Here is a 123,820-nt window from a genome sequence, read left to right on the forward strand (position 1 = left end):
TCATGAATGCTCTAAGAGAATAAGTAAAATGGAAAAATGGGAAGGGAAGAAATCTTCAATGGTGTTTGTGATTTTTTTTTTTTTTTACATAGTTAACAGGAAAGTATGAAAGATGTAATTATAAAATACTTTATATATTTTACTTTATTTCTTCGCCGCGGGTTTTGCCATCATTTTCTTGAAAAGATAATGTTAACCTATTCGCATAATCCCACATGACTTTGTTAGAATAGGCAATGTTTCAGAATTAGACTAGTAGCCTTATGCCAATCAACATCGTTCGTTCTCTTGACACGGATAAAACTTCACTCCCTTTTATATAACACTGTGACTAAGTACATAATTGATAGGAAAAAAAAGAAGAAGAGATTTTTGGCCTATACAAAAACACCTTTAAAACTTGTTGTCTTAAGCATGTTATTATGTTCTTTGGTTATATGAGAATGTCACAAAAGATAAATGAAAAGTTTAAATTTAAAAAGTTCTCATATATAAGAAGCTTTCATTGTTTTTAAATACATTTACAAATGATATATAATGGAAAGGAAAAAATAAAAAGTACTCCCTCCGGTCTAAAATAAGTGTTCACTTGGCCTTTTTTAACACCTCTTAAGAAACACTAACTCCTAGAAAGATAGGCATTTTGACTAAATTATTCTTAATTAATACTCCTGCTTATTTATTGTCTTGGGTAAATTGGAGTAAATCGGAAAGAAGAAAATTAGTTTTTTATTGATGATGTAAATGAACACTTATTTTAAAACAAAATAAAAAAGTTAAGTGGAAAGTTAGAACCGAAGCAAACGGAATATCACCATCATTAAAGAAATGAAGAAAAGGGGCAGCAAGTATGGTAACATTCAAACTGACACAAATATTTCAATTCCGCATCTATTGGTTATTGGACTGTTTCCGTTCGTAGATTTGGACGTGCATAGACTCTTCAAATTCAATAATGTGAAAATTAAATTTGTGTGAGATATGATATGAACTCAATAAATACCTAATTGAATTGTCAATGGTCTTCCAAATGGAATTGAGTTTAGTGGACAAATTTGGTCTCCAATGCGCGTAGAGACAGGGCCCTCCTTTCAGTGGCTGACCTTAACTTAACATGCAAATCCATTCGGTCATCCACAATTTGTAACCAATTATGATAATCCTTATTAATTCATCAATTAATGCAGTACTGTTTTTCTGTTTAGGATTGTAGCAAGACTCAAGTTGGAGGGACCATAGTAATTTAGGAGAACATAATATGTTTCCATAATAACATTACTTTACCTCACCATTGTTAGGGAAATTAGGCTAAAATTCACAAATAATCATTTTCAGTCTTTATAGTTAAGAAATAAGTTTAATATTTCACGGGCCTTGTGAAATGTAAAATTTTAAAATAATGACTATTTATAAATAGAGACTAAATTATGATCCGTGGGCGCTATTTTTATGGAAATTATGGAGACATAAATCACCAAAGGACACAACAAGCACGACTCAGTCACATACGATGTGGATTGTTCAAAGTAATTGTTCTGGTGTGAGATTTCAATTGTTCTGGTGTGAGATTTCAATTCTTTGTCCATACTTTTTAGTAGAAGGCACTGTTAAACTAAATTGAGGTATCACAACACGGGGCAAACAGGCCTTCGGTCTTAGTTGATTGTCAGTTTCATTGGTCCTTTTGAACAGGCAAAACTTAGGGCCGTTTGGTTTGGTCCTACTACTTTTAACTTAATGCTAATGCTATTCAATTCCGTCAATTAATTGATGCATAGATCATTTTTACTATATATAAGTGCCAATATGAGGCTTTTGTAGTCCTCACATTATTTTTTTACCAAATGAAATTGCTACACATCACAATGGGCACCATAAAAATTTCAACATTTGTGCTTACACCTGGCGCATGCTCCAATTGGCTTTTCACCTATTCTCAGTTTTATACTTTGCTCAATTTCTTCAAAGTACTAACCCTCTACTATTGAACTACCGTGTACTTATTTTAGGATATTTTCTTACCCCTTATTTGATTATATTTTATATTGTTGGTTCTTTTGTTAAAATTTAAACTTTGGAGCCAAATTATTTTCTTTTCTAGCTGAAGGGTGTGTTTGGTATGAAGAAAAATATTTTTTAATTTTCTCATGTTTTGTTGTTTTTTTTGGAAAACTTTTTCTCTTGAAAATAAGTTTCTTAAGAATAAGGAGATGACTTGCCTAATGCGAGTAGAAAAACAAGTTTTATAAGTGACATTTTAAGTTTGTTCTCTCCTTCTCACCTTCCAATGTCCCTAACCCAGCTCTCCACCCCACCCTATCTGTATAATGTTTTCCTATATTATATTTAAATATTTTTGGGAATCTTTTTGCTTACTTATCAATAATAAAATAAATAAAAAATCACTTATCTTCCACCGCTACATTGTAATTATTGTGTGTGATTGTTACTTTACATATTTTTAAAGTATTTATCTCATCCACCGTTAATTTGTTGATGCACCTTACGTCATGTTTTTCTTTAAAGAAAATCAAAATCTACTCTTTTATGGGTTTAATTAGGAAAATGATACAAAATATTTAAAATCACTTAATTAAGATATTTTTATGGATACAATTTTTCTTCAAAAGAACATTTATTTTAATTATAACTTTGGTTTAAACTTTAATTTCTTTGCATGCACAAGCCATTTTCTTATAGCTTTTTCTCTTTTCGTAGAATTTGTATTAATTTTTTTTTACGAAAGAGGTTACTGCAATGACATAGTAGATTAGTGTATAAAATATTTTTAAGAATTAATAAATTAGCATCTTTTAAGGAAAAAAAAAGGACAAGAACCTTTAATTTTCCTTTAAAGTTTGTTTTGTGCAATTACATTGGGGGATGAAGTAGACGGAATTAGGAGGAGAGGTTATACTATAAATAAATGTTGGTAATTGTATGTTTTTATGAGGTTATTTTCTGTTTTGAATCAAGTATAATCCTCGTGTAATTAGTTCTTTTTTATTTTATTTCTATGAACTGAATAGAATATTTTATGGACAATTTATCTGTTGCCTTTAAAATATTTATGGTGCATTACAAATAATATGATAGAAATTATTGAATGATGTTATATAGTGTTGAAAATAAATTTGCCATCATCAGTCAAGATCAAATTGTCCTTAGAATTTCTTGTTTGGTTCATTAAGAATTAATTTTCTTAAGAATAAAATATATATAAAGAACTAATTAAATTGATTCTTAAGGTTCGTTTCTTGAGTTTAGGATTTTTCTTGAACTTCGTTTAAAACTAAGCCATAAATCACCAAATCTAGCCTAAAACCTTGACACAATAAAATAATGGGTGAAAAATTAATAGATATCTAAAACTGACATGCTGACAAATTTATAAAAATGTTGAGTTGCAATTATCATACTTTATCGTGTTAGTTTATATAATATCGAATCACTTGTGTCTCTCTGGTATTTGTTAATTTTCCTGCTAAAATTGCTTCCTCATAAATAATTGTTTCTTTAAAACTTATCTAATTATTTGACTAAGAGACTTTCTAATTATGAAAAATTCTAAGCAAAACATGATTAATGTGCAACTACAACAAAAAGAAAAAAATATAACATATATTATACTTTTTTTATTTAATGAAAATTAGTTTTACATTTTGAGTTTGGGCGGGAAACAGCGGCTTTTGCCGCAACTAGTTTTATCATATAAGTGACCAATTAGCGAATGTATTAACGCACGATGTATTAATTATGTGATGAATGTTTTTCTTACACAACTGACTAGACGATGTATTCCCTCCGGTCCTAAATAATTGAGGATTTAACTTCTAAAAGCTGGTTCAAAATAATTGAGTTTTCTAGTCTATTAAGAAGATATTTCATTCTTTTTTTAAATTTACCCTTGATACATTCTTAATTTTAATGAACAAATTTAATGCTTGTTATAGTTTCAAAACCCCTCTTAATTAAGGATATTTTAGTCAATACACCTCTTAATTTTTAGGACTAAGTGAATTTCTTAATTCATGTGTCCAAATCTAAAACAATAATTATTTTGACAGGAAGGAGTATTATTTTATGCTAAAGTTATACACATCTACAATCAGTCAAACGTTTCTTTAATTCTACGGCCAAAAAATGATTTCTCATCCTTAATCCTATTGCTTGTAGTAAAAAAACAAAAATTACGGTGGAAGTAAGAAAAGCAATGATTCCTTTTGACTTTTCTTTTCCTTTCTCACATTTTCAGAAAGTGATGGTAACAGGTAATTTGCTTGGACCTTTTGCGTAAACTGAGGCAAACTTATCACGTCACGTGAACTGCAGATGCCAATTTCGTTGACAATCTTTTTGTATTTTGCTTTTGGCGACCGAGAGCTTTACAAAAGAAAAGGCAAAAAAAGGACAAGTCCAAAACTTCAAATTCACCTCCCAAAATAAAAATAAATCAGATTTGCAGTATAACATAGGAAAAATTCCAGTGCTATTTGAAGTATAACATAGGAAAAGGTTATAAAAGATTTGCAAGTGTAGTGGTTAAAACCAGTGATAAGCAGTTGAAAAAATTGGTTCTCTAAGTTGAAATTAAAAATAAGAAGAGCTAAGTTATTTTTTGCTATGGCAAGAATGAATTTGCTATTCCATAATTATTATCAATCCTAAAAATAAAGGTTTCTGACAAAAAAAAAGGGCAAGGGTAGTGGGCAAAACTGGTGATAAACAGTTGAAAAGCAAGGTTCTTTATTAAAATGAAACTGATTACATTAAAAAAGTACAAAGTGCTGACCAAAGAACATGGTCGCAAGTTGATGATCAAATTTAGTAGTACTACTTTTTCTGTTAATAAAATAATTTATGTAATACTAATTCCCTAAACCTCCCTTTTCATTCCAGTTTCTCAAAGCCTATTTTTTTTTTTTTTTACCCCTTAATGAATCATTTTCACTTTTAGAAATAGAAATATAGGAAAAGAGAAAGAAGAAAGCGGAAACAGCTGTACAAGAAAGAAAAACAAGTAGTCCCCTCTGACTGGCTGTAACATTAGTACAAAACAATAAATAAACACTACATACAGACACAAAGTCAATAAGGGAAGCCCAAGACCCCAAAACAAAAGCCTTCTTTCACAGCCATTTTCGCCTGCACATACACAGCGAATCCAAGTCTTCACAAACTCCACCAAAAAAATTCTTTAAACTTCTAACTTTTTTCTTTAAATCTGTGATTTGGGTTCTGTTTAATCATATATATATAATTTATGTTCAACCCCAAAAGTCAAATCTTGTTGATATACCAATCTTTTTTATTTCTGTTTGTGTCTTTGGAATTTGGAGACTGGTGGATCGGTGAGTAGATGATTTTTTGAAATACCCAAATCTTGATTTTTGAAGAATTTGGTGAATCTTGAAAAAAGATGGATTTTTTTTAAAAATATATTTGATGATCAAGATTCTGTCTTTGATGTTACAGGTGATTGTGAATTTTCAGGATTTTAGGAAGGGTTATGGTACATGTTGCATACTATAGGAGGTGGCTGAGGAGTGATTGAATTATTATATGGATAATTTATGCTGCTTCAATTCAAAGTTCTCGCAGGTGACCTTTAATTGGCAGCTAAATCTTTTGGATCCTTAGGTTTAGCTTGATGTGTATTTATTTTCCTTTATATTCTATTGTTTAGTTGTTACTTCAAGTTATGATATGCATGCTAAGCTGATGATCAAGGGTCCTTTAGCTTTTCAGATGGAAGTTGTTTTAATGATGCTTCTCATAGAAAAATTCGTTGTTATGAAATTTATCTTAGAGGTTTAGCTTAAGAGTTTAAATTCTATGCACTGGCGGTATAAAAAATATTCACTTTATCAGGTCAGTTAATAGGTAATAGCAAGTAACTCTGTTTAATAAACATTGATTGGTAACTTGAAATAAGGTAAGCAACATGCTATAATAGATTAAATTACACATGGTGTAAATGCTTATTGTAGAGTGTATATAACTTAAATCCTTAGCTAAATTATGCAGGGTCTTATTGAATTATGATCCTCTTTTGGGAGTAAATATTTTTGGGAGATATTCGTTGTGTATCCTGGGGAAGAGGGTTGGCAGGGAAGATTGAGGATTTTCTACTTTATTTTGGTATCTTTTTTTGTTCTGGATAATGTGGTGTCTGGTCCAGCTTGTGCGCACCTACTATTCCAGCGGGTATCTGCTACCTCCCACCAACACAAGTACATGGAACCCTGTATTGTTTGCTATTTGTGAAATTAAACCAGCATGTGTTATTCTAGTTTGAAATAATTTGGATTCAGGTTCTTCTCTTTCTATGTGTGGTCTCTAGCATTGGCTGCATGACAATGCCATTCTACAATCAAGGGATGTCATGACTTTCCTCTCTTGCCACTTGCGAGTTTTTATTAGCCATCTTTGAACTACCCACCTTTGGGCCCTCCTAGAACACGCGTTTACGGTTTATCTATACCCTTGGGAATCTTAAGTTGTTTATTCTCTTTTTGGTTGACCTCCTAAAGTTCTCATTTTACCCCTGTTTAGCTGTTTGTGGCACCTGCATATAATGTGCTAATAAATTTTTGCAATGAAAATGTATTTATGCAGTTCTCAAGGCGAAAAGCTTTAAAAAGCGCTCCAGGTCAGTTGGGGCTCACAGTTAAAGTGTGGGCTTTTGTAAAAAAGGCACAATGAAGAAAAAAATAAAAATATGTTTGTAGTGCTTGAAAAAGGAAAAACAGTCATTCATAATGTTTCCCTTAACAATTTACATCTCTCTGCCGGTTATATTTATTGTTTATGACTGCTCGATTCAAGTTAAAACTCACGGGCAATGAGGCACACGCGCCTTAGTGCCTTGCCTACACCGAAGTGCAACTTACGAGAAGCGGCACAGTCTCCAGCTCTTCTGTTCTTAAACACACCTTAAATGAGCCTTTGACAACTTTGATTTTATGGATTACTGTTGACATTTTCCATGATTGGTGTTCAATTGGTCTTCTATATACGAAAGCCTGCTGAATGACTTCAAGAATTCTACTTCCATAACAGATGAAGCTTTATTTTCTATAAATTTTGGGGGGTGGTATTTAATCTCAGTTTATGGGCTGTCTGCGTTGTATATTTGGCTGGGCTAATCACAAAGCTGAAGTACCATATTTCTTTTAGCTTGCAGGAGGACGGTCATCATGTAGCTCTGGCAAAGGAAGAAGCAATCAAGGGCCTGCCAAGTATGGCTTTAGCCTGGTTAAGGGGAAAGCTAGTCATCCCATGGAGGATTACCATGTTGCTAAATTTGTCCAGTTGCATGGACATGAACTAGGACTTTTTGCTATTTATGATGGGCATTTGGGAGATAGTGTGCCTGCCTATTTACAAAAGCATTTGTTTTCCAATATCTTAAACGAGGTAAATTGTGGGTTTAGTATCCTCTGCACATTAAATTTCCATGCTCCTTGAGGATTATTGTGTTTTTAGTAAGAAAATTTACTTTGGGGCATGTAATGATGGCTATGTTCCCGATCTTCATCGAAACATATTTAACACATGCTTACTCTTCCCCCTCTTTCTATATTTGTTGGTTTTGATTGGAGAATGATATAGTTTACCTTTTTTTTTTTTTTTTTTTTTTTTTTTTTTTAGACCGCAGCCGCTACCTTTTGGTTGCGAATGATATAGTTACCTTGGGCAGTTTTATTTCTTTAATGTCTGTTTATTGTTTTATACTTTGGTGTGAGGGCCGGGGTTTGCTTGGGGTTTCTCTCACCTTTACGTTATTCTTTTTTAGGAGGATTTTCGGAATGACCCTCATAGGGCAATCTTAAAAGCATATGAGAGAACAGATCAGGCTATTCTTTCACACAATCCTGATCTTGGAAGAGGTGGCTCCACTGCTGTGACTGCAATTCTTATAAATGGTCGTACGCTATGGGTAGCAAACGTTGGAGATTCTAGAGCAGTGCTTTCTAGGAGGGGTCAGGCCATCCAGCTGTCAATTGATCATGAACCAAACACCGAGCGAGGTGATATTGAGAACAGAGGTGGTTTTGTCTCAAACATGCCAGGTGCCTCTCACATGCTATCGCTTACTCCTCTGGATATGACAGTGTTGTTCTTTTCTCCTCAACACATCTACGTAATACAAATTGAAAATGGCTTATATCAATTAATTCCTTAGGTCCTAACTCGGTTCATGCATATACATAACCCTAGTCTTAGACCTGTATGGTCCATCTTCACTTATTCGTAATAGAGTGTATAGTGCCAATTCTCTGCTTAATATCAATGAGATTTAGTTTAATTTAATTTCTCCCTTCTAATTAATGTGATATTTCATTGCATGTCACCAGGGCTCAGGATTAGGAGAACGTGTCTTTTTTCGTGGTTTTATGTGATTTAATATTTTTGTCAAGTGTAGTCAAGGTTAATGTGGAAAGTTCAAAGTTCTACACTTGGTATAATAACGTGAACATAATGCAAACTGTTTGGGGGCCTATCCTGAAAATTACGGTAATAATTGTCGTTAGGATGATGTTTGAGAATTTACTTACTATTAGCTAACTACTGAACTTGAACATTGCTGAAGATAATTGACACATCATCGGTTTGTTGGATGAGGACACAATCTTTCTGAGACAAAAAGCAGAGGAAGTGGCAGCTGTGTTCATTATAAGTAACCGAGTATCAAGGGTAAAAGGGGTTATCAAAAGTATCGAGGGTAAAAAGGATAGGAGACCTGGATTCTGGATAGTAGCAAATTTGTATGCCAAAGAAACAAAAAATGCTTCATCAGTTGGACTTTGAATTGCGTGTTAACCTTCCTTTTGTTCACTGTTTCACCAAACACTGTACAAGCTAACAAAAACATAAAAGTTCTTCAGTATATCTGAAAATCCATGATTACTAAAATGACTACTATGTGTTGGTTGTGAAAGCACATTTACATTTTCTACATCCATGTGTCTAGTCCAATTTTGTTACCTGATGATAACCGAACTAATTGTAAAGATGAGCTGGGGACATAAATTTGTGTAGAAATGACCATTACGTGTATGTTTTCCCAAGTTGGTAATTGGGAAATAATTTGGATGAAGATAATTGGTGGTTTCTGTTCTTATTTTAGAGACTAATTAGTGGGGTCTTTTAGTAGGCTCTGTTGGTACTTGGTTGAATATTGTGAAGTTCATTTGCAAGCATTGTGTTTGGAAAAGAAATGGTTCCACCCATCCTTTGAGTGTTGGAGTGAGGGATAGCGGTACAGACTTAAATTAACAGAATTGGTGGTTTACCATGCATTAGTGCATGAAGACCCTGAGAATTATCTTTGAATGGATTTAGGAACAGATGGAGAATTGCTGATAACTAGAATTTTCTTTTTCCCTCTACTAACTAGAGCAGAAGCAGAAGCAGAACTATCTTTGAATGGATCCATGCATTAGTGCAACGCTTTACTAACTAGAGCAGAACAAACATATCAGGCTAATGCAATAAATATCTTCCCTGAAAGAGATATTCCATCTGCAATGCGTGAAGGAGGAGTAGGTAAAATGGAGTTACAAAATTTAATTAATTGGAATGACAAGAGAGTGTTGGCCTAGTGGAAGGGAATTTCCACCTCCATCCATGAGGTTGAGAATTCGAGTCACCATCCATGGGAGAAACTACTGCTGGCCTTGGGAAGGGGTCCGAGCGGATAAGCTTTAACAGTATAAAAGAATGATTTGCTTTATTGAAAAGCCACTGTTTTGTTTTTCTCTACAAGACATATGGCTATCGAAAAGATTCAAAAAATGTGATTAGGCATCAAGTATGTGATTTGTAAAGAAAATGGACATTGGTTTTAACTCAACCTTGCAAGCTTAGCTGATGTGGGGCTACATCCTATTTCCTCAATGGCTCAACCAATGTGGAAGCTTAACATTCCTATGCCCAAAGTTGGACATTTGAAATGTAGACAACATAACATGGAGGGTCCAACATTGGGTAACCTAAAAGTTTGAATGGATCAGAATACCATGTAAAAAAATGGAGCTTGGACCTAACTCAGCCTCAAAAGCTAGGAGGTGAGGATTCCTTAAGACTACATAAAGAGACATATGGCTCTTCCCTCAGCCAATATTAGACACTTTACAATATCAAATATGCCCTTCTCTCCCTTATAGTATAATTTAAAAAGGTGAAAAGTTGGTGATAAAAAGACCTTTCCATGAGAAGCAAAGGAGGTCCATCTCTATGTTTTAAGTCCAAAGGGAACCAGAGCTTGAATTTTACAAAAAATGGATTAGTGGAAAATTATTTTGCAATAATCCCATGAAAAAAAGTTGATAGAGTTCTCGACTGGAGCACTCTTTACCCTTGGAAAAGGATAGATATGGATATTAGTGGGCAAAAATACATTTAAATAATCCCAACATATCCTCCCCTATCAAGCATAGGTTACCGACCAGTGTAACCATTATTACCTAAGCAATTTACTCCATTCAAAGGTATATAATCAATGTGGACATCTTGGAAATGCAACTGGAACTCTTTATGAATTTATAGATCATGTGAGTTAACTCACTTCTGGATCTTGCAGTATATTTTAAGAGATGTTTATCGCTTGCTTGTACAGGAGCATGAAGCGAAAGAGTTTTTCTACCTATATGTGCTCAGTTTTACATTAAGTTTATGATCAAGCACAAACTTTTATCCTTGAATTCAAGCACTGTGGTGTAATTTTCACTCAAATTTTGGGCCAAGTTGTAGAGAATACTGTAACTAGTGAATGCGGTCTCTTGGAGCACTCTAGTAGAAAAAAGGGAAATTTGTGTTGGTTAAGAAGTGATAGTGAGTGATTGATGAGTGTAACCAGGGTGAGGTGAGGTTTTTGAGCTTGAAATTCTCCTAGGCAAGTTCTTCCCGTCATTTGAACAACCTTTATGACATCAGCTACTTGCTCTCTGCTTTATGATTCGATGTCTATGCCTTGTGGCTCATCAAAGATATTCCTTTTGATTGGTAGACTTCCCTTTCAATAGTTGCATTTGCATATAAGGTAGTCAGTGTTTATTTTGTAGTTGGTGCATAGAACTTAACCCTGGAGTCAACCTTCATTTGTTGACAATAATCTGTTTTGGTTAACTTGATAAAATATTACAACAACGACTACATCCCCAGTGTGATCCCACAAGTGGGGTCTGGGGAGAGTGAGATGTAGGCAGACCTTACCCCTACCTTTGTGGAGTAGAGAGGTTATTTCCAATAGACCCCCGGCTCAAGAAAAGCGTTTTTCAAAACAGGTTTGACAAATACAAGAGTAGAAAAAAAGCTATGATGAAAATAGCGAAGAAAGACAACTCCATCAAAAAAAAAAAAAAAAAAAAAAAAAAAAAAAGCGAAGAAAGAAAAGTATTGACAGCTAAATTTAGTAACCTGATAAAAAGTTCTGATGACCAATATATCTCGTTTAACTGTTGCTATTTCACTTGTTCTCCCTGCTGAGAGGGAGAAAAAAGAAAGAAAGAAAGATAGAAGACGTGATCTAATCTCTTTGTTTAGAAACCTAGTCTTATCTAGATATAGAATTCGCAAGAGTTCTTCAGGGTGCGTTACACCCAGACTAAACTGATTTGATCTAGACTTAAAAGGCCTCACGTATTGTTACGTTTAGAGATTGTTAATGACATGCCAATTCAAATGTACATAATCTCAGGAGATGTTGCTAGAGTGAATGGGCAACTAGCTGTGTCTCGCGCTTTTGGTGACAAGAACCTGAAATCACACTTGAGCTCTGACCCTGATGTAACAAATGCTGATGTTGATGCGGATACAGATATTCTCATACTTGCAAGTGATGGTCTATGGAAGGTGCCATTTTGCTCCAAACTCTCTCCCTTTCCATTCTTGCACTCTGAGGTGCACTTCTTCCTTTTCTTGCTTTTAATTGCGGATTTCTCCAGGTAATGTCTAATCAAGAGGCAGTTGACATCGTGAGGAAGGTGAAGGATCCACAGAAGGCAGCCAAGCAGTTAGCGGTCGAAGCATTGGTCAGAGAAAGTAAAGATGATATCTCGTGCATTGTTATCCGATTTAAGGGGTAATTTCGTTCCATGGGAATTTATCTCAGTGTGCAGTATATATATTTATTAGAGGGGTATTTGTTAGATGAGGCGCGATTTATAGACTGACAGAAGCACAAAAGTCTCAAGACAATCCTGCATAAATTATTAAAATGTTACCACGAAAGAGATTATTATATTTACAACCCCCCACCAGCCCTCTCCCCCGCTTCCCCCAACCCTCTGTAATATTCAAGTTCTTTACTTGGGCCGTGTGGTTGTTATGTGTTGATTTATTCAGCTTGTAGATTCTCAGAATCATTTTTCTGCCACTTGCATGAACAATCCAATTGTTGCGTTTGTTTGCAAACCGTACCTTCATGAAATGGTGAAGATAGTAAGCTTTTGTTGTTTTAGTTGAAAAATCTAATTTTGCAGATTGCCAAGTTTCATAATCATAGTATGCTGTTTTCAAGTTGAATATCAATCTATAAATTAAGAAGTTCTTGATCTTGGAGTGCATGCTTTTTTTTTTTTTTTTTTTTTTGGTGAGGCTATAGTCTATGATTTTTCATTAATTTTTAAGTAACTCATTGTCACCATTAGTGTAGTGATGAAGTTCTTGTCAAAACTGCAAAAAAAAAAAAAAAAAAAAAAAAAAAAAAAAAAAAAACCAAACCTTCTCAATTTCAAGATATCTGGTCAAATCATATATCTCAATTGTGGCGAGCTGCAATTTGTTCAAAATCATACGTAAAAACAAAAAGGAAAAAAAAGTGGGAAATTGCCTTAGCTTCACATTTTAGGTCACTGGTAATACCAAGAATTCCTCGTCTGTTGGCTTCGTTCCGTAAAACGGATTTGGTGATGGTATCGACGCATCGTTAAGTGATAAAAATTTCTTTCAAAAGTACAGGTAATGCATTTATTAGTTTGGTGCAAACATGGGTGTACATCAATATGTTCCTTGTTTCTGGCATTTTTTCCCCCTACAGTCTTGTTAACATTTTAAAAGAAATGACTGAGGCGCTATTTCTTCATATAGATCTCTGAATGTATATTTTCACTTTGTTTTGTTTTACGGTGCATTCCAGACGTTGGAGTTCTTGATCAAAGGGTGAGTTTTGCAATGAATTTAAACATTAGTGAGTTCTGAATTAATTGACGTTAAAACACTTTTTGTCAATCTTAAAGAAATCTATGATTGAATGCGCCACTAAATAGTGAAAAAGAGCCTCTCTTGGAGGTGTAATAACTCTGAAGTACTTTTTAAGGTATCAAAAACCATAGAAGAATTAAGTACTCATACAAATTAGAGAAACAAGTAAATTAGCAGCTCAACTTAACCTTATCAAGTATGTAACTTGTTTCGGACGTACCATAAGTGGATGTTCAATGAATCCTATTGAACAAGTCAATAATTTTAGCTGTAATGGTTTAAAACCACAAGTGGATTGTCAATGAATCCTATCGAACAAGTCAATAATCTTAGGTTTTATGTGGCTGTGTCAAAATAAGAAAACAATGTTTTTGACGTGTCAAGTAGTCATAGGCTAAAGCTCACGTAATAAATAGCTGTAATGGAAAGATATCTTCATATGGTTCTTCTGGCTGTAATCAATTTCCCACCCACCACCGCTGATATAAGTATACCAAAAAGATAGGCAACATATCATCATATTCATTTAGCATGCTTTATCCTTATTTTCTAAAAGAAAAAAGAAATATACAAAATTTAGAAAACTACATAAGATACTATAAATTACGACCTTTTAATAGTGAAAAGATTTCTCAAACATATTTAAAATCAAAGAGAAAAAAGTTTGACATTTTCAAGTTGTATTAACAGGTTGGACATCCACAAGTTTACATTCTTCTTAAACCAGCAAAACACAACATTTTTGAGCCCCAGTTATTTAATTTTGGACTCAACAAAAATGCTGCTAAGGTTTGACTTTACCTGCCATTTGCAAATGGCAATAGTTTCCAATATGTATTACACTAATTGGTGAGATTATATATGTCAGTTTAGCTGTTTTCCCTGCTGCCGATTTCAATATAATATTCCAATTTTGACCACAACTGTAGTGCTTCTGTCTGTCAAGTGGTTCAATATTTAATGTACATATCTTTAGTTATAATATTTTTACTACTTAGAAGAATATCCTTGCATGAATGTGAATCTTCCCCTGATTCTTTGACCAATAAGAGTATAAGACGAATAATCACATGTGTGCTTTTTTTTTTTTTTCCCGGTAACAACTAGCATAAATATAGAGAGTATTGATTACCAACTAGTGGTGGGGAGAGTTACTCTCATTATTCAAATCTTGACCATTAACCTAAAACCTCGTTTGCCTTAAAAATAGCAAATTGACTCTATTTATTCAATACCCCATTCAGTTTTCATTTCCTCAATTTATATAGGTATTCAGAATTACAGTATTAGCAAAGGAACATTCTTCCGGTAATTTTTCTTTTCTAACAACCTTGTTGATTTGAAAAAATATTCCAGGAAAATCAACTGACAACAACAGCAACGTAACAAAATTTGCATACGGTGTTTTTATGGTCCAAAATAAATCACCCCTGATTTGTCTTTATCACCTTGTTTCTTCCCGGGGCACCATTAAGTTGTTCAACCCGACCCGTTTGTGCAAATAATGCGTTTCCTTGGCCCTCAAATTTCTCATTATTGTCAAATTTCCAACCAACAAGCCATGACTGAAAATAGTTCTTCCTCCATAGCTCCTTTGCTTCTAAGAAACATATTAACATCAGCTTTTATATTCGCTGATAAACCTTTCATCATCTTAGCAGAAAAATACAAACTTCTTGAAAACATACGTTATTTCCTTATTTCAGCTTTTCTCTTCTTTCTTCGCCTTTTACCTTCTTTATTCCCTTCACTAAATCCTTCAAATAAAAAGGGTGAGATTACCCCCTTTTATTCTGCGGCCACCGTGAACGGCAGTGCAGAATCAGGGATATCAAGAGCCTTAACACAAGTATTATCAATTGTTAATGATATTCCTGTTAGTTCAAGAAAATATGAAGTGGTTAGGTCATTAGCCGAGAGGTTAATTAATGAGAATCTTCTAGAAGGTAACGAAGCTTTTTTTTTGATATATTTTTATTCCCCTCCCCTTTGATTCCCCTTTGTTGGAGCTATTGCTCCTTTGGTGACTCGAAATCATAACCCTGAGATCAGGTTGTCCGTGGGGTGCGGTAAAAACTTATCCGCACTAGGTGTTTACGCCAAAACAATAGATGCATGCCATGTGCATAAATATATAATAACAGATTAACAGTACTTAACCATAGTTATTACATGTATATATTTACTACAACATATTACACTAGTGGGGTGCTGACCATTTGAGCAACCTTCTTGTCAGGTAACGAAACTTTAAGGGAAGTGAATTGCGTGGCTTTGTCATCAGCTTTTACAAGGACGCTTAGCCAGCTGGAATCTGCCATGGTGGCAGAAGAAGATGGTGGGGCCCGTGATGGTGGGGATTATGTTAGTAAGTTGACACGTGGATTGAGGGCGATTAGGTATTATGGTGACGTTATGTGGCAGCGCGGTAGGGCGAGGAACCAGATGGGCCAATTTGGGTGCTCGGCTGAGAAGCTGGCGGCGGAGTTGCTATGGCTTGCTCAGAAGATGGAAGCTTGTGGTTGTGCTGATGAAGCTGTTTATATGTGGGCTTCGGCTTCACATGTGGCTTGCCTTGCTCTTTCTGCTGAACCGCGGCTTCAGGGATCTCTTGTTAAGGTTTCAGGTAATTGTCTATCCAATATTCTCTCATTGCAAGTTCTAATTTTGTTTGGAATTGAAGTGTTGTTGTTGTTGTTGTTGTTATCTGAACAGAACAAAATATGTCCAGAGAACTCATCTAGCGAATTAGTATATCTAATTGTCTATACTCGTCTAGTAGTAGCAACTTCATAAGTCTGAATGCTTTCCTGTGCATGAGATTAAGTGTCGGTTCTACCATTTAATTATCCCTTTCTGAGAAGTCTTTTATTGTGATTTTTCTAAAATTTGTGACACATAACCATTTAAGTGAAAAGCATTTGCACAACAAATGGATTAGTGCCAATTGATGGGAGGAGAATTTTAAAAAGAAATACCAGAAAATCATTGTGCATTTGTTTGAGTAGTGGGAAGATAGAAGATAGCTTTGACTGAAAACTGATGATACACTGCTACATCTGATCTTTTTGATCAGGATGATAAGTTTAACAACGGAAACAGAACCAAACAGGTGCTGAATTACATGTAAAAGGAGTCTATGAAGTCTAAGAGAGACCCATCATTGACAACTTTAATATCATTCCAAAAAGATAATGTTGCAGACATCTATACATTTTGCATTGTACAGCCTCGCATTTCCCTTCGAAACATCTTTCGTATTGCAAGAGCAGAGTCTTTCGTATTGTTTTCCTTGTCTTTCTCATCCTTTTTCTGGTAGATATTCCAGTCAATAGGAGTAGACTGCAATCAAGAAGTAGATGCTATCTAAATTGATATTTGGCATGATATAAAGTCAGGGGCGGAGCTACACTAGTGGAAGGGTGTTCAGCCGAACACCCTTCGCCGGAAAATTATGTTGTATATATAGTTAATATATTGTATATATCGGATAAATGCAAACTGTTGAACACCCTTGACAATACCAACAGTGATGGCTCAGCGGTCAAGGGTGTTCAAATTTACCCCAGGGTCGCGAGTTCGATTCCTTTCGTCTCGCCTTCGATTTTACATTTTTCCAAAACGAAGTAGTGTTCTGCTAGCTGGGCTGCTTGGGCTGCATACTAAGGCCCATCTTTGACATCAACAATTTAATTTCAAATGGAGCATCTTATTTTTATTGTTTACTAATTTTATCTTTTGAAATATTCTCTCCTCCTTTATATTTTTTATTTATTTTAACAACATGATTCTCTCGTATAATATAATTCTTGTAAGGGCTCTTTCTATTATTATTGGAAGAACACTAAAATTTTGATGAGAATAATAATTTGTTATTATTTAAAGAAGAGAATTAATTTGTTGTCTTTGCACTAAAATTGATTTATATGCATAAAAAGATTAGGTGCAAAGTAAAAACGCCCTTTTCATTGTTCGTGAATATCCTGGTGATAATAACACAGTTGCCTAGCTCTATTTTCCAATTTTTTTTTTTTGTTGGACTATATCTTTTCTAATTAAAATACCTTGTGATACAGTTTGAAATTTCAATAGGAAAATATTTTTAAATACTACAGAATTTTAGTCTTCTAAATAAAATGCACTACATGAATAATGAAGTTTTTGGGATTCTGTAGTGGCTTATATAAATAAAAGTATCTAGTATTAATTATTTACCTTCTCGAACGATTTGAATAACATATTCAAATTATACTTTCACTAAAAGAATTTCGTTTGTTGACTTTTACGTTAGTTTTGATTTGTACTATTGTTAATTTTATAACAAGTACTTTTATGAGTTGGCTTAATATTATATATAGTTTGACTTAAATTTCTCGGTGCACCCATCGGTAGATTTTTTTATATGTATATACCTCTTCGAAGTTTGAACACCCTTACCGAAAACTCTGGCTCCGCCATTGTATAAAGTTATCACCTGCTGCCTTCTTTAATTGTTTTTTGGGATAGTAAAAGCGCCATGATCTGAATTTCTCTTTATGTTTTTGTGCTCTTTCAAGCGTTCTTATTCAAACAATCCAGAGAAATAGGAAAAGACGCAGAGGATGAAGAAGAACATCTCAGGCGGACAAACATGAATATGCTGATGTCATGGCTGCCATTGCTATGTCGAGCAAGCAACGGTACAGACACTCCAGTTCTGAGTATTAGCGAAAGGGCTGAGCTTGAAAGAATATTAGAGCAGATCATAGGGACATTGGAACAAGAAGAGGAGCAAGAAAAGGTGTTGTCCCTTTGGCTCCACCATTTCACCTATTGCCCGTCTTCTGACTGGCCCAACCTCCATGATTGCTACACTCGCTGGTGCACAGCTTCTCGTAAGCTGTTGCTTCACTGAAATTTCTATGGAAAACACTTCGGGTTAGATTTGATTCTAAATACTTGGAGTCCCATCTTTCTGGCAAGGAAGGAGTCTCTAATGGGAAGTGGAGGAAAAGATTATATTGCTGTGTTAACTCCTCTATCTGGTCCATCAATTTATGTGGGTTTTGCTCCTTAGCAGGAAAATGCCTATCAAGGTCCATCCGTCCAAAGAAAGATGTGTATCAGTTAGCTATGTCTTGTAATTATTTTTCCTCTAGTTCAATTTACAAGTCGAAAGCACGCTTAAGTTGCATATGCACGTTTGATAGTGTTTATAAAGTGCTTGAATTTACAGCAAATTGAGCAGACTAGTTTTACTTAATTTTAGGCCTCAAATGTTCTTTCCTGCAGATTACATTGACTTCTCTTCTATTTTCCTAACGTATCGAAGTTTTATTATTCTGGTGCTCACTTCGTTTTGTGATATATCAATATAGAAACATCCCTTAATAACTAAGTTCTGTCGAAAATTCTTTATAGGATAACAACTAAACTATTGTATACTTGTATACCTATATAAATCAGACGACCCTGAGATCTTGTGTAAAATCTATTAACGGGTTAGTGCATATTTAATCTTTTAGAAACTAAAGACTATATGTATGATGTAGCAGGAATGTGGTGATTTCTACCCTTCATGTAAAAGTGTTCCTTTAAATTTCCAATTATCTTCCACACCCTTTTCAAAATGGCAAGCTCTGCTGCAAATTCACGACATAAAGGATGTGACATGTAGCTGTAGACAAGCTGTTGAGAGTAAATTTCCATCTGGAAGTTTGTTTAGTGTTAATATGGTAAAGTTTACATAAGGTAAAAACACGATCAAGATTCAGACCAGAACAATACTACAAGTAAATCTACACGTCATGGTAAAAAGGTGTGTTGAAATTTGTTAGTACAACGAGATTATGCTAGGGGAGTTGTACTCAGACTGGAGTTGGATACTTTAAGTTCCTAGATAGCCACCAGCTTCGAGTGAATATCAAACGGCTCAGACGAGGATAGTTGAGGCTCCTGGTCAAGACCAATAAAATGCATTAGACAAGTACGACAATGATGCAATACTGCACTGAAGTTTTTTTTGACAATCTTGTAGAAGCGCACCTGAGTTTCATTAGCACCATTAAGGCCTAGTCTTTTCTGTGCTTCATCAATCTTATTGTGCATACGCATAATTAAGCGTCCGTAACTCAATTTAGTTTCTTGCTCCAACGTTTGGATGAAACTATAAGTCAGTGCACCCATTGGAACGCCTGCGAATGCCTGCATATATCCAAGGTGCGGACATTTTGATGATTGAAGGTTTGCTAAAACTGAACAAATCAATAATCTGTCTAAATCCATGTCTCTTAGTACATAACACAACTCAACAGAAGTAAAAGAGCGATACAGGCAATACAATGATTAAGACTTAGTCGTGTTAGTATACTTACATTACTTTGGTGTTTGCCATGTGTCTTTTTTAATTTGTTTAGAGATTTTAAAGAAGTGTGTGATTTGCATTTTAAAGTACTAACCGTTGTATCTCCAGAACTTTGATGGTCGTCACAGGCACTGATAGAGATTGCTGTGCCCCCTCTGGTACCTTTGTATGAGCTGATCCGATGGTCTTCCCACTTGAAGTATCCTGCCCTGCTTGAAAACATTATGACGTAGTACTACTTTTACTATAGCTTAATGTGATGTTTCATAGCATGATCAAAAGGATTTGTTCATCACTAACCGGTTTATTCTGCAGACGAAGGGCAAATCTAGGGAAGTTCCACTAAAGCATGCATCAATTATGCCATGAAGTGTGGCTCCACGTGGTAAAGGCCTTACAATGGTACTATTGATCTCATCATCTAGTATTCTTCCTTCTGTCTCATAATCGACAGGGCACAATGATTCATCATGCCCATCAATCTCATCACCATCGCGGTCTAGTACTCGTGCCCCATGGCCAGAGTAGTGGAACACTAGTGAATCTCCTGGCCGACAACCATGAACAAGCCAACGTAAAGCTGATCTGATATTGGCCTTGGTTGGGTATTTGTATGGATCTTTCTCATCCTCTGCAAATTTTATGTATTACATGTGGTTAACTTATTACTGCTCAATTCTACCTTGACTGTCTGCATTAGTGGAATGTTAATTAAATGAGACGTTCGAAAAGATGACAATACATACCTGTAAGGGAAATTACTGATGCATTTGGGAATCCCAACTTGTTGACCAGAAAATATCTCATGGATAAGACATCATTAATGCTTCCCTTCAGACTCTTCGGATGGCCACGGTAATTAATTCCGCACAGAACTGCTCGTTTTCGTCCATGGACTGTAGGAGCTCGGATATTATTAATCTGTGGTGACATAATGTTGAATTGTTGAGGCTGGATATTGCTAGTATTTGGACTCATCCTTCTTGGCCTTGCAGGATAAGCTGGAAATCCTGGACTCATATTGTCATTGGCAATGGGGAAATTATTTCTATTACCATTTGGATTTATTCTTCCTGGCCTTGCAGGATAAGCTGGAGATCCTGGGCTCATATTGTTATCGGCAGTGGGGAAATTACTACTATTGGCATTTGGATTCATCCTTCCTGGCCTGGCAGGATAAGCTGGAAATTCTGGGTTCATATTGTTATTGGCAGTAGGGAAATTATTAGGATTTGGACTCATCCTTCCTGGCCTAGCAGGAAAAGCTGGAAATTCTGGTCTCATATTGTTATTGGGAGTGGGGAAATTAGCAAAGCTGTTGTTTCTTGGAGGTTGAAGTTGTGTAACAGATTGGCACCTTGGACAGGTAATTGTTTGTGCTCCAATGGGAGCTGCTATAATCATGCCGCACCACTTGCATATCCTCCTGTCCATTATATGAAGGGTGAAATAGCAGGCTGATCAAGAGATATCAAAGTGGAGTTCTTGTTGTGACTACTTGAGAGGATCGGTCAAGATTCATATAGGATGGAAAATGGCGATTTAATTCGATGTTATTTAAGGAGTTCGAACGCAGGTATGTGCTAAATAAACCAATGGGCAGTCTTGGTCCTACTGAAAATACCAGTAAAGATTCAAATCAAAAGGTGAAAGATATTCATAGTTGGAGGAATCAGGACAATTCTAATTGCAGTAATGTTGATCACTTATTCGGCGTGTATATATATTTTATATATATGCGCAGAGGTGGGTGCATGATTGAAACTTTATGGGTGCCAATAGAAATACTACCACAATCCATTTATTTATGAATCCAAAATCTATTACTTAATAATACTCATTTAGTGAATCTTTTAACACTTACACAATTTATGATTTTTGAGCTAAAACTAATGAGTTTGGATGAACCCTAACTGTGCCAGCAGCAACAACAGTAAGCTTTCACCTTGTTGCATGCACCAAAATCATAAAGCTGTTCGTATATCAAAAAATTAACGCAATTATGCCTTTATAATGTAGAAACCAGGAAGATATCGAGAAATTTAGGTTATTATGTTTATAGATTTACCATGTACGTATAACTACATGTCTACGTCAACAACTCACCATACATAATATTGTGATAACACTTAAAAAAGTAACTCGTTTCTGATGCAACCTAATACCCAATGTCCCTTGCCATGTGGCGAATCATCGGTTTCTTTTAGCTAGAACAGAACTTTTTTTTCCCCCTAAGTGGTGTCACATTTGATACAATAATTATTAGTCATTGAGTGACTATTTACTTGTATTTTCCCAAATTGAATTTAACATTTTTTGACTTTTTTTACAATGATATTTAGTGATGTACATAAACATCATTGAATTACTCTTTCGCTTCAAGAATTAATTTATGATTTCAGTGCACTCCCTCCGATCCAAAATAATTGATGATTTAGTCTCTAAAAGCTGGTCCAAAATAATTGAGGTTTTTAATCTATCAAGAAGATATTTCATTCTTTTTTCAAATTAACCCTTGACACATTCTTAATTCAATGAATAAATTTAATGCTTGTTATTGTTTCAGAGCCCCTCATAATTAAAAATATTTTAGTCAATACAACTCTTAATTTTTAGGAGTAAGTAAATTTTTAATCTGGGTGCCCAAGTCTAAAATCTCAATTATTTTGGACCGTAGGGAGTAATAAATTAAAAGTTAAGTGACCAAATTAATCCCATATCGATATCTCTCAAAGTGGGCAATTAAGCACTTCCAAGAAACTTAATGAACACATATATTTAGGAAAAATATTAAGTACGTATTTTGTATGTCCAATCAGCAAAAAGCTTTATTCTGTTGTAGACTGGTGATGGAGAAACAACGAATCCATCTATTTGCGCCTTTCGGCATATGATATATTCATCTTGTATTGTTAACGTATAATCTTTTTTCATGACTCGGTATTATATTCTTGAGAATTTCTTTAATTTTCCTGCGTGCTTATCCCTTTGAATGTATTGTATTGAGAATTAGTCCACATGTTCACTATACTCCTCAAATGAATCATTCGTTTTAGAATTTTGAAACGAAACGCGTGTTAGGAAAATGTTACAATATTGATACTGAATAAAAAGAAGAACAGTAACAACTTTATGGAATCAAACACAATGTCTCTGAATGAGTTAGGTTTTTGGTCAGAGTATTGCAAGGGAATGTTGTTTTAACTGTTTGAGAATATAAACGTCAACTTTCTGGTTGCATCGGATGCTAATTTTTCGTGTGAATTGGTATTTCTTTGCTATTTTAGCTAGTCAAAGAATCATATTAGTGTTTCATGAAGAATTAATATTTTTCAGAATCCGAATTTCGCTGCCTGAGGGATTGTTAAATTAAGAGAAAATAATCTTTCTTAATGATCTTGTTTCGTCTTTTGGTTGTAGAAAAGTAATATTGCCAGCCAGCCACTAAGAAAATGAATCTATGGCGGAGATCTTAGGAGCCGTTTGGACATGATATGAAATCAGTGATCTGAAATTGAAGTTTTGTTTGGACAGACAATTTGAATTTCTTTAGTTGTATTTTTTTTTTCTTGTAGAGATAAAAACCATCAAATTTTCCCAATTCTTATACAATCTTATAGAATGAGCAAATCACAGTTCATAACAAAATTAATGCGTTCTAAAGAATACAACATCAATTGATCAAACTTTAGTTTAGTAAAAAGGAAAATTAAACATGAGTTGTAGTGTAACTACTCTTTAATATAATCCTCTCATATGGTTGATAAGAGTAAATTTGTTATAAATATAGAGAAAAGACATCATTTAACCCCTGAACTTGGCATGAAAACTCAGTTTGGAAACTAAACTTAACTTCTATTTATTTACCCCCCTTAACAACTCACGATTTAATTATCTTCCCCCTCTAGTGGCCCAGACCTGGGCGCGTGTTTGACAGCGCCTCACCTGCGCGTTAATTAATTTTTGTTAACTTTTTTTTTTTTTTTAATACAAATCGACTGGGGAACGATTATAATACCGTTCCCCCTTTTAATCCCAACCCGACCCACCACCCTTTAGAACCCTAAGTTCAACTTCATCTTCATCACCTTCAATCAGCCCCATTTTTTTTTCCCCCATTCATGAAATTCCTCTTGCTCACACCATTGCTCCTTCATATATGTATTCTTCCTCCACGAAATTTCTCCTCCAAATTTCTGTCCATAATCGCTCTGTGTTTTAATTCGAAAATTTTGTGGGTTCATAAATGTCTCAAGGTAGCTATTCATCTCACGTAAAATGTAATTGTGACACCATTGCAAAACACCCCACTTCATCGACTCCTAGTAATCCCGGACGGAAATTCTACAAATGTCCGAGGCCTAAGGGCAATTCTTGTGGATTTTGGGAATGGGAAGATGAATTGTTTCCGAGATGCAGTGGAATAATGTTCAAAGTTTGACGTCGTCGTTAGATGCGGTCAAGATCGAAAGGGAAAAATTGCAAGAAGAATTAATTGCCATTGAGGCTAGACATCTAATTGAAGTTAACAAAATGAAGGACGAATTAATTGGCTTGAAGAGTAAACAGCAATTTGACTTGAAAAAAGTTCTAAACTTGAGGAGAAACTTGCAAATACAAGGATGTTGCTTTTGATTTCGTGGGGAATATTTATTGGCTTTTTGGCGGCTTCGTTAATCAACCGAATTTATGTTGTTGTATGTTGTAATCGCGTAGTAGGTAATGTAAGAACTTTATGGTCTTGTTGTAATGTAAATGTCATGGAAGAACTTTATGCTCTTGTTGAAGAATTTTGTTGTTATGGAAAATATTACCTTGAAAATGATAGCATAAGTCGAGAAATTTTATAAATTACTTTAAATAGAGAATGCGGAGACCTAATCTATCATTACTATCTCCGGATCCTCCTTTACATGAACAAAAAACAAGATGCGGTTCTCATCTAAACATGCCTTAAAACACAACACATCTCCTATCCCTAATCCGGGAAAGATCAATGAAGGCTTTCCAACCTTGAGCGAGGCGCGTGTATACGCCAACCTTGTATTTCATATTATACTCATGATCGTCGTAATGAACAACAGCGTCCTTGTCGGTGTTTGGAAGAAATTCCAGTATGTCAGTTGGAAGGATCTGTTAAAAAAAAAAAACATGTTATTACCAAAAGAGGTAAAAGAACAATTGAAAATATATAATACGACAAGACTTACGAAATCGTCTTTTCGACGTACGATTTCGTCAATTCTTTGTCAAAACATGCGGCCATTTCCATTTCATCTATCTTAGATGAAGGTCGCCTCTTTAATGTCACTATATGTGTTAAGAGTTATTTGAGTTGAGTGAAAGTGAAATGGAAAGAAAGCCTATTTATAGTTGAGTTGAGTTATAGTGTTAGTGTGATCAAGTACTTAATGATGTCTCGGATTCATTGGTTTTGACCATCACTCCCAAGTACCAACTACCATCATTTACTAACTCGGATTCAATGTGTTTGATCGCCCAAATCAGATAATGCATTTACTTGCATCCATTCAATGCGTTTTGATCGCTCAAATGTGTACACCGCTCAACGTACACTATTGAAATGTGTAAACATTGCTCAAATTACTTCGCATTTAGTGTTATACACAAAATTGCAAATGTACCGGGCGCTTCTCTATGCATTTAATGTCATGCACAACACCAGGAAACCAGAAATGCCACAAAACCAGGAAATATACAAAGAAAATTGCAATCACAAATGTCGCTTAATATTGCAAGAAACGAATGTCAATATTATGGCAAAATTCCAATACAAATGCTTAATATTCCAACAATAGAATGTCACTACGTGGCAAAATTGCGAGCCACGAAATTTCTTCAAAATTGATAAAGCCTAAGTGCATATTTGTTTGACAAATGTACATCATCTACCATAATTGTTTCACAAAAACAACATTAAAATCGTTAATACCGCCGCATAACATTCGATACCAAAGACATAAAATCTGCAGTCACAGCTTCCATTTCATTTCTGGTACCGATGAACTCGTTTGACTTAAAGAGTTCAACTCGGCAGCCTTTTGGCCCTTGTTCTCATTCTCTTTTGTCCACTCATTTGTTGAAGACCTTGTTGTGTCATAGCTGGACTATTTTCCATTTTAGTCCTCCCGGTCTTGGTTTGTGTTGTCCAAGACTACCAAAGTGACTACCGCCGAATTCATAGGCATGGTTGGAGTCCGATTTGCCATTCAGTCGCATTAACAAAATAGATATCCATTAGGCTAAATAGATCTCCATTAGGCTAGATTGTTTACGTAAATGGTTAATGAGGTTGCAAACTTACATTGACAATTTTGAAACCACTTTGGGTCTGAAGTACTCCCATTCCCACAACTCTTGGCCTCTTAAAAGGTGCCCCTCTTCCAGTAACTGATGCACTTGCATCAGAAGCCTAAGTCACATTTAAGGTGTCAAACACTTAGAATTGTAAAATTGATTAAGTGGTAATTTAACAAGCTAAGTAATACCGTGATGTAGATGATCGTCCGTACCCCTTCCGTATTGAAATCAGCAGTACCATGGCCTAATTTATATTTAAGTAGTTAGAGTCAATGTAAGACCGTAATATTTAATCAAGTAGTAAATAACAAGGAGAGTTTTTACCTCGTTTGGTAGAACCTCTGGTCTTCCCCTTCCTCTACTTGGTCGGGAATTACTTGGTACCGTAGAAGAACCAACACTTGACCTTGTTGAACTAGTACTTGTCCCTCTCCCCTTGCCTTTCCTCCGCTCTCATGCGGATTGTGGATTCATAGGACAACCCTTCTTATTGTGACCCTTTGCATGGCACAAGCCGCAGTCATCTCAACACCTCTTTTTGACATGACGCTTCCCCGTCTTGTTTTCTCGTCTCGCTCCTTTCTTCTACACTTCCTGGTCTACCTCGGCTTTTTTAATCTCGGGTGGGAGGACAGAGGATTGGTTGTCTTTGGCCACATTGCCATATTAGTAACAGTGAATGAATGAGTTGTATGTTTTGAGGTAAGTGTCCTTAGTGTACCAATGTGCAACATAGTCAATAGGTTCCAATTTTTTCGAAATGAAGTGCGCCTATGGCATGACAATAGGGAATACCTTTCAAAGATCCAAGATCTACAAGTGCAAGTATATGTGCGTTCGTATTTACTATGAATTTATTACCCCACTGTCCTTGACCTCAAAGCCATATTCACCATTCCATTCAAGAGTACACTTCATTGACTTTGATGTGTTCTCTTGCAATACCTTCAAAGCCATTTGGCCGATGTTTGTTATCCAAGTCTCGTAAAACTCTCTTAGTTGTCCTACCCTTCTCATCATTTTGACTCTAATTTCCTCAAGCATTGTGATAATGGTCTTGTGCCTTGGCCCCAAAATCCAGAATTGAAACTCTCAGCCATGTTGTTGTCAACACTGTCACAACAACTGAGGTATTTAAAGTAGACCTTGGACCACCTATCTATGTTGTAATACAACAAATCTCCATTTATTCCATCACCTAACTTCTCCATATGATCCAAATTTTTTTGCAACTCCCGCTCATATGTGGACTTAGCACATCTCCGAAAGCGCTTTCTAATCTCTATGCCTTTCCATTTTTTGGAAAAATTGGCAAGCACATGTCTTGTACACATTCTTTGTTCCGCATTTGGCAACAGATCCTTAATGGCTATATCCAGACCCTACAATAACATGTAAAAAAATATTGGTGACAAGAGAGAAAGCAAAGATAAGTTAAAGAGAATGAAAAAAATTCGTAAATCAATAACCAAGAATACATTACCTTTTGCATATCCGAAAGAGTTGTCAAATCACTTCCCATCTCCAAGCTCAAGATCATGCCTTAGAATGTTGACAAACCATCTCCAAGTAAAAGTATTCTCAACTTCAACAACTCGCCAAGCCAGCTGGTAGCATCCGGTTGTTCCCATCCTTACAAACAAACACACAAGCAATTGCCCTTTACTAACACCTTTTAAAAAACACCCATTCAACCCAATTGCTCTCCTACAACAAATTTCGAATGCCTTCTTCATGGCATCAAAACATATATAAAAGGACTAAAACCTTTTGATTCCACCTTCAAAAGTTTCTTCACTCACCTTAACCACACACGTGCTACCCGGATTAGTCCTTAAAAGCTCATCCCTATAATCCAAAATTCTTTTGAACTCGCTACATTGTCACCCATGATTTGTTGCAAAACAATGCTTCGGCTTTCCACACAATCCTACCAATATACACCTCCAATTCCTTTCTTACCAAATTTTCAAGCTCAAAAATTCTAATGCCAGGTTCAGAAATAATTCTATCCTTGTACCTTTCTGAAATATAAAAAGAATTTACCAATTTGTTCTTTGTTGTGCCATTGCACTTGTGAACAGGATTATAATTCTTCAAAACAAAATCATTTGTTCTAGAATCGTAACTGGCAAACAATAACCATGGACAAAAGAGTTAGTGCACTTTACCCTCACCCTAGTGGTTCATTGACATATTTATCCAACTCTACATGTTCTTGAACCGCATACCTAGTAAGTGCTTTCCTAAACCGCTTAGCACTTTCAAATGCAAGACCTTCCCAAACTATTTCTTTACACTCAAGATAAAAAATAACCCTATTTCTAATTCTTTTTTGGTCTCCTTGACTTTTTTGTAGGCTTTTCAACCACACCTTCGTCATCGCCTTCATCATCGCCTCTATTTCAAAGCTAACTGTGTTCATCCGAGTCATAAAATGGCTCATCCCCACCCAATTTTCCTTCAAAAGTACTCTTACTCCTAGATAAATATTCATCATGTCCCATATCTACACCCTTTGGCCCTAAATCTATCCCTTCAGATCTCTTAGCCTTATCTTTCTTCTTTTTTGATTTTAGAGCCACCCTATCTTTCCTTAGATTCCTATCCTCCTCATGAACATCACTATCAAATTCTTCTTCTTCACCTTCCTCTACCACTACATTGTCGACTCCTCGCATTCACTCTCACTTTCTAAGTCGAATCATCATCATCATCACCGGAAGTAGTAGCAAACAAGTGTGTTCTGAAGGCCCCAAGGGTTCATCAAGACCAAAGCAGCCTCTTCAAACCCTAAGCCTTCACTACCCCCAAATGTTTGACTACCCTCACCTGCCCCTACCTTTTCATTTATATCTTCACATGTGGGGTTATCAAAAGCGAGAAAGATTCCCCACCCACGGGGGTAATAGGTGGAAGAAAGTGGGGACCACAATAGGTTCCTCAACAAGATGAGTCGAAAAAATTACAACAATATCTCCGTTTTTTAATTGAGGTGCAATACCAATAATGTCCCTATCACTTTTAACTTCTACTACAAATCGACATTTAGGTGGTCTAATATATACACAACAAGATGAAACATTATAACCGATTTCTTTAACATAGTAAACAAGCTCAAAATAAGAGAATTTATCAAGATCAACATCAAAATAATCTGTCACACTACCTCCAACATACTTAATACGAGGGTTTTTTTCTAAATTACCTCCGTGGTTAAACCTCAGAGTCACAAACACATCGTCCATTTTCTTCACAAAACCTAAAATTGAAAACAAATGAAAAATTACAAGATTCAGTTATCATTTACACCAAAAAAAAAAAAAAAAAAAAAAAAAGAAAACGAAGTTAAAGATAAATTTTTTGCAAAGTAAAATCGAAATCTAGAAACCCTAACGAGAACAACAAGAATCTTGTACCTTTGTGGCTAACTAATCTTCAATATCACTCAGAAACGACAAGATTTACGTATATTTTCGGATTTTAACTTTGCAATGATCGGTTTGTGGAGGTTTGGTTGTGTAGTGGAATGGGGAAAAGTGTCGATTGGAACCGTGGTTGGGTGTTTTGTTTGGGATGGGTCGATTTAATGGGGGTGGGTCGGGTTAATTGGGGTTGGGTCGGGTTTTATGTGGGAACGGTAAAAATAAGTTGGGGAATTAATAAATGACGTGGACCAATTAGCTCGCGCGTGTCTAACACTACCTGTACCCTCAACTCGGTCCGGGGCCACTGTAGGGGAAGATAATTAAATCGTAAGTTGTTAAGGGGGGTAAATAAATAGAAGTTAAGTTTAGTTTCCAAACTGAGTTTTCATGCCAAGTTCAGGGGTTAAATGATGTCTTTTCTCATAAATATACTATCATCTTACAGATCTTTTAATATTTGATATAAATAGTTGGTAAACATGGTTGGTGAATATATCTACCAACTTATGGATATTTTTTACAAAATATAAATTTATGGGTCAAGTTTTATATTTAAAAAATTTGAAATCATGGTTTGGAATCCCAAATCATGCCTTTTTGGATGATTTGGGATTTGAAATCATATATGAAGTTGAAGTTAAAATTTTGTGCAAATTACATAAACAAACACTGATTTAAAATCATGTCCAAAAGCCTACTTAAAAATTAGGCGGGGTGGTCAGTGTTTGAGCCGGCAATCAAAGTTTAGCCACTATTTCAAATGTAATTAGAAAGTGGCCATTTTTTAATGCAAAAATAACCCCGGCAAAAACACGAAAACCCCCAGCACTGTTTCGAAACTCTGACAAATAATGCTGGAATTCGAAAAGTTCATGGAATTTGAAACTCTAGGAACGATTCCTGGGATTTGAACATATAAATGTTCAAACTGATGTCATGGCACAAACTGATGTCATGGCTTCCTTTGCTATGTCGAGCAAGCAACGGTCTCCAGTCTTGAGTATTGGCGAAAGCGCTGAGCTTGAAAGAGTACTACAGCAGATGATATAGACATTAGAACAAGAAGAGGAGCAAGAAAAGGTGTTGTCCTTTTAGCTTCACCATTTCACCTATTGCCCTTCTTCTGACTGGCCCAACCTCCACGATTGCTACACTCGCTGGTGCACAGCTTCTCGTAAGCTCTTGCTTCACTGAATTTTCTGCGAAATACCTTTGGTTAGATCGATTCTAGATACTTGGAGACCCATATTTCTGGCAAGGAATGGGTCTCTAATGGGTATGTGGAGGAAAAGATTTTATCGCTGTGTTAATTCCTCTATCTGGTCCATCGGTTTCCGGGATGTAGGAATTGCTCTTAGGAGGAAACTGTCCTTGAAGGTCCAAATGAAAATGTCTCTCAGTTAGTTATGTCTTGTAATTATTCTTCCTCTTGTACAATTTATAAGTCGAAAGCACTCTTAAGTTGCATATGCACGTTTGATAGTGTTTATAAAGTTGCATATGAACGTTTGATAGTGTTTATACTTACAGCAAATGAGCAGACTAGTTTTCTTGAACTAGTTTTGCTCTAGTCATGTCCGCTATCAGGGTAAGTGTTGGATAATTGAATAGAAATGAAGTCTCTAGTTCGGTTCATTTATCATTTATCTAAGTATGAAGTTCCCTTTCAATTTTAACTTGTTATACAGAAACGAGACATGTATCCTCATCATTTATCGCTTTTATGTACCGTTAACACCAATAAAATCAGGCATTATTTGATATCAAAAAAGAAAAGTCAGGCATTGTGTGATTTAATAGGATTAGTGCTGCAATATCTTCTATAGGAGTTATGACAGATAATATGGTTGTATAATCAATGGACAAGGAAGAAAAACATTCATTTCTGGTTTATCTATCAGTTTCAAGTGTGAAGTGCCCTGCAAATTTATCTGATTATACAGAGCAAGACATATATCTTCACCATCTATCTCTTCAAATACATCGTCAACAATAAAATAGGATTCTGTGTTCCAAAAAAAAACCACGCTGCACATCTTCTATAGGAGCTTTTGACAGAATCTTGTGATATGGTTTGCATCGATATACATGGAAGAAGATAGATTCATGACATAAAGGACATGATAACATGTAGTTGTAGACGAGCTGTTCTGAGCAAATTTCCATCTGGAAGTTTATTCACTGTTATTGATAAAGTTTACATAACTAACATACACGATCAAGATTCACACCAGAACAATACTATATGAGTGAATCTACACTTCTACATGGTAAAAGGAACTGTTGAAATCTATTACAACAAGATAAAAGTGTTGAGATTTATTAGTACAACAAGATTATGCCAGGGAAGTTGTACTCAGGCTGGAGTTGGATACTTTAAGTTCCTATATAGCCACCATCTTTGAGTGAATATCAAACTGCTCAGACGAGGATAGTTGAGGCTCCTGGGAAAGACCAATAAAGTGCATTAGACAAGAACAACGATGATGCGATTTTGCACTAATTTTTTTTGACAATCTCAAAGAAGCATACCTGAGTTTCATTTGCACCATTGAGGCCCATTCCTTTCTGTGCTTCATGAATCTTATAGTGCATACTCATGAGTAAGCGTCCATAAGTCAATTTAGGCTCTTGCTCCAAAGTTTGGATGAAACTATAAGTCAGGGCACCCGTTGCAACACCTGTGAAAGCCTGCATAAATTCAAGGTGCGACATTTTGATGATTGAAGGTGTTAAAAGTGAACATATATATAATATTTTAAAATCCACGTGGCTCAGTACATAACAGAACACAATAGAAGAACAAGACCCATACAGGCAATATGAACCAATTATGATTACAGCTTAGTCGTGTTAGTACACTTCCATCGATTTGGTGTTTGTCATGAGTCTTTTTAATTTGTTTAGAGATTTTAAAGTCAGTATAGGAATAAGCATTTACAAATACTAACTGTTGTATCTCCAGAATTTTGATGGTCGTCACAGGCACTGATAGAGATTGCTGTTCCCCCTCTTGTACCTCTGTTGTAGTTGATCCGATGGTCTTCCCACATAAAGTTTCCTGCCCTGCTTGAAAACAGTTTGCCATACCACTTTTACTATAATTTGATATGAAGTTTCATTGCTTGATCAATAACCAAAAGGATTAGTTCATCAATAACCTGTTTATTCTGCACATAAAGGGCAAATCTAGGAAAGTCCCACTGAAGCATGTATCAATTATGCCATGAAGTGTGGCTCCACGCGGTAAAGGCCTAACAATAGTACTATTGATCTCATCATCTAGTATCCTTCCTTCTGTTTCATAATCAACAGGGCATAGTGATTCGTCATGCCCATCAATCTCATCCCCATCAAAGTCCCGTATTCGTGAGCCATGGCCAGAATAGTGGAACACTAGTGAATCTCCTGGCTGACAACCATGAACAAGCCAACGTAGGGCTGATCTGATATTGGCCTTGGTTGGATACTTGTATGGATCTTTCTCATCCTCTGCAAATTTTATGTATTACATGTTAGACTAAGGCTATTAAATGGTTTTGTGTAGGGATATGCAAAATCCTTAAAATACAAGACTAGAGGAATACTAAAATTAACATTTATTTTCTAGTGCTGAATCGTAGGTGATCAATCACACATACCTGTAAGGACAATCACTGATGCATTTGGGAATCCCAACTTCTCGACCAGAAAATATCTCATGCATAAAACGTCATTAATGCTTCCCTTCAGACTCTTGGGATGCCCACGGTAATTAATTCCGCACAGAACTGCTCGTTTTCGTCCATGTACTGATGGAGGTCGCATATTATTAATCTGCGGTGACATGTTGAATTGTTGAGGCTGAGAATTATAAGCATTTGGACTCATCCTTCCTGGCCTTGTAGGAAAAGCTGGAAATCCTTGGCTCATATTGTTATTGCCAGTGGGGAAATTAGCAAAGCCATTGTTTCTTGCAGGTTGGAGTTGTGTAACAGATTGGCACCTTGGACAGCTAATTGTTTGTGCTCCAAAGGGAGCTGCCATCTTCATGCCGCACCACTGGCATTTGCATCTCCTGCTGTCCATTATCTCTAGGGTGATCAAAGTGGAGTCCCTCTTGTTTTGATTACTTGAGATGATCAATCAAGATACATATGGGAGGCATATATATATGGCACAGGTGGATGCATGATTTAAATTTCATGGGTGCAAATTCGAAATTCTACCACAACTTTTTTATTTAATTATTTAGCGAATCTTTTAACTCATATACAAATTTGCAAGATTTGAGGTAAAAATACTGGGTCCGGGTGAACCCCTACCTTGCCTGTTTTATATTAAGGGCATTAATGATTTTAGTGCAATAAACTAAAAGTTAGATGAACATGGTTAAATTAACCCCATATTAATATCTATCAAAGTGGGCAATTAAGCACTTTCAAGAGATTCAATACATGTATCTAGCTTAGTTTATCTCCTTGTGCTTTGTGTGTCAAATTAGCAAAAAGCTTTATTCTCTTTCTGTTGTGGTGATGGAGAAAAAAGAATAGATCTATTTGCGCCTTTCGGCAAGATAGATTCATCTTTGTATTTTCTAAAGGTATGATCTTTTTTCATGATTGGGTATTGTATTCTCTCAGAACCTTGAGAATTTCTTTAACTTTCCAGTGTACTTTATCCCTCTGAGTGCATTGTGTGGGGCATACTCCTCAAATGGGTTACTTATATCATTCATTGAATTTTGGAAAGAAATGAGTTGGGTTTTGATGAGAGTATCATAACGGAAAGTTGTTCAACTGTTTGAGAAGATAAATGCCAATTTTTTGTGGGAATGGGCATATTTCACTGCTAATGTAGTCAAAGAATCATATTAGTGTTTCGTGAAGAATTAATATTTTCGAGAATCCAAATTTTGCTAGACAATTTATATATAACACGTTGCCTTAGGAATTGTTAAATTAAGAAAAAATAATCTTTTTATAATTATGTTGTTTCGTCTTTGATTGTAGAAAACTAATATCAGGAGCAACTGTTAGAGTTTGCCTGAATTTCCTACTTTATTTGAATTTTACCAGAATTGTGTTTTACTTCAAAAAGATTTTCTTGATAGAAAAGGTTTTCTTTGTACAAAAGGATTCTGCCATATCTAACCTTTTCTTGTAGGAGAAGTTTTGAACTTCTATAAATAGGAGATCCTTTCTTCTCATAAACAACACAATAGCATCCACAATGTAGTCATTTAAAGAGTTTTGTTTAGGGGAGATTTTTCTCTCAAATAGTTTTTTATGCTTTTAGATTAGTTTTCAAATGTAGATCAATTGATCAAACCTTGTTAGAATATTATGCGGTTTTAGTATGTTTTTCTTTGTTATCTGATTTATCGTGGTTCAATGTTCGCAATTGATAGCTTCCGCATGACGCCCTGTTATTTTGATCCCAACAGCAACTAGGAAAATGAATATGTGATATCCATCTTATTCCATAATGCGATAAAGCGAAAATAGATCTCTTGGGCTTTTATAATTTGAATAGAAGAAAATATCTTTTTCAAAGAAGATCTCTTGTAAAGTGGTCACAAAACTAAAATGAGTTTGTAAAGGACTAAAAGTCCATTTCTCCCAAAATTGTCCTGATCTCCAAATCCAGTAAGCAGAAGTAGATCCAAGATTTAAGCGTTCAACCTTTAAAGTATTTAGTATTAAATCAGTTGTATTTTAAAGTTATATGTTCATATCTACTGTCGCACCTAAGATCCAAAGGAATCGCTTGAGAACTAACTGGATACTTGAAGTCAGTTTGTGTGCACATAGCCTTATCTTTTCTTTGCAATTTTCGTGGATGTTTACATATAAATTTATGCTCTACGTCAAAACTACAATGTTTAGATGAATCCGGAACCAGTACCCTGCATGAGTCTCCGCCTGTAATTCGATAGATCTTTTTGCCATGTTTGCTCCGGCTTCTTAATTTTGGCATTTTACGAGGGAATTAGCTTGGATCGATTAAACTTAAAACTGCACTTTATCAACTTTTGAAAGTGCCTTATTGGCCTGCATTAAGATTAATATCTATGGAATAATGAAGCAGAAGAAATTGAGGAGCTCGTAGAGGGAAGAATTAAAGAACATATTTTTGACTTCGTAGTTGCATGAGCTGGTGAATTGAGCTATTCCACATAGGTTCCTTGATTGATCAATCATGTAACTTTGAGCTTTCAGCTTAGGTTTTCGTCTTATGAATAAGTAGAATTCGAACTAGTAAATGAGAAGTTTTTAAATATTGTCTATGTGTAGTTGATCTCCTTTACATGCTGCCAAAGTTATCCCATCTATCTGATATATATATAGGTTCGTTGAAATTTGAATTGAGTCTTAAGGGACACAAATCTGCAGTTCACTTTTAATGAATCATAGTACATTTGGACATTTTTCAAATTTGAATTAAGTCTTAAGGGACACAAATCTGCAGTTCACTTTTAATGAATCATAGTACATTTGGACATTTTTCTGAGTTTAACTAGTTTTACTTGTAGGATCTTTTCTAATTCGAACAATAATAGCACCATCCAAGATCAAAAGGTTTTCAAATTGGGCGAGACTCGTCTGCAAGAGGAAAACCAATTCATAAAAGAGAAAATAGTATCCTCATTTATAAGGAGAAGACATAAAGAATAACGACGGACAGAGTGCCAGAAGGCTCTCGGGGAAGAGGCAAATATAGACAGTCTTACCTCTTTACTGGAGAAGCTGATTCAAAAATTCAAAATGAATTCTAATACCTATGGTACATAGATGCTTTTGCTTCCCTTATCATTTATCTTATAACTTATTCTCATTTATTTAAGAAATCAGCTTTCTGTTAAAAGCTTGCTTGAGATATCTCTTGAAAAGGCTACCAAATTTTGGTGTGCTTACTGCCAATTAGGAGTAACATACGAGTCATTTGCATATATGACAGTTATCATATATCTTAGTGGTACCAACTGAAATGGAAGAACTGTATTTTAACTCCTAACTAGGATGCTAGAATTTGCTTTTAATGTTCTTTTCTTTATTATTCTCCTCCAACTTTAGCTTAGATGATAGTTTCTTCCTTGACATCATACTTAATTAAGTTGCCTCAATTGAAAAATGCAGAAATAAAAAGTTCAGAAGTATTTTTCGATCATAAAAGCTCTGTTTGAATTTGAACTGCGCGTTAACTGCAGTATTACTGGAAAGATACATCAGTCCTATTTTAGAAAAAAAAAAAAAGATTTTCCATCACCAAAGATGTGGTGCAGCGGATGGGGCTGCTCCTCCCTTAACCAGAGGTCTCGGGTTCAAGACCTGGGTATGGAAAATTCTTGGTTGGGAGCGCTCCCCCCCCCCCCCCCGCCCGAATGTGGTCCTACGCAGCGCGAATCGGGATATAGTCTGGCTCCAATGCGGGTACCGGACACCGGTAGGAAACCAAAAAAAAAAAAAAAGATTTCCGTTACATATACTGACAGTCTAACAGGCATAAGCAAAGAGGAGTTCTTCTGTATGCTTATATATACAAAAAATCTTATGATAAAAATTAGTGAAGACCCTGCTATGGACTTGGAAAGGACACCATCAGAACAGAGTTCTTTATTTGAAAACTATCAATTATTAACTCAGAGACACAGATACATATTATAGAGTCAGAATCAGCACAGAAAATGCAAAAGAGAGAATTTTGATGCAAATCTTTGGATTGCCTTACCGAAAAAAGATAAAGAGTAAAAAAATGGAAGCAATATAAAAGACAAATATGAAACAAGCAGCACCCTCCTTTTATGATGGAACTGGAAACATCTAGGTTCAAATTCATCTTTCTGCTGTAGACTTAGAGCTTGAACTTTGTGTTAGTGTCAAATTTTTCAGAAGATGATAATACCGGTTCCTGCACAAGTTTAAATGTGATAATACAGTATCAGATCAGAAAAATAGATAAGCAAAATTTTCTGTAAACTTTACAAATAATTAATGCTTATTGATGAGAATTACAGTACTTTTAAATCTTTGACGCATATGCAAGTACTAAACTGCCGCTGAAAAACGTTCTGGATTAACGCTCACAGGTTATAACAAAAGTTTTTCCATTTTTTTTTTACATTTGCCTGAAATTGAAATTTATGGTTGCGTATCTTCCTAGAAAGTTCAAGTTGAGAAAAAGTGCAGAACTACTCTCTGTTTTACATACTGAAAATGTAATTGCTTTGAAGTATCAAGTCACTTAAAAGATGATAAAAGGTAACTATTCATAATAAGTGGAATTAGTAACCTGGAAAATAAGGTGACTAACCTTCTCAAGTAGGTTAAATTGCACTGATTGTGTAAAATTCATTTTAATTGTCATATAAGTTACTAGGCCCTTAGAACTATAGCATTAATTGATGCAGGATAATTTCGAGAATGAATATTTCAGGCAGGGAGATGAGTTACCTGGTCTATCTTGCGTTGGAATACCTTCAGCAGTGGACATCTAGCTTTGTCAACCTTTTCGATTTCGTTGTGCATATAATCAAGTAATTCTTGGTATGTTATATTTGCGTTTTCCTTGAGAGCTTTTATAAATGTGTAAGTCATAGCGCCCATCATCGTTTTTTCTGGAGAGAAAGCCTGCATAATATTCATATTATGGTACTTGGCGATAGGGTACGTAAATCAATCATATGAAGAACCGATCAAAGGGATAGAAACAAATATTACAGAGGTATCTGCAGCTAGTTGATTATCCCTGCAAGCACTGAAACCGATGGCCCTTCCACCACTCGTACCCTTATTAGTTCTGGATGGGGGTCTGTTATCATCCCACCTTTTCCTGTTAAAATCCAGATAACTGACATAAGCGGTGTGATCGAAAATGCTACTGATATCAGGATTCTGCTGCAATATTATTAAAGCTTGTTCCTGATGGAAAATGTTTACAGTTTCTCTCATTTGTAGGGTTAACTAGTAGAAGATTATAGTTTAAGCTCATCTGAAGAGAAAAGTAAAATGCATAACAAATCATAATAAAAAAATGAGTAAATATATGATCCTGTCATTTTTCCAGGTGATAAAACTGTCAGGATTAGATTTTTCTCAATAAATAGTTGGGACAATTAGTTCGTGTGGACATTATAACATGTTAAATAAGGAGAACTAGTTACTTCAAAAAATAAAGTAGGTAACCTGCTATAACATGTTAAATTATACCGTAGTGTCTTAACATTGTTAGTGTAAATAGGTTAAATCCTATGTATATGAAGAATCCAAGTTTGTAGAAACATATGAAACAACTTTTAGAAACTAAAAAGAACTTTGGGATGGTAAGAACATACTCTCTGTTGTATACCCAAGGTAAATCGAGAATAGTTCCACTATGACAAGAGTCGATGATAGCATGAAGTGTAACACCTGGAGTTAGTGGTTTAACAAGAATATCATTGATGGCATTATCAAGGATCATGCCTTTAGTCCTAAAGTCGAGAGGACAGATCGTTTCATCAAAACCATCTAGCTCATCTTCAATAAAATCAGGTTGTCGTAAGCCGTGTCCTGAGAAGTAGAACACCAACGAGTCACCCGATTTAAGGTCTGTCATTAGCCACTTGAAAGCCTCTAGGATGTTTCTCCTAGTTGGAGGTTTATATGCTGCTTCTTCTGCAAGTTGTTTCCATTCAAAAGTAAGGTATGAAAATATTTCTTATTAATCATCATACTGGGAGGTAGATTCAGGATTTAAATTTGATATTTTAGGTTCTTATTCCTAAACCCATTACACTTCCAGGATCTAGGATTATGGATTCAGAATTTTGTATTTGTTGAAAATTTAGTGCTTTCTACGTATATAATTTCATAAAATATTAAATACAGAACTTATAAGTTCAAGTGCAATTTGTTCAGTGTTAAGAACCTTAAAAACTGAACCACAAATAAATCATGAATCTGCTTCTGATCATACTAGCAATAGAGAAACGGGAATACCTGCTAGAATGAGAATGGATTCCTCTGAAAAGCTAAATTTTTGAACCAGCAAGTTCCTCATGCTGTTTACATCATGCAGAGTTCCTCTAAGCCTGAATTTCTCCTTCTTGTAAGACACCCCACAAAGAAGTGCACGCTTCCCACTTGGTGGTGGCTTTGTGAAAATAAGAGACAAACGTGGACTAGTACTTGGAGAACGCGATAGACTGTTCGTTCTCGAACTGTTTCTCCTAATTTTATCTCTGAATCTTCTCATTTTAGAACTGAATCTACCATGTTCTTGGACTGGCAGTGAACTGTCACTATTGCCTAGAGGAATCAGATTGCCACAATGGCAACGAAATAGTTTACTTTGTGCTGGCAGTGGCAGTTGCTGTTGACATTTTTGACATGTCATAGACATTATTTGTAAGTTATAAACTAGCTTTGCTCAGTAAGTAAAGTCAGCAGAGCATAAGTAAGCACTAGGCCAAGTCACTTCACTAGTTGCACAAGTTAGTGAAAGAATGTGGATTGATCAATGTTACTCTATTTAATTAATAAGTAAAAGCAGGAAGATATTCATAAACTTTTTATCAAAATGTGAACATGAGCTGTCCACTTCTCCAAAAGCAAGCCATTTCTAATTGTTTTTTGGTTGATTCTCAATTAAGCTTGTCCCTGCACTTCTACATCGTTGAAATTCTTGTGAACTAGAAAGAAGATGCTGCTACAGAAGCCGGGGATGGAACTGGCTTTGCCTTTCCCATCTCTTTTTGGAAAGTGTAGATTCCTATATTTAGTGTCTCAGTGGTGGAGCCAGAAATTTATATAAGAGGACTCAAAAATATAGTAGGACTTGAGATTTGAACTTGTGACCTTAAGCAACTTCTGAAGCCATGTATGCTACATTAGAATTTTTCCTTATGTCAAGGGGATTCAACAACTTATGTATATACATTAAATTTTGTTTGATCCTATTTACATTGAACCCCCTTCCCTCCACCTAATTCCGCCACTAATTCCGCCACTGAGTGGCTGAGCACAATAGCATATTCAGAACCTTGCCTTGATCACTGAACCGAAAATACAAGGTAATCTCTAGGACTTCATCTTTCGTCTAGACCGATCAATTCATTGGAACGAAGTATGAAGGAATTGATTGAAGTTTGACATGAAGTTATGCTCTAGATAGTACAACTAGTTGTCCTCAGATTGGACGTCTACCTAGCTCACATGTTCCGTACTCCGAAAAGGTCGGAATAAGTTCCGTTGTATATTTGCTCCCGATAAAAAGAAAAAAAAAAAAAAAGATACTGTACTTTATTCCATTTACATGTATAGATGAATACTCGAAGGACTATTTAGGAGTTAACGTGTAAAATGAAGGATAGAACAAATGGTCGACAAAGCGACTTTATTCTTGCTTATATCTAAAGCAAAATATAATGCATTCCCCAGAAAGTCCCTGCTCTTTACGATCATCAAGATTCTGATATGATGAGTGAGATTAATTTGTCAAATGCAAGTGTGAGGGTGAAAAAGGGATTTTATATTTGAACGACCAGCAAGTACAGTAGGCACTAATACTATTCATCAAGAACAAAACATTTAGTTTTGAAAACAATTCTTTCTGTTCTTCAAAACAACCAAGTCTAACTGTTTGTTTTAAGAAAATAAAGATAGTTATACGCTAAAATTTTGTAGTGAAGTATATCTAACACCACCCTGAAGTATACGTGGCATAAGTATTCTCACTTATCCAGAGGCGACAACATCAACAAGAATCACTATTTGTTTAGCACAACAAGGTCCAATTAACAAGAACCATATCTCTCACAGCAAATCTAAAAAGAATCTCCCTAAATTAGTTTAAAACATTCACAATTAAAAAGCAAGATGCTTTTGTTCTTCTGTCCAAAAGGAAGACGAATAGAAGTCCAGAATTAATCTCATGAGAAAAAGAAAAGGATCTTTCCGCAGCCAATTTCATATTCTAATGTTCCTTTACATTATAAATGAAGGATAATGAACAAGATGCTCATCTTCACAAGTGGACTGAAATACTCGTGTCCCTTTTACTAGTTCTGATCATCTGGAAAGACTTTCTATGGTTGACTCCACTGCGTATAACTGTTCTCAAATCTAGTCTAGTAAGAGCCTGTTTCTCAAATCAAATTGGAATTGGTGTAATTACTACCCTAGTAATTATACAGTACTGTAATTATAACTACCTGTTTGTTTATCATAATATAATTACAACAGAATTACAAGCATCGTTTGGCCGTACGTTCGTAATTACACGCTTAGTTTAATTTAAAACTAAAATTTAATTATAAAAAATTTAAAATTAATATTTAAAAAATATGTGCCTTTATAAATGATATTAAATTAGTTATTTAATAATACATTATTTTTTGAAAATATGTTAATGAATAATCATATATTTGTAACTAATATTGTAAAAAATAATTGATATATAATTTGAAATTAATAATATTTTAATTTTAATTGATTATAAAAATTAAAAGCATACTTTTTTGTGAGAACAACATGAGATTGGAGGTTTGACAAAAAAAGAATATTTATAAATGTAATGTCATAACACTATTCAAATGTTTGACAATAATTCTATCAACTGTAAGCCGAAAAATAAACAAATACGCAACGCGAAATAACAAATTAATACGTACTAAAGAAATATTTTTAAAATCGAAAATACAACCTAAATTCAAAATCCGAAAGAATATTTTTAACATACTACTCTTATGTCAAATTCTAACGTTACATAAGAGCTTTCAACGTAACATAAGTAAATACTCCTATAATTCAAAGTAAAGGGAAAATATAAGTCAATAACCTCATTCACAACGAAATTCTACTTTAATAATGTCACTTTTTATATATCAAGTTTGCTAATGACTCATTCTTTCTAATATTAAGAGATGTAGTTTCAAAAAATTAGAATATTAACACGGTTATGCTAAATGAATAAAATTAAAAATTAAAAAAAAAATACGAGCAATTACATGGAACCACAAGAAGAAAGGTTAGAATGAAGAAAGGAAATGAAATATAAATTCTATAAAAGAAAAATATATTTTAAAAAATACAAATGATTAAAAAGTAAAAATAAAAAGAAATTAAATAATAGAAATAAAAAAATAAATTAGAAAAGAAAATAAATTAAAATTAAAAAAATAAATTTAAAAAGAAAACAAATTAAAATAAAATTAAAAAGAAATCAACTAAAAAGTAACCCTGTAATTACAAAGTGTAATTGCACCCAATTCGCCCCCCCGAATTGGAGAGTGTAATTACACCCAATTCCCACCTAAACGTGTAATTACCTTGTCAAACAAATGCGCAGCCAAATCGCGTAATTACACCCAATTCCAATTACCTGGGTGGCTTTCCAAACAGGCCCTAAATGAAAAGCACAGAATTTAAGCCATCAGCCGTGGATAACACAAAATAAAAGCTACGGTACATTAAAAAAACGGCATTGACTCTCATTACTAGACTCTAGGGGTGTTCACGTTTTGGTTAAAAACTGATTTAAACCGAACCAGGTTGATTAAATAAGCCGATATTTACTTGGGTTGGGTTTAGTTTGGTTTTTAATTTTTAAAAACCCATAATATTTGGTTTGGTTTTGATTTTACTAAAAGCAAACCAAAGAAAATACCAAACTGAACCAACAAATTTTATACATAATTTTTATAATAATATATATATGATATATTAATTTTTATAAATACTTTTAAATAATTTATATACTTTTTAAGCAAAATTTTATTTATCTCTAATAGGCTAATGAACTTTATACCTTAAGCCCATTTTTAAAAAAGAACCATGAATTCAAACTCATTTATTCAAAGAAACAACGATGATATTTACCTAAATTTATTTTCTATATTTCTTATAAAATTTATTCACTTAATTAAAATCATAAACGCTAAAACATTTTCTCCATAATGCAAGTAAATTGTAGCTATCACAATAAAAGGGTAATAACGAATTATAAGTTGGAAAAAGATAGAAAATTCTCTCCTAATTGTAGGAAAAAAGCATGAAAGAGAGAAATACCCTTAGTTTTCTTAAAAAAATCGGAAAAACCAACCCAAATCGAACCAAATGTATTATATTTGGTTTGTTTTTAATAATTTTAAAAACCAACTAGATTGGTTTGGTTTTGGTTTTAGCCCAAAATCGACCCATGAACACCCCTAGTCTAGACGTGTCAAAACGTGTTTGCTCAAATTTCACCTAACCTTAAACCCTAAAGGCTAAAGAATTAAACTAGGACGGGTGGCCCTTTTTATTGAAGCGGTCTCAAAATGGCAGAAATTTCAACCAAGCTCCCCAAGGTGCTACGGACTAAGACGAGCCAGCCCTTTTTTTTTCCTTCCAAAATAGCATATTCTAAGTGATTTTTGGTATAATTTGAACATGAAACTTTTTGCAATCTGAAATAAAATCTTCTACCACCCATTCTTGCATGAACTCATATTACAGAAACACAATAAGTTCAAGAGAACAAATCTAAATTACTATTTTTGTTCACTAATTCAAGTCACGTCCAAAAGAAATTAATCATAACATAATTTCTAAGACTAAAAAGTATAACTCCAGTTTTTAAGTAGTAATAAATAAATTCATTCTTTTTTTTTTTTTCATTACTTTTTATCTTTTCATTTAATTTACATATGTTTTCTTAAATATAATTGATTTATTATTCTTTTCTGGCATTAAGGGCTGGCCTCATCCCAAGTTCCCAACCCTTGAGGTTGGGGGGCAAGAAAGGCTGGGCTATTGAGACTCACTTCTAAATGGGCCAAAAAAATCTTAGCCCAACCCTACTTAAATAAAGGGCTTGGTCGGGCTGGTTTGGTATAAATCCACAGTTCCCCTTGCATTGTTTCTCAAATGGACTCCTACATGACCATTGTAACTAGGGAAAATGACCTAATAATACCACTTAAAATATTATATTACAAAACATAAGGATACTTTTCCTTATTTATAAAATATAACAATTTAATTACAAATCCTACCAGATTTGGAAAAGTTAAAAGCCCACTCTAACCCTTCCCTTTTCCCAGCCGCCCACCCTTCCCTTTCTCTTTACCCAACCGCCCACCCTCTCTTCCCCTTCTCTCCATTTTACTCAACCTCTGCTTCAGATCTATTGTGTTTCGCGGTGGTTATGCAGATCTAAACAAACACTATTGAAAAGGCGCAGATCTAGAAAAATGCAAATTTCAAAAAAAAAAAATACCGAGAGAATGGAGCCATCAAATTTCATTCTTCAATACATATGGGTTTGCCATGGAACCAATTTCCACATGAAATTTCTCCAAACACTTCAAATCTTTGCCTGATATACCATCTAGAGGAACCCTATACTTCTGATTTGAGTTTTGACTTGGTGTTGGAATTTTTTAATCTCCTATTTTTTATCGATCTGGAAGGGAAAGGAGAGGGGTTGGAGTCTAGCAGAGAGAGAAGAAAGATAGGGTTAAATTGTTGACCATTTGCTCATTATTAGGTCATTTCCCCCATTTTGCAATCTAAGCAACATGATGCCTTTGCCCAGCCATAGCTTGGCATTCGCTACATACTTGCTACAGTTCAAATATCATCTCCTATTCTGGACATTATTTTGCCTCTTCCATCTTAACGTGAACATTGTGAAAATTGATAAAATAACAATCAATGAAAATTTATTTGCTAAATTAACTATATGAAAGTTGTATACAATGTTGTTATAGTACGCTTGTATGAAATTTTCAAAAACCTAACATGAATTTTTTATAATTTCTGTACAGTTATATGCATATTTCATAATGTTTCTATACAATCTTCAAATTTTGAAGTGAGATTCAAAATTGTATTAAAGTTGTATGATAATTGTATGTTGAGTTTATATGAAATTTGTTTCTTAAATTTTGTATGTTGTTGTAGTTGTATTAAATTTGTATGAAAGATATATATATTATTGTTTTAGTTGTACTAAATTTTCTAAAACCTAATATGAACTTTATACATCATGTATATACAATTATATACATATATCATACCAATTTTATAGAGTTTTTATACAAGACATTTTGACCGAAATTCTAAATCTTAAGCGAGATATACACATTTCATACCGATTTTATACAATTTTTCATACACGAAAAATGTGAGCGAAATTCTAAGCATGGCGTGACATACATAATTCATACAGTTTTCATACACAAACTTTTGAGCGAAATTTTTAAATAGCGAAATATACACATTTCATACAGTTTTCATACACAAATATTTGAGCGAATTTTCCAAGCCTTGAGTGAAAAAAATTTGTATATGTTTTGTAAGAAATCTATTGTTATATTTTGTAAACTGAAAAGTATCGTCATATTTTGTAAATATACCCTATTCATATGTATATATACGTCATTCTCCCTTGTAACTATGCCTTTCTTCAAAGGGAAAAGGACACACAGTGGCCATCAGAAATTTGTTTGGCTGGCGTTTGGGCTTAATACCCCGAGTTGGCCGTTCGGCCCAAAGTATCGCCAAACGCTAGCCTAGCAGCCCAAAAAAAAAAAAAAGGACTATTTATGGCGACTTTGGATCGAAAAGTCGCCACTAAAGATCGACGAAAAAAATTTCCCAAAACATATATAATATGTGTATAATTAGTAAGTATACGTTAATTGAGCCTTCAAGAAATATACAAAACACGTATAATATGTGTATAATTAGTAAGTATACATTAATTATACATTTATCAAAAAGAAATATTACACCAATAATATATTTTCTAATTATAGATTTATTATACATAAATTATACAACAATGATATTATTTCTATATATATACTTTAGGGATATATATTCTCTACGATAATGATACAATTTCTATACATATGATACATTTTTTCTGTGCATATATGGTAGTGATACATATTTTATACAATAGTGATATAATTTCTATACGTATGATACATTTTATATACATATACAGTAGTGGTACATGTACAATAATGATACAATTTATATACATATGCTAGAATCTATATTATATTAAAAGCATGAATTCCCTAACTTGAAAGTTAAATTACATAAATACCCTTCTTAAAAATATTTTTCCTATTAATTAAAAAAACCTAATTACCTTACTGACTAAAAAAAGAAAAGCCAACGCTTCCCAAACGAAAGTGCTCTTTCAGAAAAGTACTTCTTCAGAAAAGTTTTGTCATGCCGAATCCAAATTATTATATCTCCAACTATTCAATGAAAGCATCTTCATTTATATCACTTCACTTTTATGGTTCTTCAGTTACCGATTTTGGCTATTTCTTCTTGGATTATCAATTTGTGCTATTTTTTTGAGTGAGATTTTCCATATTCTCTTAGGAATTGGGGCATCCGAAGAGATGGGTCCATCCAGAGTCAATAGCGGTAGTAAAACTCAGGCACAAAATGAACACGTATGGAACAACTGTAAGCAACTTATAAAACTTTTTTATGATTTACATTAAGAATCAACTACGTTCATAATTATATGTTTTTAATTAACAATGCAGTGGCAAACGTTCTCTTCTCGGAGTCTCCAGGTGGCGTTGGAGTTTTTTACTCTTAACACATCATCTAATCATGTTATTGGTTACAGAGGTACATTTTCTTGGTTAATTGGTTGGAAAGGTTTCTAAAATATAAAAGCAGTGACTTGTACCATAGAATTTAATTCTGGACCACAACATGCTCACTTGCAATCTTTTGTTACGTTAGAGTCTCAATTTACAAAAGTATTGCGCCAACAATTGTATATCTGTATATATATTATACTTTATGGATTGAAACCATTCTAATTTCATTTGTTTCTTCTCTAACTAGATAATTCAAGAAGTCGTTGTATCAAGCAAATGTATATTTGGGCAAAATACCTAAAGATCCTCCTAAACTTCACGCCTTTATTTAGATATCTCTTAAACTATACTTGGTCCCAATGATCCCATGTACTTGTGTTAAAATATCGCACATCAGTGGTTTAACGGATGGGGTGGACTTCTATATGGACTTGGGTAATCCTCCCCTTATAAGCTAGCTTGTTGGGTTGAGTTAGACCCAAGATCCATTTCTTTACATGATATCAAAGCATGACTCATTCCAAATATTGTTTCCCGACTGTGGGCCCCATAGTATAATCGCCTACGCACCAGATGTCCAGCCCGCGTTAGGTGGGGTGTTAAAATATCCCACATCGGTGGTTTAAGGGATAGGTGGACTCCTTATATGACGACAATCCTAAAAGCATAAAGCAACTTTTGAGGTTGAGTTAGGCCTAAGATCCATTTCTATAATCGTTACCTCTCAAACAATAACTGGTTCTAATTACCCCCTATACTTGGCTTTTCTACAATGAATAGACAAGATATATGGAAGGAGATAAGGAAATAGTCGTTGAATGGCTAAATATCACTACAAGAAAAAATATATTTGGCAACAAAATTAATTTTGTTGCCATAGATTGACTATTGTTGCAAAAAGTACTTTTTGACAACAATTTTTTTTTTGTTACATAGACTTTTCCCAACGGCTGTTATTGCAACAACGTGCAACAACTTCTTTTTTTAGTTGTCAAAAATACTTTTTGCAACAATAATCAATACTATTGCAACAAAATTAAATTTTTTGGCAACAAAACAGTTCATTTGCCAACAATAAAACTAAGTTGTTGCCAAATATTAAATTTTTTGTTGCAATTTCTATACTTTTTTGTAGTGTATAGAAGGAAGTGGTATTTTAGATTTTTTACACATCAAATTAATATGATGTGGTACGTTACTTTCACTCTCACGCGCCAAACATCATCTGAAATCACTTGGATTGTTAAAAAACCAAGTACAAGAGGGTAATTAGGACCAATTATTGTTTGAGAGGGTAATGATGATAAAAAAACCAAGCACTATCCCATGTTTGATTACCATATCATAAAAATTGAATTGGATTAGTTGAGTCATTTTTCAGAAGGCTTTTGTTTGAAGGAAGATAAGATTTGTTGAAAAGAAGTTTTAGTTTTGTAAAATTGAGTTCCTTAACGTGAAGTTGAAGTAATATTTGTGCATGTTAATCATTAAAATTTGTTAGAGGTGAATGAAAGTAGCATCTTGTTTGTCATTTAACAAGAAGGTGCTCATAGATATACTGTCAATCAGATGTAATTGTAACAACTGCGCAATGTAATTTGGAGGCAAATGTAAAGATCAACTAAAGAATTTACATGTGTTCTATTATTTGTTTTCGTTTTCTAATTTCAGTTGCTTTTTTCTACTAATCAGGACGTTCGCGGCACGGCAAAAGCTCCAAAATCAGCTATAGCAAGCATCCAGAATAGTAATTGCATGTCCTCTGGTAGTTAATGTGCAAAAGGTAGCCAATTTGATTGCTCTTCTTCTGTTAATTCGATTATTGCTATGCATATCTTGATTTTTATTATAACCATTGTTTATGGTTTTTTCTTATCTTTTCAATAGTTAGATTAGAGGCAGACCATGAACGTTTTATGGTATTATGTATTAAGTTAATACTACTCTACTATTTTAATGCAGATGTATTAATTGGCATTACACATTGGATCTTGTGTTGAGTTGTAATCTTACAGATCCTACGTACTAACAAAGGATTGAAGAGGAAATTGGATGAATGCTTCAAGGATTCACAACAAGATGATGATGCTTAAAGGATTCACAACAAGATGATGATACCAAAAAAGAAAATTGGCAGGTTTTAAACCAGATGGAGAAGTTCAAGAAAGCCAAGATCACTACCCTTCTCTCCTTTTCATTGTGTTCTGTTTCATTAGAATGATTAATTTTACATTGCACTCTTAAGAGGGATATAGATGTCTACAATAACACACTTGGTTATGACATATTAACCGAACATATGAAAGGAACATATACCAGGTATATCGCCAAAAAGAAAGTATTAGCTGAGATACACTTAATTACATGTTTTTACCTCATAAAATTGAAATAAATAAGAAAGTCACATATGTCTAATTTAACTCTGATAGTACATATTCGTAGGTTCAAACGATTTCTAATCATCTTGATATTGGTGAAACAAGTTAGCATACGACAATCCACATTAATCATTCAGAAAAATGTGTACTTTATTCTTTCACGTTTAATTATTTACTCAAAATTTTATCTTAATATTATTGATATTGTTTTACAATGACATGGTATACACGTGCAACGCACGTGCCGAGAAACTAGTTAGTTGAAAAATGGCTAGAAAATGAAATTATTTTGAAAAGGCTAAAAAATGACTTTTAAGATTCTTGGACCATCGGGTGTCAATAGCTTCACCCGGATGGCCATTTGTATCCTTTTCCCTTCTTATGGCAGAACTGGCATTCATATTTTCCATCTCTAATTATGACCCCATCACCTACAGATGGCCCAACCCTGTACCTTCTAGTGGTCCGGTGGTGAAGTGAGAACAGATGCTGTAAATATGCATTCTTTTCTTCAAATGTCAAGTTGCATTTATAACATTCAAAAATGTCTTCAACTTTAAATTCAGGGAGATCATCCAAATCCATCACGCAAACTTCACTGAGAAGCAGGTCTAGAGTAGATGAACTGCGTACAACTGCATGTGCAACTATGTCATGCTTTGTTGCATCACCTTCTTGAGGAGAATGAGAGTTTTCTTGGATGTCTGTCGACAAAAGCTTATGATATAAGTTGGAAAGGGCTCCATCAGAACACGATGCCTTATTTAAAACTATCATTTATCAACTCAGAGATACAGTCACAGATAACATGGATAGAATTATTATCATAGAAAAAAGCCAAATTAAAGAGAGTGTTGATACAAATCTTTGGATTGACTTTCAGAGAAAGATAGAGAAGGGTAAAGAAAAGAAAGCAATATAAGGGACAAGTATGAAACAAGCAGCACCCTCCTTTTATCATGGAGCTGGAAACATCTAGGTCCAAATCCATCTTTCTGCCGCAGAGTTAGAGCTTGAACTTTATGTTAGTGTCGAATTTTTCAGAAGATGATAACATTGGTTCCTGCAAGGTTTAAATGTTAGTACAATATCATATCAGAAAAACAAGTACAAGCAAAGTACTATGTAAACCTTACAAACCATTCATGCTTATAGATGAGAATTATAGCACATCTAAATCTTTGAGACATGCATATACTGTGGTTCTGTACTAAACTGCTGATGAAAAACATTCTCAATATTAGCTGAAGGGATATAACACAAGTTTTTCATTTTCTGGACATTTGCTTGAAATCTTGTGGATGAATGATTGTCCATCTCTCTAGAAGAGGTAAAGTTGAGTAAAAGTGCAGAACTGTTCGAACTTTTATATACTAACAATGTATAATTTTTTATACTATCAAGTCACTTAAAAGGTCATTAAATGTAACTATCCATAATAAGTGATATTAGTAACCTGGAAAATAAGGCAAGTTCTTCTCCTTGCACTGATTGTGTAAAAATTCATTTAAATTGTCAATAGAACTTACTAAAGCCTTAGACCAATAGCATCAATTGATCCAGGATAATTTTGAAAAGGAATACTTTAGGCAGGGAGATGAGTTACCTGGTCTATCTTGCCTTGGAATGGCTTCAGCAGTGGACATCTAGCTTTGTTAACCTTTTCGAGTTCGTTGGGAATATAATCAAGTAATCCTTGGTATGTTATATTTGTGTTTTCCGAGAGAGCTTGTATAAATGTGTGTAAGTCATAGCACCCATCATAGTTTTTTCAGCAGAGAAAGCCTGCATAACATTCATATTATTATTGTACATGGGGATAGGGTATGTAGATCAATCATACAAAGAAACCAATTAAAGGATGGAAACAAATAATATTACAGAGGTTTCTGCAGCTAGTTGATTATCCCTGCAAGCACTGAAACCGATGGCCCTTCCACCGCTCGTACCCTTATTAGTTCTGGATGGGGGTCTGTTATCAGCCCAACTTCTCCTGTTAAAATCCAAATAACTGACATAAGCAGTGCGATTGAAAATGCTACTGATTATCAGGATTCTGCTGAAATATTAGTTTGCCTGAGCTTGTTATTGATGGAAATGCATACTACTAGTTGCTCTCATTTGTAGGGTTAACTAGTGGAAAAGATTATAGTTTAATCTCATCCCCGAGAAAAAAGTAAAATGCATAACAAATCATAGTAAAAAAAATAAAAATAAAAAAGAGTAAATGTATGCTTATGTGATTTTTCCAGTTGATAAAACTGTCAAGATTAGGATTTTCTCAATATACAGTTGGGACAATTAGCTTGTTTAGAGAAAAGTAGTAATTTACAAACCCAATCGCACATTAACTATCTTAGCAGATTTAAAATCGATGCATAAGGTGTCAAATATTATGGACTTGTGGACTAGAGGTCTATATATATATATATATATATATATATATATATATGATTGTTTGCATAAGGTGTCAAATATTATGGACTTCTGGACTAGAGGTCTATATATATATATATATATATATTGATAGTTTAAAATAATTTTTTATACCATCAAGTCACCAAAAGGATAACTACAGGTAAGTTCTCATATTAAGTAGAATTGGCTACTTAAAAAATAAATAGGCAACCAGCTAAATAAGCTTATAACATGTCAAATTACACTGCTATTGTAAGATTTCTCATTGTTAGTGTAAATAAGTTAAATCCTATGTATTTTTGAAGATTCCAAGTTTGAAGAAACATATGAAACAACTGTTAGAAACTAAAAAGAACTTTGGGAGGGTAAGAACATACTCTCTGTTGTATACCCAAGGTAAATCGAGAATAGTTCCACTATGACAAGAGTCGATGATAGCATGAAGTGTAACACCTGGAGTTAGTGGTTTAACAAGAATATAATAGTTGGCATTATCAGTGATCATGCCTTTAGTCCTACAGTCAAGAGGACAGATCGTTTCATCAAAACCATCTAGCTCATCATCAATAAAATCAGGTTGTTGTAAGCCGTGTCCTGAGAAGTAGAACACCAACGAGTCACCCGATTTAAGGTCGGTCATTAGCCACTTGAAAGCCTCTAGGATGTTTCTCCTAGTTGGAGGTTTATATGCTCCTTCTTCTGCAAGTTGTTTCCATTCAAAAGTAAGGTATGAAAATATTTCTTATTCATCATTATACTGGGAGGCAGATTCAGTATTTAAATTTGGTAGTTTAGGTTCTTATTCCTAAACCCGTTACACTTCCAGGAACTAGGATTATGGATTCAGAATTTTGTATTTGTTGAAAATTTAGTGCTTTCTACGTATATAATTTCATAAAATATTAAATAATGAACTTATAAGTTCAAGTGCAATTTGTTCAGTGTTAAGAACCTTAAAAATTGAACCACAAATAAATCATGAATCTGCTTCTGATCATACTAGCAATAGAGAAACGGGAATACCTGCTAGAATGAGAATGAATTCATCTGAAAAGCTAAATTTTTGAACAAGCAAGTTCCTCATGCTGTTTATATCATGCAGAGTTCCTCTAAGCCTGAATTTGTAAGTCACCCCACAAAGTTGTGCACGCTTCCCACTTGATGGTGGCTTTGTGAAAATAAGAGACAAACGTGGACTAGTACTTGGAGAACGCGATTGACTGTTCTTTCTCGAACTGTTTCTCCCAAATTTATCTCTGAATCTTGTCATTTTAGAACTGAGTCTACCATGTTCTTGAACCGCTGACCCATCACTATTGACTAGAGGAATCAAATTGCCACAATAGCAACGAAATAGTATACTTTGTGGGGGCAGTGGCAGTTGATGTCCACATTTTTGACATGCCATAGACATTACTTGTACCAGGGATAAACTAGCTTTGCTCAGTAAGTAAATTATATACTACAAACTTCTTTTTACCCTATTTATGTTGAACCACCTCCCTTCACCTAGTTCCGCCATTGAGTGGCTGAGCACAATAGCATATTCAAAACCTTGTCTTGAAGTGAAAAAAGAAAGTTAAACTTTATGACTTGATTTTCTCCTAGATTGATCGATTAATTGGATCGAAGTACGAAGGAATTGATTGAAGTTTGACATCAAGTTACACTCATCTATCTAGCTTGCCATTTTCCCCTATATCATAAAGGTCGTCAGAATAAGTTCCATTGTATATTTGCTCCTGATTAAAAAAAAAAAAAAAAAAGGTATTGTACTTTATTCCGTTACATAATACTCCTGAATATCGGAAGGAATATGTATTATTTAACGTGAAAAGTGAAGGGTAGAAAAAATGGTCAAAAAGGAGATTTTATTCTAGCTTATATCTAATGCACAAGTGTAGCATGCAGTTTATCACTTAATCGATAAGCAAAATACCATATATTTCCCAGAAAGTCCCATGATCATCTTCTGACAAGATCGGTGAAATTAATTTGTCAAACGCAAGTGTAAGAGTGAGAGTAAAAGAGGGGATATTATATTTGAATGGCCAGCAAGATCAGTGAAATTAATTTGTCAAATACTATTTGGCATCAAGAAACAAATGTTTAGCTTTAAAACAATTCGTTTTGTTATTCAAAACAAACAAGTCTTGACTGTTTTGTTTTAACCAAGAAAAGGATAATAGATAATTTTTCACCCTGAATTTTTGTCGAATTTTTAGTTACATGCTAAAGCGATTCAGTACCTAACGTACGTGTTTAAAGTGTTGTCTAACACTACCCTGAGAGTACACGTGGCATAAGTATTCTAACTTCTCCAGAGGTGTGAACATCAACAAGAATCGCTCTTACGTTAACACAAGAAGGTCCAATAAACAAGAGTCTTATCTCACACAACAAATGAAAAAAAAACTCCCTAAAGTACTAGTTTCGAACATTCGCGATGCAAAGGGAATTAGAAAGTTTTGTTCGTCTGTCCAAAAGGAAAGGATCTTTCCACAGCCAACTTCATATTTAATGTTCCTTTTGCATTATAAATGAAGGATAATGAACAAGATGCTCATCTTCACAAATGAACTGAAATACTCCACTTCATACGACTGTTATCAAGCCTAGTATAAATAGAAAGCACAACATCTAGGCCATCAGCTATTGGATAACCAAAACTAAAAGGCTACATTAAAAGGCATTGACTCGTTACCAGGGAAACTTCACGAAAAATAGTGCTTCACACATGATTGAGATGGTTGGAATCCCTCCAACCTTAATTGAAGGTCTCGGGTTCGAGCCCTAGGATTGGAGAAGAACCTTTTGATAGAGAGTGCTCTACCCCCTTAGTGGGCCGATCCGGTGTGAATGCAGACAATCAAGCCAATGGGCTTCAGATACAGATGGTTAAACCAGAAAAAGAAAATGGTAGAAAGCCAAGGACCCTCTCAAGATATAACTAGATTCTAAAGGGCCTCATAGAGCCAATCGGTGACATACGTAAACAGATATATACACATAACCAAAATATACACTGTTCAATTCATATATAGAGACACATCTGCTGTCCTCTGTAATTTAACATACCAGAATGCGGGATACTACAAACTACACTATTGCATAGATGAATCTACAGCAAGCTGCGGATTCCAGCTAAAATTCCATCTCCTAAGAAAAGAGCACATGCATGCTTTGTAACATCCATCTCTTTAGGGGGAAAATAGACCTGCATCTCCTGTAATTAGATGAAAAATGCCAAGTCAGTAAAATAAGCTTGATAAAGCATAAACTAATACGGAGTAGTAGTAGCATGAGCCTTTTTTCACAGTTGAGACATGTGAAGAAGGAAAGAAGTGGCAAAAAGATTTGTTTGTTACTGATTAAAGAAGCTACAACTTAAGCAAGTCAAGGAATTACCACATGTATAAGGACATTCATCAGCAAGCCCGACGAGATGGCCCAGTGGAAAATCAGAAACCATGAGGACTCAAGGAAAGACCACTCTCCAGATGTCCAGATATTTTAGCCTTGCAGTCTGGACACATAAATCCAATTGAATCTGAATGAGCTTCTGTATCATAAGCTTCGAGCTTGAACTCCGCTCTGCACCACACACATATTGTTGAAAGCTGATCTTCCATGTTTAAAATGATTCCTCCAGAATCAAATCCAACCGATGCAAAAGCCTCTTCCATCCTTGCATCATTACTCAACCCCATAGAAGCTACGGGTAAAGAAGGAGATTCATGACCAACATCAAAGCTGTATTCAAAGTGTTCTATCTCATCCAGCCTAAACTCCTCGAACCCTGTTCCATTATCCAGAGTCTGACCAATAGCAGAAACTTCGCCATCGTCCTACAGAGGTTTTAGAAAAAAATAGATTACTAACCCGTGAAATTAGGGAATTAGTTGAACAAGAGGTAACAGGAATTTTAGTATCTATCAACCAGAATGATCGTGAAATAAGCTAATATCCAAAGCCTTGCTGCATAACACCCAACACGACAGCGGTCTGCACTATTGGAATTGCCAATAACAGCGATAATTCTCAAAGATTTAGAGCCTTCGAACAGTTAGCATAGTGGAACTAAGATAACACAAGTTAGATTAATGTAAGCAAAGCAAGAGGATAGTAACACGTTCCCTACTTAAGTAGATGCTACAATGAGTGGGACTAAAAGTTATAACATCTTAAAGATTCCTAAGGATGATAAACTGGCGCATAAAAAGGTCTCACCCATGGTGCATCAGGTAGGTTGGGTTATCAATAAGCAGAAAAAAAAAAAAGTAGCCAACGTTGATCAGTATCAACAGAGAAATGCACGTGTTCCCTGCTTGTTACTGGACTGTAGGCATATCGAAATGCTGATCAAACAAGGGATGTATTTAGAGGCTTGGTAAACCCTGAGAGAGTGAGAGTAGAGGGGTTGTTTTAACATAAAAAACCATTTTCTGAATGCAATAGTTGTCTGCTGGCAAACACATATTTTGGACACCCTTATATCCAACCTATAGATTTTGTTTCCAGACAGATTGAAGAGTAAGCACATTATAGCTTTGGCCAAATTGACCTGAAATAGTCATCATGACCAAGTCATAGCATTCTTCATTCGCACCTATCTTGGAGATGAACAAAAGACAAAAGAGACCCTAATACATAAACTCTTAGGTAGGATAACCAATTAAGTTTTGAAAAATAAAAAATGATCAGGAATCAACGAAGTTGAGCATTTGTCAGAAACTCAGTAAAGGAGGAAAAATTGCGCGGGCGTCACTTGGTGCATTCTTTAAAGGATAAAAACAAAGAGCAAGGTCGTCCTCAGCATCTATGAGATAAATGTATGACCTCTACAGATGCAGAAAATGCATCTTTACCTCATTTGATTCTGAAAGAATGCCAGTAGAGTTGTCGAATGGTTGCACTTGCACCATATGCTCTGAAAAGCTAGCTAACTCATCTTGAGTAGCATTTTGCTGAAAAGTGAATTCTATATTCTGGGACTCCACATCATTATTTGCTTCAGTCAGGCTCTGTCCAAGACAAACTGCTAGCGGGTCATTCCCATCCTTCTTCATGTCATCACTCTCAGGATGCTCAAAAGTACTATGAGATGGTTGCACCATAGACAACAAGGAGCAGGTTAACCCATTCGGAGTAGCATTGTCCTGAAAAGTTAGTTCCATAGTTTCTGATTCAACATCATTTGCTTTAGTCAGGCTGTTCCCCTCACCCACTGCTACCTTGTCAGTTCCATCCTTCTTCACGTCACCATCCTCAGAGTGCTCAAAATCATTATACAACGACTGCACCGTAGAGACTGAAGAGCTAGTTAATGCATTCTGACTAGCAATTTCCTGAAAAGTTAGTTCCACGGTCTGTGGTTGAACATCATCATTTTCTTTTGTCTGCTCTTTTCCCAGGCCCTCCACTGCCTTGTTGCTTCCAGCCTTCTTGGCCTCATCATCCTCAGGCTGCTCAGAATCATTGGTTGAGATCATTCTCGGATTGAACTTGTTGGCCAAGATCTCACCACTCTTATTTTTATCTACTCCCATGCAGGTATTATCAAGCTGATCTCTGCCTTGTTCAAGACATGTTTCAATGTTCGACCTCGCAACTTGGTCAATGTTGGTAGCCATATTTCCATCCAAGTCCATTGAAGTACTAGATGGCATGCTGCTGCCCTTGGTCGCAGGTCTGGCACTAGAAGTTTCTACAACTGAATTTTGGGCAATTTCAATTAAAGCATCCATTTTACATGTTGAAGGCAACCCATCATGATGTGGAGATTGAACACCCTTGTCTGCTGCAACAGCAGCAGCTACATCCACAGTTCCTCTTGCATTGTTTCTCACATGGACTCCTACATGACCATTGTAACTACGCCTTTCTTCAAATACCTTATGGCAGAACTGGCATTCATATTTTCCATCTCTAATTATGACCCCATCACCAACAGATGGCCCAACCCTGTACCTTCTTGTTGTGCGCTGGTGAAATGAGAACAGATGCTGCAAATATGCATTCTTTTCTTCAAATGTCAAGTTGCATTTATAACATTCGAAAATGTCTTGAACTTTAACCTCAGGGAGATTATCCATCTCCATCAAGCAAACTTCACTGAGATGTAGGTCTAGAGTAGATGAACTGGGTACAACTGCATGTGGAACTATGTCATGCTTTGCCACATCACCTTTTTGATGAGAATGAGGATTTTCTTGGATGTTTGTTGACAACACCAAACTGGTATCACCGTGGAAGCTACTCACACTTTTAGAAACAGTGGCATCAACTTGCTGGTTTGCTTCACCAGACAAAAAGTGGGACCGCAAGTATGATGAAGCCTCTTTGCATGATATAAACTGTTGACCAGTAGGGCTAGCAGAGAAAATTGCCAAAGTAAGAAGAAAATACTGGACTTGCACTCAAAACAAGAGAGAGGCAGTAAACATCTTATAATTAGGACATAAACACTGTTTCAAATCGATCAAGCAGCATATCCAGTGAATTATCATCATAAATACAAAATCCGGTAAGTCAATTAACAAATTTATAAGTTCGAATATACAGCATATCCTACATATCCATCAACCATCTGTCACCAAATGGAACCCCATGTTATGTCCTTAATCCTTACAATATTACAATAGAAAATTTTAATGTGATCCAGATCAATAGTGTTAAAGGCTTCTTTTTTTTTTTTTTTAACAGATAGTGTAAAAGGCTTTCTGATTCAACACAGCAGTGCTTCTGGTTGTTTCCCCGAAATAGGAAAGACCAAAAGAGACAAATAACCCTCTGCCACTATGAAGAAATTAATAACTCGAGAGAAATTTTTCGGTTAAAAAAAAAAAATTAATTGACAAATGTACATTATCATGTTGCAAAAGGATGGCTCCTAAAACTAGGTTTTGATAGGAATTGTAATGGAAATCTTCATAATATGTTTTCAGCAACCAAAAGAAAGCGAACAAAGTATACCCTAGTATTTGCAAATGCGAGAAATGCATCAAGCAACAGATAGAAATAGATTTCAAGCTTTTTGATCTACAACAAATAAGATCTGTGAAACTTCACAACGGCATTGTCTTTATCAAAGGGCCATTAAAGAGAAGGCTTGACATACAACTAAAAAATTAAGTACCACCATGTGCAGCACACCTAATTATTTTAGCATCCATGAAACTATACATCTGTACTTGGATAACAAAAAGGACCTCAGACTGTTTGAGCATATTATTCCTTTCACGAACAAACGAAAGTCTGTATAGAAATTATATTAATATGTTAATGAGCTAGTAAATCTTTTCAAGACCAAAATGGTAATGTGCTCAAAAGCTTCAAGTTTTTGTCCTAAATCATCCTTAATCAAAATGAACTTCACAAGGGAAGGACTGTCTAGTGAAAAAGGAACTGACCTAAGTTGCGCGGACTCTCCGTTTTATCTCGACACTAGTCGGGAGCTGGTGCTGGAGCGGGATACGTCCGGGATACGGTCAACCAAGTTCGGACACTTTGACCGGAGTCCATCGACAAATTTGGGGGAAAATTGAGATTTTGATTTCTCAAGATTAAAGATAAAACAGATTTAAGATAAGGGAAATTACATAACTTTAATATTATAGTACTTTTGTCTCATTTTTGCTGCTTCGTGTTTTTCTCTCAACATTTATAACTCTACTTTTTTATACTTTTGAATTTTCTTAGCCGAATCCCAGCACTCGGAACTGCACCCCGAATCTTAAAATGTAAATTTTGCCGAATCCGACACTCGGATCCGAACCCGTATCATTTGAGTCAACTAGGGAGCAAAGCGGGAAAGGACCATTGCACAAACGGGCTGGTGCAGTTCTGCCAATATTTCGGTCTTCATAATTCCAGAGAAGAAATACTAGGGACAGAGGTTCATTTACTCGCACCAAGCTGTACAGGAACTTATTCAAGGTAGAATCAAGATTTTCGAGTTAAAAGTAGGTTTCCATTAATCAGCTATAATGAGTTCCCTGTGAAATTGAGCGATTATCTAAAGCTAAGTAATTATGCTAAATCTGGTAATACTTCAATCTCAGCCAACTCTTGCATCCACTAACTTGAAAATGGTGATCTTCAAGATGCAACACAATCATATTACCTATTTCACTGATCCTAGAAAATTCAACAAGTGGAATTATCCAATCATTCCTACTGTCCTGCATTTAGGCTACAATATGTTCAGGATTGAGATTCCATGAGCTATGTACCCGGTTCTTGAGGAAGAAACCTCAAGGGAGCCACCCCATCCCAAAAGCATGCACTGTATCAGTGCATATACTTCTGGTAATCAAATATAAAGTATGCACAAGCTCGTCAAAGAACTAACATTTTCACAACAAAACATGCAAATTCATGATACTTCAACAAACACGTGCAATGAAATTGCAACACATAAAATCTGCGTAAATCTAGTTAGTATTTAACAAACACGCAACAGAATAAAATCTGCGTAAATCTAGTTAGTACATACTACCTAATTTCAAAGTAAACACCAATGAACCACATAACCCTAATGCATAACCATGCTCTAAATGCCACTAAACAGTCATCGGGGTAAAAATCTACCCAACCACCGTGTTTTTTTTTTTTTTTTTGTGTGTGTGTGTGTGTGGGGGGGGGGGGGGGGGGGGATTCGCCACACACGTCACTTGTGTTGCCTCATGCGCCTAGTTCAGTTTTGTCTTATATTTTTGCACACGCACATTTTATATACACGCACGTAAATACAATCATATATCTTATATCTATACATACGTGCATGTGCGTGTGTAATATATTTGTACGTAATGAACCGCATAACCGTAACGCATAAAAGCTTATAAATGAACATGCAATTAACAAGCAAAAGTAACAAAGTCAAAAAGCTTAACAACCTCACGTATCTGCGACAATAGACCCAAACGCGACCATCTCGTCTACGTAGGGCTAACAAGAGCTTCCAACCAATAGGCAATGTATCACCAAATCCACTAGCATCAACATATTTCCTCCTCTTCCTTCTACTACACCATTGCCCTTCCAAATCCCTTACAAAACCAAGTACCTCTTCTTCAGTCTTTAACCCAACAGTCCTTTTCTCCAATTCCCCATTATACAGTTTATCCCCATTACTCTCTAAATTGTTTAAATCAACCACCTCACCATTTTTATTCACAATTACCACATCACTCCTAACCCTATTATCTTTCACCTGTTTATTATCCTTATGTTTACGTCCTCTTTTCCTTTTTTTATCACACTCATTCATCAATTTTTCTTGAATTCCCGGCTGTGTGGCAGGAAAGGTAACACTTGGCGGCGGTGGCGGCGGAGGTGGAGGCGGTGGCGGCGGCGGCGGCGGTGGAGAGTTAGAATTAGGGTTGTTTATGAAGTACTTAAGGAAATGAAGAATTGAGTGAGTTTCCGGGTCGGATGATGAACCGGGTTTGGGTTGTGACGTGGAAGGGTGATGACCTGGCACACGAGAACGGTGGTGTTGGTGACGGAGACGGGAATAAGTTTGACGGCGGCTACAGGTGGATTCATTGAATAAAGAACGATCAATTTGGGGAATAACGACGTCGTTAGCATGACGGAGATTGTAAGCTGAGTTAGAACAAAGGGAAAGGGCGTGGAGTTCAGATTGGGAAAGTTTAGTGATGTCTATGTGAGCTAGGGATTCTAAATTGGGTTGACGGGTTGGTGCAACTGTTGCCATTTTTTTATGAGAATTGAGAATTCCGACAGGGAGAATAAGGTGGTGGTGTTGGTTATGGTTATAGACTTACAGGTGGCTACGTTGTCTGAAGGACATAACTTAAAAATGAAATGAATACTGCAAGTATACTATATATACTAGTATGGTGAATAGTCAAATTCAGGTCCTCTAGTGTTTGTAACTTTGTATTATAACGGGTAGTTTAGTTATCGGATTAGGAAACTAATCTCCGTAATAAAATTGGGATCGCATTTGTCCACCAATTACTTATGTATTAGGTAATCTGATATTAAATTATAGGGATGATTTCAGAAACTTCGTTCCGGTATACCTTCATAACACTTTAGTTCACAAAGGCGTTCCCTGTTGCTCCGATCTCCCCTATGCTCAGGACGTTGTCTGGGCCAAGAGCTATAGTTAGTTGTTGTTTCTGGTTGTTTCTTCCTCGTTGTTGATACTGGCAAGACCCAGACAGATGATGTTTGTTGGTTGGCAATGAGAGGACTCTTAGTACCTACATACTCAAAAGAGGGCGTGATTTTCTTTCTTCTTCTCCCTTAGCAATGGGAGGCTCATTTATGCTAATTAAATTAGTACTCGTGTGAAAGTATTTCCCCCATCATAGAAGGTGTGAAGCAAGTGGGGTTTTTAAAGGAAAAAAGCAAAGCAAGTTCCAGGGATGCGGGCAGAGGAGGGTTTCTCGATAGTCCAAAACTAGTGATTTAGGCTTCTCTAGTCCCTAATAATTTTTTTTAGGTCAGACTCTTGGGGAACCCCTTCGTTAAGAAGAAAGTGAACAGTAGACAAAGACAAATGAAGGAGGAAATGGAGTTGAAACCTGGGAGCAGGCTTGCACGACCGTCCTTTTTTTCGATTAAAGAGTTGAGCTCTCCGGAAAAATAGCATCTCATAAGTTTCAGTTTGCGATATTACACTAACCTTTCTTATTTTAATTCTCTTGTAATCAAACTTGTTTTAAATGTTAAAAGCACTGCTCCTATATGTTGGATGAGAGATTATAATGTTAGGATTGTTGAATCAAAATTATAGGAGATAACCTTGTTTTGAGTAAAACATGATGAAAAATATTACTCAACCCGTCCCAATTTATACGAGGATTGACCTATTTAGGGAGACAAACAGCTTTTTAAATGACTTTTCTCCAACTTTTTTCATATATTGTGAATTATTAATCATGCAGACTTATAGTATTTTTTATGTAGTTTTCAAATATGTAAATTTTATGATAAAATACTCGAAGAATCTATATTTAAAATTGTACTTAAAAAAGAATTATTTGACTCCCTAAATAGGTAAACCCTCAAATAAATTGGGGCAGAGAAAGTATTTTGTCTCTAAAATTGGAATGAAGGCAGAAATGATGTTTAACGTACTCTGAATCACAACTTTTATATCTAAAATGTTTAAAGTATTGAAAAAACGTTGTCAATCGAAAGATTGTTTAACTTTTAAAATTATAACAGTATCGTATAAAATTAAGATGCATGATAGAAAAGTTAAAGTGAAAAACGTTTAAAAAAATGGTGCTGAATTCCCAGTATAATATGCATTACTATAGTATTATTCGTTGGCATTGCCTAAAGTAGGAAATCAAAGAAAAAGATTAAATATAATCAATTCTTACCTTTGTAGGTATGACAAGAACGTCTTTATTAGACGTTCTTGCTCACACATTAATTTGCTACAAAGTATAAAGTTCACAAGTTGCCATATAAATTTTCTTTCAATTTTCGAAGTGTTTGTATCACTTGAGAAATCAAAAACATATATTGGGTAATTTTTTAAGTCGTTAATTAACAAAAAAGTTAAAAAAATCAATTGAGTCCATTAGAATTCGATCACAATATCATGTAACATTGTGATTACAAGATGTTCCCTTGAAAACTTAGTAATATGTCATTTAGGCCGAACATGATTCTAATTTATCTTTACCTAATGGAGAATTTATACGTTTTAATTTAAATGATACTACAAGTTAATGCAACATTGGTTGCACCATCGCTTGCAAAAGAGTTAGGCTTGAACCAGGCAGAAGGAAAGCATATGGCCTAATAATATATTTATTGAATTAATAAGGAAGTCAAATGCAAATCTGTTGTTTGGTGCGCTATTTCACATATAATCGTCCAGACTCTAGAATTATTGTATTGATATCATTAAATTAATTTTTATGATCGGAAAATAACTGAACTTTACTTATATATTATGAAAATATATATATTAAAAAAAATCAATCTCACAAAACATATATAGACTATCACATATTCACATGTAGAAATATAAATATAACAACGTGACGGGCAAGACTCAAAATCTTGTGTTAAAGAAAGTAGAGGTTGATTTTGGGTTTAACTCAACCGCAAAAGCTAGCTTATGAGGGTAGGATTGCCCAAGTTCATATAAAGAGACCATTCATCTCATTAACCACCCATGTGACTTCAACAAAAATCACAGTACCACCACAAATTTTACCGTGCATCCGCATGCAGTACGACCCATCTATTAAATTTTTTTTAAAAAAAATTACTTGACTTTTATTTATGATGGTGGCAATCTAATATAACCCCATAAAATTAAGGAAAAAGTACACAAACTACCCATAAAATAAAATATTTACCCTAATATGCCCCCTTAAAATTTAATTACAGTAGTTACTCCTTCGGTGAATAATATTTACCCGAACTCTTGCGGCATCGATTACCTCCAAATTGCTTTTGCGGCCGCCTTGGGCCTGGTCCCAAGTCCCAACTTATTTTTCTTTTGTTTTTCCCTATTCTCCTTTCTTATATCCTTTTTGCACTTAAATTTTTTTCCATTGTTTATCTTCTTCTTTTTTTTTTGCCCCTTTTTCATTTTTCTCTTTTCTATAATTTTTTTCTTATAATAATATAAAGCATACAAAAAATAAAAATAAAAATTAATTTTTTTATTAGTAAAAATATAGAAAAATTAAACAATTAGACTATAACAAGAAATAATATAAGAAATATATTAAAGTCATTACTCATTATTAAAATTTAAATTAAAAATATATATATATAATTTTTTTCTCTTTTGCAAATGAAACAAAATTATATCTAAAACACTATTTAATTTTCTTTTACAAACGTTAACTTGCTAAAATGATATAAAAATTAGTGTATCAAAATTCAAAATTAAGCTTTAACTCTTTTTTTATATATTTTTTTTCTTTGGAAGGAATGAGCATGTTCGTTATGATACTCTATCAGTATATAATACATATTATATATTTATGATAAAAGGAGGAGTTTTTTTAAGGAATGAATTAGTTTTTTATAATACATTACCAGTATATGATATAGACCATGTGGGTATCATAGAGCACTGAGAAGTACTTTCTTATTTTCAAGGAATGAACCCGTCTCTATGATACCCCGTCGGTATATAATATATACCATGTGGGTATCATAAAGGACTGAGGATTTTTTTCTTAAAGGAATAAACCAGTCCTCTATAAACTCTGTCAATATATAGTATATGATATATACCATGTGGGTATCATAGAGGAATGGGGAGTGTTTTGAAGAAATGAACCAGCCTCCTATGATACCAGGTCAGTGTATATATGATATATATAGTCTGGGCATCATAGAGGACTGAGTGGTGTTGGAGTGAATCTGTCATCTATGTATATTATATATACCATATTGGTGTCATAGAGGTCTGAGTGTTTTCCTTGAAGGAATGAACTGCCAGTCCTCAATGATATTGTATCAGTATATGATATACTATATGGGTCAGTCACCGATGATACTCTGTCAGTATATGATATATACTAGGTTGGTATCATAGAGGACTGATTTTTTTTTTAAGGAATGAATTGTCAGTCCTCTATGATATCCTGTCAGTATATGATATACCATATGGGTATCATTAAGGACAGAGTCTTATTTTTTGAAGGGGTGAATCGATCTTCCATGATACTCTGTCAGTATATGATATACTAATTAATTATTTTAGATTAATAAAAATATAGAAAAATTAACAATTAGAATATAACAAGAAATAATATAAGAAATATATTAAAGTCATTAGCTTATTTATTAAAATTTAAAAGTAACAACAAATATATTTTTATAAACTTTTTCTCTTTTGCAAATGAAACAAAATCATATCTAAAACATTATTTAATTTACTTTTACAAACTTTAACTTGCTAAAATTGATAATAAAAATTAGTGTATCAAAATTAAGCTTTAACTTCTTTATATATATATATTTTATAATTTTTTCTTTTGAAGAAATGAACAAGTCATTTATGATACCCTGTCAGTATATAATAAGTACTATGTGAATATCATAAAAGACTAAGGAATTTTTCGAAGGAATGAATCGTCAATCGTCCCCTAATGATACCCTATCAATATATGATATATACAATGTTGGGATAATAGAGGACAGAGAGGTTTTTTTTTTTTTTTTTTTTTTTAAAAAAAAGATTTAAGAAATGAGTTATGTTTTTCTTGAAGGAATGAGTTAGTCCTTTATGATACTCTGATGATATATAATATACCATGTGAGTATCATAGAGGATAGAAGAGTGTTTTTCTTTGAAGGAATGAACAAGTCAATTATGATATCCTGTCAGTATATGATATATACCACGCGGTCATCATAGAGGACTGAGTAAAGTTTTCTTTAAGGAATGAATTTGCCGTCTATGATACCCTATCGGTATATGGTATATACCAGGTTGGTATCACAGTGGAATGTGTGTTTTTCTTGAAGGAATGAACTGTCAGTCCTCTATTATACCCTATCAATATCTCGCATATCAGGTTGTTATCATAGATGACTGAGTGTTTTTCTTGAAATAATGAACCAATCTTTGGGATACCCTGATATATACCATGTGAGTATCATGGATGATTAAGCTTTTTTTTTTTTTTTGGAAGAATGAGTCGGTCCTTTGTGATATCTTGTGAGTATATGATATATCATGTGGGTCATTCATCCATGATACCTTGTTATTATATGATATATACCATGGGGGTATCACGGAGGACTAAGGATTGTTTTCTTGGAAAAAAAATCAGTCCTCTACGATACCCTGTTAGCATACGATATACTATGTGGGTATTATAAAGGAATGAGTAGTATTATTTTGAAGGAATGAATCAATCTTCTATGATACTCTGTCAGTATATGACATATACCATGTGGGTATCACATAGGACTGAATTGTGTTTTTCTTAAAGGGATGAATCAGTCCTCTATGATACTCTATCAGTATATGATATATACCAGGTTGGTATCATAGATGACTGAGTATTTTTCTCGAAGAAATGAACCTCCAGTCGTATATGATACCCTAGTAGTATATGATATATACCATGTGAGTATCATAGTATACTGCAACAGTATACTTCAACTGCTATTGATTTGATATACTATATGCTAGAATAATTATTTTTTGAGATATAGAAAAAATACAATAAATTAAAATATAATATATCAATTATCCTTTTTATTAATATAAAAAAATGAATAAAAAGGAGCCAAAGAGGTGTGTAGAATTAGATTATGAAAAAAAAGGAAATAAAGGATTTTTTTTAAAAAAAAAATGAAATTAAAAAAGGAGAAAAAAGTAAATAAAAATCACCAGAAATTTAAAAAGCAGGATAAATCAAAATAGCAAAAAAGGTGAATGAAATTAGATTATGAAAATAAAAAAGAAAAATAAAAAGAAAAGAAATAAATGAAGTTAAAAAAGGAACGAGAAATAAAGAAATACAAAAAAAGAAAATATATAAAAAAAAAAGAAAGAAGCTAGAATTAAACATGGAATCATATTTATGGTGAAGAAGATAATAAAAAGATAGTATGATTTGGGGGAAAAATTAATTAACAAAAAAGAATAAAAAAATGAGAAATTAAAAGAAAAGGAATAGAGAAATAAAAAAGAAAACAAGAAAAAGAGACAATTCCCTATCAAAGCTACCGTGGGTAGAAATGGTAAATTGTTTTGAGGGTATGAAAATAGGGGGTATAAAAGGGTAACTATTTTATGTGCAGCGGGCATTGATATTCTCCCCCCTAAAATTAATGAATGTAAGACCAAATTGGCCCGAACACCTCACTCATTAAAAAAAAAAAAAAGAAGGTAAAATAAATATAAATATAGCAATGTTATTGATTCACCTCAAATAATATTTACTAGGTGGTAATTAAAAAAGAAGGAAAATGGGCCAGATATTTGTTGAATTAGCAAGAGCGCAGACAGGGAAGTTAAACGTGTGGCCTTGTACAGCGAACCAATATTGAGTATGTATAACAGGAGATAGCCCATTCTAGAAAGCCCTTTCTGTGTTGGGAGCCTCATCTTCCACTCAAACTCACCATTCACCTGAAACTTTCCTCAACCCTCTGTTGCACGTGGACATCACACTACTCCGGCCAATATCCGCTACAGAGTTCACTCTTTTGTAGGTTATTTAAATCCATCTGTATTGACTGGCCGACAACAATTGCTATTATTGTTTACTACCCCCCTCCGCTCTAAAAACTTCAACTTTATCATATTTGCTTACTAGATTTTGCGTTTAATTTTCTGACTCTTTTTTTTTCCCCATTTAATTATGTGTTAATAAATACCAGTTCTTTTGGGCTTCTTGTGTTTGTTGTTAATAAATATTTATCAATGTGGAAACTCGTAATGAACTTGTTGAATCTTAAATGACATCTACTTTCAATCTTCCCTCAAAGAACCAGGAGTTGGGGGAGAGTAAAGTTTACTTTTTGGGGGTGGGGGAACTCTATAGAAATATTCTTGGCTTAGGTGATTCTTATCTGTATTTACATGTAAGGAATAATGAAACTGTGTAAGTAAATTGGCTGTCCACGTGTGACTGTATGTACCTATAGCTTCTTAATCACTTTCACTTCTTGTAAATTAAGGTGCATCTTTTCCCTTTGCTCCATCTTCTTGACGATTTTGCAGACACATGTTTTGAAAATTTGTTCTTTGCCTTCTGAATGTAGTCCTTTTTATTCTACCACTACCTCTATCAGAATGTTTTAATTGTGTTCCTCAATTAAACTCATATTGATGTTATGCTTGATGTATTTGCAGTATATTAGATGGCAATCATACCTTGTGGAAGCACATGGGTTGCCCGGTGGGGAGTTCAGCCTCAGTGTATGCTAAAATCTCCTGTTACAAGTAAATTATCAGCATCTCCATTTTGGTGAGTCATGCTAGGGCATTCTTGAACATGAATCACTTATTTTGTTGTATAAGAAATATGTTTTTTTCCTCGAATTTTATGGATTTCATCTGGAAATGTTTCTGTTTTAGCTGTGACATCTGATCTTTGTTATCTTTTTGTGTATCTACCTATTAAACCCCAAATTCTTCTGCTGAACATATTATTGTCATCATTTTCAAGTTCCCATATGTTGTGAAATTCTTGCAGACTGACCTTCTATTTGTTTATGCTTTTGGTTAACCTCACAACATAACAACAACAATAACAACATACCCAGTGTAATCCCACAAGTGGGTCTGGGGAGGGTAGAGTGTACGGAGACCATACCCCTACCTTGGTAGATAGAGAGGCTGTTTCCGATAGACCCTCGGCTCAAGTAAAGCGGTTAATCTCACATCATCACCTCCAATATATTCTTCTGGATTCAAACTCTATATGTTTATAAGTCATTTGAGCAAACTTTGTATTAAAGTTCACATAATTGGTGATACATTTTAATTGTATGAGGGAGAAATTTTGTGGTCCTCTTCTGTATAGTGACGTCTTGAACTAGTACATTTTCTGATTATGCTTCAGAACTTTAGGTAGTATGTTAACAGTAAATGACTGTCAGAAGAAATTTCTTGCATTAACCATTTAGTTGCGACCCTGATAGAAAATTGCCCTACAGTCTCACCATACGAAGCAGGAACAAATGAACGTGCCATTAGTGTATACTCTGATATTGGCAGTTTCCATTGACAAATGTATTTATCCATATATGGAATTAGACTTCCACCTATATCTTTTGAATACTTCTGGCACAGTGGTGATTATGTAGTGAATAAAAGTTGGCCTTGGACGATGCATCTCAGTAGAAGTTGATGCAAAGTGTCATATGAGGTCTCTATGGAAGATAAAAGTTACATATTGTTCGGGAAAGTAGAAGGCGAGATATACACATTGACATTAAAGAGTTTGTGATCTTTCTTAAATAGAATCGACAAGTACATGTGACTGCAACTTGATGGTTTTACATCATACTCATAAATCATGTTTGTTTGTGTCAACCACAACACAATTGTAATCCCCCCTCCTATCTAATGAATTAAGCATATAAAACAAACGAGACCTTGATCCAGTCCAGCCCCATGGCTACTCCACAATGAAATGAGGAGTATGTCGTTTTTGTTTTCTCGTTTGGAGCATGCCCCTCTATAATTTAATAGGCCATGCTTGGGAGAATTTGACATATCTTTTTAACCTTAAGTATGTTCTTACTAGTTTGGCTTGCATAGATGATTGGACATTGGATTTCCTTCCTATTGTTAGGGGAAAGTTCAATTCTTCTCGCACAAGTCATTTACATTTAGCCCCAGGGCTTTGGTTTATTGGTAAGAAGGCAGTGGGTGATTTGTAAATTAGACAAATGTCACAAATTTGAAACCTGGCTCGTACTAAAACTTTGATGTATGTGGAGAAGGGTAGAGGGATGGATCCATTATTCTCCGAGGTTCAAATTGTGCACCAGCTAGCTCTCGGGGATTGTTCAGTTATCAAAAAGAAAAATCAAACCTTTTGCATCTAAGAAGTATATGATAATTGACGTGTTTTCTGCCCCAAGAGATGACTGCCATATCCACTTGCTTAACCAGCAGATGGCATCCTGTCCACGCTTATTCACCTTGTTATCGTCTATGCAGTTTCTCAAGCAAGACAAGGGCATTGGCATCCCCAAATTCAACCTTCTTTTGTCAAGAGTCCCTGCAAGCACTTTCCAGTTCAGTGTCAAACAGGAACCAATATCAACGAAGGGGAACCCGTTTAGTTGTTAGAGCTGAAAAGGTAAGATGCTGTGCAGATATCCTTTTCCTAGAATGTGATTTAGTTGTCAGGATATGAGTTACATTTATGTTTGTCTGTGAGTTTGTAAATATATAGCACAGTAGAGCTGGTTTAATGTTGTTACATCTTCACAGGATTACTATGATGTCCTTGGTGTATCTAGAAACGCTAGCAAATCAGATATCAAAAGTTGTGAGTACAATTTTCACTCTTTTCTTTTCTATTCTCTCCTTTCGAGTTCCCTCCACAAATTTCATTGTAGCTTCTAGGTGGTATTGTATAATAAACCAGGCCAAACTCTGTATTTGTTAAGAGATATGGTTGTGAATAGTGTATTGCTTTCTTAATTTGATGCTGAATATTACTAATTGTTTTTGTGCATTGATTCTTGTTTTGGTACTAGTGAGAATCAGAATATCTGGTATATAAATATGAAAAAAAGAATTATCCTTCTCGTTATAAAGTGGTTTTATCTTCTTCGAGTGCATTTTCAAACCTGGCCTCCTGAAATTTGGTCTCTCTAGAAAGTTTTGAAGTTAGAGAATATCATCGTAACCTAGTCCTTTTACATACCCTGTCTACCTAGAATTCGCTAATCATTTATGTCCTTGAATTTGACTGTAAATTAGAACACTGATAGGTTGCTCCAGAACTGTGTAGTTGAAAAAGATACATTCATTGCATTCGTGTTATGTTTCTGATCATCTGTTTTTTCTTGTTTAGCTTACCGGAAGCTTGCAAGGAGTTACCATCCTGATGTGAACAAGTGAGTATAGTCCCTAGATTTTTGAGATGTGATGCCTTTTACTGTGATCTTCTTGTTGAAAGATGATATAAAGTAGAATATATTTGGCTTTTGTGTAGCTTTAAATTTACTTTTGTATTTTGTTGAAGAGCCATGTTTACCTTCTCAAGGTCAGATGATTGAGTCCTTTCACTGATTTTGCTTATAGTTCCTGGAAATATGAGATGCGGTGCTTTCTACTATGGTGGTGTTGTTGAAAGATGATAGAGAGTAGTACATACTTAGCCTTTTCTCTAGCTTTAATTTTCTATTGCATCTTGTTGTACCTGCTGAAGAACAGATGATTGACCTCTTTACAAGTTTTTATTTTTCCTTCTTTTGTGCGGAGAATAATAGTGGAAACTAGAAAATGAAGTTCAGACTTAGCGAATAGTTATGGGAAAGATGGATGAAGAATTTTGTAGTGGACATGTGAAACTGTGAATTTACCATATAATAGCATATCTTGTCTAGAATTTTTTTAACCAGGTTATATTTTTATTTGTGAGAGGGTAAATAATTGAAATGCTGCAAGGAATTGCATGGTTTTTGTCTCATCTTTCTTTGAAAAACCACATTATTTGAGGCCTTGTACTGTCTGTTTATGTTTCTATACATGTAAATACGTTTTGTTAACATGTTTTTTTTTTTACCATAATATTTTGTAGCCTTTGTGTTGTATGTTTGAACTACATGGAAATTAATAGAACATAATCATATGATCCATCCACAAAATCTACGAGTTATTTGTTCAATTAGTAAAAAGAAAGGGGCGAATTATAACAGTGAGTATTTGGTCACTGATTACTGTAAATGACCAAAAAAATGACAAAGAACCCAACTTTTTCACACTATGGCGCCCTTTACTGGAAAGGTGACACTAGCTGATGAAAAGTAGTCTGTGAAGAAATAAACATAAGACGTTTGGGATAGCTATTAATTGTTTATTAGTTGATACAAGCTTTAGTTTCCTCATGACATACGTAAGTATATATTCATATGAAGGTGCACAGTCATTGTAGATCTATATTTTTTTTCTTGACAGTATGTAAGATCCTTATGTGCATTCATGTCTTCCATGTTGTAGAGAACCTGGAGCTGAACAGAAATTTAAGGAGATCAGCAATGCTTATGAGGTATAATTTTTTTTCTTGTAGCCTTTATTTTTGTCCTGCTAAAAGGTAACTGACAAGTGACGACTATAATGGAGGATATTGCGAGCACTTCTCATGGCATTTGATGTTTTAAAATAGGTTTTGTCCGATGATGAGAAACGTTCCATATATGACAAATATGGGGAGGCTGGCCTTAAAGGAGCTGGCATGGGCGGCATGGGGGTGAGGATTTCTTACTTTATAAGTAGATCTAGCAGTAGCAGCAGATGGTTATCTTACCTATATAATTTTTGACTTACTGTTCCTTATTTGTAGGATTTTAGCAACGCCTTTGATTTGTTTGAGTCTTTGTTCGATGGCTTCGGTGGTATGGGGGGTGGCATGGGCATGGGAGGTAGAGGTTCTCGGAGCAGGGCCACAGAAGGTGAAGACCAGGGCTATAATCTGGTTTTGAATTTCAAAGAAGCTGTATTTGGGGTTGAGAAGGAAATTGAAATTAGCAGGCTTGAAACTTGTGGCACTTGTGATGGATCAGGTGCAAAACCTGGGACTAAACCATCGACCTGTAATACTTGTGGTGGGCAAGGGCAGGTTGTGTCCTCGGCAAGGACCCCACTGGGTGTTTTCCAGCAGGTGACAACATGCTCTGCTTGTGGAGGGACTGGAGAGATTTCTACTCCTTGCAGCACCTGTAATGGTGATGGCCGAGTGAGGAAGTCAAAACGCATTAGCTTGAAAGTTCCACCTGGTGTGGATTCAGGTAGTCGTTTAAGGGTTCGTTCAGAAGGTAATGCAGGAAGGAGAGGTGGACCCCCTGGAGATCTTTTTGTCATGATTGAAGTTCTCCCAGATCCAGTATTAAAACGGGACGACACCAATATTCTCTACAATTGCAAAGTTTCTTACATTGATGCGATTTTGGGTACAACCATGAAGGTTCCTACAGTAGATGGAATGGTTGATCTAAAGATTCCATCAGGTACCCAGCCTGGAACAACATTGGTGATGGCCAAAAAAGGTGTGCCGTTCCTGAGTAAACCGAATATGAGGGGTGATCAACTAGTGAGGGTGCAAGTTGAGATTCCAAAACGGTTGAGCAGTGAAGAGAGAAAGCTCATAGAAGAGCTTGCAAATCTAAACAAGCCTAAAGCTGCCAACAGTAGGAGATAGTTTGTATCTGAAACAACCGTTGTTTTAGCTTTCTAATAGTTCCAGTGACGAATATTCTTGTGTGCTGGGTTTGAGATTTGTTCCGCTATTTACTCTACCTACTGGCACACTCATATGAATGTTTATTCCTCAAAGTCTATATATAGCATAGTTGTAGACATAGACAATTTTGAGTGTTGATTTTGTATTATGTACTATACCTACACCGAGCGAAATGCTGGTAAAAGATCAAGAGGGCTGAGCGAAGATTGTTGATGTCTCAATATTTATTATATATTATCATTTGCTTCTCCATCAAAAGTGATTTGAGGTTGATTGTAACTTGCTCCAATAACCACTTCAATATTCTTAGCTTCAAGCTGTTCCCCTACACCCTTTGTTACCGTGTCAATTTTCCTTTTCTGGTATGACGAGTACTACTAGACAACACAAAAGAACTGAATTCTTAGTCCTCGATTACTTCATTTTCTTGATATGAGAAGGAAACGAGGAGTAACCAAGTGGGCATGTTGGGCAGAGAGGAGGATAAGCTCTGGTTATGTTGACTTAAGCTTTGACCTAAAAAGTTAGTGTAGAATTGCTATAAGCTGCCTAGTTCCCCTATCCTCCCCGACGTGAAAGGATATCACACTGCTTTTTCAGTCCTTCATAGAGCACTATGGTCGTTTGGTAGGTAATTAAAATTATTTCGGGACTAATTTATCCCATCTTTTGGGATGGTATAAAATAATCTCGGGTTAAGTGGGATAAGAAGGGATATCTCGAGGGTGGGATTATACTTCATTTTGTACCGTGTTTGGTAGAGATAAATTTATACCTCCTACCAAACACGGTACAAAAAATTAGTGCTGGGATATCCCAGCCTATACCATGCACCAAACGACCCCAAGAGCAGGAACACCTTTATCTTTTCGATTTCTTTGTGGTATTTTTCATTTGTAGAAAAGTGAGACCTAAGAGCTCAAGTTACCACTTTGAGAGAGAAAATTACTGGGATACACTAATTTAGAATTAGTAAGGAGCGCCAACAATATATTACGAAGAATCCACAGATCAGCAAGAATTTATCATGAGTTTCAATATCAACTTAGGCAAAAAGTCTCGTGGTTACAAAAAAAAAAAAAAAAAAAAAAAAAAAGGATAACTATTTATCAGGAGGAAAAAAAGAAGGCATACTAGGGGAAGAAAAGGTAAAATGGGATTAAATGAAAAAGGGAATGGGGTGAGAGAGGCTCGAACTCTCGACCTCAGGATACCTCAGAAGCTATGAGACCTACGCGCTAGCCAACTGCGCCACCACCCCAGTTGTTTATCTCCACAGAACTTTACAATATAAGGCTTATTGTTTAATTTCATTCTGAACTTCCTATCATGCCATGGCCTTTTATATTGTTTTGAATTATTTGTCCTTGTGCCGAGGGTCTCCTGGAAACAGCCTCTCTACCTCCAAAGGTAGGGTATGTCTTCTTACACTTTATCCTCCCCTGACCTCACTTTGTGAGATTTCCTAGGTATTTTATTGTTGTAAAAGATTCTTGGAGACAAATAACATAGAATCTCCAAGATCTTCGATTGTTTAAATATAGTTCTGCTCTGAGTGCAAAAGACAGTAGCCAGGTCTTGAATGGATTCACTGGTTCCCCAAGAATTTAATTAATCAAATTATACAGTTGATAATTGGTCTACATTTTGGCTCTATTCGGTTTAGCATAAAGCATCTTACACAGAAGGTATCCGTTTGAAAATATTAGTAGAAAGAAAAAAAAAATCATATTTTTTGAGTCATTTTCCAGAATATTGATAGTATATGTGATAATTGCAGATGGTAGGAGCAAAATATTTCACGACAGAGACAAAAAATATTTCCTGTTGATAAGCTCAACACAAAATGGACGGATACAAAAATAATACGTAGTAATTGGATACAACTTAAACATATATTTAGTCGAGGGCGCGATTCTCTTACTTCAGCTTTTGTCTATTCTTTTGGTTTCTTTCCCTTGTTCTAATTGTTCACGACAGCCCACGTCTCTTAGTACTGCATTAATTATTTTACAGGAAAATATTTTTTAAATAACATTTATTGCGCGGATTGGCCTTCAATAATTCCATCAAATACTCCTCGATTTGCTAATGTTATTAGGAATCTTCAATATTTATTTCACTCATCATCGAAAAATATCTTTCATGAAAACAAACATTTATGAAAAATAACTTCCGTCACACCAAGCACAAACCAGTTCAAAGAGAATCACCAACCTATAAAGTTCTAGATTGTTTTTCAGCCAAGAAAAAGCCACAAACTCACCATAGAGAAAACAGAGGAAAATGGGGTCTCTTGAAGGAAAAAAATCCCAAAAACCTCATGCTGTATGCATACCATTTCCATCACAAGGCCACATAAATCCTATGCTAAAAATTTCAATACTCCTTCATTCCAAAGGCTTTCACATAACATTTGTCAACTCTGAATATAATCACAAGAGATTGCTCAAATCACGAGGCCCTTCTTTTCTTGAAAATAATTTCCAAGATTTCATTTTTGAAACTATTCCAGATGGACTTCCTCCAATTGATGCTGATACTACACAACATATTCCTTCTCTTTGTTTCTCCACAAAAGAAAATTGTTTAGCTCCATTTAGAGAGCTTTTAATCAAGATTAATAATTCATCCAATGATGATGTTCCTCCAGTGAGTTGCATAATTTTTGATGGAATTATGACATTTGCTTTGTTAGCTGCTCAAGAAATTGGTGTCCCAAGTGTTAGCTTCAGAACGACAAATGCTTGCAGTTTCATGTGCAATAAACACTTGCCTCTCCTTATTGAAAAAGGAATTCTGCCTCTCAAAGGTTAGAATTCTTGAAAATTCAATCTTATATAGTTTATTCTCACTATCTATAATCGGATCGATTCACTCATGGTTAGTCAACTTTTAAGTTTACTGCACTAAAAACATTAAAATTATTTTTTTCTATATATTAATAGAAAATGAAAAATGGTGGAAAATGCAAAATCCGATGCCGAAAGTACGAGTAAACTGTTAAATGTATATTATTGCCATGTATAAATGTATAGATATGTCAATAACTCATCTTACATCATATTTATCATGGGATACTACTTCAGAAAGAAGCACGTGTTTTTACCAAACTTAAAACCTGCCGTCTTTCACCATGTGTCATCGCAGGGGGTTATTGCCATTTTTTCAAAAGTGGGTTGGACTATGAGGTTTATTTTTTCTAAGTGAGCCAAGTAAATATTACTCCGTATATAAAGTGCTATTTGTATTTCTGGGACTCAATTTAACATTTTTTGGCTTTTTATTTTATTTTTAATATAGGTATGATTGAACTACTGTTTTGTATTATAAAAATTAGTTTACAACTTTGGGGCAATCTAAAAATTGAATGATAATTATTGAAATTAACCTATTTTGTAACCATGTTGTTCTTTTTTCTTTCTGGGTTCTTTTTCTTTACATCCCATTAAGGAAATTAGTCCAAATAAGACAATGTTTGGTGCACAAGATAACAACAGGAAAGTTTTCTTTTTGAGAAAAAAATTTGACCAAGTTGATCTTCTCCTGTAAAGTGCATATATTATTGAATTATTATTGATGCAATGTTTTATTTTCCTTATTTACTGGTATTTATGCAGATGAAAGTGATATAACAAATGGGTATTTGGACACGATTATAGATTATATACCTAGTATGAAAAATCTCTGTCTTAGGGAATTCCCCAGCCAAATTAGAACCACAAATATAAATGACAAATTGCTGAATTTCATTATGGGAGAAACTGAAGGAGCTTCAAAAGCATCAGCCATTATTTTCCACACTTTTGATTCACTCGAATTTAATGTCTTAAGAGACTTATCCTTAATTTGTCCTCCACTTTACACTATTGGACCTCTTCAATTGCTCACTGATCAACTTCCAAAAAATAGTCTAAAATTCCTTAGAGCCAATTTATGGAAAGAAGATGAGGACTGTCTCAATTGGCTAAATTCAAAAGAGGAAAAATCAGTGGTTTATGTGAATTTTGGTAGCATAACAGTATTGACAAAAACCCAACTCATGGAATTTGCATGGGGACTTGCTAATAGCAAGAAAAACTTTTTCTGGGTAATTAGGTCTGATGCAGTTGTTGGTGATGATTCTGCTATGTTACCAAATGAATTCGTCGAAGAAACTAAAGAAAGAGGCCTAATTTCAAGATGGTGTTGCCAAGAACAAGTTTTGAAACACTCATCAATCGGTGCGTTTTTGACTCACTGTGGATGGAATTCAGTAATGGAAAGTATAGGAAGTGGCGTACCTATGATTTGTTGGCCATTTTTTGCCGATCAACACATAAACTGCAGGTATATTTATCGTTTAAGTAATATAAACTGTCAGTGTAAGATTGTTTACACCATCGGGTTATTTTTATCTGGTGTAGTAGGTAACCTATCTATCACCTTATTTTCAAGATTAGAAATCTCACGGTTTAATGAAGCTTTCATGTAGACATTCTTTGGTTGACCTGATGGTACAAAAACGTAAACTCACATGTTATTCATATTATTATATTATTATATATGCATCAAATTATATATAATTTTTGTCCCTTTTTGTTAGTACATAGTAAGTACTTTATAAATAAAAAAATAAGTGGTGGAATTCAAAAATAAATAAAGTTTAATTTCGATCCCTCATTTTCATGTGCAGGTATGCATGTTATGAATGGGGTGTTGGCATGGAAATTGACAAGAATGTGAAGAGAGATGAAGTAGACAAGATTGTGAGGGAAATGATGGATGGAGATAAAGGTAAGAAAGTGAAGAAAAAGGCAAGTGAATGGAAAAAATTGGCACAAGAAGCTACTAGAGTTGAGGGTTCATCAAGCTTGAATTTAGATAAATTAGTGAAAGATGAACTTCTATTCAATTATCCAGTTTGTTAGTAGAATGCTTAAATGAGAAATGAGGAGAAGTGAATAAAATCAAATCGGGGTTGATGTGTCATCTAAGAAATTTGATTATCTCAATGTACATGTAAATCATTTTTATTCTTTCTTGCTCCTCTTTTGAAAATTAGGAGATTGTATAGCATATATCATTTCTTAATTAATTTGATCCCTTGTACCGATTGAAGAAAAATGTCTAGCTTAAAAGTATACTTGATCATAAGGATTACTTTAGGGATTCAAGAGTTTGATAGAGAAAAATAAAAAAAAATTAAAGAAACGCGCAGAACATTAAAACACACACACATATATATATGAAGATAGAATGAATTCAACAGAGTGATTCTTGAATTCAAGGACGGATCAAGAAGGTCAAGAACATATTCAATAATTTCAAGACAAGTCTATCCTACTAATTGATTCATAACAACAAGAAGGGAATTTGGCACTTATATACAACTTTAAAGAACAATTGACAGTCCTTAGATAATAACTAATATTGGCACTTGTCTTCCAAAAATATTGGCAACAAATTACTCTTACTAATTTTGCCCCTCTTTCTTCACATTTTTCCAACCCGCCTCAGATATCTTCTTTAATAACTCATCTGTTGTCGGAAAAATGGCACGTGATCGATTTTTTTTATTTTGAGCATATTTTTTTACATGTATATCACATTGTATAGTACATATATTACACACATATTTCGTGGATATGTACAAGTATATATATGATATACATGAAAAAATTGATAGTTCATGGAGAAGTTCTATTTTCGGCATATTTTTCCAAAATGTATATCATATTGTATATTGTGTATATCATTATATATCATATACAAATTTTCTTAGATATACATGAAATACATAAGATACAAAAATATACATGAAAGAAAAAAACGAATATCAATGAAATAATGTATAACATAATTACCGAAAGAAGTAGCGCACCTTGAACATATTTCTCTCTTATCATCATTTTTTATCTTTTCTCTTTCATAACCTTTTTTTTTTCATTTTTCAACAAAAAACAAAAAAAGAGTTCATAAACTTTATACACATCATGTTAGAGAGTGCATATTTGGCTAGTAAAATTTCTCTTTCTGCATTTTCTTTCATGTTTGAGTGCTTGCCCAGATGGTCGACCTCATCTTGGCTTCTCTCATTTATAACTATTTTATGAAATTTACGGACATGATCCGAACCCCAAAGTCAAAAGGTCTAGATTTCTTAAAGAGTTTTAAAGAACCTGAACCATTTGACTATGGTTAACGGGGTCATGGTTTGGGGGTCAAATCGTGTCCCAAAGACCATCTAATTTGAATTTTGTAATGAAACAATGCCGGATTGGCAATACTTTGGAACTAACCTAAGAAAATTATTGCAGTAACTTACCCGATCAATTACTGTAACAATTGACGCCTATTCGAAAACACTTCACACTACTTATTTGGTAAAAACTTGCAAATTAGTAATGAAACGATGTCGATTGGAAATACTTTGATGCAGTAACTTACAAGATCAGTTATTGTAACAACTTAGGCCTATTCGGCAACACTTTACACCACTCATTTAGTTAAAACTTGTAAATTCGTAATGAAACGATCCCGGATTAGCAATATTTTAAGACTAACCTAAAAAAGTTATTGCAGTAACCTACAACCAATGCCTAACCGGCAATACTTTCAAGTTTCAAAAAAATGCATAAACTATCAGTTTTGACATCCTTTCGATTCAATTCGATTACCAAAAAAAGCGGCAGTAAGCTAGCTTACCGAAAATCGGTAAAAGCGGCAGTAACTTGCTTTCGATTCGATTAGCATCCCAAGTTACATCAAAATTGGAGTTAGATCATCCTAGCATTTGACTACTCTTCTTAATTCTAAATTAAAATGGAAGGAGTTTGTAGCATTAAAACCAGAAAGAACAAAAGTAAAAAGAAAAAAGAAGAACAAAAGGTTTAAGAGAAAAAGGAAAAAAAAAAACGGATTCGAACCTTATCTGTTAAACCCATAAACCCTAGGAAATTTCAAACTCTCCAAACAAACAACTGAAATTCTTCTTTCTCCAAGAAAACTATGGACTGCAACAACGAGATCTCCCTTGATCCATGCTGGATGTGCTTGACGGCCCCCCATAAGACGCTCACTTAGGGACTTCTTACTCCAGCTGTTCCAAGAGTCGACCATGTCCCACCGGAAATCGTAGACGAGATACTAGATCTCCCATCTTCCCGTGAAGAGTGTCACAAGGTTCAAGCTTTGAACCAATAGAAGGAACTCATGTCCGAGCCCTCGTTTCGTAACCATAATTCAAACTCCGGTCCCTCAATTCTTGTATTTACTAAACAAAAGTATGGGGCATCTTATGACATATTTTCAATATTCAATTTCAATCCTCCCGATATGGTTCACCCCTTCCGCTCCAGTTCTGTCCTTTCGGTGGGTCTAGTAAACGGCCTCATGTGCCTTTTCCGGAGAGCGTGGTCAGACGAAATTGCTGTTTAGAAGGCAGCAAACCCTCAATACTGGATGCTTCCGGCATCTGAAACCAAGCCGAACCAGTGGGATGCATAGGTTGCTTTATGTTATGATGCCCAAAAGGATGAATGCTATATATTGAGAATCTTCGGTGGTGGAAAAATGGTGCGCCCATCTGCAAACCCAAATTACGTAGAAATATTTTTCTTGAACAATTTTGAATGGAAACAGTTAAATTTTTCCAAGCCTTTCCAAATGATGCGCGAAAGCGAAAGTTGTGATTATCTGATCAAAGATATACCTTATTGGTTAGTTCGTGTAGAAAAAACACCGGGAAATTGATGGCGTAATCGTATTACTATTTTGTGTAGGGTTTTGCTTAGTTAAAAAAGAATTTAAGGAATTGTTAATGCCAACCATCTTTCAAACTTTAGAAGAAAAAATGCTTAAGGATTGTGTTGTGGTTTGGAAAGATTTCATTAGGCTGTTAGAATGGTAGGAACAGGGCGAGATTGGTGTATGAGACGTGTCTGAGGACAATCTTTAGACCAAAGAAGTAAAATTTAGACCATTAGGTGGATTTGAAAAGACTTTATGTTGTTTGAGTTATGGTGAGTTGGTGGTTTTAAATGAAAATGGGGTATTGGTGATTTATGATCCCTTGACTAGCATAGTCAAGGCAAAATTTAGTGGTAACAAAGGTTCTTCTACTAGTATAATTTTCAAGTATACGGAGAGCTTACACTTCTCAATAGAAAAAGGGAGCGAAGCAGAGACAGAAGCTTCTGTTATCCGTTCTCTTTCACTCACCACTAGTTTTCTGTCATGCCCTAAATTTTGAGCGGCGTGACCGGCACTCAGTGCCAAACTGGGCCTCGAGCGAACCACTCTAAATCTGAAACTCTGCTAAGGCCTACCTGCACATTGAAAATATCAACCAGCCGGCGAGGCCGTAATCTAGATATATATAAAAAAATGCTGTCTATCTCGTCTGAACTGGGCACACACACACCTAAAATATATATACACAATTGAGCAAGCGGACGAGGCTGCTATGTAAGCTGAACAACGAAACTGAGAGCCAACATGACTACATAATATCCCAACTACATAAAACCGGCTGCTGGACCTCTAGGGAACACGAGGCTGCGAAAGGACGGAGACAAGGCCCCGTCACACCCTATATATACATGTCAAAATAGCATACCACCAAAGGACTGCTGACTCGGACAGTGGGTGCATCGCGGTGAGTGGAAGGCTGCGGGTGAATCGTCTGTCCGACTACCTAAACCTACGGGCATGAACGCAGCGCCCCCAGACAAAGGGACGTCAGTATGATAATGTACTGAATATGTAAGGCAAGATAACAACTGAAATGAAATAACAAAATATACTCTGGATATTTCATGAAAGCATCTGGAGGTGCTCTACCTGGGTTGCCTCTCATCTGAGGCAAGATAACATCACTCTATAGATATAACTTCGTGACTCGAAGGTCAGACATAGATAACATAACTTTATAAATAAAACGCCGTGACTCATAGGCCAGGTATAATCAACTCCATGACCCATAGGTCAGGTATAAGCAACTCCATGAACTCTAGGTCAGGTATAATCAACTCCATGACCCGTAGATCAGGTATAATCAACTCCATGACCCGGAGGTCAGGTATGCGCAACTCCGTGACCCGTCGGTTAGGCAATAACTCCATGACTCGTAGGCCAGGCAACAACTCCATGACCCGTAGGCCAGGCAATAAATCCATGACCCGTAGGCCAGGCGTATACATATAATAATAACTCAAAGGCAACATCATAGCCTATAAACAACATATACGCTAATTATACCTCCTGACATTCAATCATCTTATGTAACTCAACTATTCTTATACTAGCTTTTAACTAGAGAGGAGTACTACACTAGGGTTATGGTAACCCAAGAACAATCTTCGTGAATAGCACATCTTTGTGCGAATAGTCAAAGAGGTCTCAATAGTAGGAATCTTAAGAAATGGAATCATCATCATTATTACCATCACAGAAACATCTATCTTTAGCATCATAAGAACTATGAGAATCATGAACTTCGAGCTTTTGGAAATAAGGATGTTATGGAATCCATGTAAGCGTTCATAGGAAAAAGAATCATGCGTTTAGAAAGAAAGGAAGTAGCCTTAACATACCTGGAAGCTTACTTCTCGACTTTTCCAGCTTACTTTCTGTCTTGCAATCTACATAAGATCATTCATACTATTGTTAGGTTCATTATCATATTCTTGTCGCCTTCAAATTAAATCCTCTTAAAATTTGCCGAAATTCGAGCAGCATCTCCCCTGTTTATATCCCTAGCCCGAAATCACAATACCAACAAAATAACAGCACCAACATCAACAACATTATTATCAATACCAAAATATTCCATAAAACATCCCACATGATGTTTGTCCAATTTCTCAACCAACAACTTTATTATACAACCATTTAATCACTCTATCTTCGTAAATAAACCAAAAGTAATATTAATAAGGAGAGATTCATACCTTATTTTTTGTTAAAACAGCGATATCTTCAATATCCACCTTGAATCCACCGCAAAACCGTACTAGAATCACGTCATGCGTTATCCGAGCTTCGATTAATACTCGCCACTTGAAAATCACACAAACCCTTAAGTTTTTATGACATAATTGCCCTTTATGTTGCTGAGCTTTAAAATCTGATTTTGGGTGAAAAATATGGGGTTTTCCCTTTTATAAGGTTCAAAAGTCGGGTCGGGAATCTTGTAGCGATTCTTGTAGCAAGTCGGATTCTTGTAGCACGCGTTTCTGCGTCATCGGCCCGAACTTGTAACGTCCATAATTCTCTACTCCGATGTCCTATGGATGAGCAGTTTGTTACGTTGGAAACTAGACTCGACAAACTTCATTTTAGGCTTGTGTTTCGCTTCGAAACACTTCATATGCTAAGAGATATTCTTCCCTCAATTTGGACCAAAATTTTCACACGAAATTTTACCCATCCTTTCTCCAAAGTCGTACCACTCCATTTCTTCCGCTCATTTCCTTATAAAACCTTCCGGTATACCTTATATACATCCTTCACTCATTAAATATACTTAATAATGCTTGCTCCTTATATTCCAAAGTGGTTTTACTTAACCATAACTCAACGTACTTATGTTTCAAATTTGATAAGTGCTTCTTCGAAGATACGGGGTGTAACATTTTCTCTCTCTGTATCTTATCTTTATCTATCACTTTCTCTTCCTATAGTGATGGTGTTCGAGCCATCTTGCATGCATCTCTACCATTCACAAAAACTCACGTAATGTTTTAAGAAACATTCAAAGTTAATATTTTTTCCAAATTCACTTTTCCTAGTAATCTCAATTTTTTATGTAATTCAAAAAATAATTTCATACATTAGTTTTGAATAGCTTAAATCTATTTTAAAAAGAAAAATTGCATGTGTCTTTTTTCAGATTCTCATTGTCTGTTTTAATTTTTACCACTAATTAGAATGTAAATGAATTGATATATTTGAAAAGTTCAAATTCATTTTGGGCCTTCAATTTTGAGACATAAAGCAATTGATTTAGCATTTTATTGCGCGGATTGGCCTTCAAAGGCACTGGTCTTTAATTTTTGCCCCTCAAATTCTTTGGGTTTTAATTTTTGTCCTTCGCCTAAAATATCTCGAGGTTTTGGATTCGAATCCCGGCTCAGTTAAAAAAAAAAAATTCACAAAACAGAGTTTCGTAGCAAAATTAGGCCTATTTGGGCAAAAGTTAGGCCTTTAAGGCAGAAGTTTGCAAAATTTCAGCTGAGTAAAGAAAAAAAAAAATTGCCTTAAGGTTAGTAGAGTTTGCCTTATGCCTGAAGGCAAAATTCTGCCTTAAGTAGAGTTTGCAATCAAACTCTGCCTTAAAATACAGTTTTGCAGGCAAACTCTACCTTGCGATATTTTTTTTTTTTTTTTAAATTTTTGACTGAGCGGCGTTCGAATCGGAAACCTAGGAGATTTAGACGAAGAGCAAAAGTTAAAGACCACTCCCGAATAAGGGTAGTCATGCAAATTGCCCTTTGATTTAGTGGCCTTGGACTTGAGTCGGTCTGGGCCATCTGTTTGTTTTGAAATTAATAAATTAGTTCTGCCTTTTGAAGCCTTTTAAAGTTTTATCTGTTTAATCTCGATTATATTCATTAAATTTTCGGGAATGCTTTCTCCAATCTCATCAGATTCACAATGGAAGAGGAAACAAAGATGTTATGAAGCACCACCACATATCTAACTCTGAATTCTTAATTGGTTCAAGATTTAAAGGGTTAGTAAGAAAACACAATGTATGGACATCGTGATGAGAAGTACTACTTCCCATACAAGCACCTTTTTCAAATACAACTTACACTGAGTGATGTGGAAAATAAGCTAATTGGCTTGTAATTTATCACGTAACTCGTGCTAAAATCATGTAGCTAAACTTCTTGCTATCACATATTATAAATGACGCGGCATATTTTCTTCAATCCTCCATGATAATCTGCCTGAAAAAGTTCTAAACACTGTTAAATGTAACTAATTTGGGTTTTATGATTATTAACTAATTGGTGCTGCCTATAATATTCCATCTCATTTAATCTTGTTGAGCACATGTAAATATGCTAAAGTACAGTGGTACGGGTGGAACGTAACTTGACTTGCCAATTGAGAGAGTCAACTGGAAACTTGCATATACGACTTTTATTGGCCTCACCACCAATTCTTAGTTAATTTACAAGCCTTTAGGTTAACTAACTTAAGTCCAAATTTGGATTTTTCACTTTAAGTTGAGCTACTAATTTCTCCGAGTCTTTAAATGAAGCTTAATTGGTCTAACGTCACGAACGCATGATAATTATCTTACACAAGTCTAACAAATATTTAGGTCCCAAAGTGTAACAACTCAACATAAATAAGTGCAATTATTACGTGCTAAAAACACTAGAGTAGAAACAACTTAAATAGCAATAAACATTTTCTAGACAAGTACCACCTATCTCGGCTTTAATGACGCAAATTTTTTAAAAAACATAAAATAAAAAAAATATGTCTAGTTTCTCATTTATATGTGTTTGATATGACAAACGTTTTGAGAACATTACTTATTTTCTCAATTTTTTTTTTTTTTTTTTGGATATTTGCTTGGACAATGAACTTTAAAAAAAAAAGATATTTAGTAAAGCTTGATAACGGTATTAGGAAATGGGACCATTTCCCTACACAAGTAGCCAAAAACACTAGCAAATAGAAACTATCAAGAGCTATAATGCACATGTCCATTATTACACAAGCATATTGAGACATGACACATTATTTTGAACCCCAACCTATTTCGATCAGCACAAACTTTGGATGAGTCGGATCATAAATCATTTATAACTTGACATGTTTAATACACCTAAGTTGAGTTTGGACCCAAAAGCACCTCATTAAACAATTTGTTAAAGTTAATATAAGAAGAACCTCCTGGACTAACAGCCTTCTCTGCTTCCTCTTTCCAATTCACAACTTTCAATTTCATTTTCTTTCCCTTTTTACCCTCCATCAATTCCCTCACAAGAATCTCAACTTCACTTCTCTTCAAATCATTTATTTCCATGCCCATTTCCCACTCAGTGCAACTGTACCTGCAATTCGTTTGTTGCTCCGCGAAAAATGGCCAACAAATCACTGGCACGCCTCCACAAACACTCTCTAACATCGAATTCCATCCACTGTGAGTCAAGAATCCTCCAATCGCGCGATGTTTCAATACTTTCTCTTGTGGACACCAACTAATTATCATGCCTCTGTCTTTAATTTCACTTAAAAAATCTTCTGGCAAATTTACAAAGTCCCCTGAAATTAAATCAGGCCTAATGATCCATAAAAACTGTTTCTTGCTATTAGCAAGTCCCCATGCCATTTCAGTAAATTGGTCTAAAGTCATCACAGTGATACTTCCAAAATTCACAAAGACAACTGAATTTGGCTCTTTTGTATCAAGCCATTCAATGCAACTCAAATCTTCTTTCCATAAATTTGAACCAATTGATTTGACCTTTTCATCATCAATTGTGTTATCGAGCATTAGTTGTAAAGGACCAATGGTGTAAATTTGAGGATGTATGGTGAAAAGGGCATTTAAGACAGTATGCTCAAAGGCATCAAATGTGTTCAAGATTATAGCTGAGGCTTTAGAGATTCTTTCAGTTTCATTTATGAAGAAATTAAGCATAATGTCATTGTAATCTGCTGTTCTGATGAAACTTGGGAAATCTTTTAGCCTCATATCTTTCATTCCGGGAACCCAATCTACTGTTGTTTCCAAATATCCGTTTGTAATATGACTTTCATCTGCATAGCGAGAGAAAAGAGCGATTAGCAAAAAAAAATAAAAAAATAGGAGTAATAATATGTGGGAGTATGAACAAAGACGGATTCAAGATTTGATTATCGTTTGAACTCGGAACTCTACCACAATCTATTTGGATTTGAAATAAAGCATCAAGCTATCAAGTACCTACTTCTCGATAAACATTTTATTTATTCTGTTTTTGGAAAACCAAAAATCTGGAATGCTCGACCATATGCTTAATTTGCTAAACGTTTAAATGATTCAGATTTTTTAATATCCTCTTTTAGATATGCATGCAAAATCATAGTATTGAAATATTCATTTTTCTTAAAACGAAGGCTTTTATTGATTTGTGGACTCCATATTGACTTGTTATAATAAATAATATACTCAGAGACAACTAAAATGGGCTTCGGAATGCCAAATATACCCATGGATATTCTCGTTTCTGAAAAATAGCATAATTAATTGACCACTCACTGGAAGCTGACCATTCATAAAAATCATTGATCTAAAGTTTTTTGTCTTCTCTAATGCTTCCAATTCGGTACTGTTCTCTCAACCACTCGTTTGCACTCCTATGACTCATCAAAGATATGGTTTCCTATGTCCATTTTTACTTGTCAATGTATTAATTTGACACGCCTATTAAGGAGCTAAAAATAGAATGACAATTTTACTATATTCCCCCTAATTATTGCTAAGTAATCCTAATGATTGAGATTAATAAAACATACTTTAAAAATTGTGCAGCCACTAAAAATTCCTTGAATTTTCCAACCAGTAATTAATAATAAGGGTAAAATAGCTATGACATGCTAAATTATCTCTTGATTTTCCAAACTAGATAAGTAAAAATGAACAATTATTTTTAGTATAATAAAAATGGACGGAGGGAGTACTATTTTTTACCTACCTAGATAGGAACAAAAGGAAAAATAATTTACTTTTAACAGTCGTATGAAATTTGCTGACTGCATTGTTCTGTATGAAAAAAGAGAGGCTCCAAGCCTCCAGCTTTCGGTTCTACAAGACCTTCAAATTTTATTGTGTTATGCATATGGTGTTTTCCAAGTTGATATTTTTTGGTAGGCGTGTTTTCCATGATTCCATCCACAAAACGATATATATTCCGGATCCTCCCACAGGGCATGTTCCAAATATCACTACTAAAAAATCTTAGTTTTATCGAGGGACGTCCCTCAGTATTTGGTACTGGGCACCTAGCTAATTTGAGCCTCGATAAACATTACCGAGGGGGACTCTTAGCAAATACTGATGGAGTCCCTCAGCTCATCCATCAGTACATATTTTCCTAGAAAGAATTAAATATACCGCGCGAGGGACTCCATCAATACATTAAGAAAACATAGTTTGGTAGTGATATATTATTTACCAAGAGACGGTCATTAGTATGTTAAATTTAATAAAAATTAAACATACCAAGGGAGCCTCGGTAAAGTCATAGTGACAGTATATTTAGCTAGTATGTTATAACTTTCTTAAACTCGTCCATTAATAAATGGATTAAGCTATATGTATTGATAGTGTAATAAACTTTTTACACTATTAATGTAACTTAATCTAATATACATAGAACGTTTACTTATCAGTTGTCATTTATTTTAGGTTACTCCTCGTAACTAAGTACATGTAATTACTTGTTTTGTTACCTGATTGTACAAAGATTTTTCACGCTCCGTACATAGAAAACTTGAACTCAAAACAAATGGAGGGACTACAACGTACGTAGACAAGTATTAATTACCTTTGAGAGGAGTATATCCTCTTTCAACAAGCTGATGATACTGCAGGTAACACATGAAACCACATGCACTACACGTCCAAAACAACACCTCCGGAATACCCAATTCTTCAGCAACTTCCAGCGTGAAAGTCATAATTCCGTCGGACATGATGCATGTCACAGGAACATTAATGGCTGCCACATTAATCTTGTTAATGAGGTCGCGAAATGGCTTCGAGCAATTCTTGGATGTAGATGCACAAAGAGAAGGAATATCTTGTGTGGCATCGTGGTCTGGACCGGCAGGGAGGCCATCCGGTATGGTCTCGAACCGGAAGTCAGGCAACCCGTCGAGGGAGTGGGGCCCATTGGACCGGAGAAGCCGGTTGTGGTTGAACTCAGTGTTAACAAAGGTTACGTAAATACCATTGTTGTGAAGAAGTTTGGCTAGTTTGAGCATTGGGCTTATGTGACCTTGTGCTGGATAGGGTACGCATACAACATGAGGCCTTTTGGAATTTGCAAAACTGGCCATTTTTTATTTTTTTTTGGCTCTGATAACTGGTAGTTGCAGGAGAGTGAGAAGGTTGTGGCCACTTTTATAGCCACATTGTAGATATTTCCTTTTTATTTTTCAAGGAAAAGTATTACAATAACTTCCAATAGGAGTATCATTTACTCCTAGCTAGTTAAACTGGACAATAAGGCCTTTTTCTAATATTTGCTAATTCCTAAATTCAGTTATTTCCCTTAGCTAATTGGGAAAAAGATATTCTACTATACTATAATTGGGGATAAGCACACAGCCAGAGGCGAATTTAGGTATAATTTTTGGGTCACGTGAACACATGGTCACTCGATTAAACTCAATAAATTATGTGTATAATTCTGAAAATATATCTAATATTAACTGAAGGAAAACATGGTCAACATATCTAATTCTGTGTTTTTTTCCTCGAGGTCTCGGGATCGAACCTGAGCTCCTGCACGTTTTATGTTTATTTTTTCTAAAGCAGCCTTTTAACTTTCCTTTTTATATTATTCTAAATTATTTTTCTTCTATAATTCTAATTACCCTTTTTTTTTTATATTACATCTAATGAATCCCCCCCCCCCCCCCCACCCCCCTTATTTCTAATTACCCAAGTCTCAAAAGGCAAAAGAAATTTAAAAATCCCATAACTAATAGTTAACCCACCTTCTTGAAATTCTGAATTCGCCTCTGCACACGTTAGGTCAATATACTATAAATGGGGATAAGCACACAGCAGGTCAGCATGCCTGCTTGGCATTTTAAGGATATTTTCGTAATTTCAGGCAAAATAGAGTTATATCACTGGTCAAAAAGGAATCTTACCATAGCTAGAGTGTAATTTCTTGAGTACCTTGACTAAATTGTCCCTTTGCTAATGTTAGCATCCACAATCTTACTTTTTTCCACACAATAACTCTCCAGCCCACACGTGCCCAGCTTTTTGTTGAACTTTTGCATGCTTTGGTCAATTGGCCCTTCTATTTATGTCAGCAGCTATTATTATTCCTTCTTACCAACGGGTCATTACCAACATTACTTAGTCCAAAAAGGATTAATTATCTATAAAATAAAGTAATATAGATCAATATTTTCAACTCTTCTTATCATCACCTTCAAATTTTAATCAAAGAAAATAAAAAATAAAAAATGATTTTCTGAGGAATGTTAAAAGTATTTGAAACATTATGGAATATATAAGAATATGTTATTACATTTGAAGTAGTAGAATGCATCTTATTTTTTAGGGATAATGCATCACTTTAGAGTTTAATGTTATAGAAAATTTATAAATTTACTCTGAGTTGAATCTTCTTTTTTTTCATTAGCAAAGTTAATTTAGTTTTCTAAACATATCTTGTAATTTTATATAACTTCTTATTTATTTGTATAACGTTGAGTTTTGACTTGTGAATTTAACTTTTATTTTATTTATTTTATAGGACAAATTAGATTATAGAATTACAGCATTTTTGGTACTATGTCCGTCCTAATTAATGTGGCACCATTTTTTACTACACACAAAGTTTAATAAAAAGAACACTTGACACTTGTGGTTTAAAAGGTATCATACATACTTGTGTGACTATAAATCATCTTATTAAGGATAAAATGAGAAGCTTGAAGTCAAAATTATTTCTACATATCAAAAAGTAAAATTCATTTTGAGACAAAGAAAGTATTTCTTGGAATAAAAGTATTTTGAGTTCATTCAACATCTTATTCATTTTAGCCAAATTTTCATTCAATTAATCATTAAGCTCTATTTGGGGTTTAAAACTTATCATAATATATATTCTATAAGAAAAAAAGAAACAAAGAAAAAGAGATATTAAATAAGCGGGGAACATCCGGGGAAAAAAGCACAAAAGAAAATTGATATATTACTTGCTTTTACAGTTTAAGATTTCGAGTTTAAAGTAAAAAAGAACGGAATAATATAATCACAAATTGAAAATTTAGAAAATTGGTCTACGTCGAAGTAGAGATGGTTCAAATGTTAGTTTAATTGATCAGGACAAAAGTATATTTACATTCCTATTGAGTGCACGCAACATAAAAATTAAATTGAAATAAGCAAAAATAAAATTGACTTTTTAATTTTTTCTTTTTTCATTAGCGATCGAAACATTAATGAATCATATTGAAATTGAAATACTTGGGCCCGTGCGCAGCACAGGCGTTCTTCATCTAGTACTATACCTCCAATAGAAACAAGAAAACGCACGGCTAAGTAGAACATTCAACATTCTTCGTAATTGTATCTAATAGTACTCCCTTAGTTCCAATTTGATATTTTTTGTTTTTTGAAATTCAAACTGTGTGAACTTTGACTAATATTTCAAAATATATTTTTCATCAAAGAGAAGAAGTGTAACTTATAGTAGTACTTTTCTTGTAGTCTTTGAAAATCTAAATATTAAATTAATCTAATATTAACTAGAAAAATTAATCAAATTAATTTTTGACTAAAATTTTACTACCGCCGTGCCTACTCACTCACAAGCCTAATCCTATAGCTGCCTCTCCTCCCCTACCTGGGTGTTTGTTCCAAACTTTAGGTTTTCCCAAACTTTTAACTTCTTCACTTAATGAGTAATATTAGTAATTCGAAAAAACTAAGTTATATAGACTAATAGTGATTTTTTTATTTTTTTTAACGCTACTAGTGTTATTTAACCTCTTAAAGCAGGTTAGTTACTATTTATTCTAGGTTGCCAAAAGAAGCGGATATATAGTGTTATATATGGATTCACGTGAATTCAAAGTAATTTTTGTCTATATTATGCATATGTATGATAAGAAATTCACTAAATATTTGATTACAAACCCAGTTATTATCCTATATTAACTTGAGGTCACACAATAAATACCCATAAATCTTAAATTTTGGAATGCCTATTGTTATCAATCAATATTATTAGATAGACTTACATGTAATTAGTTTTTAAAGGACTAGACTGTATAAAGTTTATACATCATTAAAACATAAAACTTAAAACACCTTGCAAAATAGGCAAGTAACTTTTTACAACATATAAATTGCATTGATGGTATAAAAAATTATTTGCTTTATGAATTATGAGAGGTGAACCCTTTAGAAAGATGACCATATAGAAATGTCAATGAATTGCCTTTTCGACACTAGAGATTTGAGTGTGACAGATAATAGTACTTCTAGAATTATGAACGATTATTATACTTGGGAAGAAAGCCGCGATAAAGATGTTTGTCTACGTCCCTTTCTGGTTTTCTAGAGTAAATTTCTTCAATGATCACTCATCTTATGAAAATTATGTAGCAAAATTATTTTATTTTATTTTGTATTAATAAAGTCACTCGATTTGTATGTTGTATTTTAAAAAAAATTACTATTGCTTGATTATGAACTAGATTCACCGGAAGTACTTGTTGGCATTTTAAATTTTAATTTATATTTCATGTAGGACCCAACATTTTCGGTCTCATCAAAATTAGAAAGTACTTCTCTATCGAAAAAGTTATTAATCGGATAATTACAACTCAAAACATACTTGTTGTATTTAAAGACGTAATTAAGTTTTTTGTAGCTTTCTTCACTTGACAATGACTTAAGGTAGAGAGCACGACAATTTTTTGGGGGTAATGATGGAGATCCGCTAGTGAAACACCCATCTCCATCCACAAGCCAAAATCATCTCCATGACCACCACTGAAACATAGATTATCATATGAGAAAATGACCTAATAATACTACTTAAAACTATATATTACAAATAATAAGGATATTTTTCCTTATTTACAAAACATAACAACTTAATTACAAAATATATCAGATTTGAAAAAATTAAAAGCCATCCTTTCCTTCCCTTTTTCCCCATTCTCTGTTTCATCCAAAACAGAGCTACCCCACCCATCCTTTCCCCTTCTCCCCATTCTCTGTGTCCTTCGAGAACTCCACCGCACCACCCTTCTCTTCCCCTTCTCCCCTTCTCCGACGTCTTCTTTGACGAGTTCAGGCCACGCTCCGATGGCAGATCTAAACAAACACGATTTGGAAAAGCGCAGATCTAAAAAAATGTAGATCTAGAATAATACTGAGAAAATGAAGCCATTTTTCAAAGTTAGCAACTGTAACGACCTGCTTGGTTGTTATGCGTGCTTTGACCATTCTATCCTTGCTAGTACTTCCCCGAGGCTAGAAATGAGCGGACCTAAATAATTTGGTTGTGTTGTATGTTGTGTTTTGTGACTTGTAAGTGACTCTGTGATGTGTTTTTAACTTGGTTTGGTTGTTGGCTTGTGTTCATAGGGCCTTAGAATGATTTTGAGAGACTAAGTATAAAATTGTTGGAATTTCCGTGCTTACTAGTTCACAACGCCTCGTTGCAGCGAGATCGTTGCAGTGAAGACTGGGTTCGGTGCAACGAAGGGTGGGAAATTCCCAGTGTTCATTGCAGCGAAGGACCCGTTCACTGCAACGAGTCCATTGCAGCGAGACTTGGGTTGCTGCAACGAAGTCCCCTTAAGTCTAATGACGAGTTTAAGTAGTTATTTTGTGCCCACACTTTTCATAATCCCCAAAACAGTTCCCAAGAGCATAGAGGCGAATTTCTAAGGCTAAGGCACTATTCTCCATCAAAGGTAAGCCTTAATCACTAACTTTCTTCTCTTAATATTCATATTAGATTCTTGTTTCAATCAAAAGACCCTTTACGGTAATTGAAAGTAAAACACAAACACCAAGAAAATCCTAGAATACTAATGGGTTATTGTTTACAACAACAACATACCCAGTGAGTCCCACAATGTGGGGTACGAGAGGGTAGGCTTGTCACGCGAGACCTTACCCCACCTTAGGTGGGGAGGCAAGGAAAACCTCGGCTCGAAAAAGCATAGGAAAGGTTAGATACGGGTAAACAATTCAAAGCAATTAAGAAAATGAAAACAACGAAAGTGAATAAGCCATGATAAACCATTTTGTGCAAACGGATACTCGCGAGAAATCAAGGGACAAGAAACTAAAGATCAATGCAACTACTCGCAAGAAAGGATAAACGCGACTACTGCGCGCTTCTACCACCGATGCGAGTCCTCCATACCCTCCTATCTAAGGTCATGTCCTCGGTAAGATGAAGATGAGTCATGTCCTGTCTAATCACTTCTCCCTAATACTTCTTCGGCCTATCTCTGTCTTCTTCGAAACCGTCACGCGCCTTCTCGCACCTCCGCACTGGGGCATTTGTGTCTCTCCGCATCACATGCCCAGACCATCTCAACCTCGGTCCCCCACCGAGGCTACTTCTACCTTGTCTCAGATATCTTCATTCCTAATCCTATCACTCCTAGTGTTCCCACACATCCATCGCAACATTCTCATTTCCGCCACTTTCATCTTCTGAACGTGAGATTTCTTCGTGGCGACAACACTCCGCCCCATACAACATAGTCGGCCTAACCGCTTTGTAGAACTTGCCTTTGAGTTTTGGTGGCACCTTTTTGTCGCCAACACTCCGGAGGCAAGCCTCCATTTCATCCATCCTGCACCAATACGGTGCGTGACGTCATCATCAATCTCCCTATTTCCTTGTATAATAGTCCCAGGATACTTGAACTAATGGGTTATTGTTTATTTTCTCATCCTAGGAAGTGATAATCCCCACTCTTAGATGATTAACCAACATTAAACAACAATAAACTAATGGGTTATTTTTTGTTGTTGTTTAATGTTGGTTAATCATCTAAGAGTAAGGATTATCACTTCCTAGGATGAGAACTGGTTATTCAATGATGGAAATTGCTTGTTCAGACCTAGGGTTTCAATAAAAATGAGAACTTTGGCTAAAATCAGATTTGTAAGGTTGAGTTGATTATAAAACCCATAAATAGAGTTAATATGATTGTTGAGACTAGAATTAGGATGAATATGTTTCTAAGGAAAGCGAACCATTGATTAAGGATAGAAGTGGAGGGGCTGTCTTCCCCAAATTGTTATTATTGAGTTAATGCTCATGATTAAGGATAGAAGTGGACGGGTTTTCTTCCCCAAATTGTTATTATTGAGTTAATGCTCATTTACTTACTTAGCATTATGATTTCTAGACTTTGAACATTCTGAGGCACTGCGAAAGGGAAAGGCTATTGCGAAGTGATTCCATTGCTCAAATCTGCTTCGAGGTAGGTTATGGTTTACTTTAGTTAGACTTTGATTAGCGAAACGTATCTATTATGTAGAATTGACCGGAGAAAGCATGACTAGGTCTTCGGACAAGATGTATGGTTGGATATTATCTAGGTTGGTATGACTTATGATTATGTGGGCTTTTCGCCATTACTTTATGTATTAATAGGTGGTGTATTTGTTGTGATATGGGAAGGAAGGAGTTAATATGTATACTCGTGTTGTTGGGTGTGGCTTGTGGACCTGTTATGGTGATTAGGTTGTTACTTTAATTCTTTGCGTTGTGATATACTTTGCACTCCTCTCTCTCTTGTTATGACATTTATCATCGGAGGAAGGAAGGAAATGATATTAGGCCTTAATCCTGTTGTATAATTGTGATGATATCATGCATGGCATACATTCTCATTTCACATGTATATTGATATCGAATTATGACTTGGTGCTGATGATACATGAGAAAATGAAGCACTTGGTGTCACAAGACTTAGTTGTGAGGTGTATTTGCTATACTTGGAAGTAAAGGGTGTTATAGACTCTTTATGACGATTGAGATGGTTTGTATGATTCATTCCATAGTAACAAAATCGTAAGAAATAGCTACATACAGACAAACAATAACTACATTTACGCCTCAATCCCAAACTAGTTGAAGTCGGCTATATGAATCCTTCATGTCCATTATGTTACACACAAAATCATAAAAAAATCAAGTATTACAAAATAGGAGCTAGAGATTAAAATAAGTAATTGAACAAACGATGAAACAAACTAATGACTGCAACTACGTCCATGCCTCAATACAGACTCGCTGAGGTAGCCATACGAATTCTCTATATCCATTCCATTATATACAGATTAAAAAGATCTAGAGATGATAAGGTGAACACGCGCTAACAATATAACAACTACTACTACACCACAATCTCAAACTAGTTGAGGTGAATTCTCCATATGGATTGAGGGAACAAGCAATACAAATGGAGCTAGGGATGTTACAACTGATTTTTCAATTAAAAAAAAAAAAAAACTGAGTTTGAGAATCTAAATATTAATTGTAAAATATTAAATTAATCTAATATTAACTAGAAAAATTAATCAATTTTACTACCGCCGTGCCTACTCACTTACAAGCCTAATCATATAGCTGCCTCTCCTCCCCTACCTGGGTGTTTGTTCTAAACTTAAAGGTTTTGCCAAACTTTTAACTTCTCCACTTAATGAGTAATATTAGTAATTCGAAAAAAAAAAAAAAAGTTATATAGACTAATAGTGATTTTTTTTACGCTACTAGTGTTATTTAACCTCTTAAAGCAGGTTAGTTAGTGTTTATTCTAGGTTGCAAAAAGAGGCGGATATATAGTGTTATATATGGGTTCACGTGAATCCAAATTAATTTTTGTCTATATTATGTAGATGTATAATAAGAAATTCACTAAATATTTATAAATATTTGACTACAAACCCAGTTATTATCCTATATTAACTTGAGGTCACACAGTAAATACCCATAAATCTTAAATTTTGGAATGCCTATTGTTATCAATCAATATTATTGGATAGACTTACATGTAATTAGTTTTTAAATGACTAGATTGTATAAAGTTTATACATCATTAAAACATAAAACTTAAAACACCTTGCAAAATAGCAAGTAGCTTTTTACAACATATAAATTGCATTGATGGTATAAAAAATCATTTGCTTTATGAATTATGAGAGGTGAGCCCTTTAGAAAGATGACCATATAGAAATGTTAATGAATTGACTTTTCGACCCGAGAGATTTGAGTGTGAGAGATAATAGTACTTCTAGAATTATGATCGATTATTATACTTGGGAAGAAAGCCGCGACAAAGGTGCTTGTCTACGTCCCTTTCTTGTTTTCTAGAGTAAATTTCTCCAATGATCACTCATCTTATGAAAATTATGTAGCAAAATTATTTATTTTATTTTGTATTAATAAAGTCACTCGACTTGTATGTTGTATTTAAAAAAAAAATTACTATTGCTTGATTATGAACTAGATTCGCCGGAAGTACTTGTTGGCATTTTAAATTTTAATTTATATTTCATGTAGGACCCAACATTTTCGGTCTCATCAAAACTAGAAAGTACTTCTCTATCGAAAAAGTTATTGACCGGATAATTACAACTCAAAACATACTTGTTGTATTTAAAGACGTAACTAAGTTTTTTGTAGCTTTCTCCACTTGACAATGACTTAAGATAGAGAGTACGACGATTTTTAGGGGTAGTGATGGAGATCCATCAGTGAAACACCCATCTCCATCCACAAGCTAAAACTATCTCCATGACCACCAGTGAAACACAGATTATCAGATTAACTTAAAAACTATTTAGGGTAGATTATTCATAATTAATAATATTTGTAATCTAAAAATAAGCAAGGAATTGATTGTATACAAGCTCATTGCCATAGAGGAAAAAGTTCTACCTCTATAATTTATTTATTTTTAATTATTTTATTAGATAGGGGGTCGGAGAAGGGAAAATGGGGAGGGGATTACAAGTTGGGGAATCGAAGCCTATAACAAGGTGAAAGTTGGTGGCCAATGGCGAAATTTCTTAGGACCTCTCCTCTACCTCTATAACTCCATTCTTTTATTCATGTACAATTTCTTCTTTTCCCCATTTTTCCTTATTGTATTTCCTTTCTGAATTTCATTTGAATGCACTCGGGGCACATAATGTGTTCAGTTCAACTTATAGCTTACAAACCAGCAAAAGGCCATCAAAAAGACCACCTAATAATCTGGTACCTAGCTGTTTTGTCCTGCTGACTTAATTCACAGGCGCAAATTGTTGATTAATCAGTCGTTGAGACCCTTCAACAATCTTCTTTAGCACTTCCCCAGCAGGTAGAATTTCCTTGATAAGACCAATGCTCTGACCAGCATACATCGCCATGCTTTCAATATCGCCGGTAGTTGTGGCATTTGGAACCGTACCAGCAAAGCGACGTACCTCTCTTTCCTGTTCAAGAAAGAGTGTGAAACTGATTATATTCTTAACAAGAAGCTATAGATGAAAGAAATTCACTCATTTTCTAATCAACAATAATAACTATGCCTCAGTCCAGCAAGTTGGTCAGTTATATGAATCCTCACAGTCTATGCCGCTCCATTTAAGTTCATTTAAGTCCAATATTATATAAATATAAACTTTAAAGTTACAATAGTTAGTGCCCCTAGATAGTCTACATACTCCTCCCAAGATGAAGTACAGGTGCGCATAGGATCAAGTATAAAATGATAAGATGTGCTGGTATCAGTTGCAAATAGAAAACTAACAAGTTAAGAACATTCTAATTCTTAGTAGTCAAAACGTAAAAGGTGGATCACGCAGTGGAAATTAATATGATAGGAACATTTTCAAGATTTTGTTAGGCAGAACATAACGGGATACTCACCCTGCCATGTATGATTGTGCGGCCAATGACAGGTTGATTTGTCTCATTCTCATGACTTGGGAGCGCCTTCCATTCCATGAAGAACGGGGTTGCCAGAACACGCTGTGGTGCCCCTGGCCACCTTGCGCGACCAAATATGTCTGTATACTCTGTTTGATCAAATTCAATCAGCTTCCTCTTGTATGTTGGGTGAGCATAGCTTTCCTCTGTTGCTAGAAACCTGAAAAGGTATAAGAAGTTAATAACCTAGCAATTGTCAAGGACATCATTCCATCTATACTGTCAGGGCCAAACAGTTCAGAATAGAATTTGAAGTCCAGAACTTATTCATTCACAAATCTTGATGCCTCATATATGTGAGTGTAAGATAAAAAAAAATCTTTTGAACAAATTAGAATTCACATTGACCCACGACATCAAACCTACAATGATGTATAAACAACAAGATTTCCTGTGTTTTCTGAGTTAGAACAAGGCAATATTTCATGTTAATCCACCAGTCAGTTACATTTCTCAAATAGGTATACAAATATTTATCCTCTAAAAATGCACATAAGAAACTATAAGAGGGCATGGCAAAATGCAATCCAAAAGTGAGAGCTGGCCAGCTACATGGCCTCAAAATCTAAACAGCAATAGATCAACACGATTACCAGAGAGGAAGCAGCTACTGATAATAGATTAAACAACTTCAAATTTTAGAAATTAAAAGCTCCACACCTGGTACCTAATGAAACACCCTGTGCACCAAGGGCCAGAGCAGCAACATAACCACGCTCATCTACTATTCCTCCAGCAGCAATTACTTCAATGCCAAGACCACGAACAAGATCTACTACTCTAGGCAATAAGGTGATTAAGCCATCCTAAAAGGAAATCAACCAAGTATGTGATGCATTGTTCGATAAGTAATTTTATAAAAGAAAGTGGCATCTGCAAAACGGACGAGGGCGACTTCACCAGAAACAACTAGGATTTGGTTGGTTGGTTTGGGTTGTTGGGGGGGGGGGGGGGGGGGGTTACTAACGCATATCATGACCGTGATCACCATTATACCTGCCCAATTACATGGCCTCCTGCTTCCCGACCTTGGACAATAATTGCATCTACACCAGCATGAGCAGCTTTCTTTGCTTCTTCATAGCTGCCAATCTTAAGAAACAATGCATGTGATTCATAAGCTACATTTCAGGAAAATAGATGAAGGTACACTATCTATTCTTTCACACATGCAGAGTCTCTAATCTAAAGCAAAAGGTCGAAGCCACCTAACTTGCAGAAGCATTAGCTAAGAATAGAATACTTCGAAGATATGACTAAGACATACAACACTTACGCCTCAACCCCAAAAAAGTCGGGATCGCCTATATGAATCCTCAATGACCATTTAAGTTTATCTCAGGCCAATACTAAAAGAAATCACTGGATATAAATTTTCAAAATATGTAATACCATAATATTAGTAATCATGAACACCTACACCTTAAAATTAACTTGCAAGAAAGAAATAACTCATAAAGAAACAAAAATAGGAGTATATACTATTAATTGATATTCTTACATAATTCAACTACCAATATACTGTAAAAAGGGCTACTACAGTAAACGAATTAACTCATTTGAACTTCTTTTTGTACTTTGCTCATTTCTAAGAATTCGTGTATCGTTTTGGTGAGGAGTTACTTTCATTGATGAGCTACATTTCAACTAGAACAAAGTTCCTGAGCCATATAGAGCAATTTAAAGCGAGTCTCCACTCTAATCAAGTCAAATAGATTCACAAAAGGATCCAAGATCATGTAATGCCATTAATTAATGATAGGGAGAAATGCAATTTTTGTGATTCCAATGACAAAGTGTGCATTTTGAAAATTGGAAAAAAGTTGTGTTGAGAACTTACTTGGGGCACAACTTTGACCCCAGCTCTGTGAGCTTCAAGAACCAACTCCTTTGAGCATTCACCCCAATAAAGCTGCAGTACTGCAACCTTCTCATCAAGTATGGCTTTTACATTTTCCTTGTGAGGAAATGCAAGAATAACACCTATTCCAAATGGTTTGTTAGTTAAGGTTCTAGTCTTCCTTATGAGCTCCCTCACATAATCAGGATCTTCCTGCCACACAAATATTAACAGTTAGAGTCCTCTAAACTTCTGTCTAACCAAAGACGTGGTTGGAAATCAACTGTCATTTTGTCCTGTAAAAATGGGGTTCACTGTACAGTTTATTCTTTGCTTATATTTTTTTTTTCTTTCTTTAATTTGTGGGCTGGTAAGAGGGGACTGAAATTAAGCTTCAACTTTTGTACACTGACAATTTAACTAGTAAAAAGCATAAAACAATCAGAAATCTTGCCGAATAATTGTAACAAATCTTGATATTTGAAGGGTTCTCATGTGATAACTTTGGGCAAAACACAGGAGACATGTTGGCTATATAAATAAATGAGATTTATACCTTAGGATGCGTTTTAGAGCCGTGCAAAGATATAGGAATTGCAGCATGATATCAGTTTGGTGAATTTGGGTATTGCATTTCAATAATCTGTTTCTGATAGAATAAGAATTTAAATTCTACACAACACTATAGGATCACCCAAAAGATAACAACTAAGTAACTTGAAAAATTATATAAAAATCAGGTGCTACAATGGAGTACATTACATTAATAGTGTAAAAATTATTTATGCGATGAATAAATTAAAAGAGAGAAGAAAGAAGAGGAGGAGAAATACCCAATCAGGAACTCTGAGAAGACCAAGACCACCAGCATTAGCAACAGCAGCAACAAGCTCTGGGCCTGATATATCAGGTCCCAAAGGTGCTTGCACTATCCCATACTCAAAACCCAATATTCCTCTCCAACCCATACTCTTTTTTTTGCCCAAAATAGGTAACTATGAGGTGAACCTGACACCAATATTTATACCCCATACGACAATGACAAACGGCTTCACTCTTGTCACTATTCATTTTTTTAAAGTACGAAACAAAGTTGTCGACTAATTGTGATTTATGCGTAAGCCACTACGTCTAAAGGTGACTAATGAAGACAAGAAATGGACGAGTGTCAACATTTGGAATATTATATGTGGTGGGTCAGATTCAATGCTTTCTGGAAGTGGCGTGCGCGTGTAGGGTACGGGGTTATAATTTTTTACCTGTCCATAGAAATTAGCTGGGGAGAAATTGCTACTAAGTTCATTAGAGTAACATCGGTACTCAGCGGCGGGGTCAAGATTTTCACCGAGGGGGTTCAAAATATAAAAAAGTAATTGTACGAAGAAGTCTAAGGGGGTTCAACATCTACTATATATACATAAAAATAATTTTAACCTTGTAAAAATAGTATTTTTTTTCCGTCGAGGGGATTCGGATGAACACCCTCGACATAGTGTGGCTCCGCCACTGTCGGTACTTCATATAAAATTGAAACACTCTTGTGATAATGTTAATTATTCTAAGGGATATCTCTTAGATGATACTTACTCTTAGCCGGCTCAACTTTTTTAATAACTTTAATATAGAGGTTAATCAATTCTTTTCAAGTCTAACCACTAATTAATTTGTGATAATAGGATCTCCTTAAATAAACTTGGTTTATTCCAACTAAATCATGACATTAGTGGAAATGGGTGTCCCTGATTTGTCACATTTATACCCTAGGATTAAAAAAAAAGGGCAAGTTACGTAAATAACTATCTTTTAGGAACAATTAACCATCTATAACTTGGCTCATATGTTTTGTATCTCATATGTATTTGAGCTTCTTGTCTTGTATCCATATGAGATACAATATGAGGGAGAAGAAGCTAGGAAAAATACGTAAGAAAAATAATGTGATTGGCTGGGTTCAACCCTGGGCGGGCAGGGGCAGAGCCCACACCCAATAACCACTGCAACCACGGCCGCTTGATGTATTTTGGTATAACTATGAACGGTAATTTACAAAATCACAATAGCAACTAAATATAAATAAATTAAAAAGTAGTTATTAACAATAATTACTTTTTAGGGTTAACTTTGCCAAGTAATTATTCCCAAAAAAAATGGTGCTTTTTTTAGCCCAATTACTTGGGCTCCTTGTAGTTGGGCCTTGGTAAGGTTTTCCCATCAATTATATTCTTGACCCATGAATATAGCAATCAATTGGCCCTTTTTTAATTAAAGGGGGAGACTCTTTGAGTTGTTTTTTTTTTTTTTTCACAAGAAATTTTTATGGGGAAGGCAGAAATATTTACGGAAGAGAGAGAAAAGAGCAAGTGCAGTAAAAGTGCATCGATGGAAATAAATCACAATTTTTTAGAATACAAGACAAACTTGTCGACTAATTGTGATTTATGCGTAAGCCACCATTTTTTTGCGCGGATTGCCCTTCTTTTGAGGTGGTCTTTAAATTTTGCCTCTTATATTTGTGGTCTTTAAATTATGCCCCTCATATTCTTTGGTCTTTAATTTTCGCCCTTCGCATTGCAACTACGAGCGTTCACGCGAGAAATCATGAGGTTCGAGTTCGAACCCCCGCTCGAAGCATAAATTAAAAAAAAAAGTTGCAAGCGAGGTTTGGGTCGCGTGTATCTGGGACCGCATATACTGTTAAGGAATTACCAATTTATCTTTGGACCGAAGCATACTCATATGGGCGCACGGGCATAAGTATGCGGGTCCGTATAACTTTGGTAATTCCGTAACAAGTTAATGCCGGTGGGGGCATACTTTTAATGGATAAACTTTTATGCGGACCGATAAACTTGTGAAGGAATTACCAAAGTTATGCGGGACCGACTAAGATTATGCTAAGTGCGCCCATAAGGCATAAGTATGCTAGTCGGCATAAGTTTGGTAATTCCTTAACAAGTTTATGCCGGTGGGGGCATACTTTTAATGGGCAAACTTTTATGCCGGACCCGGCATAAACTTGTGAAGGAATTACCAAAGTTATGTCGGACCCGGCATACTTATGCCAAGTTGCCGTGGAGCATAAGTATCTTGGTCCGAGATAACTTTTGGTAATTCCCTTCACAAGTGTATGCCGGTGGGGCATAAGCGAAATTTAAACTGCGAATTTTTTTTTAAATTTTAGCGTGGGGGTTCAAACACGAAACCCATGGGGTTTAGCCGAAGGGCAAAATTTATAAATTTTAAATATGAGGGGCAAAATTTAAAGACCACCCCAAAAGAAGCCACTACGTCTAACGCGATACTAATTGTCAAAATTTGGAAAATGTATGAGTTGGGTCAAATTCAATGTTTTCTGAAAGTGGTGTGTGTGAGTGTGTGGGGTGTTTTATAATTTTTTACGGTCTGTAGAAATTGCTCCGAAGTTCATTAGAGTAAGAAGATCCACACTTCATATAAAATTGAAACACTATTGTGATAATGTTAAATTGTTAATTGTTCTGAGGGATATCCCTTAGATGATACTTACTTTTAGCCTGTTCAACCTATTAACTTTAACATAGAGCTTAATCAATTCTTTTCAAGTCTAACTACGAATTAATTTTTTGATAATAGGTTTTCCTTAAATACACTTGGTTTACTCCAAATCATGACATTAGTGGAAATAGGTGTCCATGATTTGTCACGTTTTATACCCCTAGGATTAAAAAAAGGGAAAGTCACACAAATACAACATTTTTAAATGATAATTAAAAAGATTACAATTACTTTCAAAAAATACATAAATACAACTTATTCAAAATTTTAACTTCTTAATTACAGAAATACAAATTTTTACATTTCTAAAATATTAATAATACTTAATTTTAGGAGTTACTACCATTAATGCATATCCACTTTTTACTTTCTCTTTCTTTCAAAAACATTAGAATGTAATTTTCCAAATAAACATAACAAAATCAACTTCAAATCCCATATTCCATCTACCGTTTTCAAAAGACTTTTTTTTGTCTTTCGTTTCCTCCTTTTTATTCTTTTTAAAAAAAAAAAAAATCACTTGATGATGATTCAATTATTTTTTTGTGATTAAAAGAAATTATTTGAATATATTAATATTAAGAAAAATATATGAAAAGATATGATATATGGAAATAAGGTATAAGAAATGTACATGAAAATATACCTTAAAAAGTATATGGTATATTCAAATTGGTATATTTAACTGAAAAGATAATAACAAAATATTTGTGAATATAATAGTAGAAATTAGTATATTTAAGTTTGTATATTATACATAGTATATAATATAATAATATTGTTTGAGTATATAGTATATAATATTACGATATACCTAATATATGAATATATTACTCTACGTGCCAACCAATTGTGCTCTACAATAACATATAAAATATACAATATACAATATATAGAAAGAATAATATCATTACTTATGGATTATCACTAAAATAGGATCTTAATTAATAATTGACACCCTATCATATAAAACTTGATTTCCTTTCTGCCATCACATATTAATTATTCATTTTTTTTCTCTCTCTTCCATGAAATAGGAAAATTAACTCAATTAAATTTATATTTGTATATATTTAATATAATAAACAATATAAGCCTAATATATACAATAATGTATGTGGTCAAATATATATATATAATACTTTTTGTTTACTATACATAAGAAATTATTTTATATATAGTATATACTAGTTAATATTCATAAATAATAATATTATATATAGTATATAATAGTGAAATATACGTAATATATAAGTACAAGAATATATATACTTGTTCAAGGAATTGTATAATATATATCATAAACAGTAAGTATAGTATTTTATTGATTAAAATGCTAGCGAAGAATATTGGGATGTTTATAAAAGTAATTAATGTGTTCTGATATGTATTTAATTTGGTTATCACTAATTAGAAAACTCCTTATTATTAGTCTTTTGATATGTATTTAATTTGGTTATCACTAATTAGAAAACTCCTTATTATTAGTCTTTTATTCATAGCAACATTTTTTATTTATGGTATAAAATCATACATATACCCTAAATATAGAGTATATATTGTAGATTACGAAATATTTTACTTATTTACTTGTATTTATCTAACTTCCCCTGAAAGAAAAAAAAAACAATAATTAACTAGATTATCAACCCATATTAGCTCTAAACTCAAAATAAACGCACTTTATTTTTTCTAACCCATTTTAAACAATTAGAATTCACATTTTTTTTTTAAATGACTAATCATTGAATAAGGCTACAATTTTGGGATTTTCTATTTAGTTATCCAAATTAAGGAAATATCTTTCCTTCTCTCTCTTATTTAATATTCTATACCAATCAAATACCTAATCCCTATTTTGAGGAAATTGCATTAAGTACCATTTTTCACTATAGTGATTTTTTTCTTCTTCTCATTTTTCGTAATAAGCCTACATTTTTATGCTTTTTTGATTGAACCTCCACTAAATGTATCCGTGGAGCCTTTTAATCAATATGTATAACTTTTGTAATACAAGTGTATAATTCAGCATAATAATAATATAAATAATGTTATATTTCATGTGGATATGATGTTTAATATTATATACGTTGATATTTTAATTACTTTGTTTAGTTCTTATTTCCACAAAAATATGTATAATTATTGAATATATCAAGTATGTAACATGTGTATAATTCGTGAAACTAATGTTTTTGGTTTCATATATAATGTGTGTATAGCTATATATAACTCGTGTATACATTTTCGTTTCATATATAATGTGTGTATAAATGTATATAATTCATGTATAAATTTTTATTTCATGTACAATGTGTGTATAAATATATATAACTCATGTATAAATGCTACTGTTGTATAGCCAAACCAAATTACAGAATTATTATTATTTGTAAGTATAAATTACTTATATAGAAAATAAAATAATTTATAAGCAAATCTAGGAAAATTCGTATATATAACATAAAATAATATACATTTGTAATATTTATACACGAATTATATATAGTTATACATAAAATATACATGCAAAGGAAAATGCTCGTAGCATAGACAAGAAAAAATATACACATGCAAACACATTTTTTAGACAAATGGTATTTTTTTTATTTGAGTAATTGAAAAAACAAGAGAAAAAAGGAAAGAGATCTTTTTAATTAGAAAAGATAATGACGTGATCTTTTAAAAATGGAGGCTTTTTCGCCTAGATTTATGCTAGGATTTGATATGGTTAGATGTATTGTATGGTTAATTGTTGTAAACTATCTTTTAGGGCTAGATTAAGTTGTATAGATTATGGGCTTGGCTAATTATGTTTTCTTCCCTAAAAAAAATGGGGCTTTTCTTTGTCGTTGGGCCTTAGTAGGTTTTCCCATCACTAATATTCTTGACCCATCAACACATTTTTTTGTGTGGATTGCCGTTCAGAGGCACTGGTCTTTAATTTTTGTTCCTCAAATTGCTGATCTTTAATTTTTGTCCTTCATCTAATACCACGAGTTTGAGGTTCGAATTTCGGCTCAGTAAAAAAAAAAAAATCCCAAGGCAGAGTTTCGTCGCAAAATTAGACCTATTCGGGCAAAAGTTAGGCCTTAAGGCAGAGTTTTGCAAAATTCCAACTGAGTAAGAAAAATACAAACCTCTACCTTAAGGTGGAGTTTTGCCTTATGCCTGAAGGCAAAACTCTACCGTAAGTGGAGTTTGCAGTCAAACTCTGCCTGATGAGGTAGAGTTCGAGGCAAACTCTATCTTAAGGTAAAGTTTGAAACTCTACCTGAAGGTAGAGTTTTTCAGGCAGAGTGCAAAACTCTTCCTTGCGAATCCAAACTCTACCTTGCAATTTTTAAAAAAAAAATTTGACTGAGCAGAGATTCGAACCGAAATCAAGAGATTTTTAGCCAAGGATGAAAATTAAAGACCACCCCCGAATAAGAGCAATCGTGCAAATTGCCCCATGAACATAGCAATCAATAGGCCCTTTTTTTTAAAAAAAAAAAAAAATTATAGGGGGAGATTCTTTGATTTGATTCCTTTTTTTTTTTTTTCACAATAGATTTTTATGGGGGAGGAAGAGAAAATTGCGGAAGAGAGAGAAAAGAGCAACTGCAGTAAAAGTGTATTGATGAAAATAAATCTCTTAATTAATAGAGACTGTTACCAACATTTAAATGCTTTTATTATTGCATTTTTTTTCTTTTTCAAAATGTCATATTTGTTATAAAATGTGCTATACTTATTACTTTTAAAAATATATGTCATTGTTGTATATAATTCTTCATTTTTTTGCACGGATTGCCATTCTTTTGGGGTGGTCTTTAAATTTTGCCCCTCATATTTGTGGTCTTTAAGTTTTGCTCTTCGCTTGGAAAGGTGGGCGAATACCTGAGGTTCTGGGTTCGAACCCCCGGTCAGGCATAAAATAAAAAAATAATTTCACAAGGCAGGGCTGGGGGGAGTGTATGCCTGGTCCGGCATACACTTCTTAACGAATAACTAAAGTTATGTCGGCTCCGGCATACTTATGCCTTAAGGGGCAGACTTTTAGTTATGTCCTATAAATGAACTTTTTCTTAAGGCATAGTTTAGTTATGCCTTATGGGGCAGACTTTTAGTTAAGGCATAACCAAAAGTATGCCCCATAAGACAAGAACTTTTCCTTAAGGCATAGACTTTGCCTTACAAGGCGAACTTTTAGTTATGCCTTAAGTAAAAGTTCCGCCTTATGGGATATACTTTTAGTTATGTCTTATGGGCACATTTTTAGTTACGGCATAACTAAAAGTTTACCTTGAAAAGTAAAAAATAAATAAATATATATGCCTCAAGGCAAAGTCTGCCCCCTCCGGCAAACTTTTAGTTAAACATAACTAAAAGTCTACCGGAGAGGGCATAGGGAAATTCAAACTCTTGAAAAGTAAAAAAAATTAAAAATATATGCCTCAGGGCAAAGTCTGCCCCTCCGGCAGACTTTTAGTTAAACATAACTAAAAGTCTGTTTGAGGGGGCATAGCGAAATTCAAACTCTGCCTTGCGAATTTTTTTAAAATTTTTGACTGAGTGGGGGTTCAAACCCGGAACCCATAGATTTTAGCCGAATGGCAAAATTTAAAGACCACAAATATGAGGGGCAAAATTTAAAGATCTCCCCAAAAGAAGGGTGAATTGCCCATAATTCTAACATTTTTTTGCGCGGAGTGCCCTTCTTTTGGGGTGGTCTTTAAATTTTGCCCTTCATATTTGTGGTCTTTAAATTATGCCCCTCATATTGCTGGTCTTTAATTTTGCCCTTCGCATTGTAACTTTTGAGCTTTCGCGCGAGGTTACGAGTTCGAACCCCGGCTCAAGCAAAAATTAAAAAAAAAAAAATCGCAAGACAAGGTTTGAGTCGCGTGTATGCGGACCCGGCATACTTTTGTAAGGAATTACAAATTTTTATGCCGGACCCGGCATACTCATGCCTTATGGGCGGACTTGGCATAAGTATTCGGGTCATAACTTTGATAATTCCTTCACAAAGTTATGCTGGGGCATACTTTTAATGGGCAAACTTTTATGCGGGACCAAAGTTGTGCCGGACCAGCATAACTTTGTGAAGGAATTATCAAAGTTATGCGGACCGCATACTTATGCCAAGTCCGCCCATAAGGCATGAGTATCCGGTCCGGATAAAATTTGTAATTCCTTAACAAGTATTAGGGTGGCATAAACTGGGTAATTATAAAGGGTTTTCAAGTTGGTCCAAAGTCACAGTTTCAGCTACACATCAGAGGTTGTCCATCTCAATGTCGTTCAAAGCGAGATGAACCTTTCTATAACAGACATCTTGAAGGTGAATCAATCCCATAAATTCCGTAAAAGGAGATGTTGCATTGACTTCTCATTGAAAAACATCAAACCAGATTACCTACGGATCACGAGGCAATATGTTCTACCCTTGATGAAGACCCCAGGCGATGGTATGAAAGATTATAACATTCGACGGATACGGAAAGATACATGGTGACTAACGAGAAAAGCGCCGACATTGTGTTCCTCACAAAGTTATGATCAAGTTATCGGTGGGGGCATATTTTTTAATGAAACTTTTATGCCGGACCGCTAACTTTGTGAAGAATTATCAAAGTTATGCCCGGACCGGCATCTTTTGTAAGCCCACAAGGCATAAGTATGCACGGTAAAGGTCCCATAACTTTGATAATTCCTTAACAAAAATATCTTTGGGTCGAAATGGCGAAATTTAAACTTGCCTTGCGAATTTTTTTAAAATTTTGACTACGCGTGGGTTCGAACCTGGAACCTATGGGTGTTAGCCGAAGGGCAAATTTTAAAGATTTCAAATATGAGGGGCAAAATTTAAAGACCACCCCAAAAGAAGGGCAATTCTGCGAATTGCCCTAATTCTAACTGATGTAATGGGTAAAAATCTCTTTCCAGTAGCGCTGTTGGCCCATGAACACAGCAATCAATTGGGCAGTGGCTCAGCAGTCAAGTTCATTAGGCTTTTCTTTCACCCAATGAACTTGGGAGAAAAACATAAGTAGACAAAAATATAATAATATTTACATACTCTTAGCAGGTAAATAAAAATAACATTCCATGACAGGTTAAAATTTTTATAGTAAAATAAGTTGTTTTGTATAAGGTAACTGCTCCCTATATTTCAGTGGGACTCTATATCCTCAATAACTGTTCTTTTTACGACATTTCCATTTTTCACACTTTCTCCCTAGGTTCCAAACATTTCCTCCCTACACAGTATTTCCATTATGTAATCTTTGGCCTTTCTGTTTTGATTTCAAGGGTTTTTTTTTTTTTTTTTTTTTTACTTTCAAGGGTCAAAAACATTAGCATCATGACAAAATAAAAGATCACTTATACTATTAATTTAATATACAAAGTATTTCTCAAGAAAATATTATAGCAAGCATACTATATTATACCTCAATACTATTAAAATATATTTGAATTATACTATGTATATTAACACATTAGTATACATATTATACCTTTGAAAATGAAATATAGGGTATAATGTGTATTTAAGCATGTATTTAAAGAGAATAAATTAAAAATACGTGTTATATACATTGTATAATAATGGTATAATGTAAATTTTGTATTTAAATTAAAACATAAATTAAAATACATCCATTAGTAGTATCCAAATTATTCATCATCACCTTACAATTGTACATTTTCTTAAGAAATTTTGGGTGTGAGAATTGAAATATATGCCTCCTCTTTCTATACATCCTTGGAATCAGAAAATAATGGGGGTTTATTGGTTGAAGAAGAGAGAGAAGTGAGGAAATTAGGAGTGTGTTAGTTAAAGAAAAGAGAGAAATAAGGAAATGTGGATGAATCCCTAATTTAGGGGATATCTTTTTTCTTATACGTGTTTTTTTAAATATGTCAAAAATGTAATAAAACTTGTTCTTTTTTAAGATATGCTAATTAGGTGCTTCATTTTAAAATCGTGACCAGTGGTGTAATTTTCTCAATGAACTTGGGCACTTGGTCCTTTATAATGTTTTTTCATTAATATTCTTGACCCATTAAGGGCAATTCGCACGACTATCCCTCTTTTGGGGTTGTCTTTAATTTTTGTCCCTAAAATTGCTGGTCTTAATTTTTATTCTTCGCCTAAAAAAGTGGCTGAAAATACTCCGAAGTTATCCAGCTCAATTAAAAAAAAAAAATCGCAAGGCAAAGGATTCGCGAAAGTTATGTTTAAGGTTATACCTTATAAAGCAGAACTTAGTTATGTCTTAAAACATAATTTTGCCTTAAGGCATAACTAAGTTTTGCCTTATAAGGCGTAATTTGCTGTAAGGCAGAACTGTCGCGAAATCTTGCCTTACGATATGTTTTTTTTTTTTTTTTTTTACTGAGATGTGGTTCGAACCTAGAACCTCGGGATATTTTCTTCGATTACTTTTTTAAGCAAAGGAAAAAAAATTAAAGACAAGCAATTTGAGGGACAAAATTAGCCCTTCTGAAGGAAAATCCGCGCAAAAAAATGACCCATTAACACAGCAATAAATTGGGCCGTTGGCTCAGCATTGTGAGCATTATGAGTTGAAGAGGAATACATCCGCGAATTGGGCCAGAGCGGAAAAGTACGCACGAGCCCCACCTATAGAACTTCTATTCTAGTTTTCATATTGGGAAAATTTCATAAATGACTAACTTGGAAGGTCTTATTTATGCATTTTAGCTACATTTTACCTATTTACATGACGTAGCAAACATATAGCAAAACTCAACACTTGTTACTTATGTATTTGCGTCGCTGTATTCATGAATACAGTCATTAAAATTTGCTGAATTTTGCATTCAATTTAAATGTATTCAACTCAACTGTATTCATTATAATTACTTTTACAATGTATTCACTTTATTATATTTAATCGGTTGTATACAAAACACAGAATTTTGCACTAAAAAAGGTTAACGAATACACTAAAAAATTGAATACAAAGAAATAAAATTCACTCTATTCATTTGTATACACTTCAAAAACCAATGTATTCATTTGTATACAAGAAATAAAAATTAACGAATACACTCAAAAACAGAATATAAGAAAATAAAATACACAAAACACTGAATTATATGCCAAAAAAATAATGAATACACTGAATTGTATGCTAAAAAATTAATGAATACACTAAAAAAGAAAAATGATTTTCGGATCCGCACGGAATCGAATCGGAAAAGTCACCGTCGGCCGATTCCCAAGAAAGCAAAGCCGACGTGAAGCCTGAGTATACCCGGTTAGATCCGGCCAAGATCTAACCGGATCTGACCATCACAAGCCATCGTCGGCCAGTTCGCCGTCAACAACAACAACACCGTCGGCCAGTTTCGCCGTCAGCAAAATCATTCTCGAATAAAATCTTATAATTATCAATAAAATTATGAAATTCCTAAATCAATGGTATTTTTAAAGTCAAACAGCAAGTTGGAGATGGCATCAATTCATTTATGAGAAGGTTTATGAGAAGAAGGGACGCCAACTGGATGAGAAGGTTGAAAATTGAAAATTGCCTAACTGTTTCTCGCCGGAGAAGACGGCGGTGGAAGCTCTACGCCAGAGTAGTGGGTAGGGGGGTGGGGAGAGGGGAGAAAGGGAAATGAGAGGTTTAGGTTGGAAGTGAATAATGTGATATGGGCTATTCTACTTTATATATATATATATATAAGTTGTATTTGACATATTATAATTAGCTATGGGATGTAATTATTTTAAATTATAGCTACTAAATATAAATATGTAGTAAAGTTAGTTATGCCATGTAGTTATCCCTTTCATATGTTTAGCTAGCGAAAGTTTAAGAAAACAAAATGAACTGAAATTAAATTCAAAGAAGAAACTATGTGGGAAATTTGACATGAAATCTGACTTATATGATTTTAATTAAACATCTTTCAACATTATGAAGTGACTAAACTTGATAAATTGTGAAGCTTAGGTGTGGTAGCTGTATAAGAAAAAGGTGTTTGATGAGAATCCCAATATCTGACTTACATGATGTTTAAATGCTAAACAATTTTGTAGTTTGCTCGATAAGAATCTCAATAGGATGTCTCAGTTGCGACCTAATAAGGGAATCACGAGTGAAGAATCTCTATGTTTAAAAATATGATTTTGTTTAGAAACAAAAATGATTTCGTGAATTGCATGCATGTAAAGAATTGACTTGTCTTGGTCCAAGATTAGGTTAGATCAATATTAGTACTATCAAAATAATTGAAGCGTCTTAATTAAGTCAATATGGATGAGTACTTGATTTTCAACTAGTCTTTTTTTGTACGGTCGAAAGCCTTACTTCTTCCCTTGAATGGTTCAATCTTCTCTCTCTGATTGATCTAATCAAGAAAGACTATTAACATAGAAAAAATTCACCTACACATTATATTCCTTAAAATTGAATTAATCATGCTGAACAGATGGATACCTAACGCCAATTGCTTCTTTCTTTGTGGTGTGTGCAACCCTACATGCTAGTGTGTTGGTTGCGTGTTCGGCCGAATTTAGTGATTTTGATTCAAATTCTAAATTTGTTTTAATTTTTTATTTATATATGTATAGATTATTAATTTTAAACCTAGTAACTACATAGATTAGTAAAAAAATTTAACTCATAAATTGTAAATTCTGACTCCTCCTTTGCAACCTTATCTTAACCATAAGCTTCTGCAACTAGTTGTCTATGTCAAAATTAAACATCAAATGATTCAATCAAACAATAATGCTGTGGGAACGATTGACTTTTTTTCACCAAAGGAAGAAAGGCAAACGATGTTTTGTTATCTTCCCGTCTTTTTCTTTGGAAGCTGATGTCCAGTTTTAACTTTTAACAATATATATATGTGGAATTCATGATTGGCGCTTGGTGGAAATCTGTCCATAGACTTGTTTCCTAATATATGGTTTTTCTTGTATTTTCCTTTATTAATTATATATGATATCAACTGCCTAATTATATGCCATGATTTAACATAATCGACATATGATGTATCCATGGAAAGAATCGAATCAATGAAGGAGAAGTGATAGAAATGGGTATATTTAAAACGATCACGTACCAATTTTGTTTTACATTCTTAAGAACTCTTTAATTGAGAGGCAACTTCGACAATAACATATAGAGGCAAATTAATTATTCGGAGTCAATATATTCTGAATAAATGTAATTATATTATATGTATACATTTTAAAGTTATTTTTGCATATGTAAACATATAGTTCAAAAAGGTAACAATGCGTCTAACTGAACCCGTTGAACCCACGACCTCTATCAACAAGGAGCCCGACACTTTCGTAACCCAAACAAAAAAAAATTTGAAACCAAACTAACCCATTAAAAAAAAAAAAAAGAATCAAACTAGGCTTCACGCATAGATTCTGTGCGTGAAAGGGGGTATTTTTTCTTTTTTAAGCTATCGAAATCATGTTTTTTTTTTTTTTTCATATTTTGGGCAAAGATTAGTCATGTTTCAAAACCCCGAAATATCAATATTTATATAGAACTTAACATATTTTTTTGCGTACAATAACGTCGGCTCATTACATCAAGTATAACTAAACGTTTGGATCGTCGTTTTAGGGGTTGTAAAGTGCCCCGAAGTAAGTTTTGTTTGCTTGGAAACTTATCATCTTTGTTCTTTGGAAATCAAACTCAAAATTAAGCTTTTTTCCGTACTTTGACTGAAGATTAGTCACATTTCAAAACACCGGAATATAAATATTTTATATAGAACTTAATATTTTTTTTTAGCATAAAATAATGTCGGCTCATTACATCAAATATACATATATGTTTGGATCGTTGCTTTAGGGGTTGTAAAGTGCCTCGAAGTAAGTTTGGAAACTTATTATCTTTAAGTTTTTTTTTTCATACTTTGATCGAAGATTAGTCACGTTTCAAAACGTTGGAATATAAATATTTTATATAGAACTTAATATTTTTTTTAGCGTACAATAATATCGGCTCATTACATCAAGTATACATATGCTCTTCACTCACGTAAATAAAAATAAGGACCAAGAGCATAGGTAGAAAACTAGTTGTAAATTCCGAAACTTTAAATGGTCATAACTTTGCGCTCGGATGTCCAATTTACACGATTTTTTTTTTTATTCAGGGTATTTTTTCGAGATCTACGCGGACAAACTGCCGCAAGGCGGTTTGGCCGAGCTGATTTTCCAAAAAACGCCCATTATCCCATTCAATTTGAATTTTGCCCCAAATTTGTGCAAAAATTTCATTCTTCTCTAGTATAAAGCTAATGATAAAAAATCTATTTCGAGATGTTAATCCCGTGGTAATGATGTTTTGAATTCAATTTATGAAAACGAGTTAGATAGCATTAGAGAACATTATAAAAAATAAAAAGTGTCTATTTTGTTGCATTCACCAATTTGGCTTGGTGGTTTAGCCTCTCTTTTTTACTTACTTCTTTTTTATGCCACCAACATGGGATCAAACCTTGGTGGGAGCATTGAATGAGATATATTATACCTTGATTGAACCTCTCATATTGGATGAATTATTTTTGAATATAATATTTTTATTTCAAAACACTTAAATCAAAATTCTATAAAATATGACACTTAGATCTAAAGATGACAAGTTTTCAAGCAAACAAAACTTACTTCGGGGCACTTTACAACCCCTAAAATGACGATCCAAATGTTTAGGTATACTTGATGTAATGAGCCGACGTTATTATACGCAAAAAAATATATTAAGTTTTATATAAAATATTGATATTTCGGGGTTTTGAAACATGACTAATCTTTGCTTAAAGTATGAAAAAAACGTGATTTTTGATAGCTTTAAAAAAAAAAAAAAAAAAGGTACGTGAAAAGGACCAAACTCAAAAAGTTACAGTTTGGTCCAATTTTTTTTTTTGGGTTACAAAAGTGCCGGGTCCATCAACAAGTGATGACTCGTATAATTGAACCAGCTCTTCTAAAGGTACCTTACAAAAAAAAGGACTTGTTGCAAAGAGCTTATCCACCATTATTTGTTTTCACTATATATTTTGAGTTATAAAATAATATTAGTCTTGCCAGCTAGAGAGTGGTGTGGTAAGTATTAGTATATGGACTAATGGAAGTAGCTTGATTATACCAAAAAAAAAAAAAAAAAAAAAAAAAAAAGAACTAATGATAGTAGCTTGATCATAATCACAACAATTATGTGGAATAGTATGAAAACAACAGGATAGTTGTAATTGTTTATGGTATTTGGCTGACATAGATTCCAAAATTCCAATGAACATATATTAAATGGAAGTAGGCCTACTAGCCAAGAACTAGGCCTTTATTGGGGAAAAAAGAAAGCTCCATTCTTTTCAATAGTTTGCTAAGTGACTAATGTGATGACCCGCCACATCATCATGCCACCTAGGCGCCACGTGGAACTATTTTTGTCATGTAGGAAGCTTATGTGGATGCTTACATGGAAAGCAGGCTAGCATTTGTGGAAACATTCTAGAGCGATGGAGAGCTTTCTTGGAAAGTCTCTAGATTCTTATGAAAATATCTAGGAAGACTTTCTTAGAAGACCCTAGAATTCCATGGATTAGCACGGAAAGTCCTTGGAATACTCTAGTTGTGTAGAGATTTCTAGAATAGTGGTTTATTTGCAAATATGTAGGGACTGATATAATAATTATTATTTGCATCGTAGTCCCTAGGTGAGTAGTATAAATAGAGGGGCATCCATTTGTAAAAAACCATCAAGCAAAATCAATCAAGTCTTCTATAATAAAGAGCATCCTTCTAGCAAATTTCTCTTGTCTTTCTCAATTACTATTCCCTTAGCGATCTTGAGTATAGTAAACTAGGCTGACTTGGCATAGCAAGATCGTGAGCAAGTTGTGCAAGAACGTGAGCGAGTTGTCAAGTGCCACACGTGCGCTTAGTTGAAGACTAAGGACGTGACAACATGGTATCAGAGTGAAGGTTGCGACTAAGGGAATGGCAAACGACGGAGAAATCAGCTCTGCTAAAACCCAAGCCAATGTCATCCAGATGCCGGCGGCGTGCGGCCATAACAAAGAGAGGTTGCCGCCACGAAGCCGAGGAAGGCTTTGCCGCAGAGGTTGTGCCGAAGGGCTTACATCCCAAGAACCATCTACCATTGAGGCGAGCGAGGATGACGTGGAGGTCCTATTCGAGGACGTCTCGCTCGGTAAAGAGTGGGTTATGAAGGTTAATATGGGGATGGACGCCATCGACACATTTGGTCAACGTTTGGGCAAGATGGAGGGCACTTTTAGCGTTTTTTAGGGGCATACTCTTGAAGAGATTGAAAGCATCCGAAACGATTTAGAGTGGCGTATGCAGGCTGAGATTGAGGTAAAGCAAACCATCACTGCCTTAGAGTACAGACTCATGGAGGCGTTGAGTACTATCGATGCCATGAAGGCAAAGATAGTGGCACTTGAAGAGCAGGTCAACGTTCGTGTGACCGAGGCAGCCAACAACATTATCATGACGAGGGAGGCTAACATCGAGGCTCCCAAGCCACCAGTGTTCAAAGGGGTTCGTGATGCACAAGAGGTGGAGAACTTTTTTTGGCACTTGGAGAACTATTTCGAGCATGGCAAAGTGAGGGACGATGAGGCCAAGATCAACACCGCTGTGTTATACCTACCTAACGGAGAGGCGCCGTATGGTGGAGAAGAAAGGTCGATGCCGACAGAGGTCTATGCACAATCAACACGTGGGATCGGTTCAAGAATGAGTTCAGCTACGGTTCTTCCCAAATAATGTCTTGTACGAGGCAAGGGCGCAAACTTAGAGAGTTGAGCGGACGGGGAGCATTCGCGACTATGTCAAGGAGTTCACCCCCTTGTCGCTTCAAATTCCCAACCCTCACGAGTGATGACTTGTTATTTCACTTCATGGACGGGTTGCGGGCGGGCTAAGCAAGAGTTGCAACGCCGGCAAGTCGAGGATATAGACCAAGCCATAGTGGAGGCCGAGTCTTTAATGGATTTCAAGCATGACAAACACGACAAAGGCAAAGGTAATGAGTCGAGGGGTGGCACGCCAAGGTGGGGGAGATCGTGGTAAGAACAAGGACTCTCAACAACACTACTCCAGACTCGAAATGCTAACAAGTTCGACGGCAAAAAGTCAAGTGGTCGTCGGGGCTATGCGAGAAGAAGGCGCAAATCGAGAAGAAGGGATGCTACATATGTGGAGGACCACGCGGCGATGCCCGGTCCTTGAAGAGCCTCAATGCAATGGTCCGTGAACGAAAGGAGTAGACGCAAGGAGAGAGTTCAGGCACCGCACAGTTAGGTATGATAAGCATATGTGGCGCTGTCAAGAAGCAACCTATCCAACCCGACGAGAATAAAAATCAATACGTGGATCTCGCATAAATAACAAGCTCGCTCGTGCATTAGTGGACACCGGAGTGACTCACAATTTTGTGGACCGAGGCCGGCGTCAAGAGACTAGAGTTGAAGCTTGCTCCTAATTAACGCCCTCGTCAAGACCATGAATGCTAAGCCAGAAAATGCTCGTGGTGTAGCTAATGGTGTTGGTGTCAAATTGGGCGATTGGAAAGGTATGACAAATTTTACCGTCACTATTATGGATATTTTTGACATTGTTCTGGGGCAAGAGTTCTTTAAGCATTGCCACGCTATGATCGACTTCTACCTCAAACGTCTCTTGGTCTTAGAGCGAGAAGGAGCTTGCATGGTGCCTACAGTGACTATGCCGCATGCAAAGGGACAAACACAACTTTCAGTTATGCAGCTAATCAAAGGTCTTAAGAAAGGAGAGCCGACATTCATGGCAACCTGTTATATCCGGCATTTTTGCATATTTGGAAAACTTGAACATAATTTTGGTTTGTGAGAAATAAGGCCAAATTTGGATTTTTCCTAGTAAGTGTATGCCGGTTATGGAAATTTGAAGGTGAAAACACCGGATACGGCCTAAGGGCAAAATTGGAATTTTGGAAATTTGTTTCGGAAATTTTGAGAAATGAATTATGAAGAGTTGGGCCAAAAAAAAAAATAAGAAAAACTAAGGCCCAAAGGGGGAGCCCAACCTAATATGCTAGCCCAAATCCATGGAAATTAATTTATCCATGTGATTCATTAAATTAGAGGGGCTATATATGCATGAGACCTCTAGAAATTTCAAGAAAAATCAAAACAAAATCAAGAACAAAAGAGAGAGGAGACTTCGGGTTTTAGGGAGAAAGAGAGAAAAAGAAGAAAAAATTTGTGGAGCTCTAATCCTTGCCTTAAAAATCTTGTTCTTTTGAATTTATAACGAGTTCAAGGCGCTCTTCAACATAGCATAATTGGTTTGGCGGAAAAGCTTTGTTTGTGGAAGATTGAAATTTCAAGAAAGGTAAGAATTCTTTGTGTTTCATGATTTGGACATGAAATCATGTGTTATGATGATTTGAATTGAACAAGAATCATAAAAGTGTGGTGTGTGCATGCATGGTGTGTGTGTATGAAAGGCTTGTTTGGCGGTGTGCCGTGTAGTGTAGGGATGTGAAGAATTAATTTTATTTAGTTGGTTAGTTGTGTAGTGGTATGTGGAATTGAGTTAAAAGCATGAAAATCTTATGTGTTAGAAACATATGCATGGTGGCCGTGAGGTGCTATGTGTGTAGAAGAGTTGGTTGAATTTATTTAGTGTGTTAATTATGTTGTTATGACATGGTAAAAATAAATAGAAGGTTAATGGTGTTGTTGAAATGGAAGAAAAGTGAATGTTGGGCCGTGTGGTATGGATGAGTTGAAGTAAGAATGAATTATGTTGTTTGGTATGTTAATGGTGTTGTGATAATGTCTATGATATGAATATAGGTTAAGTGGATTACGTTGATATTGATTTGAGAGTATGAAGTCGAAATATGAATCGTCGCATTTTGTTGGAAAGTAGATTAATGGTAGTATATGGTGATTTTTAATGATTGTAGAATTGTTGTGTTGGCTTGTTGTTGGTTATTACGAGCCAGTTAAAGTCTCGGGGTGCCCCTTTATAGGGGAAGCCGAAATTTCGGTAGCCAAGTATAACCAAAGTTGAAATATTAGTTTATGAATAGTAATTGGTAAGAATGACCGTTTGCGGTTTTGGACGAAACGGGAACGGAGATTTGAGGAGCGTAGGCGTAATCCGGTATGTAAAGCCTTCCTATCTTTTTTGGCATGTTCTCGAGTCTAACGGGCTTGACAACAGCCTCGATGACCCTTCGCTACCCACAATTCGAGATTGAAATTAGCGCAAAATCCGTGAGAAGATTGAACCAATTTCTTCTAAGATTGATCTATAAGTATATATTTTCCATAAATGGAGTCAAAACGCCTAAGTTGATTATGAACGACTCCCTAAAAGTTTATTATCCATAATTTATGTATTGTACTATGATTGGGTCCGAGGTGGGCCCACGATACCCGAAACTCCGGTAAGGTTCAAACCGATCCGTTTTTGTCCGTTTTTCATAGATAACTCGATTATGTTCCGTCCGCTAACTTAATGAGCATTATGACTGCCTTTCCGAGTCGAATATTATTCGACCTCGGTTACGATTCTCGATACTACGTTCCCGATATGATCCGCCTATTCCGATCGACTTATCTTCTCCGAACTACTTCGGTTTATTAAATCGTATGTCGATACGAGGTATATGGTTTCTCATGGATCGTTCTCGTGGATGTCTCAATGCTTATTCATCGCGCCGGGGCCGGAGGTTACGTATTCGTGCACCTGTTGCATTATTCACCGCGTCCCTCGGATTGTGCGGGCCGGGATACGTACGTATCGATTCGGATCCGATTATGATTATCGATGCGATTATGTGATATTATGGGGATGGCGGCCGGGATGGCATTTGATGCGATTCGTCCACCGCGTCCGTCTACGAGGGGCGGGTTACATATCGCGTCCCTTATTAAAGGGCCGGATGCGTACGTATGCGGCGGGATCCGATTTACGATATGTCCGTTCGTATGTAATTATGACTGCGTACGCATGATTACGTACGTTACGTTACGTATGTCGATTTGGACTATGATTACGTAAATATTTACGTACGTCCGACCGTATTCTAATTACGCTATACATTTGAGATCTCGGTTCTCGTCCGAGAATACGCCCATACGCGCCGTAAGTCCGACTCGCTACGAATCCGATTCCCCGTCCGCTACTATTTCGCATTTTTCGTACGTTACGATTTTTATATCGACTCGGGGTATTTTAATTATACATATTATGTTTCCGCTTTACATACTCGGTACGTCTCGTGCCGACCCACACTTTAACTTCGCGGGGGGGGGGGTTACATGCCCGCGGTACACGCGCGCCGCACGGTACGCGCGGCTTAGGATATTGGTGCTGCTGTACGGGAGAGCTCCTTTCGATACGGAGCCGATATTTTTATATATTCTCTACGTTGTTCATATGTTCGTATATATGACTATTTGGGTACGGCGGGGCCCCGTCCCGTCTTCCGATTCCTTCTCTCCGGTACGTATGTTAGAGGTACGCCGTATATGTCCGTGGTGTGGGTTGTCCTTTGGTTAGGTATATATGTGCGAGTTTGCGATTCTGTCTTATTATGGTAGCCCTAACGGCTTATGTATAATTTAAGTATGTATATGTATATGTATGTTCGTGCGATGTATGTTAGATTTGTATGGATTTATGTATGTACGGCCAGTTAGATATTTGCTATGTCGCATCTCGTTAGGCAGTACGTACGGGTGTCCGTTAGGGACACCGCCTCACGGCTCACTGTCAGTCAGACAACAAATTCTTTCAAGACGGGGAGAATGAGTGCAATCCTAGTTGCCCCAAGATCACCTAGTGAAATCAAGTCAAGGAACCCCAAACATCACAAGGGTCGCGCATGAAGATAGGCGCGCGAGCATACATTAAGGCTACATACCAAGGATCTCAAGTAGCGGGAAGATTGCTGAAGGATGGTTCCGAGAAGAGGTTGAAGAGAAGCATAAGCCAGAATATGGCCATTACTTAGCATTTGCATCAGTTCTCTTGCCAAAAGACGACACCCAAACAAGGCCCTTACTTATTAAGGGTAGAAGTGTAATAATATAGTTGTCTTCTTTTGAGCTTTAGTATAAATAGTAGTTTCTTTCATTTAGAAGACAGACTATTTTGAGATTATTATTTGAATTTGGATTTTTAACTCTTGGGGGTTTGAGTGATTTTGTTGGATTGGGTGTTTTTTGAGAATGGTTATTAGGGATTCTAACCCCCTTTTGGTCATCCAAAAAGTTGGTTGCTTCTTATTCTTAAATTTAGAGGTCTTAGTTTTTTATAACTTTTTTTTTAAATAGTCTAAGTTTTTCAAATTATCTATCTCTTTTAATTCTTCTTTTTTTCTTTTATTTTTGTTTTGATTATTGTATCAACCAAGTACCCAAACGTCCCAAAAATCCACACCAAAAGACGGAGAGGAAAAGCTCGAGCACGAACTATGGTGACCAAGGTTGGAAACGAGGGCAAGCAAAGGAGGTTATCGAGGGGGGGGTGGGCGAAGGTCCTAACCTTCCCGGGTGGCAAGAGGGAACCAAGGTCGTGGGGTACCGGTCGGACCCTCGAAGGGGTTAGATGATGATGGAGATTTGAATGGAAACCATGGTTAGGGGGGGGGCGAGACACGTGTCTTAATTCTATCAAAGGGTTTCTTTCAATCCAAAGGGGAAGTGACCGATGCATTTTTTGATTGGATGATTGGATAAAACTTTTGACGAATGACATGTCCCGGGTGAAAAAAGGGGCTTACGCCATTCCCTTTGGGGGATGCCTCCATTAAACTGGAAGGCAAGGAGAATTATCTTCCCCCTAAACCCATTGGGATGAATTGAAGGACGCCAGCGGCGTGATGCCCGAAAACCCACAAACAAAAACAACTCAAGAAGGTTATACAAAAAAAAACAAAAATTGGAAGAATATTATGAGGTTAAATTGTCGGGGGAGAATTGACTTTGATGGGATGAGTTAAATGCCGACTCGTTTCGAGCCGGGGTTTAAAAAATTTATATTGTCTCCCAAATGAGACTCCACAACTATGGGAGCATTAAAAACCCTTTGGGGAGAAATGAGGGGGGTCCATGAAGACAAAACAATAAGGGGCCCC

At 35.0% G+C, this 123,820-nt stretch overlaps 10 protein-coding genes, 1 long non-coding RNA gene, 1 other non-coding gene and 1 pseudogene across 14 annotated transcripts; 5 read left to right on the top strand and 8 right to left on the bottom strand.

Moving 5' to 3' along the window:
- The first annotated feature begins 5,070 nt into the window (after positions 1-5,070).
- Positions 5,071-12,371, top strand: LOC132064683 (probable protein phosphatase 2C 10). 2 transcript variants are annotated; one of them, XM_059457768.1, is made up of 6 exons: positions 5,071-5,351; positions 5,494-5,601; positions 7,180-7,419; positions 7,799-8,075; positions 11,705-11,859; positions 11,952-12,371. In XM_059457768.1, the coding sequence occupies exons 2-6, from the start codon at positions 5,563-5,565 to the stop codon at positions 12,090-12,092; spliced, it is 852 nt and encodes a 283-aa protein (XP_059313751.1). In that variant the 5' UTR covers positions 5,071-5,351; positions 5,494-5,562; the 3' UTR covers positions 12,093-12,371. The 2 variants fall into 2 exon arrangements, with proteins under 2 accessions (XP_059313751.1, XP_059313750.1); XM_059457767.1 differs by having other exon boundaries at positions 5,072-5,351; positions 5,476-5,601.
- Positions 12,372-14,368: 1,997 nt separating this feature from the next.
- On the top strand, positions 14,369-18,428 carry LOC132064685 (uncharacterized). The gene is made up of 3 exons (XM_059457770.1): positions 14,369-15,155; positions 15,449-15,835; positions 17,766-18,428. The coding sequence occupies exons 1-3, from the start codon at positions 14,714-14,716 to the stop codon at positions 18,101-18,103; spliced, it is 1,167 nt and encodes a 388-aa protein (XP_059313753.1). The 5' UTR covers positions 14,369-14,713; the 3' UTR covers positions 18,104-18,428.
- Position 18,429: 1 nt separating this feature from the next.
- On the bottom strand, positions 18,430-21,310 carry LOC132064684 (metacaspase-3-like). Its single transcript, XM_059457769.1, has 5 exons — positions 20,299-21,310; positions 19,853-20,183; positions 19,647-19,761; positions 19,234-19,392; positions 18,430-19,143 (listed from the first exon to the last, which is right to left on the bottom strand). The coding sequence occupies exons 1-5, from the start codon at positions 20,984-20,986 to the stop codon at positions 19,084-19,086; spliced, it is 1,353 nt and encodes a 450-aa protein (XP_059313752.1). The 5' UTR covers positions 20,987-21,310; the 3' UTR covers positions 18,430-19,083.
- A 10,139-nt stretch (positions 21,311-31,449) lies between these two features.
- On the bottom strand, positions 31,450-33,431 carry LOC132064686 (metacaspase-3-like). The gene is made up of 5 exons (XM_059457771.1): positions 32,943-33,431; positions 32,463-32,793; positions 32,253-32,367; positions 31,834-31,992; positions 31,450-31,745 (listed from the first exon to the last, which is right to left on the bottom strand). The coding sequence occupies exons 1-5, from the start codon at positions 33,367-33,369 to the stop codon at positions 31,686-31,688; spliced, it is 1,092 nt and encodes a 363-aa protein (XP_059313754.1). The 5' UTR covers positions 33,370-33,431; the 3' UTR covers positions 31,450-31,685.
- A 188-nt stretch (positions 33,432-33,619) lies between these two features.
- On the top strand, positions 33,620-36,297 carry LOC132064688 (uncharacterized). The gene is made up of 2 exons (XR_009416605.1): positions 33,620-33,883; positions 35,816-36,297. It is a non-coding gene; the product is annotated as an uncharacterized LOC132064688 (long non-coding RNA).
- Positions 36,298-36,878: 581 nt separating this feature from the next.
- Positions 36,879-40,048, bottom strand: LOC132064687 (metacaspase-1-like). Its single transcript, XM_059457772.1, has 5 exons — positions 39,261-40,048; positions 38,615-38,936; positions 38,001-38,112; positions 37,734-37,910; positions 36,879-37,191 (listed from the first exon to the last, which is right to left on the bottom strand). Exons 1-5 carry the CDS (start codon positions 39,661-39,663, stop codon positions 37,135-37,137), a joined length of 1,071 nt encoding a protein of 356 aa, XP_059313755.1. The 5' UTR covers positions 39,664-40,048; the 3' UTR covers positions 36,879-37,134.
- A 10,007-nt stretch (positions 40,049-50,055) lies between these two features.
- On the bottom strand, positions 50,056-53,369 carry LOC132062781 (metacaspase-1-like; annotated as a pseudogene).
- Positions 53,370-54,657: 1,288 nt separating this feature from the next.
- Positions 54,658-61,521, bottom strand: LOC132064689 (uncharacterized). The gene is made up of 4 exons (XM_059457773.1): positions 60,579-61,521; positions 56,547-58,050; positions 55,087-55,526; positions 54,658-54,904 (listed from the first exon to the last, which is right to left on the bottom strand). The coding sequence occupies exons 1-3, from the start codon at positions 61,400-61,402 to the stop codon at positions 55,140-55,142; spliced, it is 2,715 nt and encodes a 904-aa protein (XP_059313756.1). The 5' UTR covers positions 61,403-61,521; the 3' UTR covers positions 54,658-54,904; positions 55,087-55,139.
- Positions 61,522-67,645: 6,124 nt separating this feature from the next.
- LOC132064690 (chaperone protein dnaJ A7A, chloroplastic-like) lies at positions 67,646-73,865 on the top strand. Of its 2 annotated transcripts, none has more exons than XM_059457774.1 (8): positions 67,646-67,872; positions 68,516-68,630; positions 70,334-70,475; positions 70,610-70,667; positions 71,199-71,241; positions 72,347-72,395; positions 72,513-72,596; positions 72,690-73,865. In XM_059457774.1, the coding sequence occupies exons 2-8, from the start codon at positions 68,524-68,526 to the stop codon at positions 73,542-73,544; spliced, it is 1,338 nt and encodes a 445-aa protein (XP_059313757.1). In that variant the 5' UTR covers positions 67,646-67,872; positions 68,516-68,523; the 3' UTR covers positions 73,545-73,865. The 2 variants fall into 2 exon arrangements, with proteins under 2 accessions (XP_059313757.1, XP_059313758.1); XM_059457775.1 differs by having other exon boundaries at positions 67,646-67,868.
- An 897-nt stretch (positions 73,866-74,762) lies between these two features.
- Positions 74,763-74,847, bottom strand: TRNAM-CAU (transfer RNA methionine (anticodon CAU)). Its single transcript is given in 2 exon segments — positions 74,763-74,798; positions 74,810-74,847. It is a non-coding gene; the product is annotated as a tRNA-Met (tRNA).
- An 854-nt stretch (positions 74,848-75,701) lies between these two features.
- LOC132064691 (7-deoxyloganetin glucosyltransferase-like) lies at positions 75,702-78,607 on the top strand. The gene is made up of 3 exons (XM_059457776.1): positions 75,702-76,398; positions 77,207-77,915; positions 78,262-78,607. The coding sequence occupies exons 1-3, from the start codon at positions 75,873-75,875 to the stop codon at positions 78,494-78,496; spliced, it is 1,470 nt and encodes a 489-aa protein (XP_059313759.1). The 5' UTR covers positions 75,702-75,872; the 3' UTR covers positions 78,497-78,607.
- Positions 78,608-86,274: 7,667 nt separating this feature from the next.
- Positions 86,275-89,686, bottom strand: LOC132064693 (7-deoxyloganetin glucosyltransferase-like). The gene is made up of 2 exons (XM_059457777.1): positions 89,123-89,686; positions 86,275-87,353 (listed from the first exon to the last, which is right to left on the bottom strand). The coding sequence occupies exons 1-2, from the start codon at positions 89,634-89,636 to the stop codon at positions 86,416-86,418; spliced, it is 1,452 nt and encodes a 483-aa protein (XP_059313760.1). The 5' UTR covers positions 89,637-89,686; the 3' UTR covers positions 86,275-86,415.
- An 8,711-nt stretch (positions 89,687-98,397) lies between these two features.
- LOC132064694 (uncharacterized) lies at positions 98,398-102,118 on the bottom strand. The gene is made up of 6 exons (XM_059457778.1): positions 101,960-102,118; positions 101,127-101,339; positions 100,283-100,378; positions 99,947-100,092; positions 99,227-99,446; positions 98,398-98,790 (listed from the first exon to the last, which is right to left on the bottom strand). Exons 1-6 carry the CDS (start codon positions 102,092-102,094, stop codon positions 98,599-98,601), a joined length of 1,002 nt encoding a protein of 333 aa, XP_059313761.1. The 5' UTR covers positions 102,095-102,118; the 3' UTR covers positions 98,398-98,598.
- Positions 102,119-123,820: the final 21,702 nt, after the last annotated feature.

This window comes from Lycium ferocissimum, chromosome 7, assembly GCF_029784015.1.
Source record: "Lycium ferocissimum isolate CSIRO_LF1 chromosome 7, AGI_CSIRO_Lferr_CH_V1, whole genome shotgun sequence".
In the NCBI taxonomy this organism is placed as follows: Eukaryota; Viridiplantae; Streptophyta; class Magnoliopsida; order Solanales; family Solanaceae; genus Lycium; species Lycium ferocissimum.

Excerpts from the sequence above, each read along its gene's own strand:
- LOC132064689 (XM_059457773.1), bottom strand. The coding sequence starts at position 61,402 with ATGGCAACAGTTGCACCAACCCGTCAACCCAATTTAGAATCCCTAGCT. Across the intron at positions 58,051-60,578 it reads TATTGTCGCAGATACGTGAG|CCCTACTGGTCAACAGTTTA; the intron begins GTTGTTAAGCTT and ends TTTCTCTGCTAG. Across the intron at positions 55,527-56,546 it reads TTCTTTCAGAATCAAATGAG|GACGATGGCGAAGTTTCTGC; the intron begins GTAAAGATGCAT and ends AAACCTCTGTAG.
- LOC132064685 (XM_059457770.1), top strand. The coding sequence starts at position 14,714 with ATGCGTTTCCTTGGCCCTCAAATTTCTCATTATTGTCAAATTTCCAAC. Across the intron at positions 15,156-15,448 it reads TAATGAGAATCTTCTAGAAG|GTAACGAAACTTTAAGGGAA; the intron begins GTAACGAAGCTT and ends CCTTCTTGTCAG. Across the intron at positions 15,836-17,765 it reads ATCTCTTGTTAAGGTTTCAG|CGTTCTTATTCAAACAATCC; the intron begins GTAATTGTCTAT and ends TGCTCTTTCAAG.
- LOC132064687 (XM_059457772.1), bottom strand. The coding sequence starts at position 39,663 with ATGTCTATGACATGTCAAAAATGTCAACAGCAACTGCCACTGCCAGCA. Across the intron at positions 38,937-39,260 it reads ATCCATTCTCATTCTAGCAG|AAGAAGCAGCATATAAACCT; the intron begins GTATTCCCGTTT and ends AACAACTTGCAG. Across the intron at positions 37,911-38,000 it reads AACTAGCTGCAGATACCTCT|GCTTTCTCTCCAGAAAAAAC; the intron begins GTAATATTTGTT and ends AATATTATGCAG.
- LOC132064694 (XM_059457778.1), bottom strand. The coding sequence starts at position 102,094 with ATGGGTTGGAGAGGAATATTGGGTTTTGAGTATGGGATAGTGCAAGCA. Across the intron at positions 100,379-101,126 it reads GGGTCAAAGTTGTGCCCCAA|ATTGGCAGCTATGAAGAAGC; the intron begins GTAAGTTCTCAA and ends TTGTTTCTTAAG. Across the intron at positions 100,093-100,282 it reads GAGGCCATGTAATTGGGCAG|GATGGCTTAATCACCTTATT; the intron begins GTATAATGGTGA and ends ATTTCCTTTTAG.
- LOC132064683 (XM_059457768.1), top strand. The coding sequence starts at position 5,563 with ATGGATAATTTATGCTGCTTCAATTCAAAGTTCTCGCAG. Across the intron at positions 5,602-7,179 it reads TCAATTCAAAGTTCTCGCAG|CTTGCAGGAGGACGGTCATC; the intron begins GTGACCTTTAAT and ends TATTTCTTTTAG. Across the intron at positions 7,420-7,798 it reads TTTCCAATATCTTAAACGAG|GAGGATTTTCGGAATGACCC; the intron begins GTAAATTGTGGG and ends ATTCTTTTTTAG.
- LOC132064686 (XM_059457771.1), bottom strand. The coding sequence starts at position 33,369 with ATGGACAGCAGGAGATGCAAATGCCAGTGGTGCGGCATGAAGATGGCA. Across the intron at positions 32,368-32,462 it reads TTTATGTGCAGAATAAACAG|GGCAGGAAACTTTATGTGGG; the intron begins GTTATTGATGAA and ends GTTTTCAAGCAG. Across the intron at positions 31,746-31,833 it reads ATGGTGCAAATGAAACTCAG|GAGCCTCAACTATCCTCGTC; the intron begins GTATGCTTCTTT and ends GGTCTTTCCCAG.
- LOC132064691 (XM_059457776.1), top strand. The coding sequence starts at position 75,873 with ATGGGGTCTCTTGAAGGAAAAAAATCCCAAAAACCTCATGCTGTATGC. Across the intron at positions 76,399-77,206 it reads AGGAATTCTGCCTCTCAAAG|ATGAAAGTGATATAACAAAT; the intron begins GTTAGAATTCTT and ends GTATTTATGCAG. Across the intron at positions 77,916-78,261 it reads GATCAACACATAAACTGCAG|GTATGCATGTTATGAATGGG; the intron begins GTATATTTATCG and ends TTTCATGTGCAG.
- LOC132064684 (XM_059457769.1), bottom strand. The coding sequence starts at position 20,986 with ATGGACAGGAGGATATGCAAGTGGTGCGGCATGATTATAGCAGCTCCC. Across the intron at positions 20,184-20,298 it reads ATCAGTAATTTCCCTTACAG|AGGATGAGAAAGATCCATAC; the intron begins GTATGTATTGTC and ends TAAAATTTGCAG. Across the intron at positions 19,762-19,852 it reads TTCGTCTGCAGAATAAACCG|GGCAGGATACTTCAAGTGGG; the intron begins GTTAGTGATGAA and ends GTTTTCAAGCAG.
- LOC132064690 (XM_059457774.1), top strand. The coding sequence starts at position 68,524 with ATGGCAATCATACCTTGTGGAAGCACATGGGTTGCCCGGTGGGGAGTT. Across the intron at positions 68,631-70,333 it reads TTATCAGCATCTCCATTTTG|TTTCTCAAGCAAGACAAGGG; the intron begins GTGAGTCATGCT and ends TCGTCTATGCAG. Across the intron at positions 70,476-70,609 it reads TAGTTGTTAGAGCTGAAAAG|GATTACTATGATGTCCTTGG; the intron begins GTAAGATGCTGT and ends ACATCTTCACAG.
- LOC132064693 (XM_059457777.1), bottom strand. The coding sequence starts at position 89,636 with ATGGCCAGTTTTGCAAATTCCAAAAGGCCTCATGTTGTATGCGTACCC. Across the intron at positions 87,354-89,122 it reads AGGATATACTCCTCTCAAAG|ATGAAAGTCATATTACAAAC; the intron begins GTAATTAATACT and ends CTCGCTATGCAG.